The sequence below is a fragment of the Sipha flava genome, unplaced genomic scaffold (assembly GCF_003268045.1).
Source record: "Sipha flava isolate LNK unplaced genomic scaffold, YSA_version1 126_pilon_pilon, whole genome shotgun sequence".
NCBI classification, from domain to species: domain Eukaryota; kingdom Metazoa; phylum Arthropoda; class Insecta; order Hemiptera; family Aphididae; genus Sipha; species Sipha flava.
Window position 1 is genome coordinate 1179466 of NW_020271752.1, and position 122095 is coordinate 1301560.

Sequence of the window (122095 nt, forward strand, 5' to 3'; positions counted from 1 at the left end):
TTCGAATAAAAATGTATTCGACTAATTTTCAAATACAAATATTCGACTAATTTAGAAACAATATTATTCGAATAAAAATGTATTCGAATAATTTGGAAACAATATTATTGGAATAATTTGTGATCATAATATTATTTGAATAATTTTTAAACATAGTTATCCTATCTTAGTATTTATAGTAGTAGTTAGTACTAATTACTAAATATGTATTATGAAATAATGATTATAATTCTTCTAATTTGTCTTAGTAAACACTGTTTACTATTTAAAGTATAAAGTATAATAATTAAATGTATACATCTAGTTATTGAACCACAGCGTTGAACAATAATGGTTTAAATGACAATCGGATATGGTATACACGAACGTATTTGATATTGCTAAGATGTTAAGTTATTCGTGTTAAGGTGGTAATATATCAACTGATGTTATACGCGTCATGGTTGACCGTTGACGTGATGAGACGCCTCTCCCTTTGTCGTACAATATTTTAATATATATGTGAACGGATTTGGCCAAAAACGAAGAAGTGTTAGGTCTGCATAAAGTAGACGTAACACTGTGCGCTAAATTCCGACCAGAAGCAATGGTAAATTGATTAAAAGACCAATACAACAATACCATTCACTCATGCCTGTATCTCACTCGACCTTGGAGTCTCATCTCGCTTAGGGGTTTCGCCCTTTTTTGTACATGCAATTATCCATATTTAATTAGCTAGAGCATGATACTTACAGAATATATTTTTCATCAATCAAGTCTCCCGCTTCTCTAGAATGGTGTTTACGTTTGTAATAAATTGCATTTTATTTATTATTGATGTTATTTTTTTTATTGAAATATACAAATACCTTCATAATTTAAGAATAATTATTTCAGGGGCGGATCTGAAGAAGGTCGATCGAGACGAAAAATATATCTCTTGAGAGCTAAGGGTTTTTTAGACACTTCATTCCTTCCAGCCAGGGCTTAAGATAAATTTAAAATAAATTAACTATAATAATTAAAATGTATATATTTTGAACCATGGTTCAAGCCGGGTAGCGTGCTATTTGAGTTTCAAAGACTCTCCCTCCATCACACGTCGTATAGATCTGAATCAACTCTAGGTTATCGTAATAGATTAATAAAACAGCAATAATTATTAATACTTACTCTTCGTCTGTTTTATTTTGTCGCTCCCAACTCAACACAGATTCCAAGTTGAACGTGTTTGAATTAATCGGATCGTTGTGACAAATCGTGATTGCGGGGAACGGATTCTCCGATAAGTGTCGCGGTTCATTGATGTTGAATCTGTTTACTGGAGCACTGTACCATTTCAAGACTATGTCATATGACAAAAATACGGTCAATATAAAGGATCCAATCAACACACTTGTCCAATAGATCCTAAAAACATAAACGATTAATTTGACTTACGCACATAGATGTATGATAAATTTGTGTAAATCAAAAGTCATGACGATATTCAAATTATTATTACAACAACAACAACAACAAAAACAATGATGATGATTTATACGCAATGAATTCATATTAATATATTATAATGAGATTAATGATTTATCGCCATTATTGTGTGGATGTTTGTTGAATTGTGTGAAATAGTAATTAAAATGATTAATTATTCCTTAATACTTTTATACAGCTTAAATCTGTTTATTAAAAATTTAAAAATAATTAAACCGAGTTTATTGTGATCTATATGTTCATAAATTATGTGGAAATTGAGATTAAACAATACAACACTAATACATTTCATTTTGCAAAACAACTGTACTGATACACGTTATTATGGCGCTATTTATATTACGAAAACGCGGTAAATACCGCAGCCTGTGTAAAAAACAATATTTAGGAAATTTCAATATTTTATCAGAATTTACTTTTGTAAAAACTACACGGTGTTAGGCCTTAATAGGGATAAATTACTAACTACAGAGACTAGATTAAATTTAATCGGTTTTGTGTAAATATCGCGTGGCGTCAATGTTATATTTAGGTACTGTTGTACTGTTAAGAACTATACTCGTAATTTCCGAAACAGTGGGGCGCAATACACATACATTTGTCATTATATTAATTTCTAAGCTTAAGTCTATACTGTATTAATTTAGGATTACTCCATTGTGAACATACTTATTTATATAACATATTTATTTATTTATTATAAATGCCCACGTCTATTATTTAAAAATCAGAGTTCAGTTCAATCATAACATAATTATAATGGTAGAATATTCCAAATAAAAGTAACAATTTAACAAAAATAAAATAATATATATAATTAATTAACATCAAATGTGAGGTTCTCGTTGATGAGTAACATAATACGTATCAGAAATTAATTTTGAAAATAATTTTCGTTGAACTTAGAAATTAGGAAGATATTTTGAAAACGAGATGTATGCAAAGGGTTTTAAAATATATTTGGGATATCAAAGATGGAAATCTAGTTTAATTAGTTGTTAGAGTGCGAATAAATGTACGTACAATATTATGCAGGTTAAGTTATTATGTAGGTTATTTTGTAGGAACAAAGCGGCCACCCGATAACAGTCTCAGGTGTTCAGCATTTATAAATAAATTAATTGTGCTTCATGCAAATACGTGATGCTTACCGAAACGGCAGAAATGTATCTAAAATGCGATTTTCCAGATTCCGTATCGGTGAGTTGTTACTTCATAGTTTATACAGTATTGAACATCGCAATGCCGTTTCGAACACAATAGAATAGATACTACATACGTCAAATACTATCAATATTAATAAAAATCAATATGAAATAAGTGATTTACGCCTATTGATTGTAAAATCAGTAATTTCGTTATTATTATTTCTAATTCGAATATTTTGTATACCCATCGGTAATAATGTCGCCTATATGGTTTGGTTAACTTATTTATTCGTCAGTGTTTAAATGCATAACGAAATATACGATGTATTATAGTACCTACACACCGGTAGTTACATATTTCTAAGTATACATTACATTGTATTTATACAAAAATATAGATCTAAATTATTAACACATGACTGTCGAATGGTAATGCAAAACTATATTATATCATAACAAATGTATTTTATTCAGATAAAAAGTAGGTCACGTAATTTTAATGTTAGTAAAAATGACTCATGTGCATTTATTGAAAAGTATTTTAAAATTTTATTCTTACACGATTTCGTTAAGGATCAGAGGCCGCGGTATAGACTTATGGAGTGAACAAAAAAATATAAAAACTACTTACGATGAATACTTGTCGTCGTTCCAAAATTTATTTTTCAAACTTTGTTGTTTAAGTATACTTATAGCAGCATTAGAAAATTTACTCGCGATTTTTCTCATGGTTTTGGCTGCGTACGACAGAATAAAATAATTGTGTTTACACGTTAAGTCTATACAACAAACCCTTTAGAAATATGCATAATAAAGTCACATTTTCCATCGATTTTGATATAATAATTAAATTTTAATATTCTGTTTTCCCCTCGTTCCATTTCAACAATAATATTATCATGACTAATCGCATTATTACCAATTCTCAAGAGACGATCAGTACCGCACATGCGGATATTTAACGAAAAAAATATAATTTATGTGTTCGCAACAAATGTAATACGAATACATTATATTGGTTTTAAAAATGCATTGGCATTATTTTATTTATTTTTCGTGTTACTAATAAATTACAACTTCTAAATGCATGCTAACGTTTAAACAGTTCATCAACAATTCAAATGTCTAAACCAGCGGTTCTCAAACTGTGCTCCGCGGAACCCTAGGGCTCTGCTGGAAAAGTCTAGGGGCTCCGTGAGTATATATTAATTAACTAAATTTAAATATTATTATATTTCTTAGTTATTGAGGAAAAACACTGGTATGATTACCTGAATTGCGCAAAGAGTTATACGTTTTAGTAACACCAATTTTATTTATAACTAAGACTTCTGATAAAATTTGGTTACCGTAACTTCATAACTTGGCTGTTATCTTCACAAAATGAAATGAAATTAATTTATCAACGCAAAACGACAATTTTCACATCGAATAACAAGATCCGAACTATAAAAAAAATGAAATTTTTAACTCTGTGCCTTTCTCAATATGAAATATTAATAATTATTGTTGTCTGGAATATAAATTCCTGATTTCCGGGGCGCCGTAAATTTTTTTTGAAAACATAAAGGGCTCCGCGGAGAAAAAATGCTGAGAACAACTGGTCTAAAAGATCACACAGTTCAAGTTGTTCGCAATTAATTCACGAGTGTGAAACGAAAACCAATCTGCATCAATTTTTAAGATTAGAACTCATTAGGTTTACGATTTCTTACGTGTACGCACCACGTACATCACCTAACAGTCGGGTTGTTGGTGAATTGAAAATGTCAATAGTAATTATTTTGTTATCTTCCTACACAGACATATTACCGTTCCGTCCGTCCCGGACTCTCCGTCACGCGCACATTCTGTCCCACCGCCTACGTCTACATCTCTCTTGCGCCCTGCCAACGTTGTTGTACACTCGTTCGTGAGCCAACCACGTACAATACAATCATCGTCCCGTGCACCTAACGTATCACGCGCCCGATGCGTCCGCGGAACGATGATTTATAATAAACGGAACGCAGCGGTGACAATTATTTCGAAAAACAAAAGCCATTTCAATTAAAACGGTGCCGCAGACGGGCGTCGTCGGGCTGTTGGCGAATTGCAATGTCCGCGCGCAACGTTTTTGATTAATTGAAGAAGCCGCTAAAAAGTTGCGGCGACGGCTTCGCAGCCGGCGGACGAAACGGCAACGTACAGTCGTGTCGCACCGTGTCTGTGTGGCCGGCCGCCGTGACTGTTCCGTCCGTCCGGCCGACCGGTTACACTCGCGTCGTCCGTCAACATTTCGTTGCCGAGTGTAACGGTACGAGAATTTTAACGCGTCCCGGTGCGGTCCACTCGCCGCAGGGTCGGTCTTAATTTAATAGTGTTTCGTTATACGCAGTGCCGCGCGAGCGTCACGTCTACACGTGTTTGAACGTTTTCGCGATCACGGGCACATGTGTGCACGTACACGTCGTAACGCAACACACCGTACCACGTACGGTGTATTATTATAACCAATGCGTTAGCGTTTTCTTCGCCGATAAGACCGCCGGTTTCACACAACCCGCCGATAACCGCGTTATATTCGTTTTAGCCGTGATGATAATAGGCTCGGTGATAACCTCGAGTAACCCCATTGCACCAGGTAGGAGGCTTCTGTAAAAATAAAATATTATAAAATCCGGTTACCACCTACTTTCCGTTCGTGTTTCCTGTTGTATTATTTGACGAGCTTCTTCCAAATGACCGTATCGCACGATACGCGCGTTTAGTTTTTAGATATTATTTTCATCGGTTACGTTGCGGCCGTTCCGAGTCCTGCCGAGTGCAAATTCAACGGTAAACGCGAATAGAAGATAGAGGACAACAAGGTTTTCAGTCCGAATGCTGTATAATTTTATTTGAATCGTGTGCGAACCGTGTAAAAAAATTAGCATAGTCCGAGATTACATCAAAATTCAAAAAAAGCTGACAAATACGTAGTACGCAAAACCACAATACAACTAGGGAAATTCGGAAATCGATTAGAATTTATTAGGGAAATGTTTACATAAGGATACTTTTTTAACTGTTTGTTAAAAAAATGTTCACAAAATTACCGAATTAATTTTCGTAAAACATATTAAGATAACATATACCTAACAATTGATATATTCGTTTGCGTACGAATCGGCCTACATTATATTATGCTGCTAAAGGTGCAAGTAGAAAATAAATTTAATCGATACCAAAACCTGAACGCATTTTTAGCAATTTTATATGTATCGAGATTTGAATGGACTTGAAAGGATTTCGGGGAAGCAAAATGTTATTATCTACAAATTTATCTTTTCACATAGTTTTCTTACAGCAGAATTACACCAAGCGATCAATCATTTACACGAATTTTACGGTGAGCACATGTATGAATAATAAACTCATAATTATAATAATATATTATTATAAAGACGGGTGTTTCATGAATGATACAGATGTTACAAATATATACGTATCGGTAAATATTATACTGACGTCAATAATATTTTTGATAAATTAAAAAATCCCGTGGTATTCAGGTTAAGTATATTAATTTTGTGATAACGAAATGTCCGAATGTAATAGTAATTTCTCGCTCAAGAAACTATAACGTATGTCGGTTATGAATTATGATTGTTATAAATATTCAATAATAATGTTTTATTAAAAATCATTGATATTATAAAACTAAATTAAATACCTGGTGACGCCTGTGAGATATTTTACTATTTTAGAATAAAGCAACAACTATTTCAACGAAAAAAAAAAAATGTTGCTTGAAAAAAGTGAACAATAATCAAATACTATAACGATAGTTATTTATAATACTTATATAAATTTACTAGCTGACCCAGCAATGCTTTGCTATTGTTAGATTTCAGTACATTTATAAATGTTTAGGAATATGTGAAGAGTTTGATATGAATTATATCAGATATTTAATTTGATTAATTTTTTTAGTATAATTTTATTTATAACATAAGTATGGAATATATTTGATTTGTTATGACATATGATTTTTATTATTTTTCATCAATTATTTCAATTTGTATTAAGCATTAAATATTTCAGAATACAGCGCGTTAAGTGTCTCCCTTTCTGGGGCCAGCACAAATAGATTTTGTTTGCATGTGACACGTGACAGAGCTACGAACAATTGATCATGGGAAAAACACTAGACAGTTAGATCTAAATCTGCAACGTTTAGTGTTTGACCCTGTGCTTTATTAATAGTCATTGCAAAGCTTAACTTCACGGGAAATTAGAGCTATCTAAACTGGAATGGTAAATTAGTTGGTATCATTGGTATTCTAGGAATCCAGACCGTTTCCCCAGCTTCACAGCCAGTAAGGATTATACACTCAAGCAGACAATTTTTTAAAGATTTTATTTGTAACTTTGTACCGTTGCATAATTTTGGTGGACTTAAGTTCCGAAGTAAAATTTTAGGAGAACCTACCTTTAGAATTAATTTGTGTGGTGGAGTCCCTGAAGGAGATAAAGAATTTAGAAATTCAGTTGGATAATGTATCGCCTCCGCTGTATCTTAAACAGTGCCAACGGAATAGTAAACTTTTGTTTGTGCATTGAATTTGAACAGTATTATGTCATTTATTTTATTGACTTGATCGTTAGTTGGTGACAAAAGACTTATTATCTTGGTCAGATGATAAGATTCTCATATTAGTTTTCAGTTACAATTTAGTTTTGTCTTTAGTTTGTAAGATCTCTTGCGTTGATTTCATCAGCTCTCGTTCCACTTACTACAACTGGTAAGATTTGACGGAAATCTCCAGGAAATAGATTGTACAGCCATTCATTAATATATTTTTATTACGTAAGGCCCGCATGGTTCTATCCAATGCTTCAACCGAGCTTTTTTGGGAAATTGATGCTTCGTCTCAAATAATGAACACACAATCCTGCATCAATTGAGCAGTGTTACAGACACTTGATGTATTATTAAAGGACATTTTTAGCGGGATCTTAAAAGTGGGATGTGCAGTTCAGCCACCTTCTAAAAGCGTAGCTGGAATTCCAGATGAAGACACAGCAAGAGCGATTTTTCTCTCTGTTTTTATTTTAGAGAGCAATAAATTAATTAAAAATGTTTTCCCTGTACCTCTAGAGGCATCAAAGAAAAATGTTTTTCCTTCGTAATTATTAATGAAAGTCATTAATACGTCATAAACCGTTTTCTGATCAGAGTTTAAACGACCTGTAATAGACGGGATCTGTTGTAGAACGTCTCTCGCTAGTATTCAGTATTGGTATTCAGATCTATATTGTTTGATAAAACTAATCCAAAATCAGTGATATTTTTGCCAGAAACTGATTGCACCACTTAATTCAACGCAAGTAAAGCTTCAACAAAAATATTTTCATTGAAATTTATATCATCTGATAGACATTCTTGTTGTTTTCGAAACAATATGTCTTCAGCCATACTTTCATGGTGATAATGCAAAGACTTATCGGGTTTTTGGATTTTTATTATTCGGGTTTATTGAAATTGTTCCACTTCATTTCGAGAATCTAAACTAAATATAGCTTGATCACTACCTTTGTTTACATATTTGGTAATGTGTTTAATTGATTTTACAGAGTTACACAGTTCCACATTTATGTGTGCATCAAATATCTTAAGCAACAGTGGGTTGTAAGGGACTACCCTTACTCTTACCATTACTCTTTTATCGATATCATTATTTCGAATTGTAGCAATTTATCCATCTTTTTCAGATGATAGTCTCCGATATTTGGAATAACCATCATCACCAACTGATGTGTGATTCTCAAATAGTTTTGGAAATTTTTTGAGCACTTTCCCTCAGTAATACATAAAGAGTTGGTATTTAAAACTCTACATGGTCCGTGAATTATGTGTCTTACTAAAGAGTCGAACAATAGTGAATCATCCTCTTTGTTGGACAACTCTGCTGAAATCACATTGTCAATTTTGTCGGGTGTAATTTTATTTTTAAGCCATAATATAAGATGAATGTGTAGTAAGCCACGTTTTTGCCACTCGACTGTATACATGAAACAACGTGATTCACCAAATATATTAGCTTTATTAATGAGAGTCAATAGTTTTTATATTTTCAAATGGAACACCCTATTGACTATGTCATTTATCTCTTGCGGATTTGCGTTATGATGAAGGTTAGTTTTAATCTCTTCCCAGTTTGGATTACATGTTACATTAATATAGAGGTCAGGTTTGCCATAATTTTTTTACATAGGTCATTGCGTCTTGTGTTTTTTCATAAAGATATCGTGATCGTTTTAATAGTACGTAAAACTCTTTTTCTCTTGGTGCGCCTGTTTGGTATAACACTAATACACCGAGAGCGTGATTATTTTATGCTATTTATATATATACGTCTGTAAGGCACAAATTTGATTATATTATAGACATTGTATTAATCAAGTTATACGAATAAATTGTACATTAAAACCTTCCTTGAATCTAGACCTATTGATTAGTGAAAACTGTACTAAAATCCGTTGGGTATTTATTGAGTTATGTGCGTACATAAAAAAAAAGGTATTCTATTTTATATAGTTTACAGATTACAGATACAGATAGAGATACATACTCGTATAAACCTCAATGATTTAACAAAATAAATAAAATAAAATATTTTATAGGTAACTAAAAAGTGAAAATGTATATACATTCCGCCCAAAAATATATTGACCCTTAAAAATGCGATTTTCAAAAAATCCTTTCTCGACATACATGCAAATAACATTGCGTGTATATAAAAATACGAGCCGGAAATAATTAGCAATGATGCATTTTTTTCCCTTGCAAGCACTTTGCAGTGAAGTGTATACTCGTTTAGTTAATTCAAATATGTACACATCGTAAAACGCATTATGATTACACACATTTGTATTATTATAAAATCATGTATAATTATTTAAAATTGTAAAAAAAAAATAAATAAAAATATTCACACTTGGAATCAACTATTCATTGGTTATTTTCAAGTTACTGATAAATTATACGTTTTTCATGTAAATATTTCTTTAAATATAAGTAAATATTTTATGAATTTACAGATGTTGTAATATAAGTTATTGACACCCAATAAATAGTTTTATCTAAAAATTGACCTTTAGCTGAGATGGTTCTTAAAAATATATTATAGACAATATTTTACTTTAAATTAATATTGACCACAAATGTCACATATTTTACAGTCTAAATAGCTATAGAAATTTAGATATATTAATAGTGAATAAAAAATATTTATGAGAATACGGTTATGATGGAATGATTTTTTCAAAAAGTATTTTAATGGTAATTTGAATGTATTTAAAAGATGATATTAAATATTATTCTTAAACATTTCATCAAACATATGTACTTGAGTGTACTTTTCAAATAATTCCAAATGTGTGTTAAAATACGTATCCAATATCTTGTTAGAAAAATAATAGAATATCAAAAACTAGTCGTGTATCACGTTATATTACACAAATACTATTAATTTGTTTTTGAATACTTTATAAACATCGAGAAAAAGGTGAAAGAGATTATACAAAGATACAATGAGGCAAAGACAATTCTACTTTTACAACATATCTGTATACGTACTTTCGATTATAAATGCTTTTAAATCTATCAATAGTACTACCACCTAATCAACCAGTAAAAAGAAAAAAAAGCATAGGTATTTATCAAACACTTATTTTACTTCGGAATATACTTTTTGTTACGTTTATTTATTTTATAGTACTTTATCTTGAGTAAAAAGGTATTATTGATTGCCAGGTCAAATAAACACTGCCCTTAACCAACTTGTGGCACATATGCATATCATTGTAAAGTTAAATGGTTAAAAATTAAATGTAATATAATGTAATTTTAAAGCACAAAATTAATTTATAATGTTTTTACAAAATCGTATGATTATTTTTGTATTTTAATGTCCTATTATTTTAGCGTATGGTTGTAATGATAATAAATAATAATAATAATAATAATATGCGTTAATTAATGCATTAATGTATATAAATATTATATTATGTTAAGAAAAACAAAGAATGTATATAGCGCGAATAGGTACCAATAATAAGTATCATACATAAAGAATCTAACTTTCCAAGGAAATTCCACTATTATGTATACTGTTACATAATTATAAAACTATATATACATATAAGTATATACTGAATTGCATATAATTATGGTACTACTCATGTTATGATTTATAAAAATGTGTGAACTTAATACTTCATAGTGTTTTAATTCTTTGTAAAATCAGATGTGTGTGAGGAATATGAATAATAGTTTTCAGTTCGTTTCAATAATATTTGATAAGAAATATATATACTATTTATATTATATATAAATTGTTTTCTTATCATGAGCTGTCTTTTGTTCGTTTATCGTTCATTTGATTAATATGTGTTTACCTGCCAACTTTTACTGTAAAATATAAGCAACTGGTATTATTACAACAAAATATTATTAATATAATTTTGATGGCCATAAATCAACGTTTTACAAGTTATAATTTCTCGACGTCAACGTCAATTACGCACAATTACGCAGCTATTGAAATATTATCGGCCACAATAAACTATTTTTTTATATTTTTACTTTCTATTTTAATAATTTTTATAATATATCGCATATTGGCCCTGAAATAGAACTCTGTAGCGCCGCAGATAAAATGTACTTTCGTATACCCTTCACAGCTGCTAATGTCTTTCGTAGACTTCCTATTTCTAAAGTTTCTTATTATTCGGGATCATTATTTTCTTCTTCACTTTCTACCTCATTTAACGTGACTTGTAGTATCAGATAGATTTTCAATATCAGTGTCATGAGTAGGGATAGGGACTTCATGCCCTTACAAACCTTAAAATATGTATGCATTTATGCCCTAAATAATCAATAAATATGCTATTAAAATATACATTTATAAAAAATTATATTTGTAATAATTAATTAAATAAAAAATTAATTAGTAATAAATTATAATAATATTTTTATATATGTTAAATATGATGATCTAAGATAATTTTTTCTTTTTTTCAAATTTGTTTTTATCTTATATTGAGTTTTTATCTAAAACAAAATATTTAAAATGATTTTAAAAATAAATTAAATTGAAAACATTTTTTTTATTTTTAATATAGTTATAATTCTTCTAACCTTGAGTATTACATTGGACTATAAGATATTTTCTTAAGTTGGAAAATTTAAATGACTGTCTGTTATTAGCCAAAATATTTTTATATTTAGAAAAGGAAAGTTACACGTCTACGGAACTTATTGGTGCAAACTTAAAAAATCGTAGGTCACTACTACTAATACCTGCAGATAATCCATCCATAGATTCATTTTACCATTTAAAATATTCGATATTTTTTGTAGTTAGCCTTAGCTTGTGCAGATTCTTCAATTTTTGCAGAAAGTATACGTTTTTTGTAGTTTTAATTATTTTAATGCATTCAGTTAGTTCACCAATAAGACACCTTGAGTTCCAAGTCGCGTGATATATGAAGAAATAAATCATAATTTTTTTTTATGAAATTTAAAAACTTACTCCTTCATATGAATAATTGTCAAATTTGCATTTATAAAATGAAAAATGGTCAAATATGCACTTATAAATGAAAAATGATCAAATATGCAAAATATGCAACTATAAATTTTAAATAAACTTGTATTGCAATGAAACAAATTTATATATTACTTAGCTATGTTTTTTATAATTATTAAAATCATGCAAGTTCCTAGAAGTCTCGAGCTCTAGTCATGAGTATAGTCTGTATACAATCATCTAATATTATATAATCATTATCTCTCATGTTATTACCAATTAGCTTGATAAGATTGCCAAGTTCTCCGATTGATGTAAATGAATCACCAACGTTCGTAACGTTGCTACCACGTTGACTAAAGTCAGACCGTAAAAAAATTTTTTCGGCTGCACGGATTGAACGTTTTTCGTAACAGAATTCGTAACCACAGTATTTTGCATCCAAAATGTTGATAAATTTACTGAAGTCATCGAGATTCAAATCGACAACAGCTTTTGAAATTTTTATCTTATTCCATGATTAAGTAATTGGTACTGGCTCGCTAAGCACTAAAAATAAGTATATAAAAAAGTATTATGTGGATTCCAGGGCATAAAGAATAAAAGGTAACGGAATAGCAGACGAACAATCTTAATTTGCCATAAATAATACTGGTACTCCTTTAATCAAACAAATATCCTTTGATAATTAAAAAAAAAAAAAATATCAAAGAAATCATTAACGATAAGTGGCAAGGCATATCGTATAAAAAAAGTACCAAACTAAGCGAAATCAAAAGAAAAAGAATCAGATGACAAAACCCTAGCCTCAAAAGAAAAAAAGAAAATGTAATAAATAGGCTACAAACAAGACACTCTAGCATCATGCACGGTTTTCTTATGGCTTACATATTATATTTACAAGTATTTTTGGACAATAGAACGATAACGGTATATTAAATAAGATAATAAATGACGATCACTATAGTTTGAATATTGGATGTATAAATAATATTAGAACTGGAATAAAAAAAAAGTTATCTGCATTATGTATACCCAAAGTTTACCCAAGTTTATCTGAGTAAAAGAAATCAGCGTTTTCTATAATTCAAAGAACACGCATTTATAGTGACAATTTAATTTCAACCTATGGTGTAAATCAGTGATTCTCAAACTGTGGTACGCATACGCCTTGGGGGTACTCGACCTTTTTTAAGGGGTACGAGTCTGGTCAACAAAATTTTAAATTTAAACAGTGGAAAAAACTCCAAAATTCAAGTTAACATTTGCGAATTTCAGGCTTAAAACGATATCGTAACTAACCATTTAATTCATCATTGATTAAACGCATTTGCTGTTATACCAAGTAAACAGTCGAATATATTAAAATTATATTGGCATAACATTAACCTATGCTAAGGTTGTCAATCTTACTACATTGGGCAGGATTGTCCAATATTTGTTTGATTTGTCCTACGTTCTACAATGCTATAAACTTTTTATAGGGCTATTCTCGTTTTACAAAAATACTTTTTTATATTTCATTATTATTATTATTTAAATTTTATCAATTTATTATTTAATTAAGGTGGTAAACATCCAAGTGTCATAATTAATAAACCAATTTAATAAAATTTAATAGATGTTTTTATTAGTTATCATTATAAAAGTATATACTGTCGGTTGCAGCATTTTTTACTAAACTATGCAGTGCCGTAGCTATTGGGGGAATGGGCCATATCCCTCCATCATAAGCCGTATTGTTTATAGAAACGATCAGTAAAAATAACCATAGTGGTGGTCTTTTTATTTTTTATTTTGCATAATTTGTGTGTAAGTCTTTAAATTTTTTATATATATTTTAGTTTACTAACTAAGAAGGGGTACATAATAAGTTTATTGGTAAAAAAGGGTACAGTGTTTATAAAAGTTTGAGAACCCCTGGCGTAAATAATGGTATCGATATAATTAAATACATTAACTAAACATTTCTAACACGCTATAGAGGGTATAACATATTTTTTCGATCCCTAAAATAATCGCGTATAAAACTGCAACTATCTCAATTTTTTCGGTTTTTTTTTTGTTTGTAAATTGTAGGTCTGCATCGCGTCTTATTTATTTATTATACAATCAATGTTTTGTCAGAAGATTTTTAGCATGTAAAAATTTTTCATTTAAAAAATGTAGGCTTAGAATTTGTTTTTGTCTAATGTTCAAACTGTTTAAAGACATTTAGAATAAGAAAAACGGTATGTCTAATTAAGTAAATTTGTTGTTTATTAATTGCGTTCATAGGAAGCCGTGGCCATAAGATCAACGGCGTGGTTAAAATTTGAATCGCGACGCGTATATAGACACATGCATAGGAATCGCACCTTAAGGCATTTTAAGTTCGAAACGAAAACATCTACAGCATAGGCGTGCGAAGAGTTTCAAGTCGAATATTTTTACTAGCCCAATTTTTATACAAACGGTCTATAGATGGCTAATATACTGTAGAATCCTGTAGTGACTGTTTTTTTCTAACCTCTAATCTATTTAAACACAATAAAAATTAGCTTCACAATTTAATACACTTTTCGGATAATCAACTTATTTTTATATTAAGTATTATACAGTGGCCAGTTTGGACTGTTTAAACAAATTTATTTAAACCGTCCAGTGGAAGCAAGAGCACACCCTGCTGCCCATGCGCGTACGTTTATGAGCTACAATAAAACTCGTTTATGACGCTCTTTAAAGGTCCACCTCACTAGAGAGTATTACACGGGGATTTAAAAAAAAAAAGTGATTCAGATATTGAGTTTATTTTTAATTATTGAATATAATTTAACAGGTAAAAAATTTATTAAATTTATGTAAAAAATAATTAAATTAACTGATTTTTATTTTTATTTCATTTTTATTTATTTATCATTTAATGATAATTGCATATAATTTTTGTTATTGAATTTAATTAAAAAAGAAATACATACATTTATCAATAAACAAATGTATTTTTATTATTATTTTTTGTATTTTATTACATATTAAAAAAAATTATCTATTTTTGTTTGCTTAAGATTCTGACAATGCGTTTCAGCAAGAATGTTTTTGATTTTGTTGACATAATTCAATATTTTTTCGGCATTTTCTATGAAGGACATAACTCATCGAATTTCAGATAGGTGTTGTAAATCAACAGTAATTGAAGAAGTCGATACTGGATTGTCTTAAACCTCATAATACGATGAAATACATGTTTACTGTTTAAGATACTATAGGTTTATGATGAAATAAAACGATGAATATGATAAGTACTCATAAACGAGAGAAATTTCAATTTTTATTTTCATACAGTTAGTGCACTTTATCATAATCTGCTAAACAAAAGAGTGTTTTATCCGATTAGATACAGAAATACCGAGCGTTTTAACAGGTAATTTTTACATTTTTTACATTAATATAAGAAATGTCTAGGGACCCGGCGGAAAACAGTGTCTTATTCGGGAAAGCGTCTTAAGCGAGTTTTACTATATATATATATATGTTATTTATATTTAAAATAATGTAATAAATGACTGAATATTTACACTGTGTCATATAGGAAGTGTTGAGACTTATCTAGATAAATTCGTTTCTATACAAAAAAAAGGAGTTACATATTTTTATTAACAGTTAATTTTTTTGATAATTTATACTTTGAATTTGAATTGTTAAGTAATCTTAGTAAAAAATTGTACGTTGGTAATAATATTATATATTGGGTATTTTTATTATTAATCTTTTCGTTAGAGGCCCGATACTAGATGCTCAAATATAAAGTATACCTACATTCATTGTTATGTTGTGTCGTTGACTCGTCGGCCGTCATTATGCCCTACCCTACCAAATATTTAAATGATGCCCCTGCTTTAAAGTAGGTATTAAAAAAAGTTATCTTATTTTATCTAGATAAAAAAGTATTTATCTTTTATCATTATCTAGATACATTTTGATTTAGTTATCTATTATCTTTATCTAGATAATTTTTTGTCGTACTATCTTTATCTTAATCTAGATAAAAAAAGTACTTTTCTAATACTAACACTGCATGTAGGTAACCCAAATGTCGAGTAGTTCACTTTATTACAAGTTGTTTCTCTCAACGCGCAGTTCGTTCGATTAATTCTAATAAGAAAACACTTGGTGAATTTTCACTGCTCGTTGAATCTGTGTTAAGATGTCCCACGTGGTCAACATTGGTTGGAAGTTTGAATACCATTTTCTTATTCACGTGGAGAAAACGGTTGCAGTAGAAACTGTACATCGTCCAAGAACGATCGGAACGATAGAAGAAATAATATTATAACTTTTTTCTTTTTTTAATAAAACATTATATAACCGATACTGTTAATTTTATAAATTATATCATAATTTTTGTATAGTTCTATTGAAATTAATAATATGTTTTTATTTTTTCAGACACGTTTGACGGTGGTTTTAATTATGTATTTATTTTTTATTATTGTTTTAAAAAATCTATAAATGTTTTAAATTATTTGTAATCTATCGTGGAGCACTTGAGGCGAAATAAAATAATAACATCTTTCAAACAATCCAATTAAAATGCAACTGCACTGTTGTTATCACTTGTAATGTTAGGCTTATACCTAATTATAGCTGCGTGGCTGATAAAATTTATTACAATAAACCTTTAAATGATATTATAATACACTAATTAACGTGATTTATAAAATCTCGTTTCTAACTTAATTAAATAAGCTTCAAATATTGTACAGCGTAATAAACAAAATAAAATAAACAGAGTATCTTATACAACTGTTTCATAGAATAATTATTAGAAACAAATAAACTAAGCTAAAAAAAAAAATGAACTGCAGAATAATAATAACAATTATGATTTTATTGGTGTATCCAACAGATTAAAAAGATAGGGTTAAATATGTCTAAATTTTCCTAATAATTACACTTTTTAGACACCATTCAAATATAAAATATGGTATATAATCAATATTTTAGAATGAGCAATATCAAAATTAATTCGATTTTTCGAATTACATTTTGATAAAAATATTTTTCAATTATATCGTTTATATTTTTATTCTACTTTTTTAAAATTGTCAGATTATAACAATAAATTTGACGAAAGTCAAGCATATACGTACATAAATATAGCTCAATTACTTTATAAAACTCAATAACAACATACTGTCCCTAGATAAAAAATCGAACTAATCATAATTGAGATTTAATGGTCAAATCAATTTTTAAAAAACTTACACACCCTTGTTAGTTAACAAAATCCTTTAAGTTGTTATTTATAAACGGGTTTATCTAAAATTTAGGTAATGAATAAGCTTATAAACAGTTAACAATTCGTTGTTGTTAATACAAATCGTCGAAAATAACCTTTCCATAAGGTGTTAAAATCACCATTTACTAATCGATAATTTTCTGAAGAAAATTACCATTTATCTCTTACGAAAAACTGCAGCTAAAACATAAAAATATTGGAAGACATAACAAGTAGATTCTTTACGCATTGTTTTTAAAAGTAAAAAAATATTCTTATATCTATAATTAATATTAAAATTAAGTCATGAAAAATATTATTGATTATTGAAAGAAGAAAGTGTTGTACTCAAAATATTGGTAAATAATTTGAAAAATCTTAGAACAAGAAAAAAAAATAAGAGTTTACAAACAAAATGCGAAAATAATAAGAGGGTCGTTTTAAATTATTCTTATACATAAATTATAAAATAATAGACTTTTTTTTTTGTGTCAATTTTTCGACAACATGAGTAGGAGAGAAGCGACCATTAATTATGTACATATCGCATTTTTTTTTTTACATACTCGTAGTTATTTCAAACACTCCTTCGAGTGAATACTTTTGAAAATTTGTAAATATTAATATCCAACTCTGGAAACATGTCAGCTTTTAACTATGTATGTTATTGTAAATAGTGTGAATCTATGCATATGTATGATAACATAATAATGAATGAGTTAAGTATAAAACTCAAATTTAAATATATGTTTATTTTTTTTATATTCCATAATCCCTATTTCATTAATTTTCTATATAAATCAATCCAATTTACAATTATCTAATTATCAAATGACCCTTGTAACCGGTGTAGTGGTTCTAATTGAAGAATTTTTCTCATTGTTAATATGTACGTGCGAATTGAGACAAGTCTGTTTTAAGTTCAATAAACGAATGAGCCAATAACTATTAGTCCAATAAACACCAATCATTGCAGTATATCTATTAAATTGTATGTCTATGGTATACGGCTAGTGTCCAGAGAACAATTTATCATTATAACATAAGCCAGTTAATCATATGTTTACCCATTTTGTGTTGGTTGCTAAGTCAAAAATACTGTCATCAGCTAAAAGCACTGACTAAGGTACTAGTCAAAATATAGTTAACATCCAACTACTATCGGTTAATGACCAAATAACATTAATTGTATGGTCTATAATATAGACTCCATATAATAATTAAGAACCGTTATAATAAAATTATATTTTGAAATTTAAATTTGTATTGATATATTGGGTGAGCGTGAGTCAAGTGACAAATAAAATACTTCTAAAAAATTAAATAAATGGAGTACGTTGCAATATAAAATATAATTTCTTCTTTGTGCATCGGTATATATATTTTAACATTATTCAAAAATGTATATTGATTGCAAAACTCGTCTACTTTTGTGTTCATCAAATTATGTGGCCGTTTAGATCCGCTCGTAATCATCAATATTACTAAGTCAAGTTTGATAACAGTATTTTATTGTAGGCTATATATAGTATATTTTTAAATAGAAAAAACATAAAGATAATTAATATTAAAAATATAATTGTAAAAAATTTAAAAATATAGTTTTCACGCCTCGTGGTGTATACCTAATACCACTTATTGCACGTCCGGACAGTCGTAATAGCTACACACGTGCCAGTTGTTGCCGATAAATTACTCATTAAAAGAATTAATATAAAAACCTACTCATATTTTATGTAAATTATAATTAATATAATTATGTACATTTATGTGTAGTTGTGAAAAAAATATGAATCGAGATAGTTTACTAATTGTGTTCTTCATGAACATACTATGTCTCGAAGTGTAATCGATCAAGAACATACGAGTATGGCATATACCGATATGGCAAAAAGAAAACGAAAAATTGAACACAACGTTAAATGAATAGTAATCATTATCATACGGAAGGCTAATATTAAAATAACTAGCTGAATTACCCGGCCTCGACCCACCTCATCTACTGTTTTAGATTAGAGTAATTACTATTTCAACGTATGAAAAAATATTAGGTTGAAAAAAGCACACAATTATTAAAATCAACATATTAAATTTAATTAAATATTTCCTAGGTAACCAAAAAGTAAAAAAAAATGTTTATGTCTAACCTGGAGCCTAAAACTATTTCGACTTTTAGAAGTAAAATTTTCAAAAAGTCCTTCTCGCTTCTCCTTTAAATTATTAGAGAAACCATTATCTATGTTAAATTTCAAGTTCATACGTTTTGTCATTTTTAAGGTAAAGCAATCAGTGAGTGGCTGTTTGGTATACGAATTGTAAATATATATACAGATAAAAATAATAAGAATAACTATAAAAGATTTACAGTTTCATTCAAACACGATAAGGGGGAGGGGAGTTGGAATCTTTCAGCACAATTACACTAGTAAACAGTGATGTTTCCATAGGAAATACTACATATACGCCCCATAGCCTTAACATCATTTTGAAAATTCACGGGGATACTACGTATACTCTCAAGTTTCAAGCACTTCGGGGAGAAACATTAAATTTAATTATGTATATAAGTTTTAATAATGGCTTTATTTTGTAATTAACAATCAGTTTTTCCTCATACGATTAGTGTACCACTATGAAGGAATTATTGATAGTATACTATATATTTACGGTAGTATCAATTTATTTAAATAATTTTAATTTCTATTTCTGTAAAAAATAAAAATGTTTGCATTTCAATTTTTGTTAATATTTAAAACTCTTTCCCACCACCGCCACTACCATCTAACTCATTAAAATGTCAATATTTAGACATTGGTCGGTGTAGTATACTTTCAATAAAGTCGATGGGTACATCACTAAATATATTTATATATTTAATTACAGATAATTACTACGTCTTATAATTAACGAATCCGGTAAATAAGTGTACAAATTTTGTCGTTCTACTGCTTACGGATGATTTTATATAATTAATATGATGCGTACGTGCATTTAAATTTGATATTGTATAATAGCTTGATTTTTATAAATAAAACTATCGAGTCTGATAAGAAAATGTTAATTAAGGTATCATTAAACCATATACTTCCTATACATTAATATTTTTCAGATTTTAATTAAACGCGACACGAAACACGACGGGCGTATCACCAGTCCGCCGATGCGTCATATCTTCTAAACAAAATAACTATATTGTTTTCGTAAGAAATATCGACATTTCGCTTATTCGTTGTAGATTTGTGCCAAACTCAAAAGTTCTAAAATTACATAATATGTTAATATTATTGTGTGTTTCCCGTAGTTTAGCGACCGATATTAATTAGTTACAGTTTAATATAATGTAATTTATCATATAGCAACTATATTTAATATACCTACATATAATTATAATAGTAATAATAATGTGTTGTTATAAAAATATCATTACAATATAAATTAGTTTTATGATTACAAAACGAAATCGTTTATTATTTAAAAGTGGAAAATTCTAGAACGATAACATTTTAAATGAGTTGTATGCATATTGTATATATTTTAAATTATTATTCAAAATCCTAATTGTATGATAAATAAATAAAGGTATTACAAAAACATTAAAAATGATAAACAACAAAAGATTTTGTATAAATCGAGTGATAAACATAATAATATAACCTCTGACCTTAGTTCATTGATTAAATATCACATGAACAACGGGTGGGCGTTAAGAAAATATTTTGTTGTTCGATAAAAATGATTTTGAAATAATAAATTTGTATTCCTGTGTGTTTTTAAAGATTCACAATTTATCGAGATTTGGAAAATTCCATGTGAAATAACGTGTACGTGAAATCATTTACAGTAAACGTATTTTAAACTAAAGGTTCTAAAAAAAAAAAAACTTATTTTACTGTGAAATTATGACTGGAACGGTGTGTTTTATTTTTGATTAATTCATTTTTAAATATTTTGATACAATTTAGATTGGAAGTTTTGATTACATACATTTCTTTAACTAAACTATAGGACATGAAATTTATTTCGTTTTGGTTCAACTTTACGTATGATTTTATATAATTTGCTGAACCATCAGGTAGTATGTATTCGAAGTTGCGAAAAGTTCATGTTAAAACTATTGAGAAAATAAACAAGGTTTTTGTAAAAAAATACATTTAGACGGTTTCACAACTTTTTCATTTATGTTGAGTAAGCAAGAGAGAGAGAAAGAGAAGAGAGTATATAAAGATAATTTACTATGTTTGCCGTTTTTTTATTACATTATATAGTATTCATTAAAGCTAAACGTCAACTAGAATTGGTATTATTGACATACTTTTAACGCAATATATATTCTAATAAAAATGATTAATTGGTTTGATTGAACTTATATATTTTATCAAACAAAAAGCTCATAAATTGATTAAAAATAATTATTCCATAATAAAGAAAATTGTTTTTAGTTATTGAAAACATATTGTTTATATTAAAAAGAATTTAAAATGATAATGTAGAATCATAAAGATTTTAATAGACTTGTGTACTACCTATATTTAAAATGTAATGATTACCTAAAAACATTTTTTCATTAGTGTAAAATACGTATAATGACATATCTATTTATATAGTTCAAATACCGCTCACTCAGTGATCAGCGTACACAGTGGAATATTTTAATGCAGTTACTAGACACGTGTCTATAGCAGCTAATTTAAAGAATGTATTTTGTTATTAATTAATAATAAAAATGGTTTAAATCTTAAGAAATAATGTTTTAGTATTTAAATAAAATTAGTTTTGCGTACTTACCTAATTTATATATATTTTATAGTGGGTGATTAAATTATAATTTAGTTTGTGCGGTCTATTATTTTAGTTATTTAGATCGGCAATTTTCCAAAGGCCTACACGCGAGAAATATATAGATACGCCGATGAGCGAACAGCCAAAACTATCATACTAATTGATTTGAGATTTTTGAATAATATACTCATAAGTATAAGTAGGTGAAAAAGGAAAGGATTTTTCGAAAATCGCATTTTAAGGATTGATACAGTTTTGTATATCTGGTCAAAATGTATACATATTTTATTTTTGTTTCCAAAGGAAGTATTTTATTTTGTTTAATATGTTGATTTTAATAACTACCGATTAAGATGCATGTATATAAATATCATCAAAATATACTAGATTGTGCGTTTTTTCAACCTAAAATGTTTTTACATCGAAACAATTAATTACTCTAATCATAAATATTTAAATATCTTGGACGAGGCCGTATAGTTCAACTAATAGATATGTATATAATGGAATTTAATAACTATGTTTGCCAAATAAAATACGTTTGCTGATCAACTTTTCCCAGTTCCCATATTGTTTTCTTTTTCATATCTTTGATATTTGTAATTTACAAAACTACCAATTTTCTAGCAATTAATTTCCACAACATCACAATAACTGTACAGCAGTGTTCTCAATATGACTTATATATTTTGGACACTTTAAGCTTTCAATAAAATGTAATTGATAAAATCATTATTGTATTAAAAATAGTACGTCTTCGAACGTACTAGTCAATATTTTAATAATAAAATTGATTTGTGACAGATTTTTTTTTTTTTATACCGAAAAGTTGTGAGCAAATATCTTTATCTTCAAAATTTGATTTAACGTAATTTAATGTACGAATAGATGAAAAAATTGTTAATGTATTTTGTGCTAATTTTGTTGGAATATGTTACAGGGAAATAGAATAACTATTAAGCGTGGTCCGTTTGAAATAAAAATCAAATTTATAAAAATAAATTATCGTGTGTAATGTTAATTCCGACAGCCCGTGATAAAGCAATACATCTATAAGTATATGACACCAGAAGGCACTATTATTGTGATCATCAATGACCAGGTTCCTAATAATGTCTTCTCAATAAAAACAAAATCAAATAGAATTTGACGTTCATACATCATTGTTCATCATCATGACCATCTTCATCAAATCTGTTGAATAATTATCCGAGTTATATAAACTCGATGTGTACCTAATTCTATAAATAGATACAACATATTGAGTTTAATATTTTTTTTACGAATTATTTATTATGTTCCTATTTACCATTGCTGTACATTATAATGGTCTTCCCAGAAATCACCATACCGAATATAATATATATTATGTAGATGTTTTACGGCGATTGATTATTAAATGCTATGGATTCCCATTAATCAGCGCGTGTATTATACAAACTATACTATTTACACCGAGAGAACAACCAACACAATATACTAAACAATATTTGAATTCACACAATTACATAATCTATTTTTGTTATTTTATAAAATTATTATAATTATTATTACACGAAATAATACAACATAATATTTTCAATTACATTTTTGAGCAATAAAAATAGATACATTTCAATAATACAGTTACCAAATTATAGTGCCAAAAATAATAATGATTTATTTTAGAAAAAATCTATACAATTCGATTGATACTTAAAATTTTTTAATTTAATTTAATGTTTCTGTAAGTATTTAATAATATTTATAACAAATAACTATACTCCACAACATATTATAATATTGATTATATTGTGTGATAAATATTTATAGTGATACATGTGATAACACTGAAAGAATAATTATAACAGTTTTACCTATTAGGTCGTAATGAATAATGACTAATGACTAGGTACATTAGTTTCGATTATTTTGATTTGCATCAAACTTAATATCAGTTATTTGCAGTACATTTGTTCAGCTTATCTATTCAACAATTAATTATTATTATTCGGATTACAATACATATAGTGCGAATATTTTTATAGTACTTACTATGAACTGTTAAATTTGTGTTTTATATATTGTAGGATATCTTGGTCAAAGGAAAATATTATAAAAAGTTTGTCTGTAGGTTCTGAACAAGTATAAAGTCTGCCTTACCTATAAGATGTTCTCAGCCTGTCATTATTTCTACATATTTTTACCTATACATTACATTTTAAAATGTAATTTTATATAATTTTAGGTTCTTGGTTGAGCTTAAACATATATTGATTTTACAATGATGATTTTATTTTACATTTACTCGTGTTGAATAACTTTACAAAATGTAGGTAACTGGATGCAGGGGTGGCTCCAGGGGGGCCTAAGGGACGCCCCCCTCAAGCCCGTACTGTATTTATAAAAAATGTATATTGTTAACAAAAAATGCTTATTATAATATGGACTATCATACGACAGTATATAAATAGAGCCATAGAGGTATGACGGTTGAAAGGAGTTTCTCCAAATTTCGGAGACTAAAAACCTAGCTTCGTTTAAAGATGACTGAAAATAGGCTATCAGAATTATGTCTAATTAATGTATATTATAAAGTAGATATTCTAGATTAAATAGATCATATTATTGATATTTTTGCCAATTTTAAAAATAGGTGACTTGAATTTGTGTTCTAAAAATTGTTGTTTTCTTTTTGTTATAAGATTTTGTAAAATTATAAATTTCCCCCCCCTCCCATAACCAAAGCTCCGGAGCCACCTCTGACTGGATGTGAGAAGTACTATTGACAATAAGTCATTTTTACGATTTCTATTATCCGAACAGTTCTTGCATTTAAATGCGTCATAATTCCTATATAAATAAAACCCTAGTTAAATGTTCACAAAACATTAACCTTAATATTGTCTCGTGATAATAATATGATTTTATTGTATACCTATAACATATTGAATAATTTAGGAATTATAATATTATTTGATAGCTATAGTATGTAGACGCAGTTAAGCATTATGTTATTAATATAATGTTGTCCAAAAGAAGACCTTTGAACTTAAGATAACAACTACATTATAAATCCAGATTAATAGAAGGTATCCTCCAGGAAATGTATACATATTTGTATGTATATATATTATTGTAATTTTATACCTAGTGTATGAAAAAAAAATTATCATTAATTCAATATTAGGTTAGATTGTTAAAAGAATATAATATTCGTATTGTATCGTTCATATCATTAAATAATTACAATGTAAACATAATGTGTGTTTTTTTTAACGAATTCTGATATAATATGTAAATACATAATATGGGTGTTTATTATACCTACACAAACAATATGCGGCCACCGTTAAATGCTTAAATGCTACTGAAAACCACGGCGGCCGTCGTCCGTTCTAGACTGATAACTTGATGGCAACTATAAACCCGTATTGTTCAGTTAAATATACCAGTCATTTTTAATAACGATTTTGGATAAAATTTCCAAATGCCATAAGCTATCAACTAGGAACCATAACAATATAACAAAAAAGTATATTTGTGTGTGTGTGTGTGTGTGTATGTGTGTAAGTTAAGCACTACATTGTTAAAAATCATTTCGACTAAGATACAAAGCAGTGAAAAATTGATTAATATTTAAATATTATTTATTTTCTGAAATTAAGTATTATATCTACAGAATTAATTCTAAAATATTTCAAACACAATGTCTACACGAAAAAATGCCTGAACAATAATATTTGAAGCTGTTATAATTGAGGCTGATTGGCCTTAAAAATTCAAACCTTAAAAATTGAAATGTCACGATTTAATTTTACAAAATAATAAAAGGGTAAATAATAAATATTCATAACAAAAATAATCAGAAATATAGAATAAATATTTTTTCGATTTATAAAAACAAAAAAAATATATAATGTTTGTTTAGTATTATTATTCTAAACTACTGTAAACCAGAGGTTTAAATATATCATTTTGGATATAACTGAGTTATATAATTAAATAATTAAATTACTAACCAAACAAAATTAATGGAATCGTAATCGTATAAAATGCATTTTAAATCATTGGTTAATAATGAAGTATTTTAATTGTAAAACAATATCAATCGCCGTAGAAAGCTGTACGTGTTCACGAGCACATATAGATCAATGTTTATAAAACTTGAATCTTATCGGTGTTTTTGAGTAACAAGAAATAATATTCTTTACTTATCAATTAATTATATCGGTCAGATCAAACCGCGGTTTTGGTTTCACTATACGCGTCCTGTATAAATAGATATCCATAATGCATAATATGTATATAAATGTAATTTTTACAGTAATATGTTGTATATAAGCGAAATTAAAAAACACCTAGTTTAAAATATTAAAATGTATATAATTTTCTTATAACACAGACGAGGAAAATCAGTTCACGAAAAACTTCGGGAAATTTGTTTGGTCTTATCAAAGACGTGATTGTGGTATTTTTCGTCAGAAAAATGTCGGCTATATAGATATTAGGTACAATACGAACTCTGAATGACTCAAAATTGAAATTATTATTATATATTATAATATATATTGTTTAAATATACATATACCTATAATATGAAAAATGATTCGTAATCAATGGAACAGTAATCAACTGTAAAATGGTAGCTTAACTGAAATATTATTTGTATACAATTTAGTGAAAACGATATGCCAATAGTTAACCTGATTTGAAAATTCATCCAATCTGAAATGAATTTTTTCTAACATGTCCCGCACTATAACTTGTATATTATATATTGTACAGGTACCGAGATGTACAAATTATACTTATATCTATTCCGATACACTTGCTATTACAATGGAGTTTAAATAAAAATTAAATTATTCAAAAAATACTACATTATACTAAGTATAATATTATTATATTGTTATATTATATTCCGATCGACTCGACGTAAATCTTCAGATCGCATGTATACTTTTAAACATACAATGCCTCTCAGCGATTCTTACTTTGTACGATGAAAAATATTGTTTTTATTTAGTACAACTAGTTTAGTGTGCAAGAGCAAAAATAAACTAGTATAAAAACATTGTTAATTTGTTTAATTTAAAAATTCAAAGGAAATGATACATTTCCTAAGAAATTAATTTAAAGGTCAAATAGAATAAAGAATAATTTCATCATTCATCAAATATTTATAGTTTTAGTATCATGTAGTAAGACAAAGTTCGACACTTAAAGTAAAAACTATCAAAATCAAAATTATAAAAACAGACTTTACACTACCAAAAAACTTTTTATACTTAAGTTCGATGGACATTACAATTCACTTACATTTTTTTTTGTAATCCACACATTTTAATCTAATTACATAATTTAATTAAATGCAAAATTTAAAAGAAAGAAATTAGAACTGTAATTGACCATTGAGATTTGTATACGTTTAAATGGTTTAAAACCATATAGTGCTGCACGTAATAATTAAAAAGCCAAAATAATTTAAAATTAATTTTTTCTTTCCCAATTCATAACCAAATGAGTTTTATTTTGGACGGAATAAGTACATAATATAACTGCAATATAGAACCTAAGAAATCCTGTATTATTTTTACCTATCCACCAACCATGCTACGGAATTCGATTTTAAAGTGAAAAATGTATAAATAATATTTAAAAAACAAATTAAAATACGTGATTTCGCAGAATACGCGAGTAATCGAGATAAATATATATGTACAATATGTACTCGTTTGAGGCTACATATAAATCATTATTATTATTATTATTATTATTATTAAATACTTTAAATCAATGGTGCAATATAAGGGGTATATTAATTCCTTATTGGTTTTTTTACCATACAAACAATAGATGTACAAACATTTTTAATACTTAAAAATACTAACAAGTTGTCTTCGTAAGTTTAATAGTAGTAAGTTTAAAGCTTAATATCTAATAATAATAATAATAATAATATTAATATATAAAAGCTTAATATCTACGCTAAAAATTAATCATTGAATACAACATATTTTGATGAATATTAATTTATCCCCTCCTCCTACAAAAAAAAGGAAAAATCTCCCAAATATTTTATTTCGAGTGGGTGAAAGTCTCGTGTAGTGCGTTTCTAGCTATATTATCATAGATACTCACATTCTAAGGTTTATACAAATCATGTGTTTTTACAATTTTGTTTATTTTTTTTTTTATTATAATGTATTTTCGTGTGTTTCTTAAATAAATATTTTGTTTTAGAATAACCGACAATAGAGAAAATGTATTCAAAATCGATGATAGAATAATTTGAAATTTGGCCAATAATTTTGTACTGACCGCCACCACCCTTCCAAATACACACACACATACAAATACATTTAAAATTAATAAAAATCTCAACTACGATGGGTACTGTACGTAGGAATACGGAGAGATACTAGTGTGCCAGCCGAGGGTGGTTTAGAACGGGCAGGTGATAATAATAATACCCATTGTGCGATAAGAGATAATATATCCAATAATAAATCGCTGGGCCCCACTGCGCGCCAACCGAGTCTCTTATCTCTGCCGCCGCCACCGCTGCCGCCGAGCATTTGAGAATCAAATGTTACCATTTTTCGACCGAATAACAAATCGATTATTTCCGTACAACACGCGACCCAGTACAGGACTCGTCCACTTATAGTCATACTGATGCTCACGTGTACCGGTTTTCGCCCCGTGTCAGTTGTTGCAGTTGAAATATCATTTATTACCATATTATAAACATTACAATATCGTGTCGCCGTTTCGAACCACACCGAGACCATCATCGATCAGTTAGTCGTCAGTCATCCGGCCAAGCACATAATATAATATTAATAATAACAATAATAATATTAATACATTCGTACCGTAACATATTTTATATACGTCATGCATACATCGTGATAACTGTGATTTTTGTTTTACTTTTCATTTCCAACGTCATCAAACTTCTATTATAATATTACGCTACCGCACCGTGTCCATCGTTTCTCTGTGTCGAACATGTTCATTAACGAATTCCAATTCATGGAGTCAATGCCGTCCAACAATAATTTCGTCCTCAAGACCGAGCCCTTTGGAGAAGGGACAACCACGTACAATGGCAACGTCTGGATCACAGGTAATTATAGTATGATTTAGGAAACCCACGTAAGATCGAATGGACGAAGGAAACGTCACGAGAATACAATCATCGGTAGGATGGTAGATACGCATGAACCCGTGCTCCAACTGATCCGATACTAACCGAGTATAATAAGCGGTACAAAGGAAATAATTTTTTCTCTATTCCGACTTCGATGACGACGACGTTTTTCTATTTTTCTCTCGAAATGAATATTGTTTTAGTCGGTGCGCAAATACTGGCGGTACGCGCGCGTTTTTGAATCGTTACGAATGTCATGGTCGGACCAATGCTGACAAATGTTCGATACACAAAAATAATAAAAATATATTATTTGATATGCTTACGCAATATCGTGGTGATACTATACAATTATTCTAATTCGTTCGCGCATTATCAGTATATTCTAGTTTCCTGTTTACCGCCCTTCCCCCTTTGCCACGCAACCGTAGCCGCATATTCTTGTTTCGACTGGAAACGTCTGTGTCGAATGGCACGCTGTTTTCATTTCGAAAATATATTATAATATAATATTGTGTTTGGATATGGAGCGCAACAAATAATAAATAGTTTTTGAAAATCAACAGGTATTGAAGTCATTTTTGAGATTTTCGTCACCCTTATTCACCTTGCAATTGTTCAATGTGCTCAGAAATTTTCAATCGCTGGGCAATGATCACTGCCAGGTTCGGCGAGAACTTTTGAGGGTCCCAGGGCTGATCGGTTCCAGACTCCCTTTACTTGCACTTGTATGGTCAAAATATATATACTGCTTGTACGTACTTTGGTACAATAAAAATAATCAAACTCGTATCTCATTCGTTACAGCGAATTAGATTATAAAAAAATGTTGTATAAAAGGCTGAGACGACGGGCCCTCTCAGACGAATGGGCCCCAGGACTCTAGCCCTTCCTGTCTCACCCTCTCGCCGACCTTGGTCACTGCCGCAGAGTGCAAAATCGTTTCTTATAAAACACAATTGTGTATTGTGAAAACAAAAACATGTTTTAATCAAGGACAATCGGTACAGATTAGGAAATGAGTATTTTTATTATTACAATTACATAGATACTACATATATTTCAAATGAAAAAACGTTTTTTTGCATATATACTAGCTAAAAAACTCTCCTTTGTGATGTCTTCCTCTGCAGCTAAAAAACGTTTTGTTTTGCTCCGGGACACTGAAAACCTAGGCTCCGAAAAACATCAAGATTTTTCTGTTTAATTTTCAATAATACGTTACTCAAACCTATCTCGACTTCTCTGCAAAATGAAGAGTCAAAACTCTCGAAAATGGTTCATCGATAATATCGGAGAGATTGTGTAATCTTTTATTCATTTCGGCGCCACATGATTCCGTTTTTTATCGCCACCATAGGAACAAATTATAATAATAATCGTGCATAACTCTGTTACGTGACGCACATTTTGCATGTCAAACTGACTTTCAAACACCGTTAATTCACCACCACGATTATGAATATTTGAAAAAATCATTATCTCCCAATTATTTTGTTCAGCGTTTTAGATACGGCGGGACGAACACTAAAATAACTTTTCGTCTTTAACACAGTAGCACCTTGGACATTCTACTCTCTTTCATCCCTTTAATGTGCCGTTGATTTTACTGTGCATTAATTTAATAATAAATACTTTATTATAAATATTAGAAAAATACTGTGGATCACTCATTCAATTTATCAAATAAATAATTAATAATAGTAAAAAAATATGTAATAAAAAATAAACTAATAATAAATAGGTTTATTGAATAAATAACTACTTTTTTCTCATTATAATTATTGTTCTGAAAACGAGTCATATCGGATCAATATTTCACGGCAAGTAATTAAAATACATTTGTCGTAGGGCATTCCGCTTTATTTTAACATGGCTTTTCTGGGTATATGGGTTACCTAGACGGGTTGCTGGTTTTGTGGGGTTTCGACTATTTACGTCATTCTAAAAGCTCCGTTGCCAAGAAAGAACGACAAGTACTAATAATTAATAACAAATAATAATAACAATTATTGTACAAAACAATTTTATATTATATAATTATAAATGTATAATGTAATATAAACAATTGTCACTCTTAGTGTTAATCATATAATATACTCATCAGCACGTATAGAATATTGCTGTTGGAACTTGGTGTTGGCACACAGAGTAAAATAAAGTTATTAATTATTATTAAATATTAAATTATGTCGGTGCCCATATGAATAGATCTAGAAACCGTTGGTCAACGTGAACAATCAATGTTTGTTGTGAAGAAATCACTTTAATGTCAGCACTATCATGCAGTAGGACACACCGTTTAAAACGACATGGTTATATGATTGGGGTGCAGTAGGACTAACATATTAAAATAGTTATGGGTTTTAACTCAATGAGTCAATGAGTTTAACTAAACTGATAATTTTTGTATTTATTATTTATTACTCACAAATAGAACTACAGTGACGTATTTTCGAGGGGGGGGGTTCATGGGTCTTGACCCACCCACCAGGAAGAAAAAAAGGTTCAAAAGCCATAAGTGTCTTGCTACGAAAGTACAGAAAAAGAAAACATTAATTTATATCATATGGTTGTAAATAACTCTTCATTTGTATTTATAATAATAATAGAATATTAAAATTATTAATTCATGTCTTATATGTATTTTTTATAATATTATCGAATCAAATTTTTTAGAAAAATTTGAAAATAAGTCACTGTAGGAGTATAGTTACGTTTAAAAAAGTGTGTCAAAGAATAATTACTGTATCTAATTGTTTTTACTTGTTTAGAATTTTAGAATAATCTAACTCGCAATCCTTTATTGCTATCTTATTAGCCTTATCTCATCAGTTGTGTTCAGCGAGTAATGCAAGACAGAAAAATTGTATTATTTATTATAATTTTTTTAAAAAAAAATAGGTCAAAATATATTTCATAATATCATAAATACTTATCTGTTGCAAGCGCGAACAAGTATTGTCTAGGCTTATCATATTTTTCTTTTGCTACAGTTAATTTTAAAGTAAGACATGTTTAATGCAATAGAGAAACATACACACATATACATACATACACTTATGGTTTATCTTAAACTATTAAATTCAATCTAAAGAAAATCGTTTATGAGTAATAATCAAATTACAATCGAATTAAGAATTTCGAAAAGGGCCCATCTCGAGTTCTTATGAAAATAGACTTAGTTTTATTTTTTTCATCTAAACATATAGACCGATATTTTATGAACGAGAAAGCTTCATATCTCTTTTATATTGCGATGAATTAATTATTGTCAATTACTAAAATAAAGAAAAGAATTTTAAAATCCGTTTTTTTAGTTAACTGAAAAATTTTAATTTTCAGATATGAGCTATTTTCGAAATACACGATTCAATTATAATTTAGAAGATTGTTTGTTAATTTTCAAGTTTCGTATATTATATCTTACATAGATAAAAAATAATTATTGTATATCGGTGTGTCTGTATGTATCCAACATAAATATTCTGTTATTCATCGAAAATTAATTAATGATCATAAAATATAAAATTTAGTCACAATATAATAAAGTTGAAGTTGAATATGACGGTTTTCGGCAAAAAAATTTTCAGGTGTCGAGGTTCGAAAATATTGGCACATTCATGTACGTTGTACGTGAAATCAAATCGAAAAAATAGCTCGTATTTGAGTTACTATTTGAGTACTACAATTGACATCTTATAGTGTATAGGGGTGGCGAACCTTTTTTTGATTCAAGTTCCAAGATTTTTCAAATTAAAGTTTTGAAAATCGTTTACGTGTCCAAATATAATTATAATTATATTTTCTAAAAATAAAAATAGTTAAATATTTGTTACACTATTTTTATAATAATTTTACAACAATTGTTTCATCGGTCAAAAAATGTTTTTCCTTTGATTTAATTAAATTCGTTATGGCAACAAATATGAAAGCATAAGGAATATTAACATTTTTAAAATATATAATTTATTCCTTTGAATTTCTTATAACCAACATTTTATAAATAGAATATATATATTTTTTTTGTGTGTGCAATTTTTAATAATTTCAATTTTTCCGCGAGTCATTAAAATACAACGTGCCACCTTTGGCACGCGTGTCATAAGTTCTTCACCCCTTCTATAATGGCTTCTTAAGTGGGTGGTAATTTAGTGGTTGGCCTTTCTCTTGAAAACAGTTTATATATACAAAAAACAAAAAAGTATATATAAATACTAGCTGAATTACCCAACCTAACCTGTTAGATATTTTACTATTTTAAATTAGAAAAATTACATAAATCCCTAATCTAAACATTTTAGATTGAAAATATATTTATTTATATATTTTTTATATATTCGAATATTATTCATTTGTATTTATTCGTACTGTATATTATATTAATTTGCTTTTATCTTAATCGGTGATTATTAAAATTAACATATTAAACAAAATAAAATATTTCTTTGGTAACCAAAACGTGAAAAAGTTTATATATATACAGCCTAAAACTATTTCGGCCTTTAAAAATGCGATTTTTGAAAAATCCTTTTTTATTTGCACATCTAGATTATTATTATTATATATATAACCGCTATTCCAAATGTCTAGTGCGTACGTTTAGTAGTTTTTAGAGAAATAGCGATTAGTGGGTGGCATTTTTTATGTAAATAGATAAACGATCGTCAAAAAGCAGGATAGTGCATTTGTTCGTCTCTACCATAGTTTATATTTAAAACGGTAGAAACGTTCTCTTGCTTGAAATAGACCGTGTTGTGTAATAAAGTTTACCATGATTGGCCGAACCACATGGTTACAATTAGGTTTATAAATTGATTTGTACAGAATTAATCGCACATTACTGCTAAGTTGATTGAACGTATGGTTAACTAATTTTAACAATGATTTTAATAAGATCTACAATAATACATCATATAATATTTAACCAAGATTTAACGGCTAATAGATTAACATTTGATACCACATTTGTGATATATATTGGTATCACACGTTTTAAAAAGTCCATGGCACACGTATTGTCATTGTTATAATAAGCAGTAAACATGGTGCCTTGACCCATTGAAAAAATGATCGAAAACAATATCATCTATGGTAATAGCCTATGACTATTAATGTGTTAGGTATCCAACTTTTTTTCAATATTATTTTCATTTTTTTTTTTTTTTTTTTAATATGGATATTATGCTCTAAATATTAACCGTAAATCGTATAATATATTATTCACGATTAAGCTTTACTATGCATACAATGAATATATATAAGTTAAGGTGGATGACGATATTTGATGAATGTTGACATTCACTGCTGTTTTTGATTAAAGTCAACATTTTCAATGAATATTAAAAATTTACCAACAGTCACCGGTGAATATTAACATTCACAACGATAATCGGTGAGTGTTGATATTCGCAATTGAGTTTTGGTGAATGTTAGAAATTTGTAGTTAAATTTGGAATATAAACGTTCAACAATTGGTGTATGGTGTATCGTACATTAGATTGTGAATGTTCATAGATATGATATTGTTCATACAATAGCTGATGGGCAAATTATGTTTGAGTAGAAACGTACAATAATATTATAAGTGTATTATTTAATCGAACGGTGTATAATGGTCCATATATGTATATCAGGGGTACTTGAGATGCAATTGTAAGGCAAAGTGTGTATCGAAGAAGTGTGGTTGTAGATTCTCAGGACTTTTATGTAACTCGAAATTACATAATAGTTTACCTTGTTGCAACAAATAATTTATGGTTAATTTATTAACCATTTGAATGCCGAATTAATTTGTAAAAATTATTTCATCATTATTCATCTTTTTTTACAAAATGCATCGATGAATGTCAACATTCACCAAATGTCGTCAATTTACCTTAACATGCATGTATATATATATATGTATATATATATGTGTGTGTATATGTATGCGAGTATATATTTCATCAACGTGCGCTCTCGATAAACAATTACCTTAAATACCATTTTATTAAATCTCAGCCCTTTACTTTCAAAAATCCTGAATACGCTACAGGTTACATGTATATAATACAGCACAATATTCCCGACCATATCCCAACTACAATCCTAATGTAATAATAACGGCATTAATATACACCTATATGTTTACTACGCGGTTATGATAATCTATGACCTTTCGTAAGCTGACCTTTTAAACGTTTTGAAGGAAAAAAACCTCATTGGAAAACATATTATCATATAAATTTTAAATCATCTACGATTATAGCTGATATTTAGTTAATTAAAACACGTCTGATAATCTATAATAATTCTCGCGTCTTACACAATCATATTTTTATTTTAACTTTTTAAAATTCTTTTCAAATAAATATATATTACAATTGTATATTTATATATTCATATTTATCCGCTAATAAATTAGTAATACGGTAATTAAATAATTGTGTTTGATCATCATAAAATATACTTGCATATATGTGTATTAAACATTCAGCACTAAATTATTCTGAGAATAGTATACTATTTGAATTATTTGATTTATTAATTTTAGATTATAACTATTTTAAATATCTCTTTCTCCGTCATAATATTGATAAAAAAAAAAACTAATACTTATTGAAAACTTTATGTGTTCGAATTTAAAGACGACCAGCGTTTAACATTATAATATATGTATGACTATAACATTACGGTAAAATAAACATTCATGGTCATGATAGGACATCGGTAGTTATTTTTAATCGGGTAATACAGAATATAATCAAATACCAGTGATATATTATTTGTTGGATAATGGTAAGGTGAACATTTGCATCCCACAATTACTTCTTTTGAAACCTCTATAAATGGAAACGTTATAATTTATCAGTCACAATAATTTAATGTCAACCAAAATTTAGTGTGTGTATTATGTATAACTGGAAGTTTTGCGTTCGGAGGAAAAATTTAAAACGATACCCTCTTCCAAGTACACTATTATTATTCGTAAATTATTCATAAGTTACGGATGATAAGTAATGTTCGTATAGATAAATAATAGTTTGTGTAAGTAAAGCTTTATCATAATGAATCAAAAATATTAAATTTATCTACTCATTAAAAATATCTGATTACACACAATAGAAATATTATGAAACGATTTTTTTTCCATTTAATTTACTTATTTGTCGATATCAAAATTCGACTTAAGATTTTCATTCGTAATCATTATTATAATAATATTTCGTCCGTCGAAATCTGAAAAAATTCATGAACCTCGATTTCCCACCACTACACTCCACTCCACGCTAACTTAGAATGCGGGGGGCGTTTCGTCACAGGACGCGAACGATGGTGCCCAACGGTGACGAATCCGCAAAGTATCCAACTAGGGTAATAAGCACATGGATCGAGACGGTACACGACGGGTGATACGATGTCGACGTAGCTATGCGGATGTACATGTTAATAATATGCATATTACATATTATATAACATTAATAATGATATGCATATCTTTTAATTTTATATTTTAAATCCATATTTTTTGGAATTTTAAGATTATAAATGCATATTTCAGTATATTTTTGAAAAACAATTTAAATTAACAGGTATATAAATGGTAAATTATCGATCTGTAAAATGTTGTTTGTATCAAATATTTTTTGAGTCAGGTTTGTCATTAAAAAAACACATTGTACCGCAATGTAACGCTACTGCTTTAAATTAGTGTTTAGGTTATGTTGAAAAAATATATAAAAATAATAACTAAAATAAATGAAATATCTACTTACATCATAATCAATTTTCAATTGTTGTTACTAAAAGTAAAATCAATTGTACTCTGCATGTTTTGACGTATTTTTTTTTTCCTTTAACTAAAATGTTTATTTCATGTGTTTATGTGCATACTTCGAATGGATAATTGGTAATTTTTCAATGCATAAATGCGTACATATTACAGTAATTTCATATTTTCTTAGTGCACGTCCGGTTTTAACTGGTTATGAGTTGTAGCCGGACGCGGTAACGCTGCGCTCCAGGGATGATGGGAGAGAGGGGCGGGATGATGGTACGATTGGAAGCGCGTGACGGGTCCGTCGGATGCTCCGTGACGACAACGCTGATGATACGACAGTTTGACACGATATTCGTGCGTCATGCGTGTCATCCACAACGGTCATCGTTGGTTTCTGGTTGCGGTCCGATTTCAATCGTTGCACTAAATTTTACAATATCATGTTTTTGTGCGTGCCCGCGGGTGGGTGGGGAGGTGGTAGGCGTGTGTCTCGTCAGTGTTTAAAGTCCGTCGGCGGAGATGCACTTTATATTCGTAATCGCTGTAAACATTACGATTAGATCACATTCTGTTGGTATTAGTTATCCGAACCGTGTGTGTACCCATTTAATGTTATTACGTAAAATTTAAACAAATAAGTTGATTATTCGAATTTCGTAATAATACGCGTAAACACGACGACACGATGATGGCGACGACCATCATGATGATCACTTAGACGACGGCGAAGACGATTCAATGAATTTCAATAATAGATTACCGTCCTCGGATGAACGGCGATAAGCACATGCAGCAGACCGCGGTTCGTATAACATTTAGATTTGCCTGTACGTGGTGTACGGCTGTAATAACACCGAGAAACACGGTCCCAGTACATTTTATGGCCGATGAGTAAGTCGCACTCAACAGTAGTCGCGTACAATACGGTTTGTTTTATTGTTCTCATACGAACTATTCTCATATTTTACCGTCCATTCGTATTTTCGCGTATATAATGTAAACGGCCGTTTTACGACGACTCCGTGTGAGGAGCAACGTACAAAGTTCAACTGCAGTATTCAGCGAGATTATATAATTATAATACACTCAAACAGAAATGTGTAAGTCATTTGCGATAGACGTTTAAGTAAGACGTATTAATTAAACGAAGCTCGCAATAGTAATTTAGTACATCGTCAAGCCCGTTGTCGTCGTTTCGTTATCCGGATCGTTTTACGCGCAGACCATGCGTATTATACCCGTTATTGTTATAGTGCTCCGGACGCGGCTTACCGAGGCCTTTGGAACAATCGGATTTCGTTAAACAATACTCGTTCGATTCCGACTCGAAGAAAGAAATCAATCTATAAGATCAACCTCTTTTCCCCGCCCTGAAACGCGTCGCTGCCATCTCGTTTACGTATTATACCTACCTACTCGCTTGTGTGATCTCGTTTGTCGGATCTCTATATTCTGCTGTATACAACGAGCGTGACACGCGCACACAAAAAGGTATTTGTATATTAAGATGTTATTATTGCTTTTTCAAAACATACATTTATCCAAAAAATGTAGGTTGAATCATAGGCGTGCGCACATAGGAGTGCCAGGTGTACTGGCAAATGTAAATGGGGCCCTACAATTTATGTTTAAGAATAAGAGTCCTATATATTAACTAATTTATCACAAATTAAATGTAATTTATTCTAAAATATTTGGTAAAAAATAAATTATTTTTTGTAATAGAAAAAATAAAATATAATGTTCTAAATTTCACACAAAACTTATTATGATAATATACCAGCTAAAATGGACTACAAAAGTAAAAATCATTAATTATTGAAGCTGCTATCTGAGAAAAATATACGAGATTCAAGGAAAACATATTAATTGCGACTAATATACCACAATATTATTTGCTGAACCTATAATGTAACTTCCTAATATACGATTGATTTAAAATTTACTGTTTTTAAGGACCAATGTAATTTTTAAGTCAATCGTGTTATAGGGAATTACATTATACGTTCAGCAAATAATAACACGAAAATACCTTACTTCACCTTACATGAATATATGAACGTAGAATTCATCTTCTGAAACAATATTTCATTATTGTTTTAAATTGTATAATCTCATTCTCAAGTTCCGGTTATAAACACTATAAATATTTACTAATTGTTTTGATTTTTCTTGTAAAATATCATTGTCAATTCCTTCCACATTTAAAAAAAAAACCCAAACAACTCATTTATTTCAATATATGCATTTGTATGCGCTTTTCACTCATATTGATTGAAAATAAAATATTAGGCACGTTTGTTTTCCAGTCAATCGCGATTCGTGAATCGAACTTGACAACGACGACAACTATGACCACGAGACGAGAGAGAGAGAGAGAGAGAGAGATAACAAAAACAATTGCTTGGTAGTGTGTAAATAAATTATTTGAATTTATTAATATCAAATTTAATAATTTGATGGTTATAAATTATAATACACACAGATATATATAAGAAATACAATAAACACAATTTTATGTCAGTATAACGAAAATAAAAATGCATAGGTCCGAGCGCTAAATAATAATAATATGGTTTTACCCTTAATATGCTAAACGCCCACAGACGAAATAACTCAATTGCTTAATATAATATAAAATAACTATTATAATTATAACATATATATATATATATATATATATATATATTATTGTATAATATTATATAATTGTTATTAATAATTTTTCTAAAAACTAGTATATACATTAGAAAATTTAAAAACTTTTGTTGACGCCAACAAAAAATTTCCACCCCTATAATTTTGCCACCCGGGACAGCTGCCTCCTTTGTCCCCCTCCTTAACCCGGAACTATTTGTAAATTATTATTTTGACACATTCAATATATTTCTTTTATTATTTATTATTTAAACGTGCAGGTACTTAGGTTTAGGAATTTTCCTTCCATAATGATTTGTTTGCAACTGATTTCCCATCCCTCCATACAAAATTTATGTATACGCAACTGATGTTCAGTATAATGATTTCGTCATCTGGGAGCAATGTTCAATCAATTCCTCCTTTCCTTCATCATCTTCAGGTATTTGGAGATATTTGTAGATAAACTGTTTTGAATCAATTAATGTGAAATCAAAATACGTTTACATTATCTATATATTATGAAAAATATTATGTAAACATATGGCTATGTTTATTGATGATCAAAAATTAACAATAAGTAATAAGTGTAATCATGGTGACTTATATAATTAATTATATTTATTAAATATGTTAACAAAAAAAAAAAAAAAAATGTTGACCAAATAACTTAAAATATTGCTTTCCCCAATGCAATAATATAATATAATTTTGATTTTCGCTTGCTTGTGTATTTTCTTTTCATACAAGCATAATCCGATTATAATAGGAAGCGAGTGTAAATACATCTAAATTTTTGGTTATTCATATGTAAAGATAAATGGTATACTGTTTACATTTAATTGTTACTTTATTATTGTTAATTAAATTGGATATATTTTAACAGTATGACTTATAAACATAAAAACATTCGAGTACACATGGGAATTTGGTTGATGTAGTATATAATATATATAAGCTATATATATTGTAGTAATGGAAATCCATTAGGTTGTATTATTGAAATTATATTATATATTGTATTATTGAAATAATTCAACTACATGTAAACATAGGTAGGAGTGCACGATTATAACAATCGATAGATCGATCTTGCCGATTTAATCGATTAACTGATTATTTTTAAAAATTTTAAATAATCGAATAATTGCAAGATCGATTTATCGCAAAATATAATCGATTAATTGATTATTTTTTTGATTAATTGATAAACAGTTCAAGAATTCAATTGCTGCGTGTACTGTGTAGTATCATAGATTAATGAAACACGATAAAATATCTTTTATCATGATGAAACATTGAAAACGTTAACTATTGATCTAGTTATATCTTCTTTAGATACAATTTATATTAATTTAATATTGATAAATACAATTACATTATTACAATAAAGTCAATACTCAATACCTTTTTAGTTTATATAGTATTTATATAACATAATACTATATAATACATAGTATTTATATTTTACTTATTTAATTTATATCATGAGTAAATTGAAGCAAGTTTTCATTAAAACTGACTGTGATGTACGTGTCCAATGTCAAAAATGTTAAAAGACATACTCCAATTCACGTATGGTCGATTAACAGTTAAGATATTAATCAATAATAATCGATTAATCGATTATTACTCGTATAAAGTATTTTAAGAACAATCGAATATTAAAAAAAAAATAATCGCGCACCCCTAAACACAGGTGTAACTAGGGTAAAAAATCTGGGGGCTACAGCCCTCCTATCAAAAATTAAAATAACCTGTAGATTACCCCTACTCTTATACACCATTTTAATATATTTTAGATTCTGAGCCAAGTTGGATTGACTGCAATGTGTCTTTTTTTGTATATGACACTATTGTGAGATAAGTATGCTGTATACTGTATCCCATGTATAACATGGAATATTTATAGGGTGGCTAAATCTTGGACCGGAGGCTAAGCCCCCTATACCCCACCCCCTAGTTGTGCCTATGTATGTAAGTGAATCAAAAACATGTACACCAACGAACAAAAGAGCAATAAAGTTTATTTTAATTTAATTTGTCTGATATTTCTTCATTTTTGACCTAGGTTAATTGATTGAAAAAAGGCCGCATCGGGGGGGTAGGGGTCCAGGGTGTCTGGACCCCTAAATTTCTTCAATATTTTATGAATTTTTAAGTACTTATTTATTTTTAATACCAACATAAATATTTTCAGTCAAAAATGACTTAAGCTCCAATTAATTAATTAATCATTGACTACTTTTAATTTTATATCATAATATCCTATGAAAATATATTAATTTTAATAAAAGAAGATTGAATCTTTTTCTGTCTTCTTTTTAATCAAACACCAAAAGTTAAAATCTAAATTCAATAAAATTTCAATATACATGTTTTGGACCCATGTTTTTGATATTGATTGAAAATATTCGAATTTATAAGAGTTTTTGTTATAATAATAAAAATATGCATGTTGCTAAAATTACCTATTACACCAAATCTGCACACTAAACCTTCTCTCTCTCTTTTAAATGTATTGTTTATTATTATCGAGGCAAACTTTTTAAGACGGGTACAAATTAAAACTTGTACTACTATCAAATTATATTTAACTGAGTTTAAAGTACAATAAAATATTACGATGATGTATTTATATGTATTCAATTAATTTAAACATTTACGCTCAGGTCTATTATTGCACTGATTGAAATATGGAGTTGTTAGATTATTTATTTTAATTTATCAAATTAGGTGTAAATTAACATCTGTACAGCCCTGTTACAAAATATGCGTAGGAGGATATTAAATTATCAACACGAGGCTAATTAAACATATTTTTAATTTGTTTGTAATGGTATATAAATATTATTTTAACTATATATATATAAATTTTAGTTTCTAATTTTTTTTTGATCGATCGACCGAAGAAAAATATTGTGCAATAATATTAATAATAATTTACCTAATTTTGTTTTCAAATCCAAAATGCGTTAAATATTTGGAGACATGGCGGTTTCTGCTGAGTGACTTGACTTGTTTACAGATACCTGCCTGAATTTTCTATAAATTGCATATATGTATATATCATTTTGAATGGTGTAGTCTATGGCATCTAATATTATTCTTGTTCGAAATGTTCATAAAGATTAATTCGCTATGTATACATTTGAGTATGTATGTGTGTGTGTGTGTTATAATAAAATAGATACCGATCGAGATGCTAACCGTGTCGATTTGTTCCAACCATACCACCTACAAAAATAATAGATTTAAGTATCAAATAAATATTCAGACTATCAACATTACAAATTAATTAAAATGAAATATGTAATCCTTAAAATTGCAAAATCGTCATTTGAATATTTAAATTAAAAAATTCTTGTAATTACAACTAGTTTAAAATTGTTGAACAATTCATGAATTACATAATACTACTATATAAACAAGTTCTATGAAAAGAGTTTAAAATTAAACCATTAAATATAAAACACATTTTAATATTATTATGGTTTGATTGAAACGATTATAATTATTGTTGACAACTCTTCATGATTTTTCTTATTTTTTTGTGCGCTAAACATTTGAAAACACTTTTTCAATTAAAGTACATTATACGGGAATCATTTCAAGTCAAGGGCATTATTTTATATTTTAACCAACCCATTATCAGATAAAATAAAAATGTTGGACCCTCCTCCATAAAAAAATCCTGAGTACGCTCCTGTTTCAAGTAAACAGCGAATAGATAAAACTGGAGTAACACCCTATCCTGTCGCCATACTCGTTCCACATTGTACATTTTTCTTATTCAAATAATTTTTTCAACTTTCCCCGTTTCATGTATGCATAACAAAAAATGTTGTGGCATTTTTTTAAAATTATAATGAATAATTATGTATAATTTATACTGTAATAATACGTTCTATAATACTATTTATTGTTTTAAGTAATATTGGATCCGCACCGTGATATTATATAAAACAAAACAATTTTACTTGTTACGTGATATAATACTATAATCGAAACTGATTTATTTACAGCAGATTCGAATCTGAACGGGATGCCGGTGCATCACGAGCCGACTTATTTGCAGACCATAGACTCCACGCCACAAGTGCACTCACCGCCGATGACTGGTCAGAATCAGTCATGCTCGATATGTGGTGACCGAGCGACCGGCAAACACTATGGGGCAGCGTCCTGCGACGGATGTAAAGGATTTTTTAGAAGATCCGTTAGGAAGAATCATTTCTACTCGTGCAGGTAGAGTCATTAGTTGTTTTTTGCGCATTTAATGTATGAATGTATAATTGTGTTATTGTTTGTCGTAATATCATCGTTCGTTATCAACACGTTACGGATCATAACTATGATTGCAGTTGTGCAATTGAAAACCCAACCTGTGAAAGAGAGGTGACGGGAAATTTAGAGTTTCGACTTCGATCTACCCTTTGTTCAAAATAATATCAAAATTCTTATATTGTGAAAAGGAATTAATTTCAACAATTTTTATTAAAAGGAAAAAATTGGAAATATAATATTTTACAAGAACATTACGAATTAAAATGTTTTAAAAAAAAAATCGATCTTTAAATATTAAAAAAATAAATCGTTTAAAAGAGTGCAGTAAATAGAAGTTATAATCTTATAAGAAATTGATAAATTATTTTTATGATATTTAGTAATCTTAATCTGTATACAGGGCCAGCTCAAGGTATAGACGAGCTAGGCACCTGCCTGGAGCGGCATTTTCAAAATTGACTCGAACATTTTTTTAGTTCTATTGATGTTTTATAAGAAAAATATTTAAATTAATTCATTCGTGAAAACCACTTACCTATATAATAAAATAATATTGTCTAAAGTTATTATATTACTTTATATAACGGCCTATGCTAAGCGCTTTCAATTATTCAAAAAATATAAATAACCACATATCCGATAGTCGCGGTAGTGATGGGTTTTGAGTAATAGTAATAGAAATCAATTTTAAGTCTATCTACATATAATTCTATCCATAAAATAAAAAATTTAAATTTTTTTTTAAGTAGATATGTCACATATAAAATAGGGGAAGGGGCTAAGTTAAAATAAGAGCTCAATTTTTTTTCTTAGAGGAGGCAAAATTTAATTTTGCCGAGTGCACTATTTTTGCTTGGGCCGGCTCTGTCTGTATGAAACATAGGAATAATTTATTTATTGATCATCTGAGAACGACTTCCACACGTGTAGCATCGGTGCATCAAATACTGAACGCTGCGACATACTTACATTTTTTTTTATGTTTATAAAAAGTTTATTTGTTTGAACAGGTTTTCCCGGAACTGTATAGTGAACAAGGATAAACGCAATCAATGTCGATATTGTCGTCTGCGAAAATGTTTTAAAGCCGGCATGCGAAAAGAAGGTAAGTTCAACGACATTGCGCATTGTAAATTATGAATAGATTCGATTATGAAAGATTCATCCGAAATACTTGTAAATAAAAGATAAGGTTCATGAAAAAACCGTTCGTTTTTTGTCTATCGTCCTGTATAGAATTCGTGGCACGCGGAACCCTTTGAAAATTATTTTTGAAGCCATCCGGACTTTCGGGTTTACAGGTGGAAAAAAAATATGATCCCAATGATTAATTTTTTCAAACAATATTTTAATGGCATAGACGCAAATATTGTGTGCGTGTATATGACCAAAGAGAGACTACGATAGACTACCACAGGCTTAAGAACCACCGATCAATGTTGTGCACCACACAGTGTACCAGAGCGACATCAAGACGTCTGGATGGTTGAATATTCTAATTTCAATGCTTCTAGGATATCACGATGTAGTGATGGATTAAATATTATTTCGATGTACACGTCGAATAGTTTAAATCTCGAACCCGACGTGCGCCCACTTTGCTACGGGATGTCTTCTATGTCGTAGTAATAATTTTTTTTTTTCGACACCTCGCGGGATTTTTCACGTAGTAACACCGGAAACGCATCGCAAACTGCACCAGCAACCAGAGCCGTAACTAGGGTGAGGCGAGCGAGGCACTTGCCTTGGGCATCTGAAGCTGGGGAACGCAAAAATATTAAATAATTAACTTATTTTTAGGAATGTTTTTTCTTATTTTGCTAGAAACCTAATTACAATTTTTCAGATTTTTCCGACTCGTAATATACATATTAAAAGCTGTGAGTGTGACAACCTTACAACGATTGCGCATTGCTTCAGTTTTGCCTCAGGATAAAAAATGGCTCGGTACGGCTCTGCCAGCAACTGTAATAATTCTAGCCTATACTAAATATAGTTGTACTGGAAACATTTCACATCATTTTAAACATTACAATCGAAATACGTACACCGAACGTCCGAGTATCGTGCGTATAGTAAATATCTTCTTACGTTACCGTTGGTCATAGATCATTACGTCCGGTTGATACCGCTCCGATTGAATATGGTGTAATTGTGTAACCATGTCGTTGAAACGATATGTTATACTTAACACTGGTACACTGATCGCTGCTGTGTTTTCCCCCGAACATTCTGACTCGCTGCATGGGCGGCTCCATGGCCTTAGTTAGGGAGGGGGGCAAGTTATAATTTTACAAAATCTTATAACAAAAAGAAAACAACAATTTTTACAACACAAATTCAAATCGTCTATTTTTAAAATTGGCAAAAATATTAATAATATGATGTATTAGATCTAGAATATCTACTTTATGATATACTAGGGTTACTATATAAAGAAAATAAAAAAATGGGACAGCAGTTACTTCCCCCTCCCCTCAAAAAAAACCCTCATCAATATACATTCACGCATATGTACACAAATCTCGAGAGTTAAAGTCCAAATCTCTATCATATCATACACAATTATTTTCTTTTTACCCTACCTTTTTTTAGTAAAATAACCTAAAAAATAAAATATTTTCTCTTTATTATTAATCAAAGAACATAATGTAGCATTTCAAAACTATTATAATTTTTAAACAATTAGAAAAATTTAATTTTTAATATTACGATTAAAGTATTAAACAATGTATTGTTACATATAATTACTCTTACATTTTTTTAACAAGAATTAAGAAAATTATGGTATACACTATCAGCTATCTCCTTTATATTTTTTTCACATAGATATTTTATTTACAAGCATTAATACATTATAAGATAAATAATATGGAAGTAACGGGATTAAAACGTGACAACGGAACATGATGATCAGGGAACGGACTTTGATGCAAAATACATTTTTTAGTGGGTAGAATAGGGCAATGCTTTCTAAGTGTATAATTCGATTCATACATCAGAGAATTTAATAATGAAACTTTTATTTTGCATTTTTTTTGCATTTTTTAAACTTTTTCAGTTTTTAAAGCATTTTTTGACATTTTTAGAGCATTTTTCCATTTTTAGGTCATTTTTCGTATATATTTGTTGCTTGGAATTATACAATTTTAGTTATTCTTACGAAGATCGGCTGATTGTATCTATCTATACGGTTATACGTAATTCCCATCAAATAATCTCGATAACGTTACGATACGCGATATAAAACTAATTAGTGTCCGATTATTAGTAGGTACTCATAGAGTCGTTAGTCGTTAGTCGTGTTCGCTATCGTAATTCGAATAAGTGTGAAAGATGCCGAAAATTAAGCTGTCCGATCGTTGTCGTTTGCGTGTGTATGTACAAGAATTCGGTGAAAACAGTTAATAATTATTAATTAACATAAAACATTTTTCAGGCTAAAAAAAAAGATAAGCGAAAAGACAAAGAGTTTTTTTTTATTGTATATATTTAAATATTTTTTTTATAAGATAAATTTTTTATAATGATGAATTTTTTATAAATTTTAAGTTTTAATAATATTATACACACACAAAACTGTTCAAAATTTTGTTCAAAATCATTGATGATCAAAAAAGAGACAATCCCGTTTTAAACGGGACGTCTGGTCATCCTATGATATACATTAATTAGACATAATGCTGATAGTCAACCTTGAACGAAGCCAGGTCTCCGAAGAGTGAAGAAACTCCTTTTAACCGTCATACTTCTATGGCTTTACCTACATACTTGTGCATGTCGTATGATAGTCCATATTATAATATGCATTTTTCATTAACAATATACATTTTTTTATAAATAAGGTACGGGCTTGAGAGAGGGGCTGCGGCCCTTAGCCCCCTTCCTGGAGCCACCCCTGCTCACATGAGTTACACTATCTTATCAGCAACGTATCGCTACGCGCGTCCGCGGCGATCACTGTTATGTTCGTTACGTATACACGTCGGCGAAACGCACTATCTTTGTCTCCGTTGTGGTAGGTCGCGTCGTAGTGGTCGACGATCAGGAACACGTCCGTAAGCATGAAAAAAGAGTGCGCGCACCTTGTAACGCAGGTCGCACGTGCGTTGTCCTCGTCCAAGTAACAATATATTTGCGAGTCTTCGGTCGCTTGAGAAGTCGGATGATAAAATTATAAAATATTTGGTTTCCGTCCGCTTTATTCCGCTATGTCACTAGCGAATCCATATAATTCAGCTAGTATATTTGTAGAATAATGATATAAAACTTATTCATTAAATAGAAACAATCTTTTTTTTTTTTTAACAAACGATTATTGTAATTAATTGTAATTGCCATCATGGAAGAGAAGCTTTTTTTGCATAGATAAAAAGTAAATAACGGAACCAATGTTTTAAATGCCTCTGTTATTAAACCTTTGTATTGATTTCGTAGAGTTAGTCAAAATTAATTAATATTTTTAGATGAAAATTGTAGTTTTAATGTTTTATTCGAAACGTTGGTTATGAATTTTAATTGGTTATTTTGAAACTGCAATTATGTTTTCATTCAAATGGATTTAGAACCCATCGAACCGGAAAGCCATCGTTGTCCTTTAGAAAATAATCCAGTAACTAAATTTTAAATTTTCTCAAATGTGTTTTCATGATGCCCAAAATACGATTATGAATAGGACTTTTCGAGTTTACTTTTTTATCAATATAATATGAAGTTAAATCGTATGTTTCTAAATTTTGTTTTTCGAAACGAATTATCCAGTTATCTATTTTTTTGATATAAGCATAAATTTTGTTTACCATTAGATAAATATTCAAATAGATAAAAGTTTAGTTTAGTTTTTATTATAATGGAGAGAGGGTCGTGAGGTGACTGATTCTACGTATTTTTTACCTATTTTGGAAGTCGTAAAGTTAAAAAAGTTGGAAAATGCTTATGTATACCATAACCTGTCATATTTTGTGTGCTTTCAGCCGTGCAAAACGAACGAGACCGAATCAATTGCAGACGGCCCAGCTACGAGGAACCACCGTGTGCCAACGGTCTGTCCGTCACGTCCTTATTGAACGCTGAAATCATGTCTCGCAACGAATCTGACGTGAGTAGTTGAATTTATTGTCGTTTTCGGAGTATTTTTTTTTTATCTGATTCCGATTATTGAAATTCTCGTACAAGTATATAATATTATTGTTGTTGTGCATTTCAGGCGGCCGAAGACAACAACTTGGCAAACAAGCACGTGGCGAACATCGGTGACGTGTGTGAATCGATGAAAACTCAACTGCTTTTCTTGGTCGACTGGGCAAAACGCATACCCGCGTTCACGGAACTCCAGCTCAACGACCAGGTAAGTGGTATCCTACGGCGGTCGACTCCGCTGGAAGAACGTATACTTGCCTGGTCCATTTTTTTAAACGCGTCACACCGCAATACATCAGTATACCATTAATACGTGTTCTTTATTTACGTTCTCTCTATATATAAAATATATAGAACCTATTACAATCATCAACCAAACATTCAAAAGTTGACCGAAATCAATTTTGCATATGATTACGCGTGATTAATTCCCATTCCTGATTTAGCTTAATAAAATCATGTGATTCAACCCATCGGGGACGGTTAGTTTACACGACACGATTCCGGTTGGTAAAGTCGATACTTCCGACACGTGTAATTCGTATATATTTTTAATTAAGTCTGGGCAAGTTAACGAATTTTTTTAATTTTAAATTAAAATTAAATTAAATTTTAAAATAATTAAGTTAAGTTAAATTAAAAGTTACTTATATTTTTTTCGTTGACTCGTTAAGTTAAAAGATAACTTTGAAAAAAAAATAACTTAACATAGTTTAAAGTTAAAATTTTCTAATTTGCAAAAATAAAAAATTGCACACATAATATTAGTTTTTTTTACGCTCAAGAAAATTACTAGGGAAATTTAAAATGATACATAAAAGTATAAACTAGCTATCAAAAAACCTACTTTTCTAAAATAAATTTTAGTCCTGAACCCATACTAAAATCAATTTACAACTTTAATAATGAAATTAAATTGGAAATTATACCACAGTTGTTTTATAATTAATCCTCCCCCATCGACACTTGCTCTCATGATATTTACTATTTTCACAGAATATTCTTAGGATTTCCATGGGTTTATAGCGTTTATACAATAAAAATATTATAAAAATATAATGATAACATATAGCCAATATAGTGACTGTTAAATTTATTTTTCATATTATTTTCGTCTACAGGAAATTCATATTAAAATAATAAATTATAAATATACTAAAAATCTCATTTATTAATTTGCATTATTCTTTGCACTAAAATTAACTTTAAGTTAACACATTAATCTTTAAAAAAAAAAAGTAACTTATTAAGTTAAAAGTTAATTTGTAAAAAAAAGTAACGAGTTAATTAACTTAATTAAAATTAACTTAACGTTTTAACTTAATTTTATCTTTTAACTTGTTAATGCCCAACCTTGTTTTTAATGATGAACTTTATCCACAGGTGTCGTTGTTACGAGCTCACGCGGGCGAACATTTGCTTTTGGGTTTGGCCAAGAGATCGTTGATGCTTAAGGACGTGCTACTGTTGGGTAATAACCGCGTCATAACCCGTCACGTGCCCGGTAAGTGTTTAAATCTTTAAAATCATAATATTATAATAATGTTTTATTGTAAATATACAAACAAATTTTCAATGATAATAAACCCATAACGCGGTGCATGTCATCTATAATGTACCTAACAACTTAACGTAACTTATTATTCGTTGTAAAATATTTAATAAACGTCAAACGACCGTGATACATAAGTACATTTATTGCTTATCTACACGATAATCGCCGTCCGCTAATAGTGTAATTTAGATTTATTTACACAATACGTATGTGACTTTTAAAAATTAAAAATAAAGCATAAGGTTGTTTGATTTGTAAAAATATAACAAATTTAGGATTATCTGTTGAAAATTTAACTCTTCGTTTTTCCAAACCTTGTTCTATAATTTTGAATGGAAAGTCAAAAGAAACCTAAATGTCGAGTTTGAGAAAATAAATATTTGAACACAAAAAATCTGACGCTCATCCTAAAGCATTTAAATTACATAAACAATCAAAAGAAAAACAAATAGAAAAAAGTTTCGAAATCAAATTATTGAAAGTATTGAAATAAAAATTCACTACTTCTGAAAAAGTTTTTAGAATTATTTATAAAATTGTGAAACTCAAAGGCCTTTTGTTGATTTACCGAATGAAATAGATAATAGATTAAAAAGTTTTAAATGGTATGAATATGAGAAATATTTTACACTCGGATAAAACGTCTGTGGATATAGCACTTCACATAGCATCAGAGATGAAAAGAAATGATTTGCCAAAATATAATTTTAACTAAAAAAGTATAAAATAGTAGGTATAACTTATGTATTAAAAAAGGTAGTACTTCAGGAAAGAAAAATTATAATTTTGGTGGGTTATAGCCCCTAATCCTATGGTATGTACTAAAAAAAAAAAGAGTTCCAGCTCAGAAAATTTTCCATTTCGAGCACTGATCATCGTACATATTAATATCTATTATTACTAATTAATGTACTCGAAAAAATACTTTTCCAAAAATTTGTTTTTCCTACGGGATATTATATGTACTCGTTTAAAAAACACCCTTTATGAATGAATTTGGGATCGATATGAAACACCGTTTAGTGTATACGTTTATAAATATTGGTAAGAAACTTGTTTAATAATTTTCAAAACTATTGTATAAAAAAAATATGTTTCTTAATAATAATTTTTTACCTTATATAAATTATTTATTTAATTTGCGTTTACATTACATTAAAATGTATATTTTATGATTGATTTCGTTTATTAATTTATATATAAATCACTTTTTTGATTTAAAATGTAATAATAAATACGATAATAATTTATTATTAAATACCCATATGACCTACAACTCTATCGATGAAAATTATACAATCAGTTTCTGTGTGATTTATGTGTAAAAATGATTTATATGTAAAAATTCATCACAGTTATAATTAGGTAATGGATTCACATTTATGAGAATAAGGTATTTAAAATCTGATTATAAATATGCATGATTTAAATCATTCTTATTTAAAAAACATGAATTTCATCTTACGTGTTGAGCATATTTTTAACTTCTTAAATTTTGCATATTTGTAATTTTATAGTTCATATTTACATTAATAGCTCATATTTTTGTCCTGATCATCTAGAGTACAACAAATTAAATTGATAAACATGAATTCGATATCGTATAAAATATTTTATTAATTTTATTTAATCTGGATTAGTTTTTTGAAAACTGACTCAGATAAATAATATTAGTAAATATTAGTATAATATTATATTATTATTAAAATATTATTAATAATATTAGTAAAAACTGGTATTGTTATTGATGAAGAAAATCAAATAACAATGAGAGCTATGAATGATTAAATCTCATTCATCATTTTTTCTATTATAGTATCTAATAAATTATTTTTTTCTAAATCAACTATATTACATTCTAAATATATATTTTGTTGCATATCAAGGGTATCCATCATTAAAAATGTAGGAGAAGGATACGTATGATTGGTGCCTCAGCCTCTCGGCTATCTATATCGATAGGCTTATAATTATTATATATGATAACCCAGGATTCGTTCTCCCGTGATAATTCTGTCCATGAGATAGCTAATAAAATAAATTAAATATATATTTAATATAAATTAATAATTATAATATTTTATGTATAAATAAATAATAGACACAGAAAAGCCTGGGAGACTTGTTCTCTCCCCAATACCAGGGGGTTCGTAACATATTCATTTGTTTTTAGAAGCTTTTTAAAGGGGTTTTTGCGCATTTTAATCCGTTCCCTAGTTATAAAGATGTAGATCAAATGTATTCGAATACAATCATTAATGTACCTACTAGAGTATAGATAAATAATTAAATATCAAATACTAAGATACGTCAAGTATGTTTTTAAATATAATGTAAGACACAGACATTTATTACTTAATACCCAACATTTGATATGATTAAATACTGGCTATCCATAGTGTATATACATATAATTCTAACATAGGTTACTGCATATACAGTAAAACCTCCTTTTAATAAAATTGCTTGAGATAAACTGATACTTCCTTTAAAAAAAAAGTCTTCATTATAGATATGTCAGATATAAGTATTACACTTACCCATATATAAGACGTAACTTACTATAATTTATGCAAATAATTATTCATATAAAAATATTAAGTTTTTATTGTGTGACATTATGTTATAAAATAGGAAAATTGAAACCAACCAAATTTATTTTTACATTTTTAAGTGAAAACAGTGTACGTTAATTGAAAATTATTGTAATTATAACGCTCAAAATTTATATTTATTTTGTATATTTTTTATTACGAAAATAATAAATAATATAATTGACGAATAATATCCAACAGCATAATCCATAAAAAATATTTTATGCATTCATTTATTACAATGTATCAAATTTACAAAAAAAAATAACAAATGTATCTTTCCACATGTGCAGACAACGGGATCCCATCAGACTTGGACATAAGCAGAGTGGGTTCGCGCGTTTTGGACGAACTCGTCAAACCGCTGAACGAAGTACAGATTGACGACACCGAATTCGCATGCTTGAAGGCAATCGTTTTTTTCGATCCAAGTAATAATATATATATATATATATATACCTATAAACACGTATACATAATTATTATACCGTATGATATTAAACGTTACGGTGTTTACTGATCATAAATAGCCTTAGCTGAAGAATAATAAATTAAAATACTAAATATTCTTAAAAATGCTGCCAAATTATTTAAAATATTTTCATTTACGTGCAAATAAAAAATGTATAATAATAATTATTATTATATCCTGTTCAAATATTTATTTTAATTTTTTTTTTTTTTTTAAGAAATACATACCTAATTATACTATAAACCTTGGCATTTTTTTTATGTTTAAAATGTATAAATTATCATTATTTATTACAGTAGAAATTGTTTATAATGTATCATTTCCATGTACTTATATCGGAACGAAAACTCATCACTTTGGTTCTACGTTTCTATATATCATGTGGCTGCTATATATACTGATAACTAAAATGTGTAGTAGTACTGTAACGGTCGAAAATTTTATTCCGCAGATGCTAAAGGCCTGAACGAATCGGACCGCATAAGACGCATGCGCAAGCAAATCCACAGGAATCTCGAAGACTACATAAGCGATCGCCAATACGAAACGTGCGGCCGATTTGCCGAACTGCTTCTCACGTTGCCTGCACTCCAGTCAATCACGTGGCAAATGATTGAGCAAATCCAATTCGCCAAATTGTTCGGAATGGCGCACATCGAGCCGTTGTTACAAGAGATGTTACTCGGAGGTAAGGACACATCCGCTTACTCGTATATCATCGCAGGTATACCATCATAATATTGCATACGAATTGACGCATGATTTTGTCTTGTACAGTAAAACCTCCTTATAACGGAACTGCTCGGGACCGCAACCAATTTTTCAGTTACAAAAGGTCTGGGGGAAAAAATATTTAATAAAAATACTCAAAAATGACTGTACCTAAACGTACGCATAAACTTAAAACCATAATCACTTTAAGGTACATTATAAAAATATTGACAGAATGATGTTTAATGATTTCGTAAAAAAAGTGATACCTATAATTACAATTGGCTGGGTGGTTCCCTTATTAGAATCAAGCATGTACCTATGACCTTTTAAAATGTCTGAAATACAAAGGACTGCATGTTAATCGTATTGGTAGTTTCGAAGATTATTCCAGTCAAACACAGGAGACTTGATAAGTGTGAATTTATATTTGGTAGTTACATTTGTCTACGCAACGTCAGCAATGAAATACATTAATAGAAAATGTTACGTGTTCGGGACTAATTTTTAACTTTGTGGTTATCTATTATATTATGCAGAAAATATGTATACAGATTTATGTACGGATAAAAAATTTTTTGAGTAACCATACATAAAATTTACTTACCAGCGATTAAATTGTTTTATTTTTTGAACATTTGCTGTCCAAGTAATAAAATTTAATATTTTTTATGTTCTTTTTGTAGGAGCTTCAATCGACGCCGATGCGAATGCCCATCAAGATAACAAAAACGACATTAATGTCATCAACGTGCCATAATCTAACAACTATAATTTATTATTATTTTTATTTATTATTACAGTTTGGCAATTCGAGAGCATCTGTATTATTACGATTGATCACAGGTGTTGACTATTATTAAATAAAATATATATTATGTAGGCTTAGTATTAGGTACGTGAATCGTCGATATTTTCAATATTCTCTTTAAGTAATAGATACCAATATTATAAAGTAATAATACTAAATCAAAAATTATTTCTAATTATTAATTAAACTATACAGCATATTAATAGGTACCTAATAAGCTACATAAATAGATAAAACTTCTTTTTTTTAAAAATATTTTTGTTATTGTTTTATTATTATTTTTATCGTTATTATTACTTTTATTATTATTATTATTAATTTTATTACTATTATTATAATTATTAATATCCTAATAATGTTGAAATGTATATTCTTCCCTCAGCAAATATAATTATGCAATGGTCAGACAAGGATCTCCTGTGTATAAACCTGAATCTGTATAAAAAATAACGTTATTCCATGACCTTAATAAATAATACTTAAATATTCATGATTTTTCTGTATCAAAGATATAACAATTAGTGCCTTAGTTTTACAAAATGTTTTCTATTAAATTTTTACCGATTTACATTGAATTTATTGCATTTATTGTGTATAACATGTAACTATGGAGTACTTAAACACAATAAAAATAAACTATCCACAATAAAGTATTCCATACATTATAATACTAGAAGTTAATTCGTATTTTTTTTATTTATTTTTTTTTTGTGCAAATAATATTTTTATAATTATTTTATTTCAATAATAAATAAGAAATTTGTTTAAATTTACACTTTTATTTGAAAAAAAATAGTAATACATCATTTTAGTTATTAAGTTATACATAAGTAGTTTTCGTTTAAGCAAATGTTTTAAAGCATTAGTAATTAGTAAATACAATATACGAATGTTCAATAAATTAAATGTTAAAATTAATCATACTGTTTATCATTAGTCTACGAACTCGGCACAGAAAATTATTAATTTTTTTCATTATCAGTATCATATCATCGATATTCGATTGATAATTGATTTGGTAAAAATAAATTGTATAGACGTTTGTTCAACCTAATATCATATTATGTATACTCGACAACATTTAACTGTAAATAGTATGTACATTGTACACTGTACACATTAAGAATAACAACATTTGTAAGATTTGTAATGCAAATGAGTTGTATGAAAACAAAATATATTACTGTACACACCACATTTGTTTGTCTTTCAGGATTTATCAGTGCGTTGTTAAAAATGAGTTGTACATATAGTACCAAGAAATATTATTAACTGCACATTGACAATGTAATGAAAATATTTGTTAAAATCTACAGTTTGAACTATTTAGTCTAAAATTGTATTTTACTAGAACTAGATACGGACACAGGACGAAAACAACAGAACCTATTAGTGAGTTTTGGCATGTTAGTTCCTAAATAATTTCTGTATAATATAATACACCAGTACAATATTAGCACTTTAATTTTTGAAAAGTTATAACTCTTCATTCAAATTGTAATCTAATGCATTCATTAAGTTGCTGTATACAACAACTATAACAATTTGGACTGTCGTAAACTGTTTTACGAAAATAAATAAATTAGGTACCATGACTATAAATAAAAATGAGTGAAAAAATTATAAGTTTGTTGTAAGTTTTTTATTTTAACATCTGCTTACAAAAGACGAGTAATAATTAATTAAACACCCATAGACTAATGAATATTAAAAATAATTGCGATTATAAAATATAAATTATAAAAAGTATGATGTTCTTACCTATAATACTACATAGAACATGTGTAAAATATGGATGAAAAAATAATATTCAGAACAAACAACGTTCTAAAGCCGCGGTCACACGGTGATAGTAAAACGTGATAGTTACTATCGAGAAACTATCATCGTGTGAACAGATCGATAGTGACTATCAAACTATCACCAAAGCGGCTCTCGCATATTACGTGTATGATAGTGGATAGTAAATATCACGAGAGTGATAGTCATTATCATCGTGTGACCAGAGTTGGGCGTTTTTCGAATAAAATTTTATTTAGATGATTATTTAGATAACATTTTGTTCAAATAAATTATTATTTGAATAATTTTTTTCACAATTATTCGAATAAATTATTATTCGACTAATTTTTATAGCTACTTGCCCATATCTATCTAGTATCTTTATATTTTTGTGTAGAGCTCTATATATTTGAACTTATAAATATGAAATACAACATTGAACATATGTAGTTAGAACATAGTACCAAAATATCTGAGACTATATAATATAGTACAAAAACTGGACTAAACTAGATATAATAATAATATCTTCAATATTGATAATTAATTACTATCAAGGTACATATTAAATACATGTAGACAAACTAGAAGAATTATAATCATTATTTCATAATACATATTTAGTAATTAGTACTAACTACTACTATATATACTAGGATAGGATAACTATGTTTAAAAATTATTCAAATAATATTATAATCACAAATTATTCCAATAATATTGTTTCCAAATTATTTGATTAATATTGTTTCTAAATTAGTCGAATAATTTTTTAATTGAATAATTGTGTTTGAAAATTAGTCGAATAAATTTTTATTCAAATAATTATCTAGATTTATCTAAAATTTGGTCCAACTCTGGTGTGAACTACCTAATTTTTTATGTTATTACTCACACTATTACACATTATTATTATATATATATATATTGTTATTATTTGTGTAAATTATATTTATTTTTATTAATTAAAATCAAAATGAATAAAAGTACATTTGATATTCAAACATTTTTGGAAGAGTACCAAAGGTTCCCGTGCCTTTGGCTTAAAAATGATCCTGAATACAAATTAACCCGGCGATAGTCGCGCTATGGTCGAAATGACCGCACTATTTTTACATGTTTAATAAAACATTTATGTTTTATATTTCAACCATTGATACTCATTATACCTTTCAATAATGTTATTGAAAATGATATTATAATATTCTAAGTATATTCAATTTCGTATATATAGAATAAATTAAGATAAATGTGATATATCATTAATTGCGGAAATAAATTAGTATTAGTTTTTAAAATGTAATTCTTATTAAGTACAATGTTTGGAACATATAAACAAATGGTAATTTTATTATATAACAATTTAATTAAAATTTCATTCATTACCATTTATTAACAATCAATATTTAAAATATATTCACATTATTTTTACAATAATTCCCTTTACCATAATATATTATTCTTTTACACAATTTTCATGCATCTTCCGTTTTCTATAGTTCAATATCATTGCAGCTATTTCCATTTGGCCAGATCCTTCGGTTAAATATGTATTTAACTGTTGTTGAGCAACTCTGGCGTCATTGAATATTTTTCTTTCAAGACAGTCCAGTCTATTGAAGCATGGCTGATTATCATCTATATTTTGTGCCCAATCCATTGTTTGTTTAAATCTATCTACAAAGGTCTGAATAAGAAAGAAAAAAAAATAAATATTCAACAATGGTAATGTTTTTTTTTAATTATTTTTATTACTTGGATTAACACTCTTCGGACTTCATAAGCCTCTCGATGTTCCAATTGAGACAAAAATTTTCCAAACAAATAGAAATGTTTACATAATTTGAATAAGTCTACAACGTTTGCATCAGCCGTTAAGACTCCCCTGAAATAAAATTGAAATTATTCTTACAACAAATGTTTAGTACTGTATCTATTACAACTGTGCATACCTATAGATTTCATTATAAGCCTTAGGCATATCAAACTGAATAGATTTTTCAATTAAAAAAACTTTGATCATCCAAAAAGGAAGTTCTATTTTAGGATCAGATTCGCCATCTTCTTTTTCAGAAATAAGTGAATCCAAAAAACCTAAGAGAATACAAAATTAATTATTTGCCACATATTCGAAACTAATGGTATAGTTTTAAATAATGATGGGTAATCTATACTAAGTGTAGATTACCCATCATTAAAATTAAGTCTTTTAATTTTAAACTTTGAACATAAATTATAAATTTAATTTATAATATTTATTTAATTTAAATAAATATATATTTTTTTTTATTGTATATTTATCAATTATAAGATTATTACAAACTTAATAACTTAAATTTTATTATAGTATAAAATTTATTTGAAAAAGTTAAATGGATTATATATTTTATGCAATGAATAAAATTGATCCTCTCTCAAAGTAATAGTTTAAGCATTTGCAATTAAATAAAAACCATAAGTATAAAAATGCAATTGATAATACAACAAAATATCTATTTATCTTTCAATAAAAGATATCTATTTAATATTTTGAAACGTTCCATCAAAGGAATATTTGTATATTTTATTCTTCTACTAGCCATTGTTCTTTTTTATCAGACAGTTTTTAATGCTTTGATAATATTGTCTGGTAATCAAGATTTTACTGAAATTTAATACTTGCCCAGTAAAATGGATCGATAAAATAATAAAATTAGACTTTTAAAACATCCCAAAAATAATAAAAAATTACCTATATTTATAATTGTGTAATGGAGATATGATAAAATGTATTAAAAAGTTAATAGTAATAAATGGTACAACAATGAAACAGCATAATCATGAATTAAGATGCCTATATTTTATCTGATGTTGCTCAAATTAAATGCAGTTTATTATAAAATATTTGGAAAAAATTAATTATTTATCATAATAAAAAAAACAAAAGCTACAATTGACAAAAAAGTATAAATCATAATTGAAGCTATCTAAGAGAAATATACGATTCAAGAAAAACATATTCATTGGGACTAATAATATATTCCATAATATTGAATCAAAAATTAAAATTTTATTTATTTAATTATTTGTACATTGTAATTGATTAAATATACCTACACGTTTTGTTGAGATTGAGCCCAAAAGTATAATAGGCACCCCCTGAAATACAAGTCTGCGTACGTCCATGGAGTAGTTATATAATTTATAGTTGAAGGAAATTTAGCGACCGGAGGCGATCGACATAAATTGTATACAACGAAAAAACAGCAAAACAGTTAACATACCGACGCATTCGATTTTTTTAGTGAACCTGCACGCAATCTTTTCTTGAGCAGCCATGATTGCATCGATAGAAAAGTAATGGGGTTTCACGTGTCGGTACATTTGGCTGAAACAGTTCTGACACCGGATAAAACAAATGGACGAACCGTTCGAACGCAGAACAGAAAACGGAAGACTTGAACGGATCGCATTCGAATGGATCTTTTCCAAGGTACACGCGTTGGTGATAATACGATTTGGCGGGAAATCTATCGCCTACGATAACACTTGATGATAATTCACCGATAAGATTTCAGCCAATCGTGGCGAGTTATCGTATGAACAATTTCGTGATCGTTGTGCCTGTTATTCGAGGCTTATAGATTATTAACTGTACAATAATCTGTATATTATAATCTACAAATGTTGCCTGTTAACGTTATCCGGTCACGTTAACGTTATCCGTGTCGTTGTCATTATTGGCACGGCGAAATTAATGCTATATCCAGTTCGGATAGGTTTTCAATCCTTTTTCGTAAATTGTGAGCGTCGATTTCGGCATTCTATCACTCTTGGAATCCGCCGCGGCTATGACGACATCGATACTGCAGAAAGTATTGGACATACCTGAAGTGCTCTCTCATCTACTGGAAGCACAAGTAAAAGGTGATGCTCCGGAGTAAAAAATATGCTATAATATGATTTATGTACGTTACGGGTTGAGTACGAAAATCTTGTAATTGGAACACTACTCGTGCCTATTGTGTAAAGTAAACATATTTGTAAAACGTTTATTTTGTTGGCAATCTGTACATTATCTACCTTTGAGTGGATAAAGTTTTTTCGAAAAATAAAATATGACAAAGTATCAACTGTAGATAATATTAATAAAATATGATATAAGAGTATAAATTGTACATTATGATATATCGTGTGCGTTCATATTGTATAATCATTTTAAACTTCAGTACGGTGCTATCGGTTTTCGAGTTCACTAGTTTAGTTTATTAATGTTTTATAATTTAGTTTTATTTAAAAAAAACGAAATTTTATGATAGTTTTAATAAATTAATTAATGAAAAGAATGAGAATTCGGTAAATTTAACGAAATCAAAATATTATGACATATTATGTAAAATAAAAAACGTGATAAAAAACAAATAAATCGTAATTAACAATTAATAAATATTTTATAAGTGTCGGCTACAAAAAATATTTGTGTAAAAAAAATTGTTCAACAAATAAATGTAAATCTCGGGAGATGTTTTGCAACTCAAAATGCTATCCAAATCTGAACTGTTACAATATATAACTATATTTAATTACATATTTTCATACATAAAATAACTTAATAATATATAATTTACTTAATATTTTTTTTTACTTCATACCTTATCCATAGCACACTGGATAATGTACACATTATACTATTCATATGAATAAGGTTTACCCGAGTAATTTGTTAACTACCCATTTTCGCTAACTTAACCCGTAAAATATATATAATTAAAGAAAAAAAAAAAACTACTCATATATTTATATGTCTAATGATGAAAATGTTTTGTGTAGATATTAGCAATTGCAAAATCTTGGGACAAGAACAAAATGGAGAGTTCATCCTTTGCTGGGACCTGAAAGGCCAAGGGGGATCTTGTACTGCAGTTGGACTGTTTTTTTACACCATAAAAAAAATACAAGTGAATAAGATTTTATACTCAAATCTTTAAGAACATGTTTTAGGAATTCCAGTGTAATATACCCCAATGTATTTAGCAAATATGCCACTGCCCTATTTTATATATATATAATATTCATCTGATGTTCTGTTTTGGTTAGTTTAGGGTAATTTTCTTGTTTTTTAATTGAGATGGCGTGAAATATTTTTTAAAAAATTTTAAAAACTATGTTTTAAATACCTTGAAAAAAATGGAATAAATGGTTGAGTTAAATAACATTTAATTATGTTATTCATAATTAGTCAATTGTTAATAAATTATTGCCTCTGACATTTTTAGGGGTGAGTAGGTTATGAATATATAAACTATTCCTTAAGCTAAATTCACTTTTATAATATATTGTTTGATAAAATATAGTATGATAAAAAAAAATACACACCAAGTTTACAAAATATTGGTAAATATAGTTTTCTAAACCTCAACTAATCAGTTGATCCTTACTTTACCATTTATTTATTACCAGTTAAAATATGCTCTGAAATCTGTGTTTGGAGTATTATTTCTAAGATTAGTAATTTTTAAAAGAAAATTGAACCTACAAATATTTAGATTTTTTATTAAATATTTAATTTAAAAATAGTACACATAAAAAAAATCATGAGTGATATGATATGATATAATATAATATAATATATAATATGATATAATATCAAAATATTGTGCACTTTTAAATTATATTATTTTAAAATTTCAGGTTTTAATTAAATTTAAACAATTGATAAATATTGTTCAAGCTTCCATCAATTACAAAAATTCCGTCCTTGGTAATATATCTTTGTGCTTTTAGATATCAATAAATTAATGTATAACAAACGTATAAATCTGCTTTTAGGCTACGTGACCAAAGAATCTTTTGAAGATTGTATGAAGTATTATCGTGTTTTTATCATTCACCTAGATAAACCTAATTCAGATCCTATTGATTTGAACATCACTAACCGTCGTCAAACAATGATTCAATTTTTATATAGAAAGCGTAAACAGCCAGACAATGATCGTTTTTTAGTATTTATTCATGAAACATGTAAGTTATTTGATGTTGAAAATTAATTTCTTATAAGATTAAAAGTTATATTTTATAACATTAAAAATACTAAACACAAAAAGTCAACCTACTAATTGATAGAAAATTAATATTGCATTTGTATAGCTATAACACTTTATCAAGTGGAGGAAACCACTGCTGATAATGTAAAGGTGAATTTTATTCATAACAGTATGCTTAACATTATTTTTGTTTTCTTTTTTTGAATTGTATGCATTTATATGCAGTTAATACCACATTTTTTTTAGGACCGTTTGAATATAAAAAAGCAAGAAAAGGTTGTAAATCAATTCTCATGGGCCCAATGGGAACCACAGCATCAATGTTTATTTTACATTCATTATTCGAATTTGGCCAACAGTAGTGCAGATGAAGCTAGTCTCTCTGCTTTGCAGTTTCACGACGAACCTCAGCATGAAACAGTGGTATTTATTTAATATTTATTTTCTATTGTTGATAGCTAATTTAAATTATTTGAAAAATAATTGTTAAATAATATTTTAGCTCAATGTCCCATTAAATCTGCCTAATAGAAAGAGAACAGCAGACAATCTCTCAAATGGTTATTTTGATATTCCTGTGCCATTGTGTGTTCATGACAGTATGTTAGATGTCCGTGTATTATCAGATGCACGTGGATTTATTGCAATTTGTCATTATTATTTATATCAGGTATGTAAAATATTATATTTCTATTTTCAACAACTCTGTTGTTTTATTTATATTATTTAATTATTTGATGTACTGATTTTTTATAATGCATTTTTCAAACACTCATTAATCCTTTTAAAATGGATAAAGTTTGTTTGATTGTAACAATTTTGGTTAAAATTATAATTTTAGGGAATTAGTGCTCCATTAGCCAATGATCATTTAAGAACAGTATATTTGGCATTTTCTGTTACTCTTCTACACCATGGTAGTGTAGTCCATTGCAATATAGCTGGTGTACCTATGACTCGTGCATATGAGTCTCGTCCAATATTCACTATGCAAGGAGGTAGTCTCTGAATAATATTTTTTGAGTGCATTCTAAGTTCCGATTTATTAATGTGTTGACTTAGAAATTAGATTCTCAATTCATTGTTAATGAAATGTTCAATATTTGCATGAATGTGTTTAAATCTGCATCCAATGTGTTTTGCACGATTAAAGAAAAAGATTTGTTTAATAATAAATATATATATATATATATATATTTATTATCAAATAATTTGTTTATTTTGTTAAGTTTTAGTTAAGACTGCCATGGACATATAAAGTATTGAATTGAATGCTTATCCATTTATTGTGTTTTTGTTATTTTAGTTTTAATATTATTCAAATGTTGATCTATGATTTATTAATAATAAAATAAAATAAAATATTTATTAATAAATTCTGCTGTTTATGTAATTAGTTTTTAATTCATTAAAACTATTTTTTATTAGTTAAGTGTAAAAATAATTATATTCTACAATGATTACTGATTACTGATGTTAATGTATAATGTGATAAAAAATAAGTTAGACCATTATACATTAAGATTTCTATGGTTTGATGTGTATATTTAAAAAAAATGTTATACTGAAATTACAATAAACTGAGAAAATTAATTCTTAGATAAATGCAATTTTCTTAATTTGGCTATATATTAAATACTGATCTTGAACTTAGAACTTAAGGAATTTAAAAGTAAAAACTAAAAAGCCACCCAGAAAAAACTTTAACTGGGAGAACATTATGATAATTTTCCAACAGAACTGTTGTTGAATTCAGCATTAATAATACATAGTTTAAAGGTTCATTAAATTAAATACCCATACTCATAGTTTGTCTCAAAAGATTTTATACTATATTATTTGTAGTATATTACAAATAAATGTGTATTTAATAATATTTGTAGTAAAAACATTCACCATCAACAATTCTAAATTATTACAAAGGTAATTTAACCTTATTAATTATTATTTTCAATTATTTTAATTAGTACCTTGTACATAGTATACAATTAAAAAATTAGCGTAGATAAAATTTTTATTGTAGATTACATACGAACGAATATCTATTATTATTTTTATATGGTAATTCTGTAATATATTGTTTTTTTCTTTCTATTATAGATCAACATTTATTGGTACATTTTCCAAACATGTGTACATTACTTCTGGACGTAGGTCCCGACCATGAACCTAATTGCCATATCGTCATACCGTGTGCAGATGAAAATCGAAGTTGGAAGAGTACCATTGTCACAACAATTGGTTCTGCGGGCACGGTGGTCGATTTATCTACAATGGCCGTTTATGAAACAAAAATCACTAAACGCCATTTAATCGAGGCGTTCAAAAGACCGGACGCCCTGCACGCCAATCAACAAGCCATTTTGCACTATTTCATTGTACACAGGCGAGATATGGACGTTGTTAATCAAGTAATTTTTTCCACGCTTTTTTATACTTACACGTGGCATTAAGCATAATGACCTATTTGCAATTGTTTAGCTTTTAAATTCGATCGTGGACAATAGTTTAAGTATAAACTGTTCAAAGTTATTGCAAGAAATATTAGTGGGGAGCGCTTATGCTCAAGTCAAACGCAGTTTGTTGTCCGATGCTCTTAGCCTCGCGAGATATCTACCCATTACACTATCTAAACATAATATACCATTCGAAGTTAAGGTAATTATTTTCGCTGTGTAAGTAATTCTATGGTAATATTGTTTAAATTGATTTATTAACTGAAATTAATTTTAACATTCACTGTTGCGTTTATTATTCGATGTGTTTGTTTTTGAAATACTACCAAATAATTTATAAGTGTAAACGTACCATTTTTATTTTTTCCTTAGTTCAATACATTTTAAACTTAATGAACTTTTGATACAGGTGAATGGCTATGGACTTACGTTATCTCAAGAAACACTAGAAAACCCTAGAGTTATGTTACTGTCTCCGCGACAAAGACTAATACCGTTTCGCGATGATCTATGGACAAGGTTATGGGAACTCTTACCCGGTGGATCGGTTTCCGAAGATAATGCTTTCTCTAGACCAGATATTTCACGTTTCTTAAACTCGACGGTAGTGGTCAAACTTAACGTTTCATTAGTATGCTACCAGGTAAGACTACTTAGACTTGTTGTAAATGCATTATAATCATAGAACGATTTTGGCAGCATTGATGGAATATATTGAAGTGTAACTCCCACATACAATTTAGTGTTGAGTTATCGATAGCATTTTTCTCAAATAAATACCATAAAAGTTAGACTGCCATTGTTGAATTATATAGTCTGATTTACTTCACGAGATAATTTAGAGTACTTACTCTCAGACACGTACACAATGGGGATTTTTGGGGTTCAACCCTCTAAAATTCAGGAAAATTATTAAATGTTTGTTTTTATAGAATAAAAGTGGGATATAAATGATATAAGTATGAAAATGTAAAACCTATAGACCCCCCAAAAAAAATATTTTTTATGTACATGCCTGCCTGCCTATGCAAATATAATCAGTCATGTACATCCTTACCAAATCTCTTTACGCCTAAAGAATTAGGCACTAGTAGTAGTCTAAGGCAGTGGTCGCCAATCTTTTGGACCTCACGGACCATATACTCTAAATTCTACGGACCACTTTTAGCTTAAAATAGCTTTTTACATAAATTCCATTAAATAAATCGATAAGTCATTTTTTTTCGGTCATATTTAATTTGTCATCGTTTGCTGAGATGGATCTATTATCTACATAATATCATGTCTAGGATTTTCTTTTTTTTTGGGAAATAACGACAAAAAGATTCTGTAAGTAACGTTCAAATTTTTCTCCGGACCACCAGTGGTCCACGGACCATCAGTTGGCGGCCGTTGGTCTAAAGTATAGTTTCGTGCAATGTGCATCCAACTTATTAATTTTTAATCATATCATGATAAAATTTCAAACTACATTTTTAAAAAAACATTTGATTCTTACCTACATTTCCTTCAGCTTAGGTCAAAACAGTAATATTATTAGCTGCGCATTTTACGAATCTAGTATTTTTACGTCTGAGGCAACCATATGATCCTCTTGACTCTAGTAATAAATTTAAAATTTACTTGATATACGTCCTGTATATATATATATATGTGTGTGTGTGTGCCTAATTTCCAAGATCCCAGAAGATCTTGTATAAAATTCAGTATTTTATTGCAGCCCGAAGTACTTTCTCGATGTTGCACCCCTCTTTCACCCGGAGGGTCGATGCTCGCTAACAGCATCGCCAACATTGCCATATCCGATCTGCCTCATTCTTTACAGACGTCATCGTCGGTGCTATTACCATTCGTAGAAACCGACACGTCGGCGGCCAGTAAACAAGAGCATGTTATATCCGTCGTGAGTAGTATCATTGTCTATAGCAGCGTTTCTTCAACTTTTTTGTCCGTAGAACCTTTTTTGTTGTCCATATTTATCGTGGAACCCCTACTTTTTTTTATGCTTTTTAGATTTTTAGATTATTTCTAAATAAATTATAATCATATAATAATTGTGTTAAAGGTATTTAATTAAAAAAATATGTTAAAATAAAAATTAAAATAATAATAATTGTATATACATATATATTATAATACTTTAATAATAATTACTTTAATTAGACTAAATATAAATTTAGACTATTCTATATGGCTTATACATTGTTATTTAATATACAAATATTTTTTTCTATAATGCAAACAGTTTTTCACTATTACTAGTCTTTAGTTGGAAATTTTAAAGTAGTTTTATTAAAAAAATTTAAAAAATTTCTTAAGCTTCGCGGAACTCCAAGGTTACACGGAACACAGTTTATGAAACGCTGGTCTATAGCAATGATCGACACCATTATTTGCGTGGCAAATCTTGACTACTCAAAAATTTGTGATTAAATTTTAAGTCTTTTTTCTACAGAATCTCCGTGAACTGAGCATGCATCTACTGAAACAGAGCTCAATGCGTACCAATAAACTGCGTAGTCGAACCATGTCTGAACCGAACGCCATGCACGTGCACGCCGTGGCCACCAAATACGCGTCGTCGCAGCTGGAGATCTCAAGATCACTGTGCGCCAATCTGACCCTGGCCGCTGGTGTAGATGTGCGATTGCACAAGCGCACCGGTTTCCAACTAATGTACGTTATTAATTGTTATACAGTAGAGTTATACTAAAATTAGTGGTGGCAATCGTAACATTAGTAAATAGTGTACTTATGTCATCTTCATTCACAGTTTAACGATCTATTCAGGACCTGTGCTGCCACTAGTAATCCTTTCCATTTTTCTCTGTCCAAAGTCAAAATCAATCTCATATTATTTTCTACAGTATCTTTCCATATTGTTCTCGGTCTTCCCAGTGCAGGGGCGGGTTTTATCAGTCACCAAGGGAGGGGCTAATGGAGGTTCAAGAATTTAGTTAGTTGTTTTATAAATTTATATAAAATTTTAAATTACAGAATATTTTTTTGAGTCCTTCATAAGTAATTAATTTATTTCACAATAGTGACAAATTTTCAATAGTTACATTATTGATATAAATTTTAATCTAAAACCATTTTAAAAATATAGATATAAACATATAATTAACAACAAAAATGAGCTATTTATTTATAAAAAAAATGTACAAAATAGGTAACATATTCATCAATGACGATTGACGATATTTTATAATAATTATTAATATATCAATATATCATTATACTTGGCTTTGTAAAATAGTTAGTTTGGTCCCAGGGGGGTGGGAGGTGGCTAATATCCCCTTAGCCACTCCCTTAAACCCGTCCCTGTCCCAGTGGGTATCTTTCGTTTATTTTTCCAGTCAGAAAATTCTTTAGTACATCTCCATCGACTCTCCACACATATCCCAGCTACTCTAGACAATTACATCTCATATATTTTGTTATGTTAGGTTATTCATATACGTCATATAGCTCTAAGCTCTTAATTGTATTATTTTCATATATTCCTAGTTTGTGATTGTAAATCGGTCCATATATGTCTTAAGATTTTCCTTTCCAACTCCATTTAGTATGTTTTGTATTTTTTCCTTTTGCCGTGGATCAAGTCTTACACGCATAGGTTACTATCGACATTAGATAGATTGTATATAAAGTAATCTTTGCATAAGCAGAAATTTGGTGAAATTAGTGGGGGGCTAAGCATTATTTGCTTATAATACTTATAGGTACCCCTGTACGCAATTATTTATTTCAACAAGCAATTTACAAAGTTACAATGTACAAAATGTTTAAAATAAGGCACCTAATTGTTTTTTTTGTTTAAATTGTTGATTAAAAATGTCAAATTGTCAAACTTCGTAAATTGCCTTGTTGAAATAAATAACTGCGCACAGTGGTGTTCATAGGTGTAACAAGCAAATAATCCTCAGCCTCCCACAAATTTCACCTCATGGTTTGTGGTGCGTGCACACACTAAAAACGCGCTAGCTAAGACATAGCGTAATACAATAATAATAATAATTTATACTTACGAATGTTACGATGAAATTATTACACCAACAAAAATTGACAATTCACTACATAGACATGTGTACTACATGCCATACATTGAACAAATACGAATAACGCGAACAATAATTTAGGTAATCGTACGCGAAATATCAATTCTATTTCAAACTTACAGTATTGCAATAAATAACAACTCGGTGATTCGTAGACCTATTACCTATTAAATTATAATAATACGACATACCCGCTTGGGATAATTTTAAAAATAGTATCCCAGTTGTTTACACTTGAACATTCAACATACCATACCATTCATGCACACCTGTCAATATCATATATTGCTATTGTCTTTATTTAGATACATTTAGATTAATTATTTTATATATTATTTGTGAAATTATTCCTGTGAATAATAATTTTACTATTAAACAACTAATGACAAAATTAAAATAACCACAAAAAATACTTACAAAATGAATGTCACATAAAGATTGTAAAATAAAAAATTATTCGGGTTTTGGTTAATTCGGGTGTTTAAAAAAAAATCATTCGGGTTATATGGGTTTTGAGTTTTTGATTTTTTAAGGGTTTTTAGGGGTGTTACAGATTCGGGTGTAAAACCCTGATGTTAGCATTTATAAAAGAGAATAGTTTAGTTGAAGTATATCCTTTATTGATATTGCTCTAAGGATGCTACTACGTATGTACACCTTCAAGTAAATGTTCAACGGAAAAATCATTTTCTACATTAAAAAAGGTCAAAACTTATTTAAGATCAACAACGGGAGAAAATCGTCTTAATTAATTAACAACCCTCAACATTGAAGCTGATTTAACAAAAACTATTAATTTTATTGATATTATTGAACATTTTTCTTCTCAAAAGTCAAGAAAAAAATTATAAGCTATCGATTATTTTATTGTATATAATTAATAATAAATATAATATATTTAATCTAATAAAAAACCATGTATTGTTAATCATTGTGCATATAATAAGTATAAATTCCGTTTTCTATATTTAATATATATATATATATATATTTTTTTTAAGAAAGGAATATTCACTGACAAAAAAAAATTAAGTTAACGTTAGGATATGTATTACCAATGATTTTATAATATACAATATATATATATTATAAAATCAATGGTATTACTATAAAATTATCTAATACAATATCGCAAAACCACTGATTTATAATTTGTTTCATAAAATTAATTTTTTTATTGCTTAACTTTGAATTTATTTATATATATATATTTTTTTTTTTTTTTTGGTAAGGGGGAAGGGCGGAAAAATAATTTTGCCCCGGGGCGCGTATATATTAAATGTGCCACTGGTCGTAGACTGCAACACATTCTTTATAATATTGCATTTTATTTTTTTATCTTGAGTATCTACTCTGTCTCTTATAATCATCCATATCTCAACCACCATATTTTGATCTAATCTATAATAAGCCGTTGTATAATTTTATTGTATTGGGTTTTCAGCGACAACATAGAAGACGACCAACGTCAATCGCTATTGACCGTGTTGCAGAGACTCGCACAAGCCGCTGATGCATTGGCATTCCCTCTGCCACAAGGTTTTCAATCATTCATCACGTATCTCGGATACACAGTCATGTCAGCCACCATGTTCAATCAATACGTTCGATGTAATACATTCTCGCTCAATGTGGACGTTATGAAGAAAATTCTGGCTGGTTAGTGATTATTAATAATGCGCTATCTGTCTATTGCTACATCCCCAGTTGTATACACGAGAATAATGGCTCAAGATAAAATTACCTCAGTGTAGACATAAGCGTGAACACTGGGGGATGGATGCCCGCACCCACAAAAATTTGTAAATGGGACCTTACAATTTAAGTCTAAGAGTAAGGGGCCTGTATTTTAACTGATGTTGCTAAAATTAAATGTATTTTATTTTAAAATATTTGATAAAAATTATTATGATAATATAACAGCTACAATTGACTGCAAAAGTACAAATTATAAACAATTTAAGAAAATATATGAGACTCATGGGAAAAAAAATTAAAATTATATTTATTTAATTATTTAAACATTAGAATTTATTAAATATACCTACATTTGTTGTTAAGATAGAGCCCAAAAGTATTGTAGGCACCCCTTAAAATATTAGTCATACGCCTGTAAATGTAAATCTTATTACATTTTTTTTCTTTGTACTCTGTTCCACAAGAGTTAAATGAATCCATTTGATCGACAAAATTCAATTATAATTTTAATCCTAATATTCTCTTATTATTTTGTTAGTGATTAATTGAATTTAATAGTTTATCCTAAACCCTAGAATAATTGTGTTTAAAATAAGTTACGTGTCCATTATGGATGCTCAAGAGCAGTGGTTTCCAATTAGTGTGAAGTCACGGACTCCTGCTATAACTTAAATTGTTCCCGGGACCCTTTTTTTGTTACTTTTCAATTTTGTTTAATTATAAAAATGAAAAAAAATGTATGTATTTATTTTAATTTGACAAACCTTTTCGTAATATTATACACAAATTTCCAAAAAAAAAAAAATATTTATATATTAAATATTTATTTGATTTAACACTTGATTTTAGATACATCATTATTGCAATTACCTTTTACAATTTATTTATGAGTTACTTAAATTAGTTATTGCATTGATTTTCGAACTTTAAGAGATAAATAAAACCTTTCTTTTTCTTAATTTCATCCAAATTCGGCTGCAGTCTTGATATTTTCACTTTTAAATCAGTATCAGTAACAGTAAGCAGAAAAAGCTTTTTCTCATATATATTGTGCTAAAGGGGATCAAATGTCTTAAAGCTTTCTCGGCCAACTGTTTTTGATCATTTTGAACAATTAATTAATAATCAATTAGTTTTTTATCGTTGAAAATATTTTTCATCGTTCCATTATTCACTAAATCAATTAATTTATCTTGTTCTTGTTAAGAGAGATTTTTTTTTATTTTTTCAATATCACAGGAAAATGGATATCTTATCCATCTTTTTCGCGATAATCGAATTGCAATAGTCCAAAAATACTAGGAATTTCAAACGATTACAAAGTTAATAATTGCACTAAAATAAAATTAAAATATCATTACTGTACTACACAACCACCTCCGCGGACCACCAATTGGGAACCACTGCTCTAGAGTCTGAATATTTTTTTAAGAGTTCGGCGATTTATTTTCTCACGAATCAAACTTACTTGTTTGTACCTACTGTCTTTATAACAGTTTATAACAGATTATATAATTATAGTACCTGTATGTATATTCATTATTATATACTTAAGAACCTATACCAATTTGCGTTATTGTAACGCGCCTCGTCCCTTTTAGAATAACAGGCTCCAGTAAGACAATTATTATTCATATACTCAATATTAGTGTTTTTTTACTAAAAAAAAAAAAAAAAACTGAAAAACAAAAAAAAATTATTTTGTGGTTAAATCTTAAAATAATAACATATTATTTTACATTTATACTGGTCGTAAGTATCTAGAGGTACATTATTACTCCTGGAAATTGAATACTTTTAATAAATTAATAAATATTTAGTAGCTAATACTTAATTATTACTCTTTTATTAATTTACCTTTACTAACCTATCGTTCTCTAAACAGATATTGTTGAAAATAAAGAAGGAGTTATGAAAAAATTAGACCTCATACAGAATTTACCGCATTCGAGAGCCAAGCGATTGATGAACCAATGGTCTCATCCCGTGTCCGTCATGTTGAGAGCTAGAGAACATGCTGCCGAAATTCTAGGTGGCATGTCTATCAGGACCTCCAATTACCGCCGTAACGTCAAATATCGATCGAATGCCGGTCTGTATTTCCTATTTACAACTTATAAGTATCTAATATTTAATAATCGTCCACTAAAAATTCATACCGATATCGTAATTATTTTACTTTAGGCGCGACGTCTGTTTTTCCATCACGGCATCGGTTGTCACCACTGGAAACATTTTTGGAGCTCCTTACAGCCAAAGGCAAGTGTATAATAAATAACTATTTAATGTAGGATAAGTGATTCTTTTGATGGATGGGACCCGTGGAGAACGAACAAATATATTTGTATTTTTGTTCCTTTTTATTTACACATTTATATATTCCATCATTTAATATAGTACAGTCGAGTCTCGATAACTCGAAGTTGAAGGGGGATAAAAATTCACTTCGAGATATCTAACTAATTTATAGGGGAATAAAACACAGTTCGAGTTGTCAAGTTTTTCGAGTTATCGCGACTCTACTGTGTATATATATATATGGTTAACAGTTTTTTACGAATATATATATTTAATAGGTACACTACAAATATAGAATAATTCCCTGTGATTGCTTTTGATCTTTATATCTTTTTGGATGATATTATCTTATGATTTATAGATATCAAAATACATACATATGTTAATTATTCACGATTTACTTACCACCAATATATATTATTTGTCGTTCTGCTATTATGTCAAATTTTTGTATATCCTCAAAGAAGATCCTATTTTTACCAATTATTTTCCCACATACCAAGTGCAAAAATTGATAACTGTCATTGAAATGTAAAAATTACTCTCTACGAATAAAATTAATTTTATTATTAAAGCATATTGTCATTATATAGATACATTTTTACTTTGAAATGTTGCATTCATTAAATTTTCAAATTTAAATTTCATTGATTTGATGCGATATTTATGTATTCTTTATATAAATGTATTTTACTATTGTATGTTGACTAGTATAATACTTATGAATTATTCTTTATTTACAACATATTTATCTAATTCTGAAAGACAAATTAAATTTATTTAAGTTTGTTGCAAGTTCAACAAATATTCCGGACTCCACTGCTACACATTATATTTTATGTATTTACTTATTGTATGTGTATGTATATTTTTCAGCCATGTTGGCAGACATTGATTACAATCTTCTTGTTGAAGCCACTGTGGTGTCTACAAAAGAAAACAATATATTCAACTAAGTATACAAATATCAAACACATATGGTTTATTTAAAAGTTATAAATAAGAACATTTTTTGATAATTTAGAGCATTATTAAATATATATTTATATGTATTATAAATAATAAAATCTAATATTTAAAGAAAAAAAATATATATATATATTATATAAATATTACTAAAAGTATTTTTTTTTTTTTTTTTTATTATAATTAAATATCATAAAAACCAGTCAAATATAATAATGTAATAAATAACAAAAATAATTCATAACAAAGTCATATAAATATTTATATACAAAAGACTATAATTAAATAATAGTAAATGTGTTTATAAAGTAAATGATTTATAAGCTGAAGACCATCCAGTCGTAGTTGTCCATTGTGGAAAGGAATTAAAGATTTTCTTCAATGTTGTTGTGTACTGATGTGGACCATGCATTCGATGTCCAGCCAATCCTACTTCTATTTGAGGACCTACATGGTTTGTTGGAACCTATGAATAAAAATTAATAAGAACTATTACACTAATAATATTTTTAATTTATCCCTCTTGAATGTAGAAAATCTCACATAAAATGATAAAAATGTATCCATAAATAATTTTCTGAATTTTTATCGGTTTTTAAAACATCAAATTATCTTTTAACTTTTAATTTTTAAGAGTAATTATTCTTGTAAATTGTAATGCTAATATAAAGTAGACTTATCAAGTTCTTACTGTTAATGGTAATTTAAATTCAAGAATAAAATTATTGACCTGGTCATACTAAAGATAAATAAAAGTATATCAGATTAGACATATACTTTTAAGAGTAATGAGATAAAATATGAATTACTATTAAGTAATGGTCTTATCAATTTTACATTGATCTCTATTAATATAAAATCTTAGATTGTTTAATAATTATTATCTGTGTGTTAAACATGAATTTTCATAAATGATTAATTTTTTTTGTTAGTTATTACTAGGGCTAGGAAGTTAATGACCTTAAAAACAATAAAAAATGACTTAAAAAATATGTAAATATGTCATAAAAATAAAAAAATTCCCTTAAAAAATGACCTAAAAAAATTACAAATAATTGTTTTAAATTAATAAAAATATACTTTTTTAAATATTTTACTCTATTTTACTGTAACGTTCTATATACATTTATCAAAACTTACAAATTACTCAAAAATCAAAATCATTGGCATTGTACAATTAGAGAACAATTTGATGTTATCAAAAGTAAACAAACGATGATTATCTGTTTATAAATATTTATATTTAGAAAAACTTCTCTCCACGTTCACTGAAGTGATTGGGAGGCACAGATGAGCACTAACAGACCTTTTAATTTTTGTAATTTCGAAAATATTACGAAAAAAATTATAAATTTTAGATTAAATAGGTATTATTGACTATAACATGGTAACAAAGTGACGAGATAAAATTAAATATTTAGAAAAAATAATAAAATGTAGGTAAAATAATACTCACTAGAATTTGACACAATAAATGAAATTGGCTAGATAAAATCAGACAAGTCTTAAGTTGTTGGCATAATGGTCAACAAGAAGCAATAAAAAGTGAAATCAGTAAAAATTACTAAAAATGTCAAAAAATGACTTAAAAAGTAATTAACACAAAAAAATGCAAAATAAAAATTAGTTATTCGGATTCACATGCTAATGAAACAGAATTGTGGCCAAGAGAGCAATGTCTAAAAACTTTTAAAAAAAATTTAAAATGCACCAACTTTCGAGCCCTAGTTATAATTAAAACTAATTGTATTATCTATTAATTTAAATTAGGAACTTAATACTAACATTGAAATTAACATTTATTTTATAATGGATTGAAAAAATTGTATAGAATATTCTATAATCAATGATATTAACATAAAATAATATAAAATTAAATTATTAAACTTGAGTATGTTCAGTTTGTTCTAATTCCAATTTTTATAATTAAGTATAATAGACCATATATTATATAATATTATAACTATTTATAAAAAATATAATTTTTCCAGTTCTATAATACATCAAATCAAATAAAATAACAATGCTTTCCCATGCAAATTAAAATGGTAAATTTTCTAGTAAGACAAAGATTAATTAAATCTCATTCTTATATCACTCTATACATATTTGGTTAAAAGCTAGCACTATTTACCCTAATATAACTAATAAATTTTTGGTTTAATCTTTAAGTAATATATAATTCACATAATTATATTTAAATTATGACAATTTTTTAAAACAATTTTATTTTCAAAATTATATCTATAAAGAATTCTTGTTTTTTTAAATAAAAAATGTATACTATTTTAACATAAATATAATGAATAAAAACAATACTAAAATAAGTCTTGTAAGTCTTAAAGGATATAACTAATAGTTTATGGTAAATCAATAATTCTGTACAAAATTTCTATTGATTAGTTTTATATACTTATTGAGACTTGTATCAATTATAATAACATAAAATGGTTTTGTTAACCATAACTTATTATTTATGAAAAATTACAAGTGAATATCTTGGTAATATTTGACTAGTGATTAATTATAAATTTAATTAGGTTATAAAATTAAATTATATCAATTAGTTATAAAATAAAATTAGTCAATTTAAAGTATTAAATAATATTATTTTGACTATTCTTATACGATATAAAAGTTAAAATATAATACATTTACTTCAAGATCAATCCAAAAGTCCCATGGAGTAATATCATTGGCACATGAATAATACACAAAATATGTAGGGCGTCCATTCCACTGTGGTCCTTCAAGAGGTTTATCCAAACTCAAGCTCCAATCTTTCAAGTTAATACCATCATATAATGATAGCAAAAAAGTTAAATGGTCAGGCCCTATATAATTGAAACACATTTTATAACTGTATTAAATATTCTTTGAAATTTAAATAAATACACACCAGTTGCAGAGAAAGAAAGCCTTTGTATGTTATTTAATCTTTTATCTCTATACAAGAGATTTAGTTCCAAGGGTATTTTAATATCCATTGGCTTAGTATCGAGCCAATGTGTTTTCCTGTAAATTGTATAAAAGTAATAAAATCATGTTCACATAATAGTTCTTGATTGAGTAATAACAGACTCACCATATGAATGTTATGACTGGAATAAAATATGGAAGTCCACAATACAATTCTTTGCTACACTCTTCCTTACTGATTTGGCGTGCTTTCGCTAATTCAGGTGCAAACGATTTAATTGAATGTGGACTGTTAACATCCAGATCAACAATCCACAGTCCATTCTGAGAGTCTCTCAATGAACCATTATAATTATAAAAACTCCGTTCTACATGCTAAGAACAAAAAGAAAAATTAAATTGAATAAGCCAAATAAAAAAAAAAAAAAAAAACAGTGATATCAAATAAGACTTACTGCAATCATAAATCTTTGGGGAGCCAAATTATTAGGATCACCAGAGTATGGAAATCCAAATGGTGTGAATACTAGGACTAGAAATGAAATCAACAACACAACTGCTAGTGAACAAAATAGGGTATACACTTTTCGAAGAAGTAAAACTAAAGGATTCTGGGGAAATAAAAAAATGTTTAATTATGTATTAAATTTTCTAGCCTCAACATTATTTACATAAAAACTAAACACAAGAGTGAACATAGCTGATGTTATTAGTGACATAACAGATTCAGCATGGTTTCCCGATCCCGATCGACCCATAATTGGGACAACCAGTAGAAGAGCTGCTTGTATCATGTAAGCAGATAACATGAATGGAATCAGCATACAACCCCAATGTAACCACAATACCTTATGGCCTGGTTGGAACATCAAACAATTTCAATAATGCAAAAATAATATCAATCAAATCAACAGTACCATAAGTATATTTTAGTATGGTATTTTGTAATGCAGTACTGATTGCATTACAGGAAACAAAAAGTGCAACTGCAAATCCAGACCTTATACGCAGCAGTACACATACTAAAAGAATTATTATATATAGCATTTGATTGCCATCACGTGAAATACAATATAGTAAAGACTGTGGGTAATGTTTTCCTTTTTGACCCTGTAAAAAAATAATATATGATCAATTAATAAGTTTCAAATAAAACATTTTAAATTCAATACACAATTTACCCATAGGAATTTACGTCCAAATAAAGCTAGTAAAACCATTGGTACTAATATGGTTGGTATAATATACAAAAAAAATAGCCACGATGGTTGGGCAAACCAACTGAGACATCGATCTAAGTGTGTTACAGTCAATGACAATATGGCTATTGTTAGTAGAGTAGCTAACCATATCAATACAATTAAGATTGAGCATTTAAAACAAGATTTAAAATAATCTTTCACATTAAAACCTAAAAATTAAGTATATATTAAATAAAAAAAAGGTCTACACAGTTTTCTTTATAAAGTAATCAATTTACCAGTAACATGATTATTAGAAGCATTGTACAAAATAATTAACAGAGAAATGATAATGACACTAATATTAATTATATCAGCTAGTACTTCACTCCAATAAACAATAAATATACCCAAGAAATCAAAAAACACCTGTAAGTTAATAAAAAGTAATTAACAATAACAATTATCTTATTAAAAATATAACACTTACTAAATTTCCAGTACTATAATTTTCAACATCAGAAATTTGTTCAGAATTAACTAATTTTAATATTAATGGTAACATATTATCGCCAGTTCTTTGAAAAGTGCCTAAAGGAATTTTATCAACCGTGTCTAACTTAGTGTGGTAAACATATCCATTTGCTGACCATGCAAAATCAAGACCTAAATAAAAAAAACTATAAGTAATAAATATTAATAAAAGAAAAATAACACAAATTTACATACCAGAAATACGTCCAAAATCACGAAATATTCTAAAATCAGTATCGCCTGGTATAATGCCACTTTGAAATATTTCTTGGGCCATTGATGAAGCTAAGGGATAAGGCACAGAATCCGAATAGGCCTAAAATATATATACAAACATTTATAAATACAAACAAATTTAAACATCAAAAATGTCATTACTTCCAACAGCCATGGATGATTTGGACCAACTTGAAACAGTATTTCTTTTCCACCAGCACCACACGCCTCCATATTGATGAATGCACGTATACTAGAGGCCCATTTGTGTTGAGTTATGAAGCCATGTGATGCCTGCATCATGTTTTCTTCAGCCCCATTGAAAAGGAATATTATATTATTTTTGAGAGGGTTAGGAAAACGTGATATAATACGAAATAATTCCAACATTATAGCACAACTAGCACCATCATCACTTGCCCCTAAATTATTGAACATATTTTTATATATACTGTACTGATAATTATTGAAAAAGATTTTAAAATTACCAGGGCTATCTACGACAGAGTCAAAATGGCAGTTGATCAACAAACTATGGCGAGAAGTTTTAACTGGACCAATTTTAACAATAACGTTTTGCACATTTCTATATACATTTGTCATACCATCAAGAAATTGCAATGAAAATGATCCACTGACTCTTTGAAGATCCCATTCAATGAAATGCGAAGATTGAGCATTTTTAGTTATTATTTTAACTTCATCAACTATTAACTTCACTGCATGCAATTCATTTTCTTTGCTACCTACAGGTCTAGGTCCGATTGAAGTCAAGTTAACTAAATGATTTCTGGCTCTTTCAGCAACAAATCGATTTGGATACTTATGTTCATTAGATATTGTAACAGATTCTGGTAATTTTTTTTCTACAATGGCTAATAAAGTATATATAACAACTAAAAATAGGATACATATTAGAAAATGGTATGGAGCTGCAGGCAATGACCGTATTCCTTTAGAATGGTCCGTACATGATAATGTAGGGTCTTTTAAATGTTTAGGTAAAATATATTGATTTGATGTCTTTGGTCGTAAGCGTAATTTTGAAAATGGTTCATTCTAAAATGACAATCATATTATAATTATATCATCATTGTTTAATTAGGTAAAGATGCGTATTTACTTTAGTACGAATCATGATCAGAAAGTTGTTTGTTTATTCAGCAAACTTTTGGTTCCACATTAATTCAAAAAGTCCCAAAAAGTAATTAGTGAAGATTTAAACGTTGTTGATTATTGGGCAGTAATGTTATCCGGTAAACATCCTGGTACAAACATAGCATTATAAAAATTAAACAAAAGGGTGGTATACATGTGCAATTAAAATATTTATTATTCCTTAATAGTTTTCAGTAGCAACAGCAGTTGCAGAAAATGTTTTACGTTAAAAAAAAACTAAATAAATTGTTCATACTCAAAAGTGAAAATATGTTTAAATGTGACGACTGTTGTCAAAAGAAGGTAGGTATTTCTAGAATTCGAGGACGGTGAACGTTAAAAATTATATCAATAAAAATCGACGAGCTTTAGAGAAACGTCATCGGAATAAAAGAAAACACGCCAAATCAGTCACTAACGACTTGGGACAACATAAATCATCAGGATGGGGAGAAGAAAAAATTGAAAATTCGTGTACATAATTACGACTGCTGTTGCTATGACCCCGACGCTCACCCGGAATCGCAATGAACACAACGAAGTTCGATAACAAGCGACCGCTGCTGGTAACTGCTGGAGTTTCAAGGTTTCAACGCCGCCACCGCCGCCGCCGTCGTGACAACGAAACATAAAAATGATTTACGGAGGAACCGACGCGAACGAGTCATCGACAACGACTGTTGCGATGGTGAAGTAATCACGACTTATCGGTTCTCTGTTGGCTCGAGTGTGACGCATTAATAATTTAAAGAGATGTAAAACGACGCCAGTTACAACTACGACGAAAATTCGATATATTAGTTGAATTATTTAGTTATGTTATTATTATTATCATTACTATTATTATTATTATTATCATTATTATTCTTATCACCGCGATCAATTCAAAACAATACGACCAGTGACTGCCACCACCGACAACCACTTAGCGGCTTATCACACGGAACCACGACTACGAGTTATGATGCAATTATAGTCAGAGCCGCATTTAGGGGGGGCACTGGCTACAACTGCCCCGGGTGCCAGTTTTTTGGGGGTGCCAAAATATTGTGGTCGGAAATTTGCTCACTTTTGAATTATTGAATTTTTAAAATTATTTTGAAATTATTAATTTTTTTTGTTTTTAATAACAATATCATAAATTAATGTTAATGTATTTGTAGCAATATAGCTATTAGCGATCCAGAATATTATTAATATACCTACCTAATATTAGTTCCCAAATTTGTTGTGATAATGTCAATAAACATAGGTTATTTATAATAATACGGCGTATTATGATATCGCGTGCGGCGTACGGTGGCGTGCCTACTACATAAAAATAGCATTGATTTTAGAATATCTAAAAGGTTCATGAGGATCTATCTCCTCGTATATTTTCCGTGGGTAGGCCCCTTAGAGGGGCGCCAATTTTTTTTTTTATTGCGCCGGGGCGCAAAATATCTAAATACGGCACTGATTATAGTAATTGTACCTATAGGCATAGTTGTCCTAAGGATTCTTGGAGCCCGGGACAAAATAATTCGTGGGGGCTTCTCAATCATCACAATAATATACGAGTAAGATAAAAAAAAACACTCACCAAATTTGCGAAATGTTGGTAAATACAGTTTTCCAAACCTCAACCAATCAAGGTTGTTTAAATGTATCAATATAATGAATTAAATTGTTAATAACTTCTTAACAATGCAACAATAATATTTTATGGGTAACGGATGAGTATTTCTAATCAATCCATGTTTTAAAGGGGCCCCCTTTAAATTTTCCTAGGCCGGGACCTGGGGAAAAATGGTCCCGTTGCCCCCACTCCTAGAAACGGGCCTGTCTTTATATATAATAAAATTACAAATACATTTATTTACAATTATTAATTAAGTATATCATGCTACAATTTACGATGGTGTTACGCAGCTGTTGGTAACTAACTCTCGTAAAAATAACAGTAAAACAATTATACCATGTGTTTGCATGTACAAGCATTGCAAATGGATGAGCAAATGAGTAACATTATACCGAATGAGTCTGTGCATTTTTTTTAACTAATTAACTAAGTAACACAAATGTCACCCAACGAAAATATTTTGTCCCCTAGTTGATAGCAGGTTAGGTAGCAGGTACTTTGAAAGATTGAGTGAACACAATTAATCATCAAAAAAAGATTTTTTTAAATTAGGTATTTAAAAAAAATGATTATGTAATGTACGATTGATACATAATAATAATATATATAATGTACTGTCATATTATCGATGTTCACTTTTTCTACCAGCATTAAAATTTATTTTTGACAATTATGCGAAGCGAACGAGAAATACAACGATCATATTATTATTATACTACTATATTGTACTATTTGATACCATTGATTATTTTGATAAAAAATAGTTTGTCGTCCAGTGAAAATTACTTAAAAAATTGTATAGGGATGAGTGCGACGGTAGTTATTTTATTTTACAACTGTATAAATTATAGAAGTAATACAGTAAGTGCAAATGCATAATCTTACAACCTACGTATCAGAATATACGGTGTATGTGCACGCGTACGTGATTGCTATCAGCCATTCACACTCCAATGCAACCGCTATAACTACCATCAAGTGTACTATGCGTATAAATACCGGTTATTACATAACTCTAAACACACTTATCCTTGTGTATTTACATATTACACAGTATTGTAGAGTATGTCCCCTATGAAACCCGCTGTACTCTCAATTGCTCGGTAGCAAATTAGTATTTTTGTTTACGGATTTTTCTGTTCAATTAGAATTTTTTCATCAGCGTCGAAAAACCGAATTTAAACAATCATTTTTTATACAAATAAATTAAAACGGTATTTATGGGATACACTGTATATGTATACTAGGTACGCACGTATCGTCAAAGATATTTCTGCGGACAAGGTTGCAAGAAAGTCGAGTAAGTGCGTGGGGTCAGGGACGTCGAGAACGAGATATCGATGGCGGTGAATAGTTTATATTAAAAGAAATGAGAATCCTAACACATGCCCTCCTATGGTCTTGTGTTCTATCACTCGAGTATAAAAACAATCCAATTTACATCCAAATTAGAGCAAATTTGTGTGTGCGTTGTATTTTAATTTTGGCGCACACTTGTTCGTCGAAAATTAGAAATATTTTGAAACTATAATATGCGTCATGCGTTATATTTTGATGCTCAGATGTTGCTGCGAAAAAAATTACAAAACGTTGTATTGTAGTAACATTCTGTACATAATGTTAACTGTATAGTTTATACTCGTGGTTAAGTCTATTTTTTAATTTATTTTATTATTTATTTTTAAAAAGCTCCGCAGTTATGAATGATATTGAATTAAGAAAAAAAAAAAGCAGCAGCATTTATAGTTATTCACTAGTTGTGAAACAAAAAAAAAAAAAACATAAAAAACCTTGGCAAAGATATTAGTTAACGGATAGCAAAATTGTACCACAAATGATTTTTTCGATAATCATACGCCGCATGCATAGTAAAATTTGCATGATAAAATAAAGTCGTCCAAACCGAACACCGCATAACACATATTTCTTTGATCATGGCCGAATTCACTTCGAAAATCCCCAGGTTTTGATCCAATCACCGCCAAAATAACACGTCGATTCCTCAAAAAAGCAATTATACTTCTCACATATATAATAAATTCAATACTCAGACTCTCTTATTTCCCCTTACAATGAAAAGTCTCCGTTATTGTCTTATTCCCTAAACCGGATAAACCAACTGAAAATTCTTCTTCATCATAGGCTCACATTCAGTATGAAACTTGGGAGTGCTAAAATTATCCGTCCAAGGTGAAGCCCAAACCACAAACCCCTTACAACAGTGGTTTTCAACCTTTTTCATCTTATGCCCCATGGTAAATTTTAAAAAAATTAAATATATCATAATTATTTTTGTAATTTTATCATCACCTTATTTTCTTCCGAGTCAACCAAAAATTACCTTCTCCCCCTTGGAAACCACTGCCCTACAATAACTTAGCATAAAATGTTTTAGTTTTACTATTTAATTATAATTGTAGCAATTTTCTATATTATAACTAAAAATATTATTAATTAACATCACTATTTTTTATCAATAAGCAATCAAACCTGTAGACTGTAAACAAAACCAAAATCCTAAATGGTATTCTAGCAATAAACTTGAACATAATAACAGTATCACATGTATAGGTAACATAAACACAAATACCTAATATCATATGTATTCACATAGTATGAGTACGTTCGTGGGCATTAGTGCATTATCAATGCAAACTGGAGTTTATTCATTCTTATAAATGCAAAATAATCCTCTTTAAACAATAATTTTACCTCAAGATAAACTGAAGGTACTAGTTTAGAACTCGGGGGTGCTAAGCACTCCCTGGCACCCCCGTATGTGCGCCAATGCTCTTCATACCGCTCATCAGCCTTTTACCGTTTTTTTCAAAACTCTGCGAAAAACGTATTCTTAAATCCATTATGCCCATAATTAATAAAAAGCAAATACTGCCCTATACCCAATTTGGTTTCTGTAACTCCTATCCAACTATCCACCAAATCAATCGTTTGATACCATCTCTTTAACACTAGAAAAAAAATATGTTGCTCCACAGTATTTTTAGATGTCACTCATGCGTTTGACCGCGTATGGCATTGTGGCCTTCTGTTAAAATTAAAAAATATATTACCTTCCTCTTACTTTCTATTCCTTAAATCATACTTCGAAAACCGCCACTTCGCCATGCGAGTGGGTACCGAAATTTCAGAGCTATCTCCAATTCTCGCCGAAGTCCCTTAGGGAGTAATACTATCTTCAGTTTTGTTCAAAATTTTCTTTGCCGACCAACCAACCACTCAAAATTCTTCAGTAGCAGAATACGCTATATTAATAACCTAATAAGCTTTTTTTACCACCCATAATGACCTAGTATATCAGGTATATCAAATGGAGAGTCAAAATCAATAGGTACTTCTAAATCATTGCACGTAACATTCACTCTTTTGTAAAGGCACTTCTCCTCCTGTAACATTAAACAACGTCATCATTCCCATTACCTCAAACGCTCGCTACATAGGTATACATCTAGACAAAAGACTTACCTGGGATCACCATATTAAAAAAAAAGACTATTATAAATCTTAATATTCGTTATAAGATTAAGGTAAATTGAAATCCACATTTTAATAAAAATTATTGTGGACTTTAGTTAGGGTAAGTGGCGTCCAGTGAAAAAATATAGTTGGAGTCTGCAAAAAAAGATAAAAAAAATACTCCGTCCTCCTGCCCCCCCCCCTATTCGAGCACAGAATGCACATATTATTGTATTTACAAACTAAGTGAGCACCTTTTTTTTTTTTTTTCACGTAGGGATCCTTTTTAGAAATTCCCATTAGAATAAAAATGGCCTATCCGTCAATACGTATCTTCTACCTAAATACGCCCCTGATAATATGGAAGGTATAATATAAACTAACTTCACTGTAATATGGAATAATTTTACTCAGATAATATTATATTGATTTTTTTTAACTTACCTAACCTATGAGTTTATCATAAGTATATAGTGACTAGAGAATTATATAAAAATAAATCATTTGTGTTTTATATTTTTTTGATAATTTTCACAAAATAATTCATTGTCGTTATTAAAATTAAATTAATAAGGTGTAACTTAATTCCTCTTCAACGACATTTAATTTTGGTTTTAATCAACCTATTTTAAATATTGTGGAAAGAAATTTTTTTCCAAAAAATATCGAGTACATCAATCGATTAATCTCATGAGTTTATGACTCACAAATTGTTAACGAATAGCAGATTATTTAAAATAAGGTGAAGAATGGTAAAAATTAGATAAGACATTTATATATAAACATTTTCTTCGTCCCATCAATTCAACCCATTAATCGAAGAATAGGCTGTCCCTAACTTCCTAAATGTTAAATAGCTAAATCTTACATAATTAAATACAAAATAATTTTCTGAAAAACAATATCTTATCATAGAATTTAAAATTAATATAAAATATATAACCACAACAATTAATTTAAAATTAAAATCATTGAACATTGCATAAGCAGTTAATAACAATAAGTTACCTAGTATAGTTTTCAACGATATAAATTTGATTAAATTACAAAATTATAAGCCCCTAAAATAAACAAACATTTTTACAAAATGTACTACACAAATTAATTTTCTAGATACCTTATGACACAAAAAAAAAAAATTATGAGGTTTCAGAATATAAGTACGTACATTTTAATATGTTATTATTGTTCAATATTTTATATGCATGTAGATTAGTATAGTGTACTTGAAATTCCCATAAACCCAAATGATTCAGCATTGTATAAATGTATGTGAATTATATTATTTTGAAAACGCTACTGATTTTAATCAGTATAATTTGTTTTGTCACTGAATAGACTCGCGTACTTTTGTATCAAAAATTGTAAAATATAAAATTATAACTATAAAAAGTGCAATTATTATGGTAGATAGTATTTATACAACCGACAAAAATATAGTGAACTCAAAAAACTTAGTTTTGATTATTTATTTTGATAAAAATTCATTAAATACTAAATTTACAATAAAATAATTTGCAATAAAAATGAGCCAGAGAATAGTATTTTAATATACTTTTGATTTACAATTTGTATTATATAAACATCATAGAAAGCTAAACTTTTTTAATTTTTAAAATTAAGTAAGTATAGATTTTTTAAATTTTATTGAATGCATTGATTTTACAATATTTCTTTCAGTAAATATTATTTTCCAGACATCTTATATAGTAAAAATCTCAAATTACCATAATGTATACCAATGGTACTTAATAACAAACATTTTTTGATTTTTCTCGGTTATTTTTGCTGTTGAAAAAAAAAAACCAGGAAATTAGTATACAGTACATTTTTTATTTTAAAATAAGTAATAAATAAATAAACAATTTATATTTTATAGTTAAAAAATTATATATATATATCTGTCTTCTATTTTATTTATGTGTTTATAAATATAAATTGTAAATTTTCAAAAATAAAGAAAAAAAAATTTAAAAATACCATTGTAATGCATTCAAAAGTATAAATACAATGTTTTATCTTACGAAAATTATAGAAACTACTTTCGACATCATTACAATAAAATTACTAAAATTGGAGATCTAACTTTTTGTTAACACACTGTAGTCTGTAATGTTGATAGTTTATAAAGACACATGACCTTTCAGTCTATTCGTGTATTACAAATAAAAGGGTAAAGTGTAGAACTATTACGCCTAAACTAAACTTGTATTTTATTCACACGCTTGTACCAGTAATATTATATCCAACTATTGGACTCAAGTATTTGTCAACGTCTAACATCCACCAGACGCGGTAACGTCGAGGGCCACTTTTGCTGAAAACCACTATAGTTGGCAGTTCGAGTATTTTACTTTATATACAGGTACTGAGCTTAAATAAATAGATTATACTACAAATCTGTGATAAAACGGACTATGAAACTACCTATAGTAAATATTAATTTAAGTAATAATAAACATCCTCTAGTGATGTCACTTAAAATCAAATAATAATCATTTATAAATATAGTTGTTATTGAAGTATACCTAAAGAACATCACATTTAATATTTTATGTGATTCATATATTAAATTATTTATTATAATTTATATTACAATCATCGTATAAACACAAAAATTACAGATACATTCTTATAATTAGAGCTGAATTAGGAGTAAAATATGTGTTCTATGATCCGAAATTTCATTAAGTATTTGTTTGAATTAAGATGATTTAAATTTTAAATAAAAAAATTAATGTTTATACATTGAGAACGTTTTGCTTCTATGTTTTTTAAACTCTGCACACAGGTCCTACAATCATGAAATATTTTTATAAATGTTATTTATACTAATATTAAAGATAACATTAGATCTTTAATAAATTACCAATTAAAGATCTCACAAATGAAGCCCATAAACGGATTATAAAAATATGGCAAAATCACTGGGATTCAATTCCCTCCAGCAACAAACTCGGAAACATAAAAAAAACTGTATCCAAATGGGCATATCCAGAGAACACATCAAGGAGAGAACAGATAATCATAAACAGATCCAGAATAGGCCATTCCCATATTACTCACTCATATATAATAACTAAGCAAACCCCCCCTCGTGTGACACATGTAATACTTCTCTTACAATGGTACACATTGCTATGGACTGCCCCAAATTCTCAACCTCACGTTTTCTTCTCAATAATCCAAGATCACTCGGAGAAGTCCTCAGTCAACATAACTCTGGCAACATTTTTAAATTTTTCAAAAAAATAGATTTAGATAAAAAACTTTAAATATTATAATATTTCACATTGTATTCCTATAATAATAAAATAATTCCATCTTTTATATTGTAAGACTAACATTTCGTAATTATAGGCTAATAATCTTTGTAATTGAAGCCTTTATATTAATAAAAAAAAAAAAAATTACATTATATATTCAATGTAATTTTTGCTTGTATTAAGAGTCAAATTTAAGAATAAATAAGATTAATGGTGATTGTATAATAACTATAATGTTATATATTGAGTACTGCTCAATTGAGTTACTTGTACTTCGAATGAGATATCTATCGGTTCTTTTTTAATTTCATCGTCTATGATTAATGGGTGAATATTCCGAATAACAGCATGAATAGGTTTGTCTTGATTAAGTTGGTAAGTATGAAAAAGAGTACCATTATTTTTTAGGTAATGTACTAAGAGTCAATATGCCTCGGGGGAAGCGATTTGTATTTTAAGTTGGTCTGCTGATGATTTACGTTAATTTTTTTTACCAATAAGTTGACTGAATTCGATGCAGAGCCTATTGTACTCAGTATTCCCTCTCATAAAGATTGGGGTCAGCGGTTTGGGAGTAATTTCTTCCTGGGTGGGTGTTTGTTTTTCGGCCTGTTTGGAGAACAAAAATACCGTCTTGTCGTTTGGTGATAAGACTTGAAATCAGTTCGCTGTGATAAACGGTGGTTTGGTACGTTTATTGCTTGAGATGGTGAGGATGAAACGGAATGATTTGAGGAGCTAAATAAGTTCCTCTTGTTAGATTTTTTGTTTTGAATTTGCCAGTTATCGTTTAGTGACGTAAATCTAGAATCTAATAATTTTGTGGTATTTTTATTAACTTAGCTTACCTTAATTTTAGTTAAGACAACTTAGGTTAACAACCAAGGATATCTCTTCAAAAAATAAATATTAAATATTTTATAATATTATTGTTGGTTTTCATATTATTGCTAGTTGAAGACATGCATATAAGTATATAATTATATACATTTAAATATTTATTTAATTATTTTATATTTAAAATATAATAGCTAGCTTTGGCCGAGTCGACCTTCGGATAAGCGAAACGGCGTCTGGCGTGCGACGCCGATACGAGTAGCGTTTATTTAATTTGCGTTCGAACTATAACTAATCACGAGGTTTGAGATAAGGGAAAAACGCAGCGCGGCGCAGGTGTGCACTGAACGACGGTCAACGCAGGACTGGTTCTTAAAATATAAATTTATTTATTTATTTTAATTTTTTGAAAACTATATTTATGAAATTTTAGGGTTGCAAAAAAAATACACTTACGACCCTGTGAAACGTTCATGGATCACAAATGCGACCATGTGACACCCCTAGTTTACACCATTGTCTATGATATCGAAACATTTTTATCAGCCAGTTGGTAATTGTTGTTATAAAACTAATTGCGTAAAAACCATAAAAGACATCGTCTCGCACACAAATTCATTGTGGAACCCGATAATATATTTAGAAAACAAATATAATTAAATGTAAATACCGTTAATTTATAAACCTTTTTACTAATCCATTCACCTATATACATTTTTAATTGGCTGAGCAATTCAATTCGACGATACAATGCTCAATAGAAACAGAAAACAGAATAAATACAATTGCGAGGTGGATACGGTGCTACGTATTTTTTTCTATTATGTAGCTATGTAGATATTATACTATTTAGAATGTCACCGGTATTAGTGCATTTTACCATAGTATAAAAAAATAAAAATGTTGATAAACTATAAGGTAATAATTTTAAATAAATGGGTCAAAGCTAGCTATTATATTCTAAATATAAGATAATTAAATAAATATTCAAATTTATATATTTTTATACATGTCTTCAGTTAGCAATAATATGAAAACCATCAATAATATTATGTTTATAAAATATTTAATGACTAATCATATACCATTTAATTATTAAGATCCTTTCATTTAAAATTCAACATTAAATACGTATTTAATACGTATTGTTTTTCTCTTATACAGATTGTATATAAACACAGTTTGTTAAAATATTGAATAATAATAGCAGCATATTTGAGCATGTTTTTTTTTTTTTTAAATCAAATAATCAATGGTTATAGAATAGTTATGGGTATAATCAGCGACGGTGCTAGAGTTTGCGAGGATCTGGGCAAAATAAATGTTGGGTCCTATAATTTATATTAATAAAATATTTTAAATTCAATTAAATCAGAACCGCGGGGCCTTAATAATAATTTAAGGCGCGGGGCCCTGGGCAACTGCCCCTATTGCCCACCCCCTCGCGTCGTCCCTGGGTATAATATATATATATATATATATAGGATTGCCATAAATTTATAAAGCGAAACCGGGACAAAGCAAACACATAACTGAATACTATACTTTTTACATAACTTTAAATATATTGAGAGTACTATTGATGGCTGGAGATATAATATTTAAAATTATTTATGTAAAATAAAATATATTATTTATTTGTATGTGTAAATTACAAATAATTTATAAAAACTTAATTATTATGTTTTTATTATATATTGTCAATCGATTACAATTAAAAATGTCTCCGTGATAAAATCGTCGAAATTCAAAATTAAATAATTCTACTTTTCCTCTAATTGTCTAAACCGGGACATAGATTTCCCGAAAACATTTTTCGAGATACGAAGTCCAAAACCGGTGACAATTCTGGTTTTTGGGGACGTATGACAACCCTAAGTTTATAAAATATATTATATTTAAAAAATTATAAAATAATATATCAAATTTAAAATTTAAAATTTTTTCAGAGCAAGTAGGTTAGGTAGTCACGCTTGTTATAAAACAGTAATAACTTTTTATTAATTTTTTTACTTGCTATACTCCGCTGTTGTTGTTTTTTTTAGTTATTATCAATATAAATTAAATTGCTTTATTACTAATACATTATCATTGTATTCTTACTTGTATCAGCGTTTTAATTATAAATTATTCGTTTAAAGTAATGATACATAAAAACTAACCATTAGGTATTATTATTTTATATTTATACATCATGTAGGTACTCGTGTATAAATATCGGATTTATATAAATACGAAACATATGAATCATATATTATGTACCCGACACATGTCGTAAGCTCGAAGTTGCCGAGCTTCGATTGTTTCGAACAGATAGCTATTGAAAAATAAAAATACAATATAATAATAATATCGAACATATACAATGTTATATACACAAATTAGATTTATACATTCCAACCAGGTAAAATTGTCCCACAATCCACTATGTAGCACAACAATGCCCAATGCTATTGCTTATTTATTTTTATACACAGAAATACAGAATAGAAATAATAGGTATACGAACGGAAGTCCGACGGTGACGGGACCAGATGGTTTTCCGGAGGAACACCCGAGAAACCCGGTGTCCGCACAACATCCGCCCGTCCAGTCGAACGTCGCTCCGACCGGCAACCGTTCCGACTGCGTCCGCGACCGACACGGGAATCGCGCGGTTCTTCGCCGACAAGATGCATATCTTTGTTGAGCGAGTTCGGCCGGCCCACCGGCGAGTCGTACCGCGAGTTCAGCAGCGTGCAACAGGCGCACGCAGCCCCGAAACTAGTGCACATGTCGCCCGTCGATCGGTTGGACATGATCCGAGCCATCACCAAGCCGATGCAACAGCTCAACCACCACCAGGACATGTCCTGGTGACCGGGAGGCGGTGGAGGTAATCGCGGCGGTGCCCCGCGCAATAAAAAGTTGTATCCAAATTTTTCTCAAGTTTCATAAATACAATTTTTTCTCTACCTTGATTGAAAAATGTTTCTATTTTTCGTCAAATCGACTACTTTTGCACCCTTACAACCAGAGACGTATCCAGAAATATGGCGCTCGGGTGCTAACGTTTTTCCGCTCCCCTCCCCCAACAAAAATTATTTAACTTTTTCCACCTATTGAGCGCGCCGGAACTTACCTTCTAGTAACCACCCGTAAGCCGTATGACAGTCTTTACGATATCGTTATCTTTTCAAGCGCTTTATAACTTATTTGTTACATTTATTTTATTGATTTTATTATTTACGATCGAATTATTAACAAATGAAAAAATAAAACGAACCCGCGCGACACAGAAAACGCATGTAAAATCATTTAATCATCCCATCAAAATCGCTAGTGGACATCGCGCGTGTAAAATCACAGAAACGTTCAAATCGCAGAAACGTAGAATCGCTGCCAGCGGGACCGCAGCTTTACAGTATTAAGTGCAGTGTGGTATCTACAAGTGATTTATCGACTGTTCAATGTACATTGGTTTAAATAAAGGTTTTAATTTTTAATTTTAAGTTTGTTTATTGTAATATGAATACTGACGTAGTAACAAGAAAATGAAAACTAAAGTACAATCCCATAATATACTCTTGAAAGAAGTGCAAAAAAGACTCTTAACTGATCCAGGTTTCGATTTATTTATTAGAATACCTAAGAGGAATAGCTCGAAATTTAAAATTTAAATATTTTATTACATTATTTTATAATAACTTCATTCATTTTTTTTATAAAAAACATTTTTTACTTGTTTGGTTTTTTAAATAATTACCTCAACTATAATATATTTGGATTACATAATATTTCGATCACTTGAATTCTTAATATTATTTTTTTCGATCAAAAATGTGTTCGAACGAATGACATATCGATCACTATAACTTCAGCCACTATGTTTTCGACCAGATCACCCCTACCCATATTGTACAATGAAATTAACTTTAAGTAGTTTGGAATGACTCAAAAATATTTATATTATATTAATATTTATAAATAAACTATTTTTAGACTATAGAGCAGTGATTCTCAACCGGTGTGCCGCGAGATCGACTAAGTGTGCCGTGAAAAAATGCCTGATATTTCAAAATACAGATTGATAAAACTATGACAGTTAAATACCAATTAATTGTGCAGATAATATAATACATATGTAGTTAAATTGTACGCTTTTAACCCAACTAGATATTTTAGCGTGTAGCCAAAGTTTTTGTTGTTGTCAAGTGCATGAGTGTGCCGCGAAAACTTGTGATGTAAATGGTGTGGCATGAACAAAAAGAGGTTGAGAACCACTGATATAGAGAATAACTTCAGGCGATTTTTGACTTTGTATGTCCTTATGATGAATTTCAAATTCGAAACCAGTTGTGCGTTACACATATAATAATACTCCAGACATATTAATTTACTTATTTCTACATACAAACTATTTATTTATTTATTAATTTACAAGTATTAACTATTTACCAAATTTTGTTATATATTTATATTATAGTTTATTATTTTAAAAATAATTAATTAATCACCAACTTATTAGTTTTATTTTTAAATAGCTGCATAGTAAGTAAATGTATAAATTTGTTCCTTTAATCATATAAGTTGTTTGCTTATATTTTGCATTTTTAACAATAGACAGTAGGCAGCTTGACCTTTACCTATTTAGGCAAAATTATACTAAAATATACTACGTTACTAATTACCAAGTCATGTTTTATTCAACGACATTTTTATTTATAATATCAGTTTTGATAATCGATAAAGTATATAGTAGGTTATCACTCGAATGGTAAACAATTAAAGGGTGATTAACTCATTATTTATTTTAGTATTTACATTATAAATTATCATTGATACAGTTCACTATAACATAATAATCAATGATATTATATAATGTTATAAATAATGAGTCGTGTGAATGTCGGTATTTATGCAACCCAATCAGTCATTAAATAATAAAACAATCTATTTACTTTTATTTACACGTAGGAATTGATCAAGCTTGTAAAATATTTAATATAGCCATTTTTAAAAATTTGTTACCACAAAAAAATTAATTTTTATTTTATATTATAATGGTACGACTAACGTACTTGGCGAACATTGGCCATTGGTGACCATGTGCCAGTCGTGTGGGAGGCTTCTCATCTACAATTGTTGGCAGTGGCAGTTTTTAGAGGGGCGAAAGAGGCATTTGTTCACTCCACGGATTTTTTTTTCTATCAACTGTTATATTTTGTACGTCATATTATTTTTACGATGTATGTTCAAACTTTTTTTTTTAATGTTTTTATATTTTTTTTGTATCAGCATAAAATACTGAATTCATAACAATAAACGAATATACGTTATAAAAAAATACAGACCTACAGTTAGAATTAATAGGGTTAAGCTATAAATAGTCAGGTTTGATCGAATTTTTTCAGATTATAGTCAGATTTATGGATTTTTTTACTATAATTTTTATTTCAATAAAATTAAACAATTTAAATTATGAAATAAAAAATGAAATTTATGTCATTTGTATTAGAATCATTAACAAATCATATTCTTAAATTGATAAATGTAATTATGGTGGGGGACATCAAATTGAAAATAGCCCCTTCTCTTGATGTTTTATCAAAACCACCAGATTGTTGGTCACTGGCTTATACCGGTGGATTGTCGGTAAACTTGACACAAGTCAAAAGAACACTAAAGTTTACAATAAATTGGGATATTGAACTCTCGCGATTGGTGATTGATTGGCTGTACCATTGATTTTATAATATACATACATAAAATCAATGGTTGTACGAACAAATTAATTATTTTTCTAATCTGGATTTTCTCGCAACATTTTTTAATGATATCATTGATATGGTAAATTTCATTTCGCCATATCTCTGGTATAAATTCACCTTCATTTTCAGAAACGGTTGTGTGGGGTGTAAGTCATAACAATGTTGGTTACTTTTTCCGACTCTAGTAAAAAAGGTTTTCTTAACATACGAAAAGTAGACGCAATTATTACGAATACATTTTCTACTATTCGACGATTCCGTGAAAGACGGGAAAACCTTTCCACACTACCTTTATCGTAGGGGCTCGGGTAAGGTTTCATCATATTTGACAATAAGGCAAAAGCATCATCTGCTACAGTAATATATGGTATAAGAAGACTCTTAGTAGGTAAGGGTTGATCTGCCGAAGTAGTAGTTTTTTATTTTCAATTTTTTTTGAGCAATGTTGTTATTTTTATAAGTTTAAAATTATTGTAGCATTAAATATCTACTTATAACGTAGGTATAATAATCAAAATAATATTGAAGTAAAAAGTGTCGAACATGAATTGTTTTTAGGAATTAGTGGATACTAGTGGTGGGCATATCCGGATTTCATAAATCCGAATTATTCGGATTATTCAACTCGATTTTGCTGTTTAATGACTCATTTTTATATACTAATAATATTTTAATAATATAACATTTTGTTAAATTTTCATTATAATAAAATAATTTATTTTACCATACATAAAAAATATTTGTAAGTCTGAAGTCACATAAAAAGTAAATCCATAAATCCGGATAAGAATTTGATTCAAATCCGGATTTGGATATCCGGATATTTGGATAATTCAGATATTCGGATTTCATGCCCATCCCTAGTGGATACATAATTTTTGGAAGATATGAAACCGATTTCGACGTAGGGATTGATACTTACGTCGAATTAAAAAGACTTGATGGAGATCGTGAAAAGTGGAGAGCGAAATTAAAAACGTTGTAAATCAACGCAATATAGGTTGAAAAAAAAATAAAACCGAATAATGACGATCTTCTCAATATAGGTAATATATTGGTGCGGAAGTGCAACTGTTCGGGATCCATTTCGAATTTAATCAATAATTTATTTTAAATCGAATATGCTATGACTTATTAAATGGCCAACTATACAACCCGTGTGGGACTATAAACAATTACCATGACTATAGTATAAATCGATGCTGGGCAATGAAAGCTGGCGTGTGTACTGGTTGCAGTGACGTAACTACTTTCCATGGCGCCATTGGCGAATTTTATTTTGGTGCTTAATTTTGTTTTGTTATAGGTATAATTTTTATATAAATGTAATAATATAACATTTATACGTATCAAAATAACGTTATATTATTTTAAAATAATTGACTTTTTATTGTTAATAAGTTATAATAGCTTGTTAATATATAATATTATAAGTCTTAATTAAAAAAAAAATCATATAAATAAATCAAAAAGGCACAATGTTTCTTATTATATGTAAATATATGTAATGTTATATAATATAATATATAAAATATTACAATTTTATTTTTCTAACCTTTGATGCTGCAAAATTGTCTATAATATCGTCATATGTGATTGAATTACTGGTTTCAAACTCAATCAATAATATTGACAAATTCGTAAGGCGGTCCTGCCTAACGTTGAGCGAAGATAGTTTTTTATAATTTTTAGTTTACTGAAACTTCGTTCACACAAAACTACGGTCACTGGAAGAGTTACAAAAAATTCTTTGGGCTATTTCTATGTATAAGTATATATCTTTTAAAGAGTTGGAATGTATCACGTTGATCAGATATAATGGAGATGCTGTATTTAAATCGGAAAACAGTGACAACGCTTGGTTTTTTAAACATATAAGTTCTAAAACTAACTCTGTTCCATTTAAATCGTTTGAATATTTCATAGCTAAATCAGATGCATGTTTTTTTATTATATCGTCTGATTGATGATATAGGAAATGCCCGTTTAAAAATTCAAAATCAGAAGACACTTCTTCAATTTTTTTACACCTCCATTCCATCTGAACAATTAATGAGTCCATCACAGCAGTAAATTATCTTTCAAACTCTTGTTTGGAATTTATCAAATGACCTTCACCCTCTGCAAGTTCTGATGCCAAACGTTTCTTTTTTGTCTTACGTTTTTCATCAATATGAATAAAATATATAAAATATACTTTTAATATAATACCATACAATTCTATCAATATTTGAGAGAGTATGATTTCATATATATAGTAAACAAAGAAATTTAAAAGTTATTTGTTGTAGAAGAACACTAGCTCCTGATACTGTACCATAATTAGAGCTAGGATCGTTTGAAATATTTTGCAAAACTAAATAAATAGATTTTATGTTTTTACAGAGTGCTGAAACCGTACGATTTTTTGATGACCATCGTGTTTCGCAGTGCGCTTTCAATGTAATTTTAATAACAGTTGTTAATTTATCCCACCTAGCCGGGGAACCAGAAAAAACGTGAAAATTCTTTAAACTGTTCCAAAAAATGTTATCATACATGGAGACGTTTCTGTTGCATGAAAACCAAGTAAATTCAAACTGTGTGCCGCACAGGGTATAAACCTTGCCCATTCATTGATTTGAATAAGTTTAGATTGAACTCCATTATATTAGCTTGCCATGTTAGCGCCATTATCAAAACCTTGACTTTTGCAATTTTCAATATTTAATCCATCACGTTTTATTTTATTCATTATTTCGATCGCTAGTCCATGACCAGTTTTTTCTTTGGATACAATGAAATCAATGAAACTTTCTTTAATATAACATTGATCGTCAACCACTTCTAAATATCTTATTATCTGACTCATTTGTTCCTTATGGGAAAGATCTGTAGTACAGTAAAATATAATTGAAAAATATTTTGTATCTTTTATTTTTGATATGATTTTATTCCGAACTTTTTCACCCATAAGATTTATAATTTCGTTTTGAATTTTTGGTGAAAAATAACTTATTGATCCCTTTTTAGATTTAATTACTGAAATATGTTCTGCTAAAAGTGGATGATAATGACTTATCAGTTCTATAGTATTCAAAAAAATACCGCAGTTATTTTCTCCTATTATTCCTGACTTACCTCGAAGTGCTCAATTATTTCTGACGCAATATAATATAACATTAATTATTACTAGTAAAATATTACGCCATTTTTGTTTTTCAACTGTTATCATTTTTTGAAAATCGTCATCTATTGTTTTTTCCTTTTTTAATGCGATTTTCCAATCTTTTCCATTGTGCATTTGTATATAACATTGTCGGTGAGCAATTATATTTTCATGAACTAATATATTAGGGTTTAGATATTTCCAATCACAGTAACCGTTTGTAGTATCAGTGAATGCAGAAGCTCTGCTTTTTGGAAATAACACACACGGATAACAAAAATTTTATCTGTTGAACAACTATAAACCAACCATTTTCGTCATACTTTTTTTCCGTTGGGAACATTTTTGTACAACCATTTTGAACTAAAATGTCTACCATCACTGTCTTCAGGAAAAATATAATTGGATAAATCATTATGGTGGAAACCATATTCGACGATTGCTACTCGTATTTCATCATTTAGTAATGGCCATTTAGCTAAGTCTGAAAAGTCTATGTGACTATTTGAAATTGGTTCTAGTAATTCGGTTTCAGTCTCAGAATTATCAGTTATGAAACTAGTGATATTAGGATTAAAAAACTATTATAGTTGAAGAAGTGCCACAACTCTGTATATTTTCAAAGTTAACTTGATCATATGATGAACTAAATGGGGAATTGACAGATGAAGTTGAAATAGACATTACAGTTGAATAAGTTCCAGGGCTCGGTGTATTTTCAAAGTTAACTTGATCAGATGATGAACTAGATGGGCGATTGTCAGAAGTTGAAATAGACATTACAGTTGAATAATTTCCAGGACTCGGTGTATTTTCAAAATTAACTTTATCAGATGATAAACCAGATGGGCGATTGTCAGATAAAGTTGAAATAGATAAACAGTTTTTTAAATGAATTCCTAATGGGCATTCTTTTTCCTCACGTTTCTTTTTTAATTTCTTGAATTCAGCCCCAGAAGGTTTTTTTGGAGGCATTCTGATAAAATAAAATATTTATAATCGAATATACCATCTGATAATATGGTAAAAATCTATATTATTCAAAACATCAAAAATACCTACTTAACGCTTTATAAGTCAGTGGTATAAAAATATTTACCATAGTATTTGCAATATGTAATAAATTAAATTAAAAAACATACTTGATAGTTGATACACCGTAGTTCAGCACTGTGGCTCTTGTATCGAAAAATACTATTACTGAAGAATTGATTGATCACTGATCAGTGATTAATACGGAAACCGACTGGCGACTACCAAGAAACGTAGGAGGTAGGTACCTATTTATAGGTACTAATGTAAAAATAAACTTTAATCTTTATTCTGTATAAATATTATAATAAATAAAGTTGGGTATATGCCGTCATATTAGTTAATAGTCGGGAAAACTGGTCGTTTTTGATACTCATTATTATAGCTGTTCGTCGTTCGTGCCCATAATATGTTTATACATTTCATACACTCAAAAGTAAAATAATATATGCGGTGTATAATATAAATGTAAAAGTAGTAAACACTATAATAAATAAACATCATCAAGGCGCAATCTCAAGTATGTAATTTTTGGGCATTACACATTTACGCTGAATTTTAATAAAACTTTAAATAGTTTATGAAAAAAAAAAAATTTATATAAAAAAACCAATTTTAATTGAACTCAAATGCGCCCCTTACTTTACTGCGCCCTTGGCAAGCGCCCATGTCACTAACCTCTAATTACGGCACTGACTGGTTGTGTGTACACCAGTTGAGTAGGAGCAAAGACCAGTGATGGTCAAGCACGGCAGACGTGTAGGACCGGTTTTACCCTTAGGTCAAGCACATTGGAACACTGGATGAAGTTATAGACTGCATTACGCGTAGTCTGTGTCTGAGGAAGTTATAGCAGATGGCATAAATAGAACGGGACGAGGAACTTGTAGCAGCAATTTTAAACAATAAACGCACACACGTAATAGTGACATTGGGTTCCATTGCTATGTGCCTCACGACTATATTCCTAAGCTCTATCCTATAGTGTATATTATCTAGGCTCTTGTTTACGTCTTAATGAATACCGATTAAAATCTAATTATATAAATCTGTTGTACTAAACGTGTTATAAATTTACTTTTATTAGTTACCTATTTATTTCGTTACAATTTACTATTTCGTTAAACTATTTAAAACTACTTGGTGAAGTTATTTCGTATAAACTGAGATAACATTAAAAAACAATACTTCATATATCATACAATATTCAATTGTACTACTTAATAGGTTAATGATGAACGCAAATGTAGATCCTCATTTTTAGGTTTCATTTTCTTTTCCTAATCAATTGTTGTATATGAATGTCAGACATAGGATTAAGTGCGGTTGGATAAAATAGAAGTGTCGGGCGTAATACGAGTATGTGATAGGAGAATTCCAACGAGGCTAAAAGGTAAATTTTATAGGAGTGTAATTGAACCAAAACTATACTATATGATGGTTCAGAGTGTTGGCGTTTAACAGGAGTATAGAATTAGAGTATGAGTATTGCGGAAATGAAAATGCTTAGGTTGATGAGTGGAGTGATAAGATAAGATAGAATAAGGAACGAATATATGAGGGGTAGTATTGGTGTAACGTCTATAGTGCAAAATACGAGAGAAAATAAACTGAGATGGTTTGGGTATGTGATGAGACGAGAGGAAACAAATCAAGTAAGAGTTGTTATGAAAATGAATGTTGAAGGGAAAAGAAAAAGAGAAGACTAAAAAAGATACGGATGAGAATGTTATAAGAGCTGTTGGTGTGTGCGTAGGGGATGTAGAAAATCGAGACGAGTAAACGTTTAGGACAAGGATGACCGACCCCAAATAGTTGGGAGAAAGCCGAAGAAGAAGAATCAATTTTTGTATATACTTAAGTCTGAATCATACATTTTTTTAAACTTATCACTATAACAATTATGTAAAATTGTACACATATAAAGGATTCGACCGTTAAATAAATAATCGCTCTGTGAGTGAAGTTCGTAGAACTCATAAGCCGAAATTGAAGCTGAAAGAAACTAAGGTTTCAGAAGTTCATTGAACACGCCAACTTAAAATTAAAATTTGCTTTTTCCTTATTTACTGGTATCCAAATTATTGTTAATAACTTCAAATTTGAAAGAAGTAATCATATATAGTTTATATATGAAAAACTAATGCAAATATCATTGACCCTGGCACCACTAAGTAAAAATTTTTGGGTCAAAATGGTTTCACACATTAGTAACCAATTCGTAATAATTCGTAAGCACAAATTTGAAATTTGTAACTTAAGTATAACCGCCCTAAATCAATTTTCTGTTTGATTGTGCATGTAGTTATTTTCTAAAGTTTTTTTTCAACTACGCATTTTTCATCTTATTTTAATTAATGTCTTTTTATTTTTTTTTTTTCATTATATTTATATGCAATATATAAAATACATACATACATTTATATTTATACAAAGCTCGAATTGGGAAAAATTAAATATAGTAGCTCAGTCCAATGATTTAAAAACTGCGTTCCATGGGCGCAATTATTCAACACAAACCCGTGGGGGGGGATATACCCCACACTCCCTACTCCAAACTTATATATATTTTAAATACCATTTTCAGTTACACAAATATTTAAATTCCAAATATTGGCATCGATAATATTAATGACAAATCATACAATGAATAAAGTATATACCAAATTATATTTGTATATACCAGACATTACTATTTATATTTTTCTCGAAATTACGAAACCGTCACTTATATAATCACCATATAATCTTTTATTATGAAATGTATTTTCTTATGTTATTACGTTAGATATATTTATATATCATATATACTACGATATTAGAACGTCCTTTTGTTAACTTTATTTAATTTTCAATGTACAGTGTTCGTTATAGTTCTGTAATTCGAACACTGTGCACCGATCAAAAACCGATAGTGTGTGGCTACTTTATAAAATAATGTTTATTGCAAAAACATCTCATACATTAATACCTATAGGAACAACTATTAATTTTCGTCTTATTAATAAGGCAATAAATTATAAAAATCAATTACACAAAAACTGATTATGAATTGCGCATTTAGCTTATCCAAATACGCAAAATAAGTCCAGCTGCGCTTTAGAATAAGCCCTAGGGTGCATTATACTTAAATTACAAATTCTAAATTTGTGGTTACGAATTATTACTAATTGATTACTAATTGTTGGTATTGTTTCGGACACTGTACGTTTTTTTTTGAGTCTTGGGTGCTGGAGTCAACTAACATTCGCACCCGCAAATAGAAAATTGATTTTGGAAGGTTATATTTAAGTTACAAATTTCAAATTTGTAGTTACGAATTATTACGAATTGGTTACTAATTTGTGAAATCATTTTGACACCAAAATTTTTACTCTATGGTGCTAGGGTCAGTAACAAGAATACAACAATACGAGAACACTTATAAGGGAAAAGACCAATAAAATGCAGCATTGGTATCAGTTACCATTATTATGGATTGTTTTCATAGCAAAAAGTCATCAATCATTTTTTAACATTATTTCAGTAGACAAGAATTTCAAATTTATACATTATTCATTATATTCGTTTCTAGGGCAACGGACATTATTTAAATTCAGAATTTTAAATATGATTATTTATCACTTTACTATTCATATAGAATAATAGTAAATACGGACAGTCAGTGCTAGTAACAGACATACATAGGAATAACTAGTGACGTTTTTAAAAAAAAATAACTAGCATTTCTAAAATTATCAAACTTATTATTTTGCATGCATGTTTTGCTGTTAAAATATATGTAGGTACTTGCTTGTACATCCTCTATAATCTACTTATCAAATATATTTAAGGTTATTATGAATAACATATTGATCCAATCCGTAGTATGTCTACGGGGTTGAATTCACTAAAATTCCTGTATATAGTAAAAGTTAAATAAAATAAATATACTAATAATACAAGCAAGTAAAGTAGAAATTATGTATTTTTATCTATGTATTCAAATAAAGAAAATGAAAGTAAAACTTATTAATATTGTAAAAAAAAGTTTTATTAATGATAAATTACCAACATTATAAACTATTGATATTTACATATAGTTTCAATGCAAATGTATTATGGTTTTAGATTGACAATATAAACATGATAGGTTAAGTCAGGTTAAATTTAATTTGTGTTGGTTTATCACTCATGCATAATAATATTTAGATTATATATAATTTCTTAGTCCATAAGAATGAAAAAAAAAATTATAGGTAAAAAATACTTAACATTAAAATCAATATATTAACTGTGTATTATATTGTAGAATAATTATTTAGAATATTATTATTGTTAATAAAACCTAGATTATAAAAATGTATACAAAAATATGATCAAATCCAAACCAATTTCCATAATTTTTTATATTTTTTAATTAAGAATATAATATAAATCCAGTCTTTATATATATAAAAAAAAAAACTTTCAGAATATTGTATATTGATAAAACTATACATAAATAAGTTATATAAGGAAATATAGGGTTATTTATTTTATATTATAAAAAAAATACTACACATAAATGTATGTTCTGCTCAAACATTTTCAAATTTCAATTATTATATATAAAAATTATTTAAGTATTAAAATATCTATTGTTACTTATGGAAATAATGAATTGGTAAAAATTAATTTAGAGAAATCATGAGATTATTCATTAATCATTTAGTAGTTTTAGTGTAGAAAATTAATTTTTTAAATGGAAAATTGTTATCTTTTAGCAAAACACAGCATATATTAATTAAAGTACTAGTTATTTAGATATTACATTTTAAGGTCATATAATTTTAAAATTGAATACAAAATAAAATGCAGCAATTAAATTTAATATCAAATTACTATTACTATAAGTATAAATATTTCATCTTAGACTATGTGTAAATATACACAAAAATTATGTTCCATTTAAAACCAAAATGAATTCATACAGTCAATCACATGTAAAACATCACAATTCAGTTAATACGTATTTGGTACTCGACAAATAGTGTTTAGAAAGGAACTAACTAAATTAACTAAATAAGGCAGAAAACAATAATATTTAAACAAATGTTAGCCTTGCGATTTTTATTTTTTTAACATAAATCGTCAAAACTCAGGAACAACAAAAAAAAAAAAAAAAAAAAAAATACAACTAAAACTAGTAATTTAATATTACACCAAACAGTTTAGAATATTTAAATTTATAGTATACATATGAATTATAAATAGAAAAAAAACTTATTTGAAGAATTGAAAAGTAATTTTAAATTAGAGGAAAACATTTTTTAAAAAAAGTTCACCAAAATATACAAAAATACACTTATTTTTTGAAAATATTAATTTTATAATTGACTCCTATGTCTTATGATAAATATACATTTATAAACTATTGTGCTGTTTTATTATCTAATGGCAAACACATGAAATCTTATTATTATGCTTAAATAATAAATGTATTTCTAACCATAATCAGTTCAAAACTAGGTAACTTAATATTTAAGATAATAATATTATTTGAATAACCAGATTATATTAGTTGAAACATATAGATAATAATAAAAAAAAAAAATTGAGTCATTCACAAACCTTCGTTACGCTGTTGATGGCACAAAAAAAAAAGATTAAATGCTTTGGTTTTTGATAAGATCTGCTATTGGTATTTGAATGTGTGATTAACAATTTACTTCAGTCGATTTTAGGGGTTGCATACCTAAAAAAATTGCAAATGTATAAAACAAATGAATAGTATTTTATTCAAAAATGTAAAAATACAAATTCTAAAATCAGTTAGTAACTTAATATTCTACTTTAAAATACATTAATTATAACATGTATGAGTATTGTTTAAAACATAAGAAAAATACATGTTAAGCATAGCTTTTTTTCATAAATAAAACCTCCGAGAGAAAATACAATTTAATATTATATTATTTAATAATAAAACATAGATCATTGTACATTACACCATTGTATTATTTTTGTATTAGCTAATAAATATTAACGTTACATAAAAAAAAAAAAAGGTCATTCAATATGATGTCCCAGTTTATTATTTGTATATGTTATGTTTGTACATAATTAAATACTTTCAAAAAATCATGCCTTTCAAATTATTATTATTATTATTATTTTCTGTATTAGTGTAATAAAAACATCCATACATAATACATATGCATATACATATACATTTAAAATAATTTATTGGTGTATTTAAGATACTCAAAAGTTATTCAATTATATATTTAAATTATAAATTTTTTTATGGTCAGTTATGAAGTAAATAATAGTTAATATAGAGTTTTTATTATTCTTAATAATTTTTATGTCAATTATTAATGATTGTTATAATCAAATTATTTAAAAATTAATTTTAGTATAATATAAAATATTTCTGACTACTTAGGTCATTTAAGGATCAACCTTATTAACACACAAGAAAAAATAATTTTAAATTAAAATAAATAATATGTAATTTAGTAGTTTTTTATGTTGTAAGTAGGGCAAATCCATATTGATATAAAATTACTAACAAAAAGTAATAATTTTAAAAATGAATACACTCAATGAAAAATACATGGCATATTTAATGAAATGAAAAAAAAAACAGTTTTTTATGGTGATATATACCATATGATACCAAAAATCTATTTATTGTTCAAATAATTTTACTATAATTTGTAGACATTAAGTAAATAATACTTTTATTTGAAGCATAATTTAGCATTTAGGTTTTATATTTTCAAATATTTGGTGTAAAACAAATTTGTTATACTAAACAGTAAATTATAGGCCTCAATACATTAAGTAAATTAGACAATACTCTGATAATGACAGAACAATAATAATAAACTCAAATTTATTGAGAACATATTGTTTTAGATTTTTCAAAACACGATTTAAATATGTTTAAAAATTAACTTTAATTAAAATGTTAAGCTTATTAAATATTTAAATAACTAACAAACTACCAATTTGTATTGGTTAGTTATAAAATATTTTAATTAATTCTAGTTATTGAAAAAAGACATAAAAATCATGAAAATATAACATTCAATGCATAATTTACTCTAGACACTAATTGTAGTTTTAAAAAATAATTAGACAATTTGTGGTTTTATAAATTTTACTCAATATTAAATTAAGATATTAATTATTTAAGTAAAATATAGCATTAATATTAATTAAACACTAAAAATAAATTTAACATACATACCCATGAATTGTGGATAAACAGGATAGGCTCCTGGTGGTAGGTGATGAGTGACTTCTTTTTTGGGGGTATTTTCTTCTTCAGATTCATTGGGTAAAGAAACCGCAGCAATCATATTTGCATTATCACTTGGGTCTTCTAAATTAAAAAAAAATTATAAATATAACTAATAGCAAATAATTATTTTAATATATATTATATATTATGCACAGGACTTTGAGAAATAGTTTTAATTACCTATATACAAAATAGATTAAGTAATAATAATTAATTACATTATATTAATAAAGTAATATTTAAATACATAAATCATAAATAATCCGGATTACAATATAATTTTAAAATAATAAATGTTTATTATACTTAAACATATTATTTTATTACAATCATACTGTAACATATGCTATATACATATATATTACTATAGAGTATTGATAATGTTGTGATGGTTTATATTTCCTGATTCATTACTTATGTTTTTTTTATACTGTTTAACTTAGGTCAGCAAAACAGAATCTAAATACTAGAATATCTTTATAATATATTATAAGATCAGTTTTTATTAAATTAAGTTACAACACTTAATAAGTTGAATGAATTCATGCATATTAAAATTTATATTATTATAATTTAATATATGAGAATTCATTTTTAACTTAATAATTTGATCACCTTGACCTTTCTGTGACTAAGAATTGTTGAATAGGCAAAAAATTAATTGGAGTCAACTTACCACTTGGCTCTACTTATCTTATTTTAAATTAACTATATATTTAAGTACTATGAAAGTATACCATTATAATATCATATAGATATAAAATATATTAAAAGTATTAATACTTGTGGGCAAGGATTTATTTATTTATATATATAATATTTTAAATATTAATAATAATTACTACACTACGAGGCATATTTGAAAAGTAAGGGCCATTTCGTCATAAAAAAAATTATAATCATATAAAATAGGTTTTATTAGCACATTTAGTTTCCAACAAATCTAATTCACTTTTTCACATAATCGCCATTCAGTTCTAAGCATTTTTCGTACCGATGCACCTGCTTCCTTAACCTCTCTGTATAAAAGCTCACTAACGGCCTGCAAATTTAACCAGTTTTCAAAGCGTTGTCTACCAAATTATTTTTTGAAATCTAATAAAAGGAAGTAGTCACTGGGTGCAAGCTTGTCCAAAATGAGAAAATTTATCAGTCAGGGCACTAATCGTCAACCGATGATGAAATTGCAGTTTTTGGTTAAAGAAACAATTTCATCGGTTTACAAGCAGGGTTTACCACTCCGCTTTTCGTCATGTACATTATTTTTGTCCATTTTCGAAATCAAGATACCACTGTCTAACCTTTCTTTCACACATTAAAGTAGGTCTATCAACTAGGAATAACACTTGATAAATTTCAATCGCTGAAGATCCTTTTGCTAACAAATAATTTATTACAGCACGAATACAGTTGATGAGAGCAACAATTATCACGGAAATTGTTCACTTTATTCACAGATAGGCAAGTGACTACTGAATCAAAAAATCATGTGAAATGGCTGCTCGAGTAGTGCATGTACAGATATGCATAAGTTTAAACACGTTACGACTTGTTGATTTTGAAATATAAGCTAATGTCCCTTACTTTTCGAATATGCATCAAAGAAAATGACATAGGTTTTTATAATACCAATAATAGTCTTATAGGAAAATATCAATATCAAAGAATTAGATTTTACTGTTTTATTTTGCAGTAAATTATTCTAACATATATATTTAGTAGAGACTGGATTTAAATGTTAATACATAATTTTACTATGTTTTGATAAATTAATTAAACATGAGATCAATTTGTTTCTAATAATTTTAAACTACAATAGGTATATTTGATTTTATATACCTCAAATGGTTTTGTTTCTCCCACGTTTTTAAAGAATTTTGATAAATTGAACTAATATTCTATTGAGATTATAAATGTCAAAATTAAAAATGATTAAAAAAAAAAAAATGTCTGGTCTAGCACATGAATGAAGGCTATTAAATATTCTCAAATGATATTAGTTGACATAAATTAAGTTTATGGTAAAAACAGTAATCATTTAAATTCAAAAATCTAAAAATACACATTGTCATATTAAATATGTGATTATGAGCACATATATAATATATATACAATGTAATGATTATAAGTTTATTTTAGTGCATATTTATGTATATATTTTGATAGTTTAAATATGAAATGCATTAAAATATAAGAATTTATATTTTGCTCCTTGTTCAAAATAAAAAATATTCTAAAAATAATTTAGATATTGATCTTTTGTTCACAAAAATGATTATAGTAACTAATTTTTTTGTTTTCTTAATTTTTTTGTTTGAAATTGTAGAATATATTTTTTTTATGTAAAAATAAAAAAATAATAAGATATTAAAGATCTAATATAAACAGGAAAGTTCATATATAATTTATTTATGAGATTATAAAATTAAAAATAGATTTAAATTTGTTAATATTATACAAAAATACATACATTTAAATATAGGAAATATATATATATTAATAGATTAAGCTAGACAAATGATATTTTAATTTATTATGTTAAAGAACATTATCATTTGTGTTAAGATTATAAAAATATACTAACGTTTTAGTCAAGAATTTGTTTTGATAACAATTATACACTTATAAACCTGCAGTATATTTATAAATAAAAATATAATTTAACACACTCATTTTATCATTTAACAGATACAATTAAATAGTAAGGTACATTAAAGATAAGGTAATAAACAATTTATAATCAGGAATTTTTTTTAAAATATTTATAGTTGGAAAAAATAAAGAAAATAATGTAATGTGATACACATATAGTTTTACAAATTAATATTATAGATTTAATCTTGTATACTAATACTGATAGATGATAATCAATAGTTACCTATTCTGTATTCACTATAATAAGTGGATTATTTATATCAGTACTGTCAGTTAAAGCAAAATGTTATTATAATCACTATATGTTATATAATATACTTAATAAGTGCTTATAACAATTAAAATAAAGTCCTAGAAGGAACAAAATGTTTCCTTATTGTAAAAAAAAAAAAAGGTTCTAAAAAATTATTAAAGTAACACTATTATTTTAAGTTTAAACAAATGCAGCTAAAATACTCATCAATATAAATAAAAATATATACATTTTTCTTTTAAAGAAGTTAATATATTTTTTAATTAGTTATACTATACAAGAATGCAAATCAAACTAAGGATATGTAAAATTGTATGTTAATATATAATTGAGTAGAGTTTGATAATTCACTAACATTTTAATATGAACTACTTAAAATAATTCCAAAGTAAATATTGACTGTTGAAGGTCAGTTTAATATAATTAAGAATACCCAATAAGGAAGTGATGTATTATATTTAAAATAGTAAGATCTCATTCAAAAAATAGTTTATTTCATACTTTAAAATAGAGATAAAAGGTAATTGACATAAATTAACCTTGTAATGATGTAAAAATAAAGAAATTCTAGAATACACGTAGAAAAAAAATTAAATAGATTCTATTGAATAGATCGGCCATACAAAATAAAAAGAACTATTTTTATAAATGATCCATTACTTAAGAAAAAATCCAATGCATTGTTTGAAAAACAATACTTTAAATTCATGATTAAAATTTCAGATTTTATAAAATGGAAATGTATATTAAAGGAACTACATTATTCTAAAGGAGTTCCAATTAATGCATGTTGTTAAGAATGTATTTTATTACGATTTATTGTATTTTAGTGTATTTAAAATTAAAATTATTCATTTTTATTTTAGCATAATTCAACTGTTAAATATTTACTTTATCGACATATACATTCTAAGTAATTATTCAATAACTTTTTTTTATTTTTTTTTATTTAACAGTTAAGGCCATTTCAAAATTGTGACTGTTAATTTTATAAGTTTAAAACAAAAAAAAACCTTATAAATAAAATTAATAAAAACAATGTATAATAGTATTCCAGGATTTTATTTTGATTTTACTAGAAAGAAAGCATTTTTATGAAATTTTGTTTAAGAGGTAAAATATTTTCTGTATCGGTTTTAATTTATGAAGTTATTTAGAAAACTTTAACAAGTGTGGTTTATAATTAAAATATAATATTACATAAACAGAAATTATTTACATACAACAAATATTTGACTATTTGATAACAAATAAAGAATGTTAAAAAGATAGTCGAAATTAAAATAAATTTAGTAAATAAATAAATTAAATTATTTTAAATTAGTTTATGAAAATTGTAATAGAAAATATATTCAAGGACAAATATAATAAAAAGACTAATTAGTAATGCTCTAATTAATGCTCAGCTACTAAAATATAATAAAAAAAAAAACATAAGAAGTATTTTAAGAAAAACTAAAACCAGAAAATGGAAATTTAAAAAAGTTGTAAAACTTGTTAATTTTTGTATTACACCTAAATACTTTTAATATTCCACCTAAAACAGTGTTGTTATCTATCTATTTATATATTATAAATTCTTTAATTCATGACATTCATATTATTGTTAATAACTTTTTTAGCAAATAATTATCACTTTTCAGATCATCAACTAAGATCAAAGTATATGGTAATTTTAAAAAAATAGCTATTGGGACCAATATTAAAATATTGAAGTTTTTTGAAATTCACCAGACTAAATTTTTTGGACTTGACGTCACTGCAAAAAATAATGAATTTATCATGTAGCCCAACATTGATAATAAAAATGATGAATAATGAGAGAAAAAGATATCTAAAGCAATCTTAATATAAGATCAGGGGCGTGTACAAGGGGGATGTGGGGGTCAGATCCTCCCATAGGCCCTTTTAAGATTGTATAAAATAGTTTTCTTAATGGAAGGAAATTACAAGGAAACAAAATAATATTGCAAGAATTTATTGTAAATTATTATTTAAATATTCAGTTATTTAGGTTCAGGAATTTTCCTTCCATAATAATTTGTTTGCAACTGATCCCCTCCCCCCCAATACAAATGTATATGCCACTGTATATGACATTATTGAATCATTAATGATAAAAACAAATAAACCATACATGATGTCATAATAAAAATATAGCAACATAATTTAATATTTCAACTCATTGAAGTGAATTTTATTAATTCTGTAGAAATTTTAAGGAAGAGTATAATTAACATTAACATTAACCATTAATTTAGCTAAGACAATATGAAATATATGTATAGTCAAGCACTAGATGTTATAGAATACTTTTAAAAAAATTAACAAAAATATCATAATCAATAATTTTAACCTGTCGTTAGTTGCTGTATAGTCAAAATAACCACACTTTATTTTAGGTCTCTAATAAAACGTTTACGTTTTATATTTCAATCATTGACACAAAGTATAAATTTTAAAAATGTTATTGATTGTATATTATTGATCATAATATATGAGTATCAATGATTAAAATATAAAATGTAAATGTTTTATTAATGATAAAAAAAATTAGAGTAATTTTGTCCATAGCATGATTAATGACAGGTTAAAAACAATATTTATTTAAGATTAAGTGATAAATTAAGAAATTAAAAAGATAACCTATCTAATTTTTTTGGAAACTAAGAATATTCAAAAATTTTAATCTTAATCTTATGAATTTTTAAGATCTAAAATTAATTAAATAAAAATACTTTTTCCAAAATGTAAGTAAATATTTAAGTCTTAATTTTAATTTCACTCCATGGTAAATTTATTCAGCATTCGTGTAGCAGGTGATCTACCAGAGGGGAGGGATGATCCGCGAGTTTAGGACGAGTGATCTATATATTAATAGTATAAAAATGAATTATATTTTTTTACTACAAATACGTCATATCATATAAATATTTGTCAAATATAAAAATTAAAAATAATTAGCCAAATATAATTATAATTTCAATAATTGTAATTATTACAGTAAATATTTTATAAAATTCAGATGCATGCATTATAGATAAACTCCGAACAACGAACAATTTGAATTTAACCTATCTAGCAACATTGCTAATGACTTATAGTTATATTGTAAATGTCATTATCGCAACACAGTCCCACTGTGGTCTACAATAATGTGCATATAATAATAATTATAGATCACCAACTACACCTTGTATAATACGGTAGATCACCAGATATGCCTAAAAAGAAGTTGTAGATCACCTGCTACACAAATTCCGAATATTCTGTACAGAAATTAAATATAAAATATTTAATGTTAAACATATTGATAATACATACTATAAGATGGGCGACGTCTCATCATGCAATAACATGGAATGCAGATACAAATAATACAGCATACCAATATGAGAGTAACGACAACAATCAGAAGTATCAATAAACTTGGCATATGCCTTTGAATTCTATGAATATAATGATAAGTTAATACATGGATACATAAAACAAATAAATAAATTATTATTTACATATTGTTAATAAGCTCAAAACCATTGCAACATTCTACATTTTCATCCAAGTCATAACAACAAAACGTTGATTCTTGTGTTTTGTTATGCGAAGGGCATGTCCATGTTTTCTCCCTATTGATTATACCGTTGGAAACTTTTTTCACCCAACAGTTTTCACCTGAATATACAGTCAGATTTATTCATAAAAAATTAAAACTACAAAGGTGGAAAAAGACAAAGATCAACTGAATACTTACTTTGAACTGAAGAAATCAACATCATCAGTGCTGCGACGCAAAGCGTCGTTTTCACACAGCTCATAGTGAAAAAGGAGAACGGTGCAAGGGTTAACAACAAATGGACATAAATTAATTCGCACTAGTGATATACAACTAATATTAATGGCTGATACTTATAGAAAAATAAATAATATGACTCATGTCTCGCAAAAAAACGAACAAATAGTAGAGATGAATTACGCGTACCGGACGTATTGTAGTAGCTCGAGTTCACGATCGAATAAAATAACTCATTTAGATAGACGGACTATGAAATGCAGATGAAGTAGAGATGGTCTGGACGAAAATTTTTTTTATTTATATATATATAGATTATATTACCTATGGTATGTTTTGTTTCCCCGAGATATTTTAAGGGCGGGGAAATAGTAGGGAGATCAAACGCAAAGAGGTAATGTGTACGCCAGAACACTATGTCTTTGGAACGATTTTTCAACAGCACTCCTAGATAACATTAATCAGTGATAAGAACGGTCATCACGATTCATAATATAATAGTTATATTATATATCTATGTCACGATTCTAGCTCGAGCAAATACAGATAACTGTCAAGAATTTTATTGGCTTTACAGTTACGTCTACAGCCTTCCAAATTTCAGAATACTGCTGATGACAGTCATATGTACAAATTATCTTTGATTCATTGATAGTTTTGTGATTTGACGTTCGCAGAACAGTGGTTTTCATATTGACTTTGTTCGACAAATATTGAAAATGAATTTGAAATTTTGTGCTAATTTATCGTTCATGTACCAAGAAGTCGGTAATCTCGTGGAACGATATAGTTTGGCTGCGAAGTCGGGATTTTCTTCTGTTGAATGTGCATTTCCGTATTCCGATCCTTTGGAGAAAGTAGTGCAAGCAAAAACTGATGCCAATGTATTACAAATCTTGATAAATGCTCCTCGAGGAGAAGCTAATGAACTCGGTTTCGCGGCAATCCCAGGCATGGAGGACCGTTTTCGTTCATCTATCGAACTGGCTATGTCTTATGCCATTGCATTGAATTGTTCCAAGATTCACGTAATGGCTGGAATCGTTATACAGCCATCTGAAGCCAATCACAAAGCTTATGAAAAGAACTTGTCATATGCTGCTAAGATTTTTGAAACTAAAGGCATTATAGGTTTAATCGAGCCCATCAATAAACATTCTGCTCCAGGATATTATTTAAATTCATACGAACGAGCTGTTGACGTTCTGAACAAAATTAACAGTCCTAACTTGAAGCTACAGTTGGATATATTTCATTTGCAACAAATCAAAGGAGATCTAACTAATAACATAAAAAGTTTGTTACCTCATGTGAGGCACATACAGTTGGCTCAAGTTCCTAAACGCAATGAACCTAATACTCCAGGTGAAATAGATTATAATTATATTTTTCAACTGTTGGAAGAACTTAACTATAGTGAATGGATTGGTTTGGAATATAACCCTAAAGATGATACGGATAAAGGTTTATCATGGTTAAGAAATTTAAAAGGATCTGACAAATTTTGATTTGAAAAATTTAAAAAATGTAGGTATATTACAAGCATTAAATAATAACTTAACAATACACTTGAATTTATTCTAAAATCCAGAGCATATTTACACCAGATTTTCCTAGATTGACACTTTCCAACAATCCATTTTCAGTCGTTTTTATATAATGTAGGAACAATAAAATTGTGTAGAAAAAATTATTTCGACCCTGCAACAATGTTAAACATTAATTTATAAAATAAAATTTTTTTTATATTTATAATTTTAATTATAAGCTCAAATATTTTACATCATATGTACCACATAAAAATACATACCTTTGGAAAATTGTGAGTTTCTTTATTGATTTTTAAACTATAATGAGGTGGAATATTTGATTGTTGATAAATAATAACTTGCTTATCAACAGATTTGACTTTTTCTGGATATTTAACAAAATGTTGAATAGAAAATGGGTTTTTTCCTTTTAAACGTGTTAATGGAGATAATTGAGAATCTAAGTATGTTGCCAATAAATGCATCACCAACTAAAAATAAATAGTATAACAAAAGTTATAAAGCTAATACCTAAAATTAATTGCATGTATTTGTTCAAAAATTAATAGTTACCACTGCATCAGATGGTAATTCGTTATTCCATTCTTTCCCCTTAAATGTGCCACCAGAATTCCATCGATACTCCGTTAAACAAGGACCTTTAGCTAATTCTAAATGAAATTATTAAATTTTTTAAAAATATATAAATAATATTAATAAATTATTTTTATACCTCTAATACGTTGTACTAAATATTCTTGATTTGCAGATATTTCAAAATATGGAATAATGTGCAATAAACTTGGTATAGTTTGAGCAACTTGAACTGTATGTGCAGTTTTTTTAAGTCTTTCCAAACCAACACTGCCTATTGAAACATCTACAAATCCTTGATTGTATAAAGCACGATCAACATTTTCTATTTCCTTTACTAATCGAGAAACAATTGTTTTTGAAATCCACTAAAAAAATTGATTATATTTATTTAGAATCAAGTATAATTGGTTTAAATTAATTAGGAATACAAAATATAATTACTGTTCTTAAATTAACAGACCATCTTTCAACTTTATTATTATCAACTTTAAATTTACGCCATACTTCCGAAGCCATTGCTACAGTTGAAGTACTTTCATTTAATTCAGATTTTGACTGTTCAGCTAAAATGTACAAAACACCTGACATTAAAATTCAGAATAATTTAAACTTCATAAACTTACGCGAAGAAGCAACTTGGTATATGGAATTTTGTAGCATTGATGAAATGGATATATTTGAACCACCTGAACGCTCCCAAAGTGACATACTTCTTTGTTCAGAATCACGTTCTAAAATAATATTATTATGTAATATAATATGACTAAGTTTACAGTAATTATTTATATATATATATAAAATCTAAATTTGGAAGAATTTTAGATTAATAATAATTTTATTTGGAAACATTTAATTACTAAATCATTATATTTTTATTTGAATAATTTGATCATCGTTAAAAAACAGCTATATTCAAAAAAAAGTAAGTATACTTATTTAATTTGGCCAATGCAATTAGAATTTTATTTAATGTAGTAGAACATGCAAATATTACAATACACAGTAGTATTAACATAGAACATAACATTAAGAATTTGTACAATAAATAGCTTAGGCTGATTAGACTAAATAAAATAAAATACTTCAATACATCAATATTACCAGAAAGAGAAAAGCTATTTCTATTTTCATAATCCTTTAAATATTGTTCTAAGGCAGATATATCTTCTATATTTTCATCATTAGTATTAATTATGTACTTATTTGAACTTTTATTTGGTTTTTCTTGTCCAAAACTGTCTAAAAATAATAAACATTTGCAAATATTAGTAAAATATTATAATAATAACACATTACTAAAATAACTTACCAGGTGAAATTCGAAATTGTGGATTTTTCCATTTGTTTGATGTCCAGTTAATCGGAGTACTAGTGGTGGCAGGGGGTGTTACAATACTTGATGAAGAATCTGGTGATTTTAATTTTATGTAAGCTAAAAGAAACATAAACATATGTAATTAAATAATATAATTTCAGTTTTTTATTCATACAGTTTGATAATCCAATAGTTTGAAATTGTTCTGGTGATAAATGCAAGGCATTAGTAGTCATCCATAACTTTGTAAGGGATAATGAATGATACAAAAGACTAAATATTACTACTATTGATGACACTGACTCAACAAATCGCCACCACGGAGTATACCAGGAATATGGCAAGACCAATCTAAAAAATAAGTATTTTTCAACTATAAATAATATTTTTAAGTACAATACATAGTTTCATTCAAAAAACTAGCAACTGTTTGATATTTTTTTTTTAAACGTAGAATTAATATATTTAGTTGAAGATGAATAAATTTGTCAAAAAGAATATATATATATTTATATATATAATCATTTTGGCCACACATGTATTTTAAATAAATGGTGAAAACAACTTACAAATCATAAGCAAGCATGGACAATATTAAAGCATTAATAGTCCCCCAAATAAAATGTTGCTTCATTCTTTTAACTCTAATTGTTAATTGAATAGCGTCTTTGACTAAATCCTTTTTCAAAAAAAGATTTGGCTGAAATTCCGAAGGAGTCCTAAAAAACATTATTGTATATATATACAAATCATAACTTTCTAAAAATACATACCTCATAATTAATAATTTTTACTGTGTGTTAATATTTTATCAACAAGCAATATTCATATCAAATTTGATCAAATCAATTTCCATAAAAAGCATTGATATTATTATAATTCAAAGGTTTTATTATAATTCTCAATTGCCAAGCCGGTTAATTGATTTAATAATCCGTTTCAACACTTATCAGGGATAGTTGATAATTTTGAAAATGTATTTTAACGTCTATTTAATTATTAACATTCAATTCAATAATATTTGTCAAGACACAAGTACTTAGCAGGCGAAAATTACAAAAACGAAAATCCACATGTTCATAGTTGGACAGAAAATCCGTAGTCGTCGATTTTCAGAACCATTTTATTCGTAATAACATTATCTTCTCCAAATGAAATTTTGAGTTACCAACGTATCTGAGATTATCTATGAATCTTATAAGAACAAACGACCGCCATAGATTATTTACAATATACAATTCCGTTTCGTACTTCAAATAAAAATGCACATTATTTTTTATTCCATGATCATTACGATATCCAAAACTTTTTATTTTTCTTCATCAATGTTCGTATTATCATTCTTATCTTTTGTTTATTTATTTTTTCGTACAAGTATTTGGAAATCCGTTGGATTAATTGAGTCGCAATAAATACTTAAAAATATTATTTAATTATTAATTAATACTCGGTAATGCCATGTTAATTAATGAAAGAACCAATAAACTTATCAACTCCATTCGTGAAGTTAAAATTGATGGGAGAATGGCGCTTGTATCATTGTATGATGATCTTCCTCATTTTGAGTATGACCTCACAATTAACAATGTAAGTATAATGGTGATAGTTATAGATTTTTTGTAACTGAATTAGTATATTTAAAGTACTATATACAGAATTACATTAATTTATCTTCACATTATTCTTAGATTTTAAATATACCAAATTTAATCTATTCTTTAATATTATTTTAAACTTTTTATGGCGACACTAAAACTATTTAAATACCAACCTAACTAAAAATTGACTTTTTTTTCAAATGAATTTTCCAATTTATTCCTCAAACTAGATATCAATATAAATTTAAGTATTTTTCAATATAATTAACAATAATAATGAACATTTTTTGATCATCTGGAATAAATGGACTTGTAAAGTAGCTCTGTATTAAAATATTTTAAATAAACAATTATAAATCAAATAAATGCGTAGTTGTTTAATAATTAAACATGCTTAAATTTATTATGTAAGTAAAGTAAGTAGATGATTATGATGAATGGATAAATATAAATTAAAAACTGATGACTTTAAAATTTTTATTAAATCTACTTGAAAATAATTTATTTTATTTATGATTATATTTTTATAAACCCTTCTGAAATCAATATAAATTTAAAAATTGCTGACATTTTTATAACTTATGGAAAATAAAAGTAAGAATTTTGTTCTCATATGGACTTAATGATTTGAACGGTATAATGGTATAATAGAGGAACATCTTAATTTCAAAGTTGTATATGTGTTAAAGAGACACACAACTTTCAATTTAATTCTAAAAAATTATCCATAACTATAAAACCAAATAAGAAATTAATGGAAATGATAAGACCTTATTTCCTATTATATTATTAGTATACTAATATATTGTATAATATTTACAGTTGGAAAATTCCATAAAAAAACTTAAAAATCTTATTCAAGAATTAAATCAACAAGTTAAAAAATTAGAAAATGAAAATTCATGTTTTAAATCACTTAATTTAATATTATCAAAAAATATTTCATCATTATATAAAACTGCTAAATATGAAATTCAAAGAAAAGACAAAATAATTGAAGAACTTCGTAAAAGGTAACATTTATTTTTATTAAAATATTGTATTATTATCTACAAAAAATTTTTTTATTGAAATTTTAGTAAAATGTATGCAACTGCAACATCAAAAATGTTTTCTTATAGCAATAGTTTGCCATTAGAAAAAATGCAGAACAATCAGTATTCCAATAAAAATAATGATATAGAACATGTTATCACAGTTACTGAGAAATCTAACATACTCAATGAAAATAATAAAGATAATTTAACAAATGTCTTAATTCAGCCTAATTATAATATTCCAAAAACAGTCTATAACACAAGATTGTGTAAAAAATTAGTTCAACAAAATCAAATTAATGAATCCAAAAATAAGGTGCCAATAAGCATTCAAAGTAATAATATTATATCTACTGGTAAAAATACACAAGATAAAAATGAAAAATTAAATAATGATAAAAATGTAATAAAAGGAATGGTAACTCCCTCTATTCACAATGATTTAGAAAATAATCCTAACTCTACATTAATAATTTGTAAATCTGATTCAACCTCAAATGATTGTTTATATAACACCACTCCAATTAATCAATTTGAAAATTCAGAGAAAGAGAAAGAAAATGTTTCTACAGAATCATTTTTTACTTCACTAAAACAACCAATTAAAATTAAAAAGAAAATGGTCATAGCTCCCGCCACTATTGGTGTGCCAAATACGCTCAATGAAAACTTAAGCAAAAGCAGAAATTTGGTAAGAGAAACTATTGCTGAAGAAAAATATACGGAAGAAAATAATTATACAAAACTAAATGATGTAAGGAAATCTTCACATGAAATTTGTACTAGTCCATCTGCTAATAAGGAACTTAATTCTTCTACAAGGATTGTAAAATGTTTGTCTTTGAGTAATGAAATAAAATCACCTTTTTTAACCAAACAGAAAAGTAATCAATTGGAATGTAAGTCACCTACCATTAACCATGTTAATAATTCAACAGAATCTATCCAGCTAAATAATTCTGTTGAACATAAAGATAAATCTTCTAGACAAAGTCTACCTGACCAAACAGGTATACCATCTACAAATATTGAAGTTGAACAGGTTCCATTTAGAAGAAAAACCATATTTATAGGAATGGATAATACAAAAACTAATGTTATAAGAAAATCTTCACATAAAGCTTGTACTAGTTCATCTGTTAACAAGGAATTTAATGCTTCTCCGAGTAATGAAATAAAATCACCTATTTCATACAAACAGAAAAATAGTCAATTGGAATCTAAATCATTTAATATTATCAAAGTTAATAATTCAAAAGAATCTATCAAGCTAACTGATTCTGTTGACGATTCTTCTAAAGTTAAATCTTCTAGACCAAGTTTACCTGACCAAACAAGTATACCATCTACAAACATTGAAGTTGAACAGGTACCATTTAAAAGAAAAACCATAGTTAAAGAAATGGATAATAATACAAAACTAAATGATGTGAAAAAATCTTCACATGAAACTTGTACTAGTCCATCTGTTGATAAGAAATTTAATATTTCTACAAGGGTTGTAAAATGTTTGTCTTTAAGTAATGAAATAAAATCACCTATTTCATCAAAAAAGAAAAATAGTCAATTTGAATGTAAGTCACCTACCATTAACCATGTTAATAATTCAACAGAATCTATCCAGCTAAATAATTCTGTTGAACATAAAGATAAATCTTCTAGACAAAGTCTACCTGACCAAACAGGTATACCATCTACAAATATTGAAGTTGAACAGGTTCCATTTAGAAGAAAAACCATATTTATAGGAATGGATAATACAAAAACTAATGTTATAAGAAAATCTTCACATAAAGCTTGTACTAGTTCATCTGTTAACAAGGAATTTAATGCTTCTCCGAGTAATGAAATAAAATCACCTATTTCATACAAACAGAAAAATAGTCAATTGGAATCTAAATCATTTAATATTATCAAAGTTAATAATTCAAAAGAATCTATCAAGCTAACTGATTCTGTTGACGATTCTTCTAAAGTTAAATCTTCTAGACCAAGTTTACCTGACCAAACAAGTATACCATCTACAAACATTGAAGTTGAACAGGTACCATTTAAAAGAAAAACCATAGTTAAAGAAATGGATAATAATACAAAACTAAATGATGTGAAAAAATCTTCACATGAAACTTGTACTAGTCCATCTGTTGATAAGAAATTTAATATTTCTACAAGGGTTGTAAAATGTTTGTCTTTAAGTAATGAAATAAAATCACCTATTTCATCAAAAAAGAAAAATAGTCAATTTGAATGTAAGTCACCTACCATTAACCATGTTAATAATTCAACAGAATCTATCCAGCTAAAT

At 28.1% G+C, this 122095-nt stretch overlaps 9 protein-coding genes across 18 annotated transcripts in view; 4 read left to right on the forward strand and 5 right to left on the reverse strand.

The window, feature by feature from the left end:
* LOC112694255 overlaps positions 1–3419 on the reverse strand; it is a 15918-nt gene extending 12499 nt beyond the window's left edge. The window contains exons 1-2 of the mRNA XM_025569670.1: positions 3253–3419; positions 1156–1392 (exon numbers count right to left, since the gene is read on the reverse strand). Of these exons, the coding sequence (XP_025425455.1) occupies positions 1156–1392; positions 3253–3350 (335 nt within the window). The 5' untranslated portion in view covers positions 3351–3419. The remainder of the gene's footprint in view (positions 1–1155; positions 1393–3252) is intronic.
* Positions 3420–28802: 25383 nt separating this feature from the next.
* On the forward strand, positions 28803–55476 carry LOC112694256 (transcription factor HNF-4 homolog). 6 transcript variants are annotated; one of them, XM_025569671.1, is made up of 9 exons: positions 28803–29331; positions 43780–44002; positions 45052–45146; positions 49015–49139; positions 49248–49388; positions 50564–50684; positions 53623–53760; positions 54253–54489; positions 55199–55476. In XM_025569671.1, exons 1-9 carry the CDS (start codon positions 29214–29216, stop codon positions 55270–55272), a joined length of 1272 nt encoding a protein of 423 aa, XP_025425456.1. In that variant the 5' UTR covers positions 28803–29213; the 3' UTR covers positions 55273–55476. The 6 variants fall into 6 exon arrangements, with proteins under 6 accessions (XP_025425456.1, XP_025425457.1, XP_025425460.1 ...); XM_025569672.1 differs by having other exon boundaries at positions 43783–44002; positions 55199–55285; XM_025569675.1 differs by lacking the exon at positions 28803–29331 and adding an exon at positions 37675–37919 and having other exon boundaries at positions 55199–55285.
* A 2995-nt stretch (positions 55477–58471) lies between these two features.
* LOC112694261 (DNA replication complex GINS protein PSF3) lies at positions 58472–60607 on the reverse strand. The gene is made up of 4 exons (XM_025569682.1): positions 60369–60607; positions 59058–59199; positions 58861–58990; positions 58472–58792 (listed from the first exon to the last, which is right to left on the reverse strand). Exons 1-4 carry the CDS (start codon positions 60466–60468, stop codon positions 58562–58564), a joined length of 603 nt encoding a protein of 200 aa, XP_025425467.1. The 5' UTR covers positions 60469–60607; the 3' UTR covers positions 58472–58561.
* A 105-nt stretch (positions 60608–60712) lies between these two features.
* Positions 60713–74642, forward strand: LOC112694260 (protein pigeon). 2 transcript variants are annotated; one of them, XM_025569680.1, is made up of 17 exons: positions 60713–61011; positions 61915–62042; positions 62776–62845; positions 62914–63105; positions 63232–63278; positions 63375–63551; positions 63631–63798; positions 63970–64126; positions 65229–65539; positions 65610–65786; positions 65994–66227; positions 67305–67487; positions 68040–68260; positions 71090–71304; positions 73229–73435; positions 73528–73602; positions 74518–74642. In XM_025569680.1, exons 1-17 carry the CDS (start codon positions 60936–60938, stop codon positions 74595–74597), a joined length of 2718 nt encoding a protein of 905 aa, XP_025425465.1. In that variant the 5' UTR covers positions 60713–60935; the 3' UTR covers positions 74598–74642. The 2 variants fall into 2 exon arrangements, with proteins under 2 accessions (XP_025425465.1, XP_025425466.1); XM_025569681.1 differs by lacking the exons at positions 60713–61011; positions 61915–62042; positions 62776–62845; positions 63232–63278 and having other exon boundaries at positions 63013–63105.
* Positions 74643–74839: 197 nt separating this feature from the next.
* Positions 74840–81450, reverse strand: LOC112694268 (endoplasmic reticulum metallopeptidase 1-like). 4 transcript variants are annotated; one of them, XM_025569690.1, is made up of 15 exons: positions 81132–81450; positions 80581–80722; positions 79946–80516; positions 79620–79879; positions 79437–79557; positions 79198–79373; positions 79007–79136; positions 78708–78937; positions 78444–78636; positions 78198–78382; positions 77982–78137; positions 77693–77901; positions 77507–77622; positions 77260–77441; positions 74840–75073 (listed from the first exon to the last, which is right to left on the reverse strand). In XM_025569690.1, exons 2-15 carry the CDS (start codon positions 80593–80595, stop codon positions 74909–74911), a joined length of 2709 nt encoding a protein of 902 aa, XP_025425475.1. In that variant the 5' UTR covers positions 80596–80722; positions 81132–81450; the 3' UTR covers positions 74840–74908. The 4 variants fall into 4 exon arrangements, with proteins under 4 accessions (XP_025425475.1, XP_025425476.1, XP_025425477.1 ...); XM_025569691.1 differs by having other exon boundaries at positions 81094–81450; XM_025569692.1 differs by lacking the exon at positions 81132–81450 and adding an exon at positions 80872–81080.
* A 23698-nt stretch (positions 81451–105148) lies between these two features.
* On the reverse strand, positions 105149–114024 carry LOC112694297. Its single transcript, XM_025569721.1, has 5 exons — positions 113676–114024; positions 113437–113596; positions 113249–113373; positions 106963–107097; positions 105149–105459 (listed from the first exon to the last, which is right to left on the reverse strand). The coding sequence occupies exons 1-5, from the start codon at positions 113737–113739 to the stop codon at positions 105422–105424; spliced, it is 522 nt and encodes a 173-aa protein (XP_025425506.1). The 5' UTR covers positions 113740–114024; the 3' UTR covers positions 105149–105421.
* A 179-nt stretch (positions 114025–114203) lies between these two features.
* On the forward strand, positions 114204–115265 carry LOC112694296 (putative hydroxypyruvate isomerase). Its single transcript, XM_025569720.1, has one exon. It carries the CDS (start codon positions 114434–114436, stop codon positions 115220–115222), a length of 789 nt encoding a protein of 262 aa, XP_025425505.1. The 5' UTR covers positions 114204–114433; the 3' UTR covers positions 115223–115265.
* LOC112694295 (transmembrane protein 209) lies at positions 115232–118338 on the reverse strand. The gene is made up of 11 exons (XM_025569718.1): positions 117929–118338; positions 117725–117874; positions 117331–117506; positions 117150–117272; positions 116942–117079; positions 116464–116571; positions 116282–116403; positions 115977–116205; positions 115817–115914; positions 115525–115734; positions 115232–115415 (listed from the first exon to the last, which is right to left on the reverse strand). Exons 1-11 carry the CDS (start codon positions 117931–117933, stop codon positions 115290–115292), a joined length of 1485 nt encoding a protein of 494 aa, XP_025425503.1. The 5' UTR covers positions 117934–118338; the 3' UTR covers positions 115232–115289.
* Positions 118339–118508: 170 nt separating this feature from the next.
* The window catches only part of LOC112694294 (protein PF14_0175-like), a gene marked incomplete in the record, with an annotated part of 4293 nt that continues 706 nt past the window's right edge, over positions 118509–122095 (forward strand). The window contains 3 exon segments of the mRNA XM_025569717.1: positions 118509–118742; positions 119576–119766; positions 119833–122095. Of these exon segments, the coding sequence (XP_025425502.1) occupies positions 118614–118742; positions 119576–119766; positions 119833–122095 (2583 nt within the window).

What these genes read in the sequence shown, in the direction of transcription:
- LOC112694256 (XM_025569671.1), top strand. Translation starts at nt 29,214, where the DNA reads ATGTTCATTAACGAATTCCAATTCATGGAGTCAATGCCGTCCAACAAT. An exon ending in TGGCAACGTCTGGATCACAG is followed by an intron (nt 29,332 to 43,779) that starts GTAATTATAGTA and finishes ATTTATTTACAG; the next exon opens with CAGATTCGAATCTGAACGGG. An exon ending in AACTCCAGCTCAACGACCAG is followed by an intron (nt 49,389 to 50,563) that starts GTAAGTGGTATC and finishes CTTTATCCACAG; the next exon opens with GTGTCGTTGTTACGAGCTCA.
- LOC112694261 (XM_025569682.1), bottom strand. Translation starts at nt 60,468, where the DNA reads ATGTACCGACACGTGAAACCCCATTACTTTTCTATCGATGCAATCATG. An exon ending in TAAAAAAATCGAATGCGTCG is followed by an intron (nt 59,200 to 60,368) that starts GTATGTTAACTG and finishes GTATTCTCTTAG; the next exon opens with GTTTTTTGGATTCACTTATT. An exon ending in GCTTATAATGAAATCTATAG is followed by an intron (nt 58,991 to 59,057) that starts GTATGCACAGTT and finishes ATTTTATTTCAG; the next exon opens with GGGAGTCTTAACGGCTGATG.
- LOC112694260 (XM_025569680.1), top strand. Translation starts at nt 60,936, where the DNA reads ATGACGACATCGATACTGCAGAAAGTATTGGACATACCTGAAGTGCTC. An exon ending in CGCACCGGTTTCCAACTAAT is followed by an intron (nt 68,261 to 71,089) that starts GTACGTTATTAA and finishes TTGGGTTTTCAG; the next exon opens with CGACAACATAGAAGACGACC. An exon ending in CAAATATCGATCGAATGCCG is followed by an intron (nt 73,436 to 73,527) that starts GTCTGTATTTCC and finishes ATTTTACTTTAG; the next exon opens with GCGCGACGTCTGTTTTTCCA.
- LOC112694268 (XM_025569690.1), bottom strand. An exon ending in CATACTAAAATATACTTATG is followed by an intron (nt 78,383 to 78,443) that starts GTACTGTTGATT and finishes TGTTCCAACCAG; the next exon opens with GCCATAAGGTATTGTGGTTA. An exon ending in CCAGTCATAACATTCATATG is followed by an intron (nt 77,623 to 77,692) that starts GTGAGTCTGTTA and finishes TACAATTTACAG; the next exon opens with GAAAACACATTGGCTCGATA.
- LOC112694297 (XM_025569721.1), bottom strand. Translation starts at nt 113,739, where the DNA reads ATGAGCTGTGTGAAAACGACGCTTTGCGTCGCAGCACTGATGATGTTG. An exon ending in TTTGAGCTTATTAACAATAT is followed by an intron (nt 113,374 to 113,436) that starts GTAAATAATAAT and finishes TTATATTCATAG; the next exon opens with AATTCAAAGGCATATGCCAA. An exon ending in TGTTTATCCACAATTCATGG is followed by an intron (nt 105,460 to 106,962) that starts GTATGTATGTTA and finishes CAATTTTTTTAG; the next exon opens with GTATGCAACCCCTAAAATCG.
- LOC112694296 (XM_025569720.1), top strand. Translation starts at nt 114,434, where the DNA reads ATGAATTTGAAATTTTGTGCTAATTTATCGTTCATGTACCAAGAAGTC.
- LOC112694295 (XM_025569718.1), bottom strand. An exon ending in AACTATTGGATTATCAAACT is followed by an intron (nt 117,273 to 117,330) that starts GTATGAATAAAA and finishes TGTTTCTTTTAG; the next exon opens with CTTACATAAAATTAAAATCA. An exon ending in ACAATTTCGAATTTCACCTG is followed by an intron (nt 117,080 to 117,149) that starts GTAAGTTATTTT and finishes TATTATTTTTAG; the next exon opens with ACAGTTTTGGACAAGAAAAA.